Below are 121,896 nucleotides of genomic sequence, written 5' to 3'. Positions count from 1 at the left end.
AAAAATCAAAGCTAAGGGGGGCAGATTCACATCTAAAATAGTAAACACCACTCAATTTAAATGCCTCCATTACTGTTCCTAATATGCTGATATTTACAATCACAACAGATCTTTAATAGTACAGCAGTTATTTTGTAATAACTTTGTTATTTACTATATAAGAAAGCATCTCTCATTTCACCAAATGTAATTTAATATAGGGACACGTACTTGATCATGTAGAATAAGTCTATTTGAATTTAAACTTGCATTTGGCAAGAAAAGTTTATTTTATTCACTTTTGATACTAAAGGATTTTCACTCCTCGTTAATAGAATAGATGAATCGTAACATTATTAATAATTCAGCAATACACAGAGTTCCAAAATGCTTTAATGAGGATACTACAGTCCAGTATTAAATATTATATGAAATTCTAAAAATTTGCATCTTACCAGAGATGGGAACTAGAGGCAAATAAAAATATTCTCCAACCTCTTAATATCAGAGATCCATCATGACCCATTAAACCCATGGATTACACCCATAGAACAAAATACAAATTCTTTCAACAATGAGGGTTCCTGAAGCCATCTTAAATTTCTGATACAAGGATTCCTTCTATACTAAAAATGAAATGAACCATGCAAAGAAACAAAACAAAAAACCCAATGCAACCAAACACGCTTTGATTAGTGTTGGACCTGGGAACCATTGAGATGGTTTCCCTGATGTTTCTTGAATGCTTTCTAACTTGATTTGATGGTTCTTAAAGAAGAAAAAGCCTCTTTTGTGTTTTTCCTTTGGCATAGTCTGTTTCGCAACTTTCATCCAATACATGACAAATTCCAAACACAAAATGTACAACAAAACCTTGTTGCTTTTCAAATGTGTACAAACTGATCAGGTTCTCACGAACAGAATAAGTGTTGGGCAATCTGAAGCAGTGAACTAGAAGTGCCTATAAACTGGCATCTTGAGTTCAAAACACTATAGCCAGAAAGTTCTTGTTTCTCTGCCAAAAACCCTGAAGACAAGCTGTAGCTCCAGCCTAGACTATAGAAAGACTCTGATACACAGATTTTGTTTTCGTGTCATGGAAATTGAAAGCTTTTGTGAAGTGCATTTCCCTGGCAAGTGGAAGGTAGGAGTAACTGATTGTTAGTTCTTTAGGTGTTAAGTCATGAATCTGGTGGACAAAGGCATCATTCTCTGCCTGTAGTCAGTAACTTGAGGGCTTTCTGTAGATTCTGCACAGCAGTGCTCACATCTTCATATTGCAAAGCACTGCCAGCATATTTGCAGTATTTCTGAGCTCTGGCAAAGTCTTCTGGAGTCAAACGCATTTCTCCTATGAAAGAAAGAATACATGACAAAGAGTCAGAGTCATTACATTAAGTACATATTTAACAACATAACCACCTGAAACAGTTTAATATCCGTGGTGAAGACTAAAGTTGCCTGATACCTTTTGTGAGTAAGCCGATACTTTGAGAGGGGTATGCCCTTTATCTGAAGTCACTAAAAGGAGGCTTTTAAAAACTCCAGTCAGTTAAAGGTAATCATGTTACAATCTGCACAAAAGACAGACAATGCCTCATGCATTAACCTTGCATTTCCTTTTTCCCCCAGCCTGGAACACAACTGAGGCTATTCATGCCTCCTCTGTATAATTTGTCTAGATATGGGAACATCCCTGTTACAAGATACACTCGTCCCCTGATGAAAGATACGCACATCACCATATTTTCTTGTCTTAACAGGCAAAAAAGCCATACATATACTTGATTGTGCATCCTATGTAAAGGGAAAACAAAGGGTCACCAAGTAATGAGCAGACTTTTGAGTTCTGTGTATGTGGGGGAAAGAATGGACATGGTGGGAAAGCCCTGGTGTTTGCAGTCTTCATGCATTCAGATGATGTGCCTATGATTTTGGTGAAATATTAGTTTACATCTATAACATGCAACTTGGCATCCAATTCCCAATGACTGTATAAGTCCACAGTTAACTTACAAGGTCAATGGTGGCCTCCCCTCCCTTTGGCAAGAACAAAATTACCCAAAAAACTGTCTTGAGGACATTTTGTTTTTGTATTAGGGTGCCAAAAGCAACTTGAAAGTTATTCTTCTAGAAAACAGCCAAGGCATTAGTCCAGTATTCAACAGATTTTCTGGAACAAAGCCTAAATTAACCAGTCTAATCTTATTTTTACAATACCTACTCTATTACATGTTCTGCTGGCAAAATGCCTTATTTATTATTATAAGGCCTAGTTATAACAGCATTTAAGGAAGAAGCTTACAATTTGAAAATGAAACAGAAGAGTGGAGCAATTTTCCTAAACAAAGTATCATTTAGAAAATAGTACATGTGGTAGTTTTTAATCTGTATCATTTGGAAGGATGAAATTCTGAAATACTAAAAATATTTACACATGGGGAAAGCAGTGCCTTATGTAGCAAGAAGCTAGACACTCTGCGAAGCCAAGGATAATATTAGTATAGTAGTTACATTCATGACTTTATATTCATTACTGAAATGTGACAGTCACGAGTTAACTTTCACCAACTATGCATCTTTCAGCTACATGGTTAGGAACCTGATATTGAAACTGAAAATGCACTTAGATCAAGGATAAAGAAATTAGGTTAACAAGAAAGGAAAACTGTTTAAAGTGAGAAATGGTGTCTGACAAAACTTGTATCCATTGAAAAACGATTCTTGCTCCTCAGAGATTACAGAATTTACTTAATACCACAAATGCATCCCAGAACAGTAGCTGTATTTGTCCATAGCTGCAAAAAAAGGTGTTCTGTGGTACCTCAAGGATTAAAGAAAAATACTGCAATGTGAGCTTTTGTACTCTGCATATGACACATACAGCCTATATCATTAGATGGCCTGCATGCAGGCCCTCAAGGCTGGACACGGACACACACACACACACACACACACACACACACACACTGAGAGAACCACTATGCTGCACCTTTTTGTGCATGCAGCTCCTGATTTTGCAGGACAGGCATACAGAGAAGTCTGTTTTTGCCCCATACAAGATTCTCACTAGATCAGGTGAAAGGGCCCTATCAGAAACACGCTCAAGGCTGGTCCTTGTCAAGTGCTACAGAAGAAGCCAAGCATCCGCAGATTTTTAAAAAAATTGATTTTCATATAGATGCACATTTAGAAACACAATTTCAAATATTCTTATCCTTAAAACTTTTAAATACCTCATTACTGTGTTTCCATTTGGTGCATAAGTAACAATAGCAGTAGCAAGAAGAAAACATGGAAGATGATTAGCCCAATGACAGTTAGCCCAATGTACAGTTTTCAGCTTGTGAATGAAATATCAACTTGTCCAGATTTCAGTGTGTAGGTCAACAACAGAGTTATACAAAGGAAACAGGGACAGGCTTACTGATCCAATCTGGTACCATCTCAACAGTCCACCTGCTAGAACAGTGGTTCCCAAACTTTTTCAACTGGTGGCTCCCTTAACCTACTGAGCCATTTGGCACGGCTCCCCATTATGGCTACAATCCTATATATTGTATAGGGCGGCAGGGTTTTTGCCAGGATTGCACGGTTTCCTGGCTGGTTGCCATGGCTCCTTAGAGACCCATGGCTCACAGTTTGGGAAGCACTGGGTCAGCTTTTGCTGGCATGCGTTAATAGCTAAAATTCTTCTTTTAGCTTTGATCAATTCTCAAAGCTGGCTTCCTTCATCCCTTCTCTCTATTTTAACATTCTACACAGCACTAAAGTTTGTTCTAAGATAGTGTTTGGAAATCTAACTATGTCGGGAATAACTATGCAACTATATAATTGAGTGCTCCATGGTGCACAAGCCCACCATGAACTCTTGTTAATAGCTCCACTGAATTCTGCCACACTTGCTTCATATAGCTCCGACTGTGTAAGCATCACATTCTGCCAATTTTAATGGACTGCAGTCTGTATTTTCAAAGGGTGCAAACTAGACAAAAAGGGGGGGAAGTCTTACCTGCAGCTTGAACATTATAAAGTGAAGGGTCTACTATGGGAATACTCTGAGGAGTGGGTTGAATTGCGTTGCTTGTTGTACCTGTAAATGCAAGACAAATGATTCGTATCCTGGTAACTATATTATAAGATTGTTGTGAAGATAAATGGAAGTGTATGTAAAGCATTCTGGATCCTAGATGGGACCGGAGAGTCAACATTACAGGGGCTTTTAAAAAAATAAATACTCCTAACTGACTTTACTGTGCCTACAACCTTTTGACCTTTTACCTTAACTGGGACAGAGGAAGGAAGTACAAGGTTTCAGAATAACTTCAGAGAAATTCAAGTCAATCTGTAAGATATTAAGAATGTCATATTTGTATACTGTCTATTACTAAATGCTTGATATTTAGTTATCAGACTACCAAACATTAACAGCCTACTGTAGCTGTTATGCAAAGACCAATGTAAAGGCCACTCATAAAAAGAACACATGGTCACCCAATGACCAGATGCTGTAGACTGAAGAGGACAATATACAGTATACAGAATTAAGAGGGGGGATTCAAGGGTTGTCTTTGCCCCCCCCCCCAGAACTGGTGACAAGAATTTTGCTCTGGACGTACTTTAGTGCACTGAAAGATGATGGGAAGGGACTAATCAAGCTAGCTCTTTGTTTGAACTTGTCAATATTTTAAACCACCATGACCAGCACCAATTTTCCCTACTAGCTTGTAAAGCTAACAGTGCAGCCTGAAAAATGGTCACTCAGAAGTACTTTCAACTTTTCAATGGTGTTTATATCCAAGAAAGTGTGTAGGACTGCAGATCATATGTTAAAATATTAGCATTACACATTTTCTACCTCTAAAACAAGGTAAATTGAAGCTGTTAGTTTAATTCAGTGGTGGCCAAGCTTTCCACTACTGCGCAACAAAAATGCGGTTCCCATTCAGACCGCATCTTACAATTTTGCCAGGTCACTGTGTGTATTCCTAGGGACAGATTGGGGGACAGGGACATTTTGGGCAGTCACATCTGCTGCCCAGTGTTCCAAAAGGCTGCAAGATCGGATGTCTGGGCATTCATGACTGCCCAGAGCATCCCTGTCCTCCGATCTGCTAGGGAAGTGTGTGGCAACCTGGAGGAATGGTAAGGTCCGCTTACCGGGCAGACGGGTTCATCCAAACCCCTGGTTTGGACAGCCCTGGTTTAATTCAACCTGGCTTTAGTTAGTGGAAGTCTTCCAATTACACCTTTTTACAAGAAAATCTACATTTCCAAAACCTTTCCTTTCACATGGAATTTTCTTTTCTTTTCTTTTTTTAAAGAGTTAGGATTCCTAGAATAGGAACTGAAGAATTAGTTAGGCACACCCAGTAAGGTTTTGTTTTAACTTTTGCCTCTGAATAAGGATATTTTATGCCATCCTAAGCTATTTCTATAAATTTGGTCAGCTTCAAAAAGAGTAAGATTTCTATGCATCATTCAGACCTGCTATTAGGAAGAGACATACCAGAAGTCCCCTTCTGCATGAGGAACTGCCTGCATTACTCTTGGGATCTAGGCTGCAAGATACAGCACATTTGAGTGCTAGCTCAAACTTTTGCCTCTGACTGTACCCATGGATCTCCACACTGAGTGGGGGAGTAAGGCATTATCAGGCAAGTCAGTAAATAGTCGTTTTATAGAAGATTTTTATAGAAGCTTACAGAAATATTACTAGAAACTTACAGTAACCTTCGTGGAACAAGACAATATTGCAAGAGTGATTATACAGGAACATAACTTGCAATTTATCTTACCCTTCACTTTTAGTCTAATACCAACTTCAGGCACAGTTTTATGGCTATGTAATTCCCTGAGCAGAAGCTACCAGTGATCTCGTCATTTAATCTGCAAGTTATACATTTGCTGACCCTATGAGGAGACAGATGAGATATCGATGACAGATTATATATAGATATCCTACCTGTGCTATGAGGCACTTCAGCAGGAGTATTAGCTGGAGCATGAGCACCAGGTGGGATATGTATGCCAGTGAAACTGCTTGCAGGCACATTGCCCGATTCGAATGCAGAGGGTGATGGTTGGGCTTCTTGGTTATGTAGACCTTGGGAATCCGCTTCTTCATTTTCATTGTCTGGTAAGTACAGAACAGAGATATACTAATTTTTTTTTTATTAAACTGCAGTGAAACATATATTTAGAAAGATATCATCATCTTCAAATCAATGTCTTTTAGCTTAAGCTACTTCAAAAGATCATTGTAAGCATATAAGAAAAGAACTGTAGAGCACCCTGGAAAATTCTTCATGCCATAAACCACCACAAGATAAATTTTAGTTTAGAAACAACAAGATGCAGAGGATCAATATCCATCATCTGCATCAAACTCAGTAGTTTTCTCGTGAACATTGTGAAGATCATGTCAACTCTGGGCTCAGCAAGACATGCTGCTTGCTTTCTGGTCTAATATGCAAGACACATTCAGGGGTTACTATGAATTGTAACATCTACTCATGTAGTTCTCCATCACCCTTTTAAGGTACCTGAAAGAACACGCAGACTATTGTGGGGTCATTTTGTCCTCAGTTGGGATTAATGTCTCTTCGATTATTACTTCATAGGGGTAGAGTAATCTTAGTAAATTAAAATTAGGCATTCTAGCCATATACCAGCTGTTCTCAAACTCCCACAGAGGTTGAGAACTGCTGTAAGTGTGTACAGGGGAGCAGAGAAGGCAATGACATGATCCCCAGGATCACATCGCTAAGGAGGGCACAGTATGTACTTACCAGTCCCTGCAGCATCTTCCTGGAAGTAAGGGGAGCATTGTGCGACCCTCCTCAGGGCTCCCCAACCTTCAGAAAATGAAAGTGGAGCAATCACGCCCCACCCCGGCTTATAATCACAAACTAGAAGTGGATCGCGATCGCTCCACTTTCAATTTCTAACACTCGGGGAGCCCTGCGGAGGGTCGCACAGGGCTCCCCACACCCTCAAGAGGCTGCAGCAGGGACTGGTAAGTACATACCAGCTCCTGCAGAACGCATCAGTGCCTTCCCCCCACCCTTTAAGAGGGAAGCAGCCAGGGTTTTCTGGCTGGGGTGTTTGAGAACCACTGCCATATACTACATCTATTTTGACTCGTATAGTATAGTCATGAACATTTCATACTGTTTTTATTACCAACATTCAAGTAAATATAGTACGCATTGATGCAAAACCCGACTAATTAAAAAGATTGTGACCCAGTTTGCAATCTTATTTTACCTTGTAAAGTATTACTCTGCTAAACTTTTATGCCTTCAATTGAGGATAACAGGATACTAACACAAGTTAAAATGTACATTTTACGGCTTGATTTGATGATGGATTAAGGACACAGGTCCATAGCCTAAACCACATTCGAAGACCAGACAACTCTGAATCTTCTTGAAGAGTAGATAAACAAAGCAGAGTGATATCCAAGTCAAATGACCATGTTATTCATGTGATTAATGGTTGTGACTCTGTGAAATCTTTCTTAAAAGGCAAATAGTGACTTTATAATAAGGTGGCATTTTCAAAGAGCCAACAGCTATTTAGTCTTAGATTCTGCCATGGGAAACCTAGGTTCAAATCCCTACACAGCTCACCAGATTGCGTTGACCAATTCACCATCTCTCATTCTAACATCAGACCCGCCGTGTCAGATCAGATCAAAGGCCCATCTGGTCCACCATTTTCCACAGTGAATCACCAGAATCACCAGTTGCTGTTCTGTGATTAATTGCACTGTTACTCTCCTACAACTGGTATTCAAAAGCATTATTGCCTCTGATCTTGGAAGTAGTATATAGTTGCAGGCCAGCAGCTTATATGTGATAAGACTTGCCCTCTATGAATTTGACTACTAGCCACCTTTTAAAGCTATCCAAACGAGCAACTATCACCAAATCTTGGGATATCTTATCCATATACTTTTTTCACAGCACATAATTAGTATCTCCTTTTGACCATCTTTCAGTCAGTTCTATTATATGAGCCTTAGTTCTAGTATTATGAGAAAGGAGAAAAACTTCTGTCTCTACACACCATGCATAGCTTTGTAAGTCTCAATTGTGCCCCTCCAGCCACCTTTGCCCTAAACTAAAAAGGTCCAAGCCTCTAGTGAGGTGATGGAGAAGATGAGCTGTGCCCCATGCAACAAAAGGGGGGGTGCCTAAGAAAGAGGGAGAGTCTACCCCTGCACAGACAGCATTGTCTCCACAGGCAGCTGCATGGGGATATTCCCCCTGTTTCCACCCACTGCCCCACCCGTGGTCTTACAAAGTCATTCCAAGACTAAACTGCTACTTTTTCAAAACAAAACAAAACAAAAAAAAACCAAATTTAACAAACAAATTAGGTAACCAGAATAAAATTCCTAAGTCGTGAGATCGTCACCACTTCAGTGAATTAACAGAATGCCCAAATCCTTCCCCAGAAAAAAGTCAGAGTCAAACAGTCTTCTCTTGTTCCACATCTAAAATATACCACAATAAATCTGCTTTTCATTCTGGATATGTAGACAATATTTTAAAACTTCCTAGGACAGAGACCAGGATCCAAGGAGTTACTAAATGAAGGTGTGGTGGTCCACTATCACCTTCGGCCATTACAAAAATGTCACTACAGTCCAATTCTCACACTTCTTATGAAAACACTTATAATTCATTTTATTTGCATGAAAGTTCATTATGCGACTCTGGGATAATGAGTGACCTTCCTGTGCCCTCTAAGATTTATAGTAATGCCATACTAATAAATTAAGTGAGCAACTGTACATTTCCACAAGGCTTTGGACATTTTGACAAAATGCTTCAATACACCCAAGAACAAAATTGCATACAGAAGCTCATGTCACAGTCCAGCATTTCCAAGATTTACAGTATGGTTTTCAAGATCACAAGAAGACTAACACTTTTAGAAAATAAGGAATTTTGTCAAGCTACAGAAAGTGAGTTTCATTCTGTTTCAACACTGACTTTTTCCGTTTGCAGAAGGAAGAAAGTGAGCAAGCAGAAAGGAATGGGGGAAGTCCTCCAGTACATTTAAACAATGAAGCTTTTCTTTCCCAAATGCACAAAGCAAGAATTATGTGAAGCTCTTTGAGTATTTTGGAATACAAATACATTTCCATATGAACTGTGGCACCAGAAGGCCCTCCATGTTGTGGGTTACATGCCACATAAAATAGAATTTCAAGAACATTTTTTAAACCTGATTTTACCAGTTTTTCCTCCTACTGATAAAATAAAAAGGTAGCATGCTAGAAAAAACAAAACAGTCAAGGGCATTCTGAATATTAATCTGTTTTTATGAGTCAGCATTTTTACAAAGGGTCATAGCCCATTTAAATCAATCCAAGAAAGTAATTATAGAACTACAGTTCTATACAGTGTTACAGAATCACAGTAACAACTAACATTTAAAGCACCAAATCTTGTTCTTAGGCAAGAAAAACCAATGTCTCCAGTTAAGATAATGTAGCCATGGCCAACCTGAGTAAAAACAGCTGCTAGAATGAACAAGGAAGATGTCTAGAGAACTTGCATTCTTTACTGTTCAACATATGCAACTAAATAAAATGAAGCATAATATTATGAAATAGATTACAGACACTCCTCTTTATCCATGGAGGTTCTGTTCCACCATCCCCGTGGATACCACAGATTTGGGGGAACCCTATGTAAATAGAAGCCTCTGTGCACTCCCCATGCCAATTATCGTACCTTTGTTTTTGTTTATTAGCACTGAAAGCATGGGTGTGTTTCTTGCTTTAACCAAGTTTCTTGCTTTCTCTGAGCAACGCAATGTGCAGGCAACTAACCCTCACGCTACAAAGAGGCTAAAAGTTAACAGGAAGTAGGAACTGTCCTTCCTGCTAACATTCAGTTAGCCGTGCTCTAGCTTGCAGGGTGCTTGCCTGCATATTGCGATGTTCAGTTAAAGCAAGAAACTTGGCTAAAGCAATAATTATGTCAGATTAGATTCTCAGACAATGGTATGTGACACACAATTAAAAGTATTTTTTCAATATTTCTGTATATTTAGATAAAATTGTAAATTTTGAATCTTCAATGAGAAAAGCCAATACAGTACATTTAAAAAATCTGAGCATTTCAAAGAAGATAAGGCTATATAGGTATAACCTAATTATTCACAGATTTTTCACCTGTGATTTTAACTCAACAGATGAGAAGGGCCCTTTAAAGCAGGGGTGTCCAAAGTTTTTGGCAGGAGGGCCATATCGTCTCTCTGACACTGTGTCGGGGGGCCAGGGGGAAAAAGAATTAGTTTACATTTAAATTTGAATAAATTTACATAAGTTTACGTTTACATGTAACTTATTTACATTCATTTACATTACATAAATGAATATATTAAAGATGAACTTATATGAATGAATGCAGGTCTTGCAATAGCTCAAGGTCTATAAAAGGCCTTGCACAAAGCAAGGCTGGCCTTTCCTTTGCTGCTGCTACTGCATCACAGACGTGGACTGGAGGGAGCCCTCATCCCACAGCTCACGCGAGAGGTTGAACAGTCACCCTCACACTGAAAGCAGTTGTGTCGGGCCAGTGTGGGCTCCAACAAATCTCCGGAGGGCCAGAGGCTCATTGGAGACTGGGGGCTCCCTGAGAGCCGCATTGAGAGGCCTTGAGGGCTGCAAGTGGCCCCTGGGCACCCCTGATTTAAAGGAAAAAAGTCATTTAACAAAAGCCTTGTTAATGTGGGAGAGGGCAGCCAGCTGACAATCCAATCATTCATTCTCTCCAGGTGCTTAGAACAGCTTCATTCAGAGGCAAGTGACCCCCTCCCTTCCTCCTGACAAGTGAATGCAAGTGATTGTCACTTCTTTGCATTCTTTCCTAAGCTACACTCCTAGTAAAGGGAGGGGCCACTGCCTTGGAGTGAAGCCTCTCTAAGCATCTGAATGATTGATTGTCTGCCTGATCCCTCTGTCCTGAATTACAAAGGTCAGCAAGGCTGTTTTTAAATAGCTGAGCAAAGAGACATTGTTTTTAAAATGGACTTCCTTTAACATGATTTTTGGTATCCATGTGGGTTCTGGGAACCAAACCTTCATGGAAACAGACTTGACTTGTAGACAGATTTGAAACAAGACGGTTACCCACATTCGTCCTCCATTCCAACAGGTCCAGATTGGGGAGTCTCTCCATTCTTTAAGCAGTTATGAATATATGTTGCCTTCCATCTGGCATACTTTCTGTGCTGAACATTCTGGAAAATAAGCAATAAATATAAGTTTTTGCGATTCTGTACTCTGGGGAAAAAATAACCTCTCTCTTCCTTCACAGTACGAACATTTGCCACACTCAGGTTTTTCTAACAAAACATCACTTTCAAATATTCACACATACATTTTAAGACCTTGAATTTAAATCCTGATTGGTTATGCAAAACTAGTTGCATAATTCTTTAACATAAAAGCCAACATTTATTGTCCACATTTTACATCACTTTTCTCCAGTTCACAGTAGTATACCCAGGTTTATTCCTTTGCTCCTTTTATCCTCACATCATTAGATGCTTTACACAGAATTTGCCTTCTTGATTACTAGTATGTTTTAACTGAAGTTTTCACAATCCGGATGTCTCCAAGTTTGTAGGTCTGAATTTTTACTCGTATATGATTTTTCAGGCTCCATTTCTATAAATACTGAGTCTGGAACTAAAAGGTGAGGGTAGGAAAGTTTAATGTATAAGTATTTATATTATTTGCTTACTGTACTGTTTTTTTTGTTTCTTTGTTTCTACAGAATAAAGACTGTACCTTGGAAGAGATTATGGTGTGCATGTAGGGGGGGTCCCATACACCTCTCCCCTTTCATGGGGAGCAGTGAAAAGGAGGAAGTGTGCAATACCCAAGGACACTGTTTCTCAAACTGTGGGCCGTGATCAGCTGGCAGCTGCCATCATGGAAGGTGGCAAATGAGCTGAATGGTGCCATCTTGGTATCTGGCAAACCTGGGCACCACCATTTTACAAGTTTCCAGTCAGGTCCTAGAGAAGTTACAGGGCTGAAGAGCTGCTGGGGTGAGTAAATTAAGCAGGCTGGTAATCTGTAGGAGTATGTGAAATGGGGTGGGGGAGATGGGGGAGTGAATTAAGCAAGTTGATTATCTGCAGGGGGTATGTGAAATGGGGAGCAAGCAGGTGATCTGCAGGAGTGTGTGAAATGAGCAGAAAGAATCGTGGTGATGGCAATGGTGGTGGTTGTCCTGGTAGCTGCCCTTAAAAAAAGTCTTTTGGGACAGTGTAAAGATGCTACACTCTTCTCAGACGACACGGAAGAAAATTTCTTCCACTTCTTTTCCTTCTTCCCCTGGGAATTCTCACTACTCTCCTTTCCCACTAATGCCAAATCCAGTTTTCCAATCTCCAAGTCAACTTCTGATTTCCTATCCTGCTCTCTTCCTTGTTTACACCATTACACACCTCCTTCCCTTGAAAAGTGGAGGACGAAAGCCTTACTTCTACCTAGAAACTTGAAATTGTTTAGAGCTGGAGGTGGGAAGGCTGATCTTGTGCAAGGAATGGTCTCTGGAATGCAAGGCAGAAATTTGTCCTTGGGCTCTCTTCTGCAGCCTTGCTGTTACGTGTGTGCAAGCCACACTTTTGTAAGCCTGACTTGGGATTGGTGCAGTACGTAGTCCTTGCTTGCTTGTTGGCATCCTTCAGTCTTGGAAGACCATGGTATCACGTTCTGAATGGTGGTTCTGGAACAGAGTGTCCTCTCCAGTGCGCGAAGCCTGGGTAAAGTAGATATGGAAGACAGACTGTTTCCCATGCAGCAAATCTCCCCTCTCCATGTCGCTGAAATGGTCCAATGGAAAGCCAGAGGCCAATACGGTTGGTTCCAGCGGCATCGCAGGAGTTGCCAGAACGTGACTGTGTTCAGCCATGAACTGCCTCAGGGACTCCGGCTCCGGATTTTGCCTCGAGGTTGACTCCTGAAGCCTTTTCCATAACTGGACGTAGCCACAAGGCAGCGGAGGTTTGGGATCAGAGTTTTCCTTCTCTCAGATGAGCTGCCTTCCCAGGCTATCGAGTCCCATCTACCCAGTGGCTGTTTAGTCACCTCTTACAACAAGTACAGCCAAACTGAGGGCCTATTCTTATCCCCTAGCCCCCAGGGGAATTGCTTGCTTGTGTGGCTCTGATAAGCTGAGATGCTGACATTCTTCCAAGTGAATATTTACTCTGGCAACTAAGCAATTCAGGATATTATTTTGTGGTGTCAAGGTTGTAAATAGGCTTTTTCTCCTTACTATTGGAAAAAAGGCTGAGAATTAACCCAATGAAAGCTAATAAAATGCTATTAGATATTCCCCTTTTAACACATGTGGTGGTGACTGTATTGAAGGGAGATTCACTTCCTGCTTGATGACATCACTTCTGGTTCTGGCATCACAATGAGGGCACATCCTGTTTGACTATATTACTTCTGGACATGACATCACTTCTAGGTTGATGGCATCGCTTTTGGGGGGTCCTGGACAGATTGGCATTCTCAGAAGTGGGTCCCATGCCAAAAAGTTTGAGAACCACTGCCCTAGGACATAACACATAATTCCCACATGTTCAAACACAGTTCAATTATATTTTATTCATAGCACATCATTAATGTTTTGGAGTAAAAAATGAAAACAAAAGCCCCTACAAAATCTGAAATAGGAAACATGTGTACTTCCATATGAAAAGCATGCCAAACAATACTACATATCTTAGATGTTACTAGGTGTTTTTAGATTTAATCTTTCTACAGGCAGCTGGAGAAATTTTCCTAGCTTTTTAGAGAGCTGGTATAGTATGACTATGAGACTGAGTAACACATGAGAACTCCTTAGTTTGACTCTCACCTTTGCAATAAAATCCCTTGGTGGCAAGCCACTCACAGAGTCAGCTGACTACCTGCAATATGTGAAGAATACTAACTTAGCTTGCAGGGTTGTTGCAAGAATTATATAAATATATGTGAAAGGCTTTTAACATTATGTTTTAAGTATTATCACCATCACTACCACTTTGTATCCTTTATTTGGATGCCACAGTCTAGCAAAATTTAATGGTGATTGTCCCAATCTATAGCTTCCATAAGCTTTTGGGATACTTATCCTGTCCCCAAGAGTCCCACACATTTAATGACCCTGCCCCCTCCCCTCTTAACCTTCCTAATTGTGCAGGGGACATGGATAATCCAAATTTCCCCCACACTATTAAAAAGACTCATTAGGAAAGTGAAGGAACCAGCCAGTATGAATGCAGACATATCACTAAACATGCTGAGTTGGTCACAATGGATAAGTATCATCGGAACCAGTTCTTTATTGCAAATTTTTTCCAAGACTGTACCCAAATTGTATTCCTTGTCTAAGAGCAGCATTTGACATATCAATGACCCAATTATGCACAACTAAAAATTTGGTTACAAAAATTGGTTACACAACTCAAACATTACAATATTTAAAACAGTGGTGGTCAGCACACTTTGTATCCTAAAGATTCCTTCCTCCAGAGAAAGGAGCAACTCATTTTCTTAATAAGACAAAATGAAAGCCACATTCATATCACATCCTATAAAGCCAAAACCTCAAAATTATTGATTGCATTGCTCAGATATTTATATCTACACTTGTTTCCAAATGCCTGATGCATTAAAGGCCTATTCTAAAGAGTAAGATAAAGAAATACTTTCTACCACTATTAAGTTCCAGAATAGTTTTATGTAGAAGTCCGTGAAAGAAGTTTAGAAACACTGCAAGACAGGGTAATTAGAATTAGAATCACCCCATCTTGCAATGTTTGATACAAAAGTTCCAGGTTTCCTGATGTTTCCTTATAAAGAAACTGACATTAAACTGAAACTTAATCTGAAACTAGTAGGCTTGACGATTTTGTTAAAAACACCTTGTAGTCCACAATGAAACTTATGTCCAGTCTAAAAATCTCTCTGGACCAGAACACGTGTATTTATATTCTACAAACACTACAATTCTATGAACTGATTCCAGCATCCGAGGGACTATCAAACCTCTCTCTATGGTACTTGGTATGCAATGGCTTTCATACCTGGTGATCATCACTTGATTCCACAGGGCAAGGTCTTAGTATGAACAAGGCCTCAGGTACTATCCACACAACCACTGTACTGTTATTAAGAAGATCATTCAGGGTTTTATTTCTATCAATGAAGCCAATGCTATTCAGCAATGGTACAAGGCTTTTGTCAAAGACATGCAGGCATCCCCTGGTACCTGTGGATCCAGTATCTGCGGATGCAGTCCCTTTGACTTCTTCCAGCCTCTTCTGTGTTGCACAGAGACCCTTGTTTCCGCCCAAGCTCACCCTACAATGCATCGTGATGCATTCTGGGGCAGGCTTGGGAGAAGACTAGGACCTCTGTGCAACCCTGAAGAGGTTGGAAGCAGCCGAAGAGTTGGCCTGAAACTCTGCAAACGTAGCAACAGTGCTTCAAAATGATGGGGAAAGTTACTGGGAGGCTTTGTTTTAAATTTTCTTATCTGAAGTGGGTCCTCAGTATCTGTGGTTTCTGGTATTCACAGTGGGATTTGGATTGGAGCGCCCAGAGATACTGAGGCACATCTGTACCTGTTAAGATACAAAGATTAGTGAATGCCTGCTGTAAGCTAGTTTGTTACAGGGACTGCAGTTCTGGGAAGCTAAACAGACATTTTGTCTTGATAAAGCGCAACACTATGAGGTTCAGAGATGGGCTTCACTGCAATATTTTCTAATTGTGCACTTAACCATTCTTTGCCAGTTCTAGTTTCTTTTCTGGCACTTTAACAGCCTGGTGCTGACTGCCTAATGCTCAGACTTGGCAATGGACAATGTTTGAGAAGCTTCTCTCCTTCATTTGCCTTCACTTTGCTTTAGCAATGAACTATAAGGAGGCTTCATTCACTTTCTGTAATTTTAAATGCCGAGGTGGTTTTGGGAAACTGTCAAGTAATGGAAGCAAAGTATAGTTCTTAATTATGCTGCAATACCTGCACTTTGGAACAGCTGTGCTATTAAAGGCGGGGAGATGGTGATTTTGAATCATGCCAACCTCTGACTCAGGTGTCCTGTTCAGGTATCCAACAAAGCCAGGACTATTCCAGGTCAGAGTTGAAAATGGAATCCTTCCTTTCCTCTTTGTGCAAAGGGGGAGGGAGAATACATGTACTCAAGGACAGGAGATGTGGCAATGAATGAGGATTAAATTATGGTTCTGCGAGATGTCCCGAGCAGGCTATTATTCATGTAAATTTTTTCAATGCAAACAAGCAGCATTTTCCTTTCTTACTCAATTCCTTTGTCTAGCAGGAAATTATGTAGCTATACTAAACCCTTCAATTCCTGACTGCAGGTTTTGTAAAGATATGGCTAAGCATGTTCATGCAAAAGACACTGCTCAGAGCTGCAGGCATTTTTCATACATGAGAGCAAGTTCATGCTTCTGGGATGTGAAGTGCTCCAACACGAGTTTCACTAATTTTACAGGCATTCCACAACACCCTTTGAGTGGCTTTGAAACTCGCCTACACTAACTTTATGAATTTTGTACTTCTGCAAAAGGCTTTCAACATTTCTGGCATACTTTTCCATCTGGGCCCCTAATTTCATCCATTTTGCACAATTCCTTCAATTTTATTTTCCAAAAGGGAAATGCCAGAAAATGGAACATCTTGTTTATAATTTATCTGTTCCAGCATGTCCCAGACTAAATCTCCTGCAGAACATGTGTAAGCAAGAGAAGCTGACTGCAAGGTTGGCGCAAAACCCTTTTTTAAAGTAGTCTTTATGATGGTTTTCCATTTTTTCCTTTTATTAAGGCATACTTAAGTCTAATCCTGGTGAGCCAAAATAAAGAGTCTTTGTTTAAATAAGAAATTTGCCTTGAGAGTTGCTTAAATTATATTTACCCCAGTTATTTAAATGCAGGGGTGGGTTGCTTAATAGGCACAAGATGCATGCAGACTGCCAAACTCTTCTTTGCAATTGCTAGGAACTTCCAGCAAAATCAACAAGTGCAGTTCAGAAACTGCGACCCACAGACTTTGATCTGACACTCTTGTCATTTTTAACATAGAACTTATTCCTTTTTTCCCTGGATCTCTGGGTTCTTTCAGCCCCTATGCTTACAACTTTTGTACTATCATATCATTACAGCATGCAAAGTGGCCAGTATGAGTGCCCAAGACAACTAAGGCTTATGGTACAAAACATAAAAGCCTGACCTCCAAACAAGTTCCTTCAGATCACTTTGATGCTCTGTGTTCCACTTTTGACTTTCTGGAGGCTAGTCCTAGTGGCGGTCAACAGTTATGAAATGAGCCAATTCTGACATAAGTAACAGACTAACATGCATACCTAGTTTAAGTGTGTATGTCATGTTTTTTATTTTTAAATATACACGTTTTGTGTTTAAGTACATTGTATAATTAATGCTTCACAGTTCTACTTCTGCAGGCTAGTAGCAGTAATGTTTTGTTGCTTTTTTAAATGCGAGAATAGAAATAGCAATACAAAATAAGTACAGTGAACATTTGACTTAATGGACCTCAATTTAACTTTTCAGAAATAATGGACATTGTCTGCTACTTTATAAACAAGTTGTACATGTTTTGTACATGCACATCATTATAAATGCATTCAGATTTAGCAGTTTTTCAGCATTAACAGCTCAGCTCTACAGGCAAGGCCAGATGACACCCAGCTCTATCTCTCCTTTCCTCCAGACTCCAGGGTGGCGGTTGAGGGCCTGGAGCGCTGTCTGGAAGCAGTGAGGATCTGGATGGGGGCTAACAAGCTGAAATTAAATCCGGGTAAGACAGAGGCTCTCCTGGTTCAGAAATCCTCGATGCAGGTGCTGGATTATCGGCTTGCTCTGAATGGGGTTGCACTCCCTCTGAAGGAGCAGGTCCGCAGCTTGGGGGTCCTCCTGGACTCACAGCTGCTCCTGGCTGTGGCTAGGGGGGCCTTCGCTCAGCTTCGGCTGGTGCGCCAGCTGCGGCCGTACTTGGATCGTGCAGACCTGGCCACGGTGATCCAGGCCACGGTGACATCGAGGTTAGATTATTGTAATGCGCTTTATGTGGGGCTGCCCCTGAAGACGGTTCAGAAACTGCAATTAGTGCAGAATGCGACAGCCCGTGTGGTCACTGGAGCTAGGCGGTTTGACTCGGTCAGTCCGCTTCTCCGGGGGCTACATTGGCTGCCCATTTGTTTCCGGGCCCAATTCAAGGTGCTGGTTTTGACATTTAAAGCCCTATACTGCTCTGGGCCAGGGTATCTTAGAGACCGCCTACTCCCGTACAATCCGGCTCGCCCTCTCAGGTCATCAGAGAAGGACTTTTTACAAGTGCCGCCACCCAAGGAGGTCCGTGGGGCGGCGGCAAGAAATAGGGCCTTCTCGGTAGTGGCACCAACATTATGGAACTCCCTTCCCCTTGACTTGAGAATGGCTCCCTCTCTTGAGAGTTTTCGGCAAGGCCTGAAGACACTGCTGTTTCAACAAGCCTTCTGATTTCTTGGCCTTCTTAACATTTTTTATACATCTTTTAGTTTTTTACAGGCTGGATTCCTCTGTGATTAGCACTTTTATGCTCTTTTTATTCTGTCTTTTAATCTGACTGCTGTTTTTATGGTCTCTGTTAATGTGTTTTTAATATGTTTTTTTATCTGCCAATTTATGTTTTTAAAATCTGTTTTTACATGTTGTTAGCCGTCCTGGGTCCCTTTTAGGGAGAAGGGCGGGATATAAATAAAGTTGATTATTATTATTATTATTATTTAACAGACACGACTTCCCCGCCATCAGTCTACAAAATCAAGGGTTCACTATATCTCCTAACATTGCAATGACATCTATTCCTTTGACCTTGGAAGGAATAATATACAATGTGGGACAACATAATGCAAAATGATGGCTTACAGCAGGGGTGTCAATAAGGCCCGGGGGCCAGATGTGGCCTGGGCAGCTTTTTATCCAGCCCTCAAGCTCTTAGCAGCTGAATAGTGCTGAGGTGTTACTGTTGAAGGCAGCCCACATGAAAATTGGGCCATCCCATATCTTGAAATATGATCAAGATTTGCGTATTTTCTGTCATTTGCAGTTAACGAGTTCGTAAGTGTGAGAAAGTGCCTATTTTTGGTTATAACCTGTTTAGTGACATTACTTCCAGCCCTCAGCAGGCATCATGAATGCTATTTGGTCCACTGAATGAAATGAGTTTGACATCCCTGGCTTAGAGATCACATAGTAAGATTATGCATTTCTCTCCCCACACCCCTATTTTCTTACATATGAATTCCTTCCATCTGTCTGTTTTAGTTTGCCAATACTTGCAACCATTATTAACCCTAATTGAGGATACTGTTGTTCAACCTGGTTAGAGCCTACAAAATTGGTCCTGGTGAGAGATCCCTCAACCTGCTCCCAATCCTAAATCATGGTCCTGCCTTAAATTTGGTTTATTCTTTGGAGTGGAACATGTAGCACAATGAACTGTATCTCTCTGTGGCACAATGAAGTCTGCTCCTGCTTCATTACAATTCTTTACATATAGCTGGTTAAAATGAAGAATAAGAGCATCTACATTCTAAAACTGAAAGCCATGTACGATTTTAGTATTTTTGCCCATTCTAGAAGCACAGAACCACAAAAAATTTATGATAAGTACAACCATTTTAAAATACACAGAATTACATTAAGAAGGAAGATTTCCTGTGTTTTTTGGTTAAATTGAAAAGCAATATGAATGGAGTTTGGAGCTTTATTAATTTTTCCTTTCTTTCTGGATTCTTGTCCATCCGCTTGACTCAAGAATTTTGAGCATCTCCTTAATTTGTTTCACTTTTTAAATGTGACTATTTTGAATGGTGATGCTAAGCAACAAAAATCAAAGATTGCTTCCTTTCTTCATTCAGACTTTTAGAATGAACTTTCACAGATATGAACTCTGCTGCTGCTTTGTACTAGTTCAAAACCACCATAATATTTGCAATTAACAGCTGTTATTTTGTGTAGAAAACACTATGGCCTGCATCCAAAGAGGCACGCAACTAGTTCTATCCACCAAACTGGACCTTTTGGGTTTCCATTTGTCAGATAGCAACTTCAAAGATTCACACATAGCAAACTGAAAAAATTTTCAAATGCGCATTGCAATCTAGGGATCAAAAATCCCACTGGCACACCCAAGTACTCAATGTGTCTAATACAGCTCTTGATCCTAATTAACAACATGTTCTAACATAGGAATACCCCAGTCCAACTAAAAATAGTTGGAACTAAGTACACTTGAAAGAAACAGAATAGGATAAGTCACAATTTTCAATAGGACTTTTAGCCTAATCCTACCTTTCACCACCCCACCTGTGTAGCCATGCCAAAAATGGAAGCACTGTGTCCAGTAGGGGTCATGGTGATTGTGGTGGGGTAGATCAGAAGGCTTTGGAGGGGAAATGGGAAATCATTGTAAACACCTCTGTAAACCTTCTGGTCCACAATGGATTTACTCAGACCTGCACCAGCTCTTTCATTTGAGGAGAGAAAGCAGCCCATGCAGGATATAGGATATGGTGCACACCATCGCTGTCAGAACCACCACTTCTATAGTATGCCCACCTCACATTCTGCCCTCCCCCCAATATCTTAACTGCCTCAATGAGTGGCCACTGATCTGGCGATGTGCACAGGGAAGGCTACAGACTTCTCACCAACGTTCTGGCAGTATACTACTTCACACACTACTAGAAGCACTTTTAAGACAGTAGTAAAGCATGTAGCACTGGTGGAATGCTTGTTCCGCCAAGGCTACGAGCCCATAGGATTGGGTTGTCTGGCTACAAATGTATGATCATCTACTTGAGAGTTAAGCCTCACTGAACATAGCTAGACTTACATATGAGTTAATGTGTATAGAACTGTGCCATTAGCCACCTAGCTTTAGCTGGTTGGGGGAACAACAAAACTGCAACAACAATTAGTGATGAACACTTTGCTGTGCAACTTACCTCATCTGTTAGTTCCCCAAACACAGTCAGGACATCGATCAGAAGACTTGCAGTATAAAAAGACTTAATCATATTTCTGAAAGAAAAGAAGACAGTTTCTCAAAAGGCTTTTTAAAAAATGCACTATTTGCAAATAACCCCAATTAACTGAATGTAAAGTGAATGCTTTTTTTTCTCCTCCACAAAGCAGAAGAGAACCACCTCAGAATATTTGTGTCTCTTTACTGCAACCTTATGGCTGACCATTCATACATGCAGCTTGCCAGACACACTGCTCAATCTCTTCTGTATTGAATCAGTGTATAAGGGCAAGCTAACCAACTGACCTGCACTCATCTGAAAAGTCTACCTTTCCAATTTTATGTTACCGTCAATGAATATCAGTCTATATTATTGTACCTTTATTCTATCACTTACTTGTGAAATCGCCCAGCCCGATCTTCATTATCTGCACTAAGGAACAATTTCAGTGCATAGTTCTCCACATGGGCACAGCCAACTATTTCCTGAGTAATTGCTTCATTATCACCCAACTGCTTCTTCATCTGAGAAAATTCAGAGACAGATATGGTTATTTACTAAACTACAGAAACACTGCAAGGACATATTCTTAACTCCTAATTCGTAAGACACAGGCTGAAAGTCCTTATGGAGCCACAAAACCTCCACAACCTAGTTGGTTGAACCACTTCCCTGTAAAGGCATTTGCCAGCTTGGATAAATGCATGTGGGGTCTCCAACAAGGCCACAATGATCCCATTGTAAGGCAACAGAAGAAGAAACTGTCTTCCTTATAGAAACAAAATGATACATCAGGAAACACAAACAGCAGAATACTTAAAAGAAGTAGGAATTAAAGCTACAGCATAGCAAACAGTGAGAAAAGTCTAGCCTGGTCACAGTGAACACATCACATGCAGCCAAGGTGAGAAGAATGTAGAAGACAGTAAAGAGAATCCTAAACTAAAAATCAGACAGCTGCAGTGCTCACTTGATGCACTTCTTTGCCAAAGATTTCAGTGCTCCAGAAACAGTGGTTAATACTGTTACAAAATAAAGTTACAAAATGGTTAGCAACCTTCAGTCTCGAAAGACTATGGTATAAGCCTACAGCACCTGATATTCCCAGGTGGTCTCCCATCCAAGCACTAACCAGGCCTGACTCTGCTTAGCTTCCAAGATCAGACAAGAACAGGCATGTGCAGGGTAACAGTTACAAAATATTTCTGTAATAATTTCTTTGCAGCAGCTGCTCTGAAGGAAGTGGGAGGAGCCAAGTTAACTCTTCCACAGGAAGTGTGATGGAACTTGGAGGATGGACTGGTCAGTGCACTGTCACGAATTGGCCTCACTTGATGATTGTGAAAAAGAGATGGTCCTATCATCACCAGAATTTTCCATGTGGGGTAAGACAAATGTAGAACCCTTAGGCACAATCCTAACCAACTTTCTAGCATTGATGTAAGGGCAATGCAACTCTGAGGTAAGGGAACAAACATTGCCTTACTTTGAGAAGGCTTCCATGACTACTCCCAACTGCAAAATGCAGCATATGCCCCACTGGTACAGCTAAGCCAGCACTGGACAGTTGTTTAGGATTGCACCCTTAGTGACTATCCTGAAACCTATTTCCATAGCTTTGAACCAAGTGCAGGGAAATGACACTTTTATTGCTGATGCTGTTGAAATGACAGCTTTGAACCAAGTGCAGGGAAATGACACTTTTATTGCTGATGCAGAATGAGATCTTAACGTGAGATAGAAACAATGACAGAGTTAAACTGCAGGCATTAAAAATGAATGGAACAAGCACTATCCCCAGCTCATTTTCTTGAAAATATTCTCTGTTCTAAATATCAGGGTCAGTGTTTAATTAATGAGAAAAAGGAGTTGGCTACAACACAGGCATTTGTAAATCATCCTTCTATAATGTCTACTATAATAAATTTCAAAGCAGAAGGTGAACCATTGAAGAAGTACATACAGTATTTGCTGAAAGTTACACCAGTGAAAGAAGCCACTTAAGTAACTGACTTCAGATACTGCTGAAATATCTTAATGTCCCTGAAACCATGATGGCAAGATAGCTGAACTTGAGCCAGACATCCTGGAGTGCGAAGTCAAGTGGGCCCTAGAAAGCATCACTAACAACAAAGCTAGCGGAGGCGACAGTATTCCAGTTGAACTCCTTAAAAGTTCAAAAGATGCTGTTAAAATGCTGCACTCAATCTGACAGCCAATTTGGAAAACTCAACCATGGCCTCAGGATTGGAAAAGATTGGCTTATGTTCCAATCCCAAAGAAAGGCAATGCCAAAGACTGTTCAAACCACTGCACAATCGTGTTTATCTCACATGCTAGCAAGGTTATGCTCAAAATCCTACAAGCTAGGTTTCAGCAGAAGTAGACCAAGAACTACCAGAAGTACAAGCTGGTTTTTTGAAGTGGCAGGGGAACTAGAGATCAAATTGCCAACATTACAGAGAAAGCAAGGGAGTTCCAGAAAAACATCTACTTCTGCTTCGTCAACTATGCTAAAGTCTTTGTGTGGATCACAACAAATTGTATGGCTGTTAGAGCTGGACCATAAGGAGGGATGAGTGCCAAATAATAGATGCTTTTGAATTATGGTGTTGAAGAACACTTTTGAGAGTCCCCTGGACTGCAAGGAGATCAAATCAGTCAAACCTACAGGAAATCAACCCTGACTGTTCATTAGAAGGACAGGTGCTGAAGCTGAAGCTGAAATACTTTGGTCATCTCATGAGAAGGGAGAACGCTTTAGAAAAGGCCCTGATGCTGGGAAAAATTGAAGGCAAAAGGAGAAGGTGACAGCAGAGGATGAGATGTTTAGATAGTGTAACAGAGGCAGCGAACATGAATTTGGACACACTCCGGAAGTTAGTGGTAGACAGGGGGGCCTGGCATGCTGTGGCCCTTGGGGTCATGAAGAGTCGGTTATGAATTAACAACAACAGCTGAAGTAATAATCCAACCTCTTCTAAATGCATATTTTCTTCCTTCGGACCACTTCATTCTAAACTGAGACATGGTTTGGGAATCGATGAAAGCAGAAATGGAGAAAGCAGGAAAGTTTCATTTTTGTTCATAAGATGCAAAAGAAGATGAAGTTGACAGAATTGGTTGCATAAACCAACATTTCAAGTTTCTCATGTTGATCTGGCTGACAGTTTTTTGTTTTTTTTTAAAAAAAGATTAGTTTATTTACAAATTTATATTCCACTGCATCTCCCAAGTGGTCATTCAAAATGGCTTTAGTTCAAAGTAAACTTATCTAAAATACCTGGAAAAAATTAAAATCAAACATCTAATAAAATTTTTGAAAAATGCAAAACCCCATATGCTTGTTAAATAGTGTATGCACGCATGCTGCTGAAGAGAAAGTCCAAAATACATACGCACTTTGTTCAAATTATTTTTTCCAATATCTGTCTATTGATAGTGCTGGTCTTAACAGAAAAGTAAGAAAAGCCTCCAAATACTCTTGATTAACCTGTTAAACTAGAGATTGCTGTAGTTCTTCCAATGGCATCACAAATATCTCTTTCAATCAGACCTCGTAATCAAAATAATCATTTTCTGATATAATTGAAAAATAAATCTGAAAGTTGTTCAAAATAAATTTACTGTAAAAAATATACCGTATTTGCCGGCGTATAAGATGACTTTTTTGCCCTGAAAAACATGCCTCCAAGTGGGGGGGGGGGTTGTCTTATACGCCAGGTGCACTTTAGTTGGGATAGACATAGCTGCCCATAGTGGCCTTCCGATGCTCGCCCGGTGCCCATAGTAGCCTCCCGATGCCCGCCCACCTCATTCTACATACCGTCCAGTATTGCGTGGTATCCAGCGCGGCCGCGGCGAGCATCAGCAGCGAGACAGGGGTGCCAGCCTTTTCGGCGTGACCGGGCCGTTCTACTCGGCGGGAAGCAGCGGCGCTCCGGCCTGCCCCTTGTCTACGCAGAGCTCACACATGCGCACTTGCGCACTAGTGCCGGTCACAGGGAGATGGAGGGGCGGGCTGGAGGCGCTGCGGTCGCGCTGCAGCCGTACAATGGTGACAATGAATAGCACACAGGGGTACACTTTTATACATTTTGCAACTCTCTCCTCGCCCCCTCCCCCCTTCTTATGCATACCTTGATAAATACTCCCTATCCAAATCTCTTATCAGGTCATAACATACAGTATGTCACTTGGTATTAATATATGGTACGGTACTATAATACTGGTACTATCCATAATATGGATTCAAGGGCGGAGCAGACTGCTGCTAGTGACATGGAGACAGGGAGGGCAGACAGGGAGCAGGGACCAATTCAATCAGGCTTTGTATACAGCCAACAGCCAACCACAGTACTGCACCATTGTACAGTACAGTACAGCATAGAAAATGTCCAGCAGTCAAACTCCTATCAACCCTATCATGGCACCAGCAAAAAGAAAGAAATATGATGCAAGTTTTAAACTTAAAGTTGTAAACTTTGCCATGGAACATAATAATTGTGCTGCTGCAAGACGATATGGAGTAACAAAAGATGGTTCGGGACTGGAAATCAAATGAAAAAGCATTAAAGAGTATGCCAAGGGGTAAGTGTGCATTAAGAAGAGGCACCCCACACTGGCCAGAACTCGAAAAACATGTAGCAGACATGGTGGCTCAGCATCGCCAAAACGGTTATGTGGTGACATGAAATACAATACGCCTGTTTGCACTTCAGTGGGCCAAATCTAACTCAGATTACAGCAACAATTTTAAGGCCACTATATCCTGGTGTAGTAGATTCATGGCAAGGCATGATCTGGTACTAAGACCAAAGACAAAAATTGCCCAAAAATTACCTGCAGATCTGGATAACAAAGTGGATAGTTTCCATCAATACGTAATACAACAGCGCACTAAACATGGCTATGCGTTAAGTAATATTGGAAATATGGATGAAACTCCAATGAATTTTGATATGATTGGAAATAAAACTGTCCATCAAAAAGGTGAAAAAACTATTTTGATAAAAACAGGACATGAGAAGTCAAGTTTTACAGTTGTACTAGCATGCACAGCTGATGGCAACAAACTGAAACCTATGATTATTTTTAAAAGGAAAACAATGACAAAACTCAAGTTCCCTGCTGGTTGTTTTGTGCACGTGCATGAAAAAGGCTGGATGGATGAGGAGGGTGTGAAACTATGGCTGGATAATGTATGGAGCAGATGACCAGGTGGTCTACTTCAAAAACGTAGTCTACTTGTGTGGGATATGTTCAGGGCTCATTCAACTCCCACCACCAAGGAAAGGCTTGCGAGAATAAAAACAGATGCAGCAGTTATTCCTGCAGGATTGACATCATTGGTACAGCCCCTGGATGCGTGCCTAAACAAGTCGTTTAAAGATCGCATTCGAGAACAGTGGAATGAATGGATGGTTAGCGGCGAAAAGTCATACACAAAAGGAGGAAACATGCGTGCTCCACAGTTGGATGTTTTGTGCCAATTTGTCATAAAAGCCTGGAATGATATTGATGCACAAACAGTAATCAAGTCTTTCAAGAAGTGTGGCATATCAAATTCATTAGATGGTATGGAGGACGAGTACTTGTGGCAAGATGAAGAGGAAGCTGAAGCTGAGGCCACATCATCTGACATGAAATTAGATTCATACGATGACTGCCTTGCAACTGTATCCCAAGACATCACTGATGAACTTTTAATATCAGATGATGAACAGGAGTTTGAAGGCTTTTAAAGGGAAACTGTCACGCCAGCAAACTTGCTAGGGACTTGCCCGGCACTTGCTCTCTCCCTCTATTTGTTATCTTCCTTCTATCATTGACAGTTCTAGTTTGGTTAACAGCTTAGAAAACAAACAGCATGGCAGCTCCCATAGGTTTATTGTTCCATTCAGCTTTAGTGAATTAGCCTCTGGCATTTACTATTGGCTGGTATAATACAGGATGGGGAGGGGTCTTAGCCACCCTCACACTATTTATGAACATTCCTTTGGGAGCTCAGCAAGGTCTGACGAAGGGGGCGTGTCCCCAGAAACATGTTACCTATCCCGTGGTTTTGCTGATCCAGTGTTTATACTCTTGATGTGCCTGTCATACTCCTATGTTTGTGAGTATCATTTTATCTCTGATTTACGGATCTATTAAAAAGGTTTTACACGAGGAGGTGGCACCCGCTGTTTTTCTTCTTGTCTTCTACAGTGTGTTGCCAGAGTCCCTCTGGGTTGTGGGCTGCCTGCCTGTGTTCCTGAGAAGCATCTACCCGTCCATAGGGTCCACTTGGAGTGTTGCTTGCGCTGAGGAGGAGAGGAGTGTGTTGTCTTTAGTGAATTACGTTTAATAAACTTGCACTGTTTTATGTTTACTGTACATGTTTGATAACATACAGCCTTGTGACAGTTTTCCTGCATGTCATAAGCATTTGAATATAAATTAACATGTTGAAATCAAATCTGATGTTCTTTTACCTTTTATTTGGTGTGTGGAAGGTGTGCGGAAGAGGGGGTAGTCTTATACGGCGAGTATATAACAAACTCTATATTTTGAGTGGAAATGTTGGGGGGTCGTCTTATACGCCCAGTCGTCTTATACGCCGGCAAATACAGTAGGTCTTCAAAAAATGAAACATTTCTCAGAGTTGTGAAAAACAAACTTTAAGGCTGTAATGGCAAAAGTGCACTTTTTGTTTAAAAAAAAATCACATGATTTACATTAATCTACCTTGGTAGGGAGTACTGGGAAACATACTTTGTCAACAACTAGACATACAGAGCAAAATGAGGCACGGGTATGCAGCAGGAACTTTTGGCAGTGGAGAAAGAGCACAAAGTACCATTCACAAGTATTTAAATTCCTTGTTTCTAGTTGTCTAAATGCTACAATACTGAGAGCTAGAATTGCCCTTAAAAAACAAAAAAATGCCAGATTCTCAAATACCCAAACTGCAAAATCCTGCTTTATGTAGCCAGAGTTGTGGATAAAACACCACAGCTGAGATTTCTAAAAATTATATAATACCTGGCTTCTCCCTTCTACTCCAAATAAAGCCTCCATATAAAGACTAACACTATCTAATTCATAACCTGTTTCATAGCCAGTGAAGGTCAATAGGACTATATAGTTTTCTACTGTGAAGCTGCTTGCAGTATTTAATATAAAGAGCTAATGAAATGAAATTTCCTGCTGCAATCCAACTGCTCCAATGACCTGAAGATTTACTGTAAAGCTTAGTCAAGCAGGGTATTGCAATTCAAAGACCTCTTTTCAAAGATGTTACAGAGTACAAGCAGCCTCAGGTTTCCTAATAAAATCAGCAAAGTAAATAACACTCTTACAGTTACAACAGGTGGATTTAGGACACCTGAATAGACTTACTGTTGGCATTTAGGGAAACCATAGTGTATCCTTATTAAACAAAACCCAAGGACATTGGAGTATAGCACCCATTTTATTTCCTATGATGCAAAAAAACTTAAGAAAACGATAGTCTAACCTCCAAGAAGGATATTATGAAAAAAAAATGTAGAGAACCAACATTTAACATGAAAGAAGCCAACAGCATATATAGGCCCCCCAAGATGTCTGATATTCCCAAACATGGTCTGGTAATGTGCCATGCACTTTGTCCCCTATCACCAGCCAATTCCTTCTTCTTTTCCCAGGTTTCCTGTAACCACAATTTCTTAGGATATCTGGATAATTATGGTAAGCAAAGACATCTAAATCACTATTTGAAACCATGGTTTGAAGCCAATCTATAAAGCATATTTGTGAAAACCATAGCATGTCCTGTTCAGGCATTCTAAGAAACTAAAATTAAAGGAAACTCTGAAATTGGGGGTGGGAGCGGAGAATACGAACTGTGCATGCTTGAATCACCTGCAAACTGTGGTTTGGGGGATAATCTGAACTGAGCCAGAATATAACTATTTTCCTATTTGAGATTTCCGACAGCAAAGCACAAACATTATTGCAGCAAATAGTACTTTCAATATACAGAGCTATATACTAGGCATGAATTTTGCACTACATCTGTTAGAATGCAACCTTCAGAAATGGCCATTTTCACTGTAATCCATGAGCCATTTTATTATGTTCATGAATAATTATATAAATACATTATATTATATATTTAAGATACAGACTACTGTTTCTTCAGTTTACAATAGTGAAATTCTCTATATCTCACACAAAGGTACAATACTGACGCAACACTGACACAAACTGAATTAGTTTTTCAACAGGAACAGTATATGGGGAATGCATACACACCCCAGCTCACAGCAGGATATCATGACACAGAAAGGAAACTGCATCCGTTTCGCAACCTTCCCCATTTTTGTGCCTTGATTCACTGCATAGCCCTTGATTCTGAACAGACAGGATGTGTGTATTTCATAAAATTCCAGATTTTTTCCCCCTCCACTCCCCACAACTTAGTTTGAAAGCAGAGGCAGCTCCTTCTGCAAGGTTGCTTACTCACTCTTGGGCCAGGCCACCATTCTGAATAGAAGAGGAGGCAAGGTGAATGCCCAGCTTGAAGTATCCTCTCTCGGCCAAGTACAAGATCAAGACAAAGGTCTTGTAACAACCACCACCACCAATACCACTACCAGGCACAAGCATAAACAGGCGGACAGTGGAAGGAGCATATCCTTGCCAGTATGCCGTGTGAGGCAGCTGCTTTACCTGGACTTATGGGAGAGTCAACTTTGACCTAAGCATAGAATCTTAATGTTAGCACCAAGTACACAGTGCTTTGAGGATGGATGCCCATACTTCTAACAGAGCCCCAACACCTGAAGCTTCCTATCACAGTGGGCATACCATGGGCACAACCATCTATGCCACCAAGTTGATATGTGATGGAGAAACACGACTAACTCCTACTCCCAGTATGTTTATCTGTGCTATATTCAACACCTGAAAACATAATGTGATGCATATGTGAATTGGTTATATGTAATCACCAATTTTTAGATATACAGATAATGTATGTATGCACTGCATATAATGTGAGCATTCCATATAGAGGTCCATATACACAATGGTCTAATTAAGTGGTCTTCAACCTGGAGACCGCTGTGTGCTGAGAACAGCCTCTCTGGTGAGACTGGGGCTTACCGTTCTGCAAGGGAGGCTGCCATTGTCACTGCCGATCTCCTCCAATGTTCTCTCCGCCCAGTTGCGTCTGCCAGGAAATTGGGCACAGAGCCCACTAAGGCAGCAGAACGTGGACTGAGAAGCGTGAACATTGAGGGAGATTGGTGGCAACAATGATAGCATCCCTTGTGGAATGGTAAGCTCCGTACACACAGAGGAGGGGTTAGCAAGCGTGTATGATCCAGTCCGCAGGCTGCATTTTGAAGTACCCTTGTCTAATTTATGCCATCTTTATTTCCCTTCTTTGGTGGAGGAATAACAGTCATTTCAAACCTTCTCACCCCTCTTTCCTCCTCAAACATACACCATCAAATATCAGAGGATTCCCACAGGTGGCCCCAGGGATTACTCAGAGGTATAATTTTTTTTTTACTTATCTTCCGTTTGCCCCTGGATTCTTCTCCATCCACCAGTGGATGCAACCTGCTGCACGGTATAGGATTGGAGCCCAAATGTTCAAACACTTGTGTTTTAAGAAAATAAAGCATTTCTTTCGCATACAGGTGTGCCCCCTTATCAGCAGGGGTTCCATTCCAGAACACCCCACGGTTAGGTGAAACCACAGATACGGGCGAACGCCTCACCCCCACTCTCCAAAGGTGAGGGGAACAGAGCTCCCCTTGCCTTCAGAGGGTCCTGAGCCCAGCAGAGGCCACTGATGTCTGTCAGCAGCCTTTGCCGGGCTCAGACTGAGACCAACGGTATAAAAAAATGCTACTTCTGATTTCTCTGTGAAACTGTGAGTAATGTTTTTTATGCATTTAAATGCACTTAATGCATTTATTGGGCATTGGGAGGCCCGGGGAAATGCCAGAGCTATATGCTAGCTATCTATATATATAGCTACATTGAACTTTATACAAATACAAGGCATGTGGGGAGAAAGTGAATCCATGGATATGGAATCTGTGGATATAAGGGGACTCCCTATAATTTATTTTGAAGACATGGTGTAAACTATTTGTATCAAACACGTATAACCTCACAAACAACATGTTCCCTTGCAAACCTGAACATACCTGAAATAAGCCACTCATTTTAAGAGTTCATTTTTCAATACTTTTTTTCTTATTTGAAAAACACAATGAACAAGTTTTAGCTGGTTCAAAATAAAGCAGCTTTCTTAGAATCGTTTCAGACACTTCTTCTAAACAAAAAATCTCAAAAAGAATATTCCCCTTGCTCCCCAAAAGAACAACCTGACCACACACATTATGGGAAACTGCTGTTATTGGCAAGTCACATGATACAAAACTCATGTGGGCACATATCACATGCAACAATATACATACAGTTTTTATTCTTTATTTACATAAAAATGCTCCTCATCTAGAAAAAGCATAAGGAAGGTTGTCCTTGGCAATAGAGAAAAGCTACATTAATGCTTCTTATGCAAGAGAATGCAGCAATTACCTACATGTTTTTATATAAAAGGATCAATAAGACATCTACTTACTGCTTCTAGCTGATCCATGAGCTTGCATAAGAACTTGCGACACTCTGGGTTTTTACTATCAGTCTTCATACCTGTCTGCATAGCATACAAACGACCTGTAAAAGACAATGCTCTATAAAGGTCACTGATGAATATATAGTATGCCTCACTGTGTGGTCTCTTCAAAGCAGAGATTAAAGACTTAATACCATCCCAACATTAAAATTCTAGTAAAAAAGGCATATGAAAATACAGGCCTGGATTCCAAGTTTCACAAGCCCAAATAGGTTTAAGCTTGTCCCATTCTAGCCCATCATGCCACTTAAAGTTCTGCAAATCAGCGGATCTTCTACCGCAGCATGTATCAAAACCTGGCGGCCTGCTGTTCAATCTATGAAAATTCCATTGGCTCGGGGCATGCCTCACAGTCATGTTTTTAACAGTATTTCCACTGTTGGGTCACCTTCCAGGGGGAGTTACCAAAAGCATCATTAAAACCTCCTGAGCAACAGAAAAAGAAAAAATGGAGAGGGAAGGGAAGCAAAGCAGTCAAATGAGAGGGAGGCATGGTAGGGGAGAGTAACCAAGTGGCACTAAGCAGAGCATAGAGGTGACCTAGCTTTTCCCTACTGGATTCAGAGTTCTTCAAGAGAGGAACAAGTGATGCAGGAAAAGCTAAACAGTTGCATACAGCATGGAGTGCTACAAAAGCAGCTTGCTGTAACCTCGTAGTACTAGCAGCACTATCTCTTTATATAGTTACTGCTGAAGAGAACTTTCAAGATGGTGGCAAGCAACTCTAGAGGCCACTTGGGTAGCACCTATTTTGAACAAAAAAGGGAACAGGCACAGGGATGATACACTAATAATACACCGCAAGTCCTCACTTAAAGTTCTTGATAGGTTCTTGGCAACTTTAAGTGAAAACGACTTATAACTTGAAGTGCTTACTGAACACAATGGTTACTGAACACTTCTGAGAAAAACATCAGTTTCCAAACACCTCTACTTATAACAAAACCAATTTTACTGTAGGCTAATTGATATATGTAAACAAGAGTTAAATTCCCTCAGCATATTTCTGGTGCTGTTTTTGTGACCAAACTTCTAAATAAAGACCCAGAACACTTTTAATATTAAACACTGAAACAAATGTGACTTTTCAAGGTTGGAGAAAACCCAACATGGGGTTGAACATGCAAGACATGGGGGAAAACATGCAAACTCCACACAGCCAGTTGCCCCAGCCGAGAACTGATTTTTTTTAAAAAACAAAACAACTTATAATGAAACGACTTTAAATGAGGATTTGCTGTTCTTGCACCTAGAACATAAAAGCTGAAGCTGCAGATATTATAGCTATAAAATGTTGAACAAGACTTTTATGGAGTCTACTACTACTACTAAGTCTCCCAAGCTAAAAAAATCAGAAAAATGATGTCAAGTCAATGTCATACTGAACACATTAGTAGTGCTTCTCTCAAAATGTTTTGACCAACTCAAAACAAGCTTGTTTAAATTCAGACACATTTCCTAGTAGCATAAAGATGCTGCTTTCTTCCCTCATGCACTCTGAACACACTATTAATTCATACACAGACTAGCATTTGATAAAAAATTAATTTTAATAGCCTCAAAGGCAAAAGGAAAATCTTCCTTGCTCATAACGTTTGAAAGAGAATAACTTTTAAAAAGAAAAAGAAAACATGCTACAATGTGCTTTAACTGCTTGTATATTAAAAATACTGCACAATGAACCAAGAACATTATAATACAAATATCTAGATGGCAAATCCAACAACACTCTTGTTATTTTTAATCTTAAAAAAGATTTTAGTTCTACATATGAGACAGTTTAATTGTCAATTTCTTCTCATGATCATTTCTCAGGGGAAAAAATATGGACTACAGCCATAAACCAAAGAGATTACCAGCAAGCAAACAAAGCCTACCACATATAGTTCCCTTTGAATGCTTTTCCTAGAGTATTTCAGGTACCTAATGGGGCAAGCTGCATTCTAAACTGAACTGCAGCTTGCCTCTCTGGCTACTTGGACTCTGCAGCTGAGATGCCACAGAAAACTGTTTACTGTTGGCCATGTACATTGTTATTACTCACCATCACACACATAAGAATATGAACACTATTTAAGTTAGTGGTTCCTAAACTGTTCCAGGACACACTATTGTACAGATGGGGCCTCCATAACCAGGGATTCTGCATCTGTGGATCTGGCTCAATGTGGGTCCCCTGGACCTGCGTGAAGCCAGACTTGGCCTCACCTGACCCCTCCAGTGCTGGGCTCCAGTCGCCTCCAGAGGGCTTTCTGAAGCCCTCAAAGGCAGTGTGCATCTGCCTGCTGCCTCTGTGGGCTTCAGAATGGTCCACGGAGATTTTAAAAAGTCATTTCTGGTTTCTTGAGGGAAACCAGAAAGTGAAATTTTTATGCCATATAAGGCATTCTGAGGCCTGAGGAAGCTTCTGCCCCTGGTTCCCTTCGGAGGACTTAATGAGGTTAATCGTGCATTTGACTATCTGTGAATTTTGGCATCCATGGGGGGGGGGGTCTGAGAATGGATCCCTTGCTGATACCTAGGCCCCACCTGTACTATGTAGCTTGGAAAATCAAGTTACCGTAAAGGATGCATCCATCATTCCAGACTGGGGAACCATTCAAATTATGGATTTCATCTCTCTTCATATAACATATGACTAGTAAGAGCATAATACGAGTTAAAGTTAAGGAAACATAAATCCTTAATACAGTTTATGCTATGATAGGCATAGACAATCATAGAAGCATCTCTATAACTTAGAGAGAAAATTGTCTCATCTCGGAGCCCTATCTGATTGGACAAAGGGAAAAATAGGATGCTAACAGGTGCAAAACGGATGTCTGCCCATTTTTCTGGATGCTGATCAAGACACACATTTTTATTTATTTAGAAATATTTATACCCTCCCTTTCCTCTACAACATTGGGGTGCTCAAGCAGTTAACATGAAAGCACAATACAATAAAAACAAAACAAAAAGTATAAGAGTGCCTCCAGTTTTAGTCCAAGAAAGACTGTGCCTCAGGAACCAATATTTTGGCAAAGGCTGCTTTTGGTTTTATCCTGGAATCTCTCAGTCTGAGAAACAACCACAGGTTCCTACACTGCAAGTTTTGAGATGCCTGTAGATAACCATGACTTACTCTCTTGCTGGCTGGACAACCATTCTTGCTTCATTCAATATTCTAAAATAAAGGTTCCACTAGATTTGTTAACAGTCATTCAACTGTGTTTCACTTGACTATATTCCAATATCGTTAAAAGTCACAAGCACTTGGCAAGCACAATGTTCATAGAAAAAAGCTGTGCCAAAAAGCTGAAAAATATACCTCAATTTGTTGATTAAACACTGAAGGAGAAGAATCTGAACTAGTACGCTCAACTTTAGCACGGGTGTGTTAAAATGAACAGTTTACGCAATAAGTACACAATAAGCTAAAACGAGTTTAGCTGTTCACACTAAACTACTGCAATGAGTTTGCTATTGCTTGTATATTTGGTTTACTCTGTGTTATCCACAGATCCTGTGATAAATATTTGCAGTTTCCCAAATAAATCTCCAAATTGGGAGTCTCTTGAACAGGTGGCATGACGATCATGATACCACCATGCAATTCTGGTTTGGCATTAGAAAATTTAAATTCTTAAAAATCAACGTACTATCCCTCCAGCCCCAGTCTGATGTGCTGATACTGCCTACAAGTGGAAAGTTGTTCCAATTGCGGCTTAACATTTTACACTTCACACTGAATGATCTGAGAAGATTTCAGCCTTCAATAGCTGGGCTAATGAGTTTTAAAACACTTTGCTTTCCTAAAGGGCAACAGCTCTACTAGAGAGAAAAGTGAACAAAGTGCAGATGAAAAGCATACAAAGGAGTTAGCGGCAACTAAGGTTCTAAAATGGACTTAATCACTATTGACGGGGGCCTTAACTAGATCTACGCTTTTCCCTGGAACATTTCCAGTTCTGTCAGGGATACGTTTACAACATATCAGCAATCCTTACTTGCTATATCATTTTCATTTTTACTGAAGTAGTCACCTGCCCTGCACTAACTTTAAGGGTAGGACTACATGTCACAAAGAAAAGAAAACTTGCTGAAAACGGTAATCTTGCTCATTGTTCTTTCTACAAAATCTCACCCAAGTTCTCCAGTGTCCTCATATCATTACAACATGCATTTCCCATCCCTACTACACAACATTGAAAACAAACACCATCAGGTCAGGTCATGAGGTCAGGATTCAAAGCATCAAGTGCAGTATTCCACAGGAGCTTTTCAGTGTTCCTTTCCAGCATGAGCTCTCTAGGTGCTCCAAAAGCTCCCTCCCCACTCAAGATTAAGTAACCCTCTTGAAACGCACCCCATGAGGTTACTGTCATAATGAAAACATCAGGACACATGCATGAGGTAGAGTGCACTACGAAGAGTGCACATGGGCTTCCCTAGAATTTGGGACCAGGAAACACTAAGCCACTATTCTGAGCTTCAAGCAGCTTAGATTCACCAGCACTCTCTTCTAACAACTTGCACGTCCCCACACGATACAAATAAGGTGTGGACAATTCAGAAACAGACTGGAAGATCTGCAAGTAAAATTGGGATTCATCCCTGGCACCATCCTGTGCCTGTAGGTGTGAGGTTGCCAACTTCTGCACTGGCCCCAATTAATTCCTGGAGCAACAGGACAGCATTTGAAACTGGGTCAAATGACTTGCATATGCATGTTGAAAACTATGAGCTACAACAGAACATACTGTTCTCTGAAGACAACAGCTTGTTTTACAAAGCAATTAATTAAAAAAACCAGTTATATGTTCTGCTATAACTAAAGTGTTGCAGTTGCGATGATGAAATTTAACTTGCAAGAGTGATGGAACTGAATTAAATTTCAAAACACACCAGGATCCATTCCCACCCTGCCTTATGTCTATCACTTCTACTCTTTTCATCAGAGACAGGAAACACACAAGACAGAGCTGAATTGTCAACAAGATGTAGGTGCATATTAAATGATATATTATGACCCAAAAGACAAAGTTCACTCCCTAGCCTAGAAGAAACTCACCTACCAGCATTACCACTACACCCTTGAAATTAGGCAGCTGTCTGACAGCCTTTGATGAGTAAAAATGACCTCCAGATAACCAAGAATTGCCTTGTCACTGCTGTGTGAGCACTGAGCTTAGATGCATCAGCCTCATAGCTATACTGCATTTTCAACCCCACAGCAAGGTTTTCAATGAGTACCACTGGCGGTACTTTGCCTTGTCAACTACTAAGCACTGCCACAAGCACCACACTGCAGGAATGACTGCATGGTAAGCTGCCCAGCCCCTGCACACCACTGACCCTCAGAGGCAACGATAGTTGCAAAAAAAAAAATAGTATTCACAGAAGTGGTTCTTGCAAGAAGTAGTATTCACACCAAAACAGGCTTATGTACTTATTTAGAAGATTTCAATACCACCTTTCTCCAGGCTAAAAGCCTAGTGCTCAAAAGCCTGGCATTGAAAGCCCAGATATAGTATCAGCGATGTTAAATGCTTCTCTCTTAGCGACTTCAAACGAAACGAAGAGTACCATCTGAGGGCACAAGCTATAGTCAGCCTGCATCTCACATGAGGGTTACGTTCCAAAGCCAAAACTGCATATAGCCTAAACTCACTTAAAGTCAACAAATATGTATGGTTTCTTTAAGAACTAAAAGTATCGTACAAGAGGTACACACAGCAACTAAAGGAACAGCAGCTTCATTCTCCCATTTCGGGCCTGCTCCAGGGTATAACAAAGTGGAATGCGGGTGGAGTCATCTGCACTATTTAAACCAGGGGTGTCAAACATAAGGCCCAGGGGCCAGATGCAGCTTGTGAAAGCTTTTTATCCGGCCCTTAGGTTCCCAGCTGCTGAGCAGTGCTGAAGTGTTACTGCTGTAAGAACAGCCCACATGAAAATTGGGCTCTGCCTTATCTTGAAATATGATCAAGATTTGTGTATTTTCTCTCCTGTCATTTGCAGTTAATGAGTTCCTAAGTGAGAAAAAGTGTTTCTTTGGTTATGACCTATTTAATGACATATCTTCCTGCCTAATGACATCACTTCCGGCCCCCAGCAGGCATCATGAATGCTGTTTGGCCCTGTGTCGAATCAGTTTGACACCCCTGATTTAAACTGTTGCTTTTCTGTCTTTTAGGAGGTGCCAAGTGTGCATACTTGAATTTGCGCATGTCTACTGCGCATAAGATGTGGGCGCTAGCTGCCTGTAATCTGTTGAAGGTCTAGATCTGATCACTGCCTGGATGGGTGACTGCCTGGAACCTTTTGTACTTTGTCATGAATTCCAAGATGGAAGAAAGGCTGGATATAAATGTAGTAAGCTTTAGATCTGGAGAAAAAGGTCACTTTATACACTGTTTTCACTAATCCATATGCCATTCTTCAAGACAAACAGGTAGGACTTATTCTTAAGTGTTTCTACTGTGAACACACCCCAGTAACAGAGAACCATAAGAACAGTGACTATGCAACAACGAAAACTTTGGTATCATTTAAGCAGCTCTGAAAGCAAGGCAGCTGAGAGTTTTGATATAAGGCAATTAATTTCTTATCCTGTTCCACCTTCTTTGGCCAGCCCATTCCTTTTATATTATGTGCCGCTCAGAACAAAGTTTACTCTTAAAAGTCATACAATTCCTGGCATAGAGAATTGAAATTTCATTACTATCAGGTAATCTATCAAAAGTAAAAATGATATGATACATAATACCAGAGTGTAACACACCTTTCCGGGGCAGCTCTAGCAATTAGAAAAATACTGTTATCTTTAAGAATCCAGTTTAAGCAAGTTCTACTATTCTGATCAGTCATGAGGCAAATAGAAAATGGAATGAAACTGTAGGATGGTTAATGAACTAGCAAACCTATGCATGTTTCTCTTTCTTGCATGCCCACCTAAATGCAAAAGTCCCTGGTTTGTTAAAACAACTTCCTGTCAAAATTCACAAACCATGATTGAAGTGTTCCCAACAAAACAATGTATCAGATCAGGACCAAACTATTGTGGTGGACTAACTGAGCCCAAAGCATCCTTGTACTATCATGGCGCAGGAATGAAATAACTAAAAATAAGCAATGAAATATGAAACAAAGATATAAATTTCAAGAAATGTTGAAACTGGAAGAAACAAACACACTGCCCAACCAATTGTGCCCTGGGGTGTTTTTTTTTTTTTTTTTGGGGGGGGGGGGGGGAATTAACAGAATTGAATCTGCAGCAACCTAACTATATATTTGTTTTTGACTACTTATTTCTTCAGCAGTATACCATGATAAAAGTCCTATGCATCCTTCATTGGGAGTATGTCCCACTGAATTTAGTGGGTCTTGCTTCTGTGTAAACATATTCATTGGCATCATTCACTCTCGGAAGACTATGGTATCGCGCTCTGAATGGTGGCTCTGGAACAGAATGTCCTCTCCAGAGCGCAAAGCCTGGGTAAAGTAGATATGGAGGATAGACTGTTTCCCATGCAGCAAATTCCCCCTCTCCACATCGAGTTGTACGAAAAACGAGTTGTACGAGTAAGGTTATCAGATACAAAGGGGGCAGAGTTGTTGGCATCCTTCAGTCTCGGAAGACTATGGTATTGCGCTCTGAATGGTGGTTCTAGAACAGAGTGTCCTCTCTAGTGCGCGAAGCCTGGGTAAAGTAGATATGGGGGATAGACTGTTACCCATGCAGCAAATTCCCCCTCTCCACATCGCTGAAATGGTCCAATGGAAAGGCAGAGGCCAATACGGTTGGTTCCAGCGGCGTCTCAGGAGCTGCCAGAACGTGACTGTGTTCAGCCATGAACTGCCTCAGGGACTCCGGCTCCGGATTTTGCCTCGAGGTTGACTCCTGAAGCCTTTTCCATAACTGGATGTAGCCACAAGGCAGTGGAGGTTTGGGATCAGAGGTTTCCTTCTCTCAGATGAGCTGCCTTCCCAGGCTATCGAGTTCCATCTACCCGGTGGTTGTTTAGTCGCCTCTTATGACAAGTACAGCCAAACTGAGGGCCTATTCTTATCCCCCAGCCCCCAGGGGTGACATCTGGGATGTCAAGACTTGCCAGAATTGGATTAAAGTGAGGGAGAGGTGCGCATAGGCAGCCTCACTCTTTCTTCCCAGATTCCATCTTGCTCCAATGGCAGGACAAAAGTCGAGACAGTTGGAGATGGGCTGGGCGCAGTGGTTGACCAGGGTGTCTTTTGTGTCTTGCCGTGCTCTTAGCATACCACGTCACTTGCAGAAACTGCCCTCATGACCGTTGGTCCTATTCTAGTTGGTCTCATCTGCTCAATCCGCCGGAGACTGTCTTCACATGCTCGGGATAGACAAGTCCCAATCCCGCTGAAGATCAATGACCCGACGGCTACCCTCAACCTGGTTTGGCCAGCCTGTCGAAGCTGTTGCCCAGGGTGTGGCTGCTGCACGTGCTACAGCTACTGGGAGCCACAGGTGAGAGCTGAGTGACAGGTGGGGACCAAAGGTGGATGAGCTGCCCTAAAAGGACAGGGCATGCCCCTACACCAGAGATACTATGTAAACCCAGAGGTAAACATATAGGATGAACAGTAATAGTTAACTTAAAAGCATTATTTGTATCACGTCTACCCCAGCAGACAAAATATCCCAGAATTGTTTAAGATTATTTCTGAAAAACAACAAAAATCAAAGGTTTATATGAACTGAAGCAATCTTCTCAACCGTTTCACATTTGTCTCTTGATTGTCTGTTTTAAAACAGATTATTTCATTTGACAAAGACAGAGAAATGTGAGGGAAGCAAGAAGAGTCAGAGCATGTACTCTCTGTACAAAGGCCTTAACATCATTTTGCTGGAGCAATAAGCTTGGCAAATTGCCCAATCCCTGAACCAAATACTTGAAGATGTTCTTTATTCTGCAGTATTTCAAAATACATTTCCAACAGTATGAATAATGCTGGTTTAGTAATCAAATAGGAATGCTATCACACTATCTTAAAATTATATCTTTCAGCAAGGAACAGTCTGTTGGGCATATTAAGAAATTATAAGGTCAAAAGGCTAAGAACAGGCCGCCAATACCAGAAGCTGTGAGACAGCACTATGAGTAACAGGAAAGTATGACTGGAGAGTACTGATTTGTGTTCTATCAATATGCAGAAGGAGGAAGAGCAGCAATAAAAGGTATTACTCATAGTTTTAAGACTGAAGTTAGCTGCTAGTCCTAGAGAAAAAAAGTTGCTAGACCAGTGGTTCCCAAACTGTGAGTCGGGACCCACGGGTGGGTTCCAACCTGATTTTTGGTGGGTTGTCAAAGGGTGATCAAAAGATAAGACAACTGCCTCAAGCCCTGAATAAAAAAACTCTCATACTATAGCTGCTAATTACCCTGCAAAGAGCTCAGCTGCTGCAGTTTGCAAGCATGTGTAAATATACATGCTTGCCATAGGGAGCCATAGGGAGGCACATGTTTGTTTTTCTCTGGTTATTACTACTTAGATCTTTTTTAAAAGTCTGGTAAACCTAGGTGGGTCCCAGCAAGTAGCCATTTTCATCCACTGTGCCATGGCACACTGGTGTGCTGTGAGTGTCCTACAGGTGGGCCAAAAGAATTTGGGGGTAGGTCATTATTAGTAGGACCACTGGGGGATGTGAGCCTCCCAGCAACAGCATGGTGTGCCCCAACAATTGTCATAAAACCGATGGTGTGCCTTGACAATTTCAGTACCTTGTCAGTGTGCCATGAGATGAAAAAGATTGAAAATCACTGTGACAGAGTGTCGTATAAAAATGTGGGTCCTGGTGCTAAAAAATTTGGGAATCACTGTGCTAGATTGTTGGACATGACTTATTTCAAAACCACACAGCAGCAGGTAATTTTTCACAAAGCAATGCCCTGCTGCCCTGTGCCTTTTGGAGCGAGCCAAAGAGCAGATTAGGAACATTTTATTTCTTTACTCAGTGTGTGGTTGGTCTGTGGAACTCCTTGCCACAGCAAGTGGTGACGGCATCTGGCCTGGATGCCTTTAAAAGGGGATTGGACAAGTTTCTGGAGGAAAAATCCATTACGGGTTACAAGCCATGATGTGTATGTGCAACCTCCTGGTTTTAGAAATGGGCTATGTCAGAACGCCAATGCAAGGGAGGGCACCAGAATGCAGATCTCTTGTTATCAGGTGTGCTCCCTGGGACATTTGGTGGGCCGCTGTGAGATACAGGAAGCTGGACTAGATGGGCCTATGGCCTGATCCAGTGGGGCTGTTCTTATGTTCTTATTTGCCTACTGTGAACCATTGGGATCAGGAGTACTGTATGCAACAGACAGAAAGAGGCTGGGAACACACAATAGCGTAACAAGATTAAGGAGGAAAGACAGCAGTGAGGCCACAGACCTGACACACAAGATTCCAGTCTGCTTTTACAGAACAGTCATGCCCCACACCTGGCCTAATCACCACTTCAGGTGGTATGGGAACCTATGGGAAGCACCACTGGAAATAAGAAGTGATGACATCAGTGCCAGTTACTTCCAGATTGGGAGGCCAGATGCAACGTGACCACCAGTGAGAGGCGCAGGGTGGACGGGAGGGCTTCTTTGAGTGCCAAAAAGCATGCCCTGGAGCCTCCTAGTGCAGTCAGTCGTGTCACACTCCTGATGTCGCTGAGAGGCAGCTGGGGTCTTGCGAGTACCACCAGGCACCACCTCAAGTGCCACTGGTGGTGCCTGTGCCACAGGCTGAAAACCACCAGTTTTACCCACTAACATGAACCCAAAAAGCATGCAGCCAAGCTGCATTTTGCTGTGGAGGCCCCAAAAGCACTCTGCACATGCTCCAAACACAACAGCCCTGTGAGGTAGGCCAGCCCTATGCTGCAAGTGGGTGCTCAGCCAAAGCAAGCACAAGAGGTGCCTGCTGGGGCCTGGGCTTTCACCAAACACGCTCGCGACACCCAGTCAGGCCTTGCTCTTCTCCTCCCCCCCATGGACTGAGAACACACCTTCGCAAGGGGGGGCTGTGGCGCCAAGCGCGCATGCGCCCTGAGAGGCGGCGGTTGGAACGTTGGGGGGAGGCGAAGTCCCTCCAATGGCCCCTCCTAGTTCCTCGCGCTCAAGAAGTGGGAGGGGGAGGGTGGGGGAGCCTCTGAAGTTCGAAGTGGGCGTGGCCCGGCAGGCCGTTAACGCCCCTCACTTACAATAATAGGCCACCACAGGCTCCCGCTTGTCCAGCTCCTGCGCGGTTCTCAGGTAGTGCTGCACAGCCTTGAGCTGAGGGGGCAACGGCGGGAGACCCGAGGCCGCCATAGCACTATAGACTCCGCTGAGGAGGGGCAGCTCGGCTCCAGGCGCAACGACTCCCCTTATTATTCACCATCCAATCGTCGAACCGGCACACTTCCGCTTCCGGCGAGGCGGGGACGACTGCGCATGCGCACTGGAGCGCGAGCAGGTGGTGCTGCAACGGCGACATCTAGTGAGCAGGGGAGGGAAGTGCAGGCAGGGAGCGAAGTCGTGACTGCGTTCCAACTCAACTTCCGGTTCCCAGGCACAGGTGGCAGAGCCTTCCATGTGCGGGGCAGAGCAGTGGGAGGCTCCCACTTACCCAAAGCAGAGGGCAGGGCAGGGCAAGGCAGGCTGGAGTGACTTTCCCTCTGGCAGGGCTCATACCCTTTGCCACAGCAGGACTCCTGTGCTTTGGAACGTATCAGGGTGGAAATTCACACACTGAAGGCCCCTTCCTAAGCAGGTCTACTCAGAACTAAGTCCTATTGTGTTCAATGGGACTTACTCCCAAGAAAGTGAGGATAAGATTGCAGCCTGAGAGAAACTTGGGCTGTGCCTGCGATAAGAACATCAGGACAGCCCCACTGGATCAGGCCATAGACACATCTAGTCCAGCTTCCTGTATCTCAAAGCGGCCCACCAAATGCCCCAGGGCGCACACCAGATAACAAGAGACCTCATCCTGGTGCCCTCCCTTGCATTGGCATTCTGACATAGCCTATTTCTAAAATCAGGAGGTTGCGCATACACATCATGGCTTGTAACCCGTAATGGATTTTTCCTCCAGAAACTTGTACAATCCCCTTTTAAAGGCGTCCAGGCCAGACGCCATCACCACATCCTGCGGCAAGGAGTTCCACAGACCAACCACATGCTGAGTAAAGAAATATTTTCTTTTGTCTGTTCTAACTCTACCAACACTCAATTTTAGTGGATGTCCCCTGGTTCTGGTGTTATGTGAGAGTGTAAAGAGCATCTCTATCCACTCTGTCCATCCCCTGCATAATTTTGTATGTCTCAATCATGTCCCCCCTCAGGCGCCTCTTTTCTAGGCTGAAGAGGCCCAAACGCCGTAGTCTTTCCTCATAAGGAAGGCGTCCCACCCCGTAATCATCTTAGTCGCTCTGTTTTGCACCTTTTCAATTTCCACTTTCTTTTTTAAGATGCGGCGACCAGAACTGGACACAATACTCCAGGTGTGGCCTTACCATCGATTTGTACAAAGCCATTATAATATGTATTAGCCATTTTGTTCTCAATACCTTTCCTAATGATCTCAAGCATAGAATTGGCCTTCTTCACTGCTGCCGCACATTGGGTCCACACTTTCATTGACCTGTCCACCACCACCCCAAGATCTCTCTTCTGATCTGTCACAGACAGCTCAGAACTCATCAGCCTATATCTAAAGTTTTGATTTTTTTGCCCCAATGTGTATGACTTTACACTTACTGACATTGAAGCACATCTGCCATTTTGCTGCCCATTTTGCCAGTTTGGAGAGATCCTTCTGGAGCTCCTCACAATCACTTCTGGTCTTCACCACTTGGAAAAGTTTGGTGTCGTCTGCAAACTTAGCCACCCTCACTGCCCAACCCTGTCTCCAGGTCATTTATGAAGAGGTTGACGAGCACTGGTCCCAAGACAGATCCTTGGGGCACACCACTTTTCACCTCTCTCCATTGTGAAAATTGTCCATTGACACCCACTCTCTGTTTCCTGGTCTTCAACCAGTTCTCAATCCAGGAAAGGACCTGTCCTCTAATTTCCTGTCTGTGGAGTTTTTTCAGTAGCCTTTGGTGAGGGACCGTGTCAAACGCCTTCTGAAAATCCAGATATATAATGTCCACGGGTTCTCCCGCATCCACATGCCTGTTGATCTTTTCAAAGAATTCTATAAGGTTCATGAGGCAAGACTTACCCTTACAGAAGCCATGCTGCTTCTCCCTCAGCAAGGCTTGTTCATCTATGCGTTTTGAGATTCTATCTTTGATGAGGCATTCCACCACCTTACCCGGTATAGATGTTAGGCTGATCGGCCTATAGTTTCCCAGGTCCCCCCTCTTTCCCTTTTTAAAGATTGGTGTGACATTTGCTATCCTCCAATCTTCTGGCACCATGGTCGTTTTGAAGGACAAGTTGCATATTTTAGTCAAGAGATCAGCAACTTCATTCTTCAATTCCTTAATAACTCTTGGGTGGATGCCATCAGGGCCCGGAGACTCATTGATCTTTAATTTATCAATGAGGTCTGAAACATCTTCTCTTTTCACATGTATCTGACTTAATTCCTTGGTCAGGAGGGCCGTTCGGGCAGCGGTATCTGCCGGAAGTCTTCTGCCGCGAAGACAGATGCAAAGAACTCATTTAATTTCTCTGCCATTTCTAAGTCTCCTTTTATCTCCCTTTCCCTCCCTCACCATCCAGAGGGCCAACCGCTTCTCTGGCAGTTTCCTGTTTCTAACATATTTGAAGAAGCTTTTATTATTCCCCTTAATGTTGCTGGCCATGTGTTCCTCATAGTCTCAGCTTGCTGGGTGTCTAATGTTTGCTGTGGCTTTTTAAGGAGGCACTACACTGCAACTCAGTGGTCCTCAAACTTTGTAGCGCCGGGATCCACTTTTGTCAATGTCGGGACCCACCTGGGTTTACCAGACTTTAAAAAAAAGGTCTAGAAAGATATAATTTTATTTATTTATAATAACCAGAAAAAAACACCCTCAAACTATTTCTCTATATTTACACAAACTTGCAAACTGTAGAAGCTGAGGCTACAGTCTTATGCACACTTACCTTGGAGTAAACCCTATTGACAGTAATAGGGCTTACTTCTGAGTAGACATGCATAGGATTGGGTTCGCAGGCTGCAATCCTAGCCACACTTTCCTGGGAGTAAGCCCCATTGACTCTACTGGGACTTACTTCTGAGTAGACATGCATAGGATTAGGCTCTGAGCTCTTAGTCAGCAGCTACAGCATGGGTGTCAGACATAAGGCCTGGGGTTGGATGCAGCCCGCTGAAGTTTTTTATCGGGTCCTCGGGCTCTCAGCTGCTGGTCAGTGTTGAGGTGGCACTGCTGAAAGGACAGCCCACATGATAATCGGGTTCTCCCACAACTTGAAATATAACCAAGGTTTGCATAGTTTCTCTTCTGTCATTTGCAGCTAATGAGTTCCTAAGAAAAAGTGTTTAAATGTGGTTTTGACCTGTTTAATGACATCACTTCCTGCCTAATGACATCACCTCTGGCCCTCAGCAGGCATCATGAATGCTGTTTGGCCTGCTATATGAAACAAGTTTGGCACCCCCTGAGCTACAGTATCTGGCTTTTTAATAGTCTCAAGGCTTGAGGCAATTGGTTATATGATCTTTCCATCATCCTTTGGGGACCCACAAAAAATCAGGTCACAACCCACCAGTGGGTCCTGACCCACAGTTTTAGAACCACTGTTGTAACTTAACATGTTTGTTGTAATGATACCAAAACGTTGTGTTTTTTATTCCCTAAATTAGGAAAAACGAGTTGTACGAGTAAGGTTATCAGATACAAAGGGGGCAGAGTTGTTGGCATCCTTCAGTCTCGGAAGACTATGGTATTGCGCTCTGAATGGTGGTTCTAGAACAGAGTGTCCTCTCTAGTGCGCGAAGCCTGGGTAAAGTAGATATGGGGGATAGACTGTTACCCATGCAGCAAATTCCCCCTCTCCACATCGCTGAAATGGTCCAATGGAAAGGCAGAAGCCAATACGGTTGGTTCCAGCGGCGTCTCAGGAGCTGCCAGAACGTGACTGTGTTCAGCCATGAACTGCCTCAGGGACTCCGGCTCCGGATTTTGCCTCGAGGTTGACTCCTGAAGCCTTTTCCATAACTGGATGTAGCCACAAGGCAGTGGAGGTTTGGGATCAGAGGTTTCCTTCTCTCAGATGAGCTGCCTTCCCAGGCTGACGAGTCCCATCTACCCAGTGGCTGTTTAGTCGCCTCTTATGACAAGTACAGCCAAACTGAGGGCCTATTCTTATCCCCCAGCCCCCAGGGGTTAAAGGGGGCAAGTACCTATACCTTAACCATTATACAGAATAGGGAATTTGGACAGGTGCAGCTCAAGATGGAAGAGTTTAAAAAACTGCACCTGTCCAAATTCCCTCTTCTGTACAATGGTTAGGCACTCTGCCCACCCCCCAGTTTGAATCTGGTAACCCCACCCTTCAGGATGGTCTTGGAGTCTCTAGAAAGCCACAATGATCTTCAGGGGACTGCTGGAAGTAATTCCTGGAGATGCTAATAGGGCCTCCAGGAATTGCCAATATTCCATCATAACAGGAGAACCAAATTTCCAGGAGTAGCTTGCCACTGTTTGCAACCCTATATATGTGGCTAAAAGGCAGGATGGGGGCAGAACTGAGGATCCTGAGGCAGGATGGGGGCAGAACTCCTGTGCCTTTGAAGGGTTATGGTAGGCAAAAATGAAATGTGTACACAGCCTTCCCTATCATGAAAACACTGTGGTTATGAAAGCATTTGTTATAGAGCATTTCAAAGACAGAAAAACTTTTCCTAGTGACACTTAGCCTTCAGTGAGTAATTGTACCCCACTAGAAAGCTTACCCCTTCCTCTAACATGGTGCATGTATCAAATGTGTGCTTTAGAACTGAAATGGACATAAAGGGGACAATGGGTGAAGCACTTACCCAGGTAAGCATTCCATGAATGATACTACCAGCATAATTTGCGTTCCACCTTTCCACAAACAATTATGCCCAAAGCAGCTGAGGTAGCAGTGAGAATGGCAACATATAACATCAACGGTTGCAACAACAATTTTCAGAAATAAACGCTTTTACCACCTGACTCAGTTCATCCAGTTAGCAGCATACCTGTAGCGAATCTCCTGGGCCATTATGATGACCTGCTAACTTCACATGTGAATGGCCAGGATGGTGAATTGGTTGTGTCATTAATTTACAGAATTTGCTGCCACAAGATACAGTGATTGCCACTAGCCTTGTTGGCTTATTAGTAAAGGCTAGTTGTCAAGAGGATTGTTCTCCCAGGATTAGAGGCAGTATGCCTCTGACTACCAGGTTGCAGGGCCAGGAGCATTGAGAGAGATGGGGGGATGCCTTCATCTCCTGCTTCTAAACTATCTAGAGGTATCTGGCTGACCATTGTAGGAGGATGATGCTTGATTAGATGGCCACCTGATCAAGCTGGGCTCCTTGTGTTCTTAAGTCTGTTATTCATTTGACAATTTTTGTATGTTTTTCTGTGTTACCTATCTTCTCATATTTACCCATAGGCAGCAGGCCAACTACTTTTTTCCTGCCAGAGTTTCACTTTAATAACCAATGAAGAAGCAAGTAAGGAACTTTTGGCAAGCAAACTAACTTTGTGGGGAGAAGGCACAATAATTTCAAAATGCTTTTTGTTGTTTGACATAAATTCCTACATATTTCCATCACTCTGGTCTTGCAGATGGAGGTGTCTAATAGGAAACAGAGGTGAGGACTGTTTCCAACTTCTGCTCTTCATATCTTTTTAAATACAGAGAATGGCAAGGAGTGAGGCAGTCATTAATTCAGAGTGAAAAGGTTCCAATTCCTTGTTTTGTGTTGGAGCAACTTGGCACTCTCCCTGCTTCCTTCAATTCTTTACTCCTTACTAGTACACAAGCTTGTGTGTTTCAAAGGAAGGGAAGAGGGTAATGGTCTTGCTGAGGTCAAGAACGTAATATTCAGCTGCTAGCTGTACATTCCATTGCTAAGCAAATTACTGGTGTATAATTTAAACTGTTCATATTGTTCTGGGTTTTTTTTAAATTTATTTTTAATTAACACACACAGACATACAAGCATACGAGTATAACATACATTTGGGAGTGCTAAATACCATATACCATTACTCACTAATCATACTATATCTCCTAATCTACTACTCATCTACTTCTGCCTCTTATTAGTTTATCCATTTATTTATATAATATATACTAAATTTTCCCTAATGCCCTGTACTATATTTTCTAAATTTTTATTCTATCAAACATAAACTTACTTTAATTACTCATTAATATTAAAACAAAATAATCTAATTACCAAAGTATAACAACATATAAAACAATTCTTCCATCTACTTCTAACTCTTCTACTCATTTATATATTTCTTATATCAAATATAATAGATTTTTCCTAATTCCCTATAATATCTTTTCTAAATATTCACTTTTTATCATCTCAACTAGTTCAATTACTCATTAATATCAAATAATAGTAATCTATTTTCCAAATTATAATAAAACCAACACTCTTATATGTTCTTTACTATTCTCCAATCTAATTCTCCAATCTGATTACATTTTTTTCTTTAACATAATAACCACCGATAAAACAATTCATCCGCACGCTAACATTTCCAGCTATTTTTTCTAATTCATTCTAATTCATATATATCAATTTTGTATATATTTATATTTTTAAGTAAATTTAAACTAGTTATTAACTAAATAAAATCCTCCAATTTTCTTTAACCCTCAGGTTTCTTTCTTTCTTTCTTTTCTCCCGTAATATCTTTAATAATTTATCTCCATAACAGAATCCAATAAGCCCACACTTTCTTGTATAAGGTATGTTCATTCTTCCAATTAACTGGGATATGTTTTCTTCTTCTTGTTCCAACAAATTTTGTGCACGCATGTTACTCTGTCCATCTTCTCTATTTCAATCTCCATCAGCATTGCCTCTAGATCCTGTTGATTTTCCACTCTTCTAATTTCTGTATCCACTCTTCTGATGAAGATTTCATCCCTCACCATCCTCTTTTCCGCTTTCTCCTTCTGTTTATCTTCTGTTTTCTTCACATCTTCCAATTGCTCCTTGCACACATCTATCTGTTGAGAGAGAGTCTTTAAATTGGCTTGAATCTGCAAGGACCAACTCAACTGCTGTCTTTTCGTTGTGAGTAATTTTTCCAAATTTTTGAGAATCATTTGAGTCCAAATATCTGGAACAGGCTCCATCTTGCAATTTCTCTCTAAACCACAAGATGTCCACAGCGTACTATTCTCCTTACTTCCACCACATGTTTTTTCAGTCAGGCATTTTTTGAATTTTTCTTACAGATAACAGTGTGATTAATTGAGAAAAACAAAACAAAAGAAACAGTCTCAAGGAGACAAAACTCTTTGAAGTCTAATAACAAATTAGTAATTCTGGATTTTAGTCCACACACCAAATTATATTTATAATTATAATCCACGACCGATTTATTCCACTACAAAGATAAAGAGCATTCTCAACATCCTTAAAAAGTTTCTCATTAACACCTTCAGTGTATCCAGGGCTTTTAGCCAAATCAGTCAATCAAAGCCGGAGACAATATTAACACATACTTATCTTAAATTTCCAACTTAAAGTTTACGCTTCATGCTTTTTCTTCCATATGGTATCTTAGCACGGAGCCAGCAGCTTGATTGCAGACACTGCACCTCCCTCAATACTGTCCCTGACGATTAGGTTTCCAAGAAGAAAGCCCCCCCCCCACCCGGGCTTTCAAAATCTCTGGCACCTGCACCATGGAAAGATCTTATCTCTCCTGATAAAGATCTTCAGATCTTCTTCAGACCTGCAGTTTTTGGGGGGAAAACAGACTGTCTCTCAGGAGCCCCTGGAGACATGTCTGTTCATCCACTGTTGGCTCCTCTTCCTCCCATATTGTTCTGGTTTTAGCAGCATCAGTCCACATAGGTTTTATACAGAATGAAGCCATTTCAGAATCTAGAATGATGCTTCTGAAGCCATGCCAGGCGGTGAGAGCAATGCAGAGGAGATGCCTCTGTATTGCTCTTGTTGCCTGGAAAGACTCTAAAAGCAAGGTGGAGGGGCAACTTACATGGCTCGTTGGGGTGACTGCAAAACTTACCATTTGTCCCCTCCCCAGGAAACGCCACTGGGCAGATCTCCTGCATTTCCTTTTTGCTTCCATATTTTTTCTATTTGTACAGTATAAATCAACAATTTTTAATAGTACATATGTCTTCAGTGCACCTTTAGTTGAATCGCTATACGTGGTAGCACCGTGTCCTTGCAGCTTCTCCCTTGGGTTAATGGGGAGCTTGTAACAATAAGTGAATCTTGACTATGAATGATTGTCAGATCATTTAGTTCAATGGAGTTTATTTCTTCATGCACAGGGATAAAGCCCAGTCTTTTTGTTTTTGACACATTGGTCAAATACCATTTGAAATTTCCAAGAAGGTCCGGGCATGAATATCCAGCCTTCCTCTGTTGTTTGCCCCTTTAGAATCTGGCATTCCATACATTACATCAGTTTATGGAGGTTTCATTTATCTTTATGGCTGGTAGCAGTGAAAAAAAGCAGCTGGTATTTGGTTAGTCTTCCTAAAGCTAGTAAGGCATCCTGGTATATTTTTCCTGAGGTATCTTGTACCTTTAGCTTTGCTAAATGATGCTCACAGGAGCAATACTGCTGATGAATTGTTGATGAGTGATGGTGAAGAGACTGCAAAAATGCAAATAACTTTTTGAGATAGTGTTTGAGAGCAGAGCCTGCTTTTAGAGTCCTCCACTTTTTCCTGGAGGAGTGTGTATGTATTTTAACAGCTGTGTGGCATGCAGAAATTCAATTGGTGAAGCTTTTTCTGTGCCAACATTGCAAACTTTTCACCTGGTTTTCTTACCTGTCATGTATCTGTTGGGAACTCAGCTAGAAAAAGTCACGGCCTTTCAAAACAAAGTGGGCAAGAATAGCATTGGAATGTCATAACTCTTGTCTTTTTTGGTAGGGCTTCTGTGCCCTCATGAAAGCACACAAGCTGCTCCTCATGGAACAGTCACCTACACAGAAATCTGATGGGTTTAGGTATTATCACCATTCACACTCTCATTTTATTTTAACTGGAATAGGCCTCCATTCACTTAGATGTGCTTTTTGTGCATGCAAGCATGCGTACATGCACACAGAAATATTGACCATCTTGGTATGCATAAAAAGTGTTTATTGTACCTGAGATTGTACATTAAATTTGAAACAAACAGCTTCTATAGAAACATGGATGGATACTTGATAAAACAATAATACAGTACATGTTTAGCAACTGAACAAAAGACTCTAAACAATTTAAAGTAGGTTTGCCAATTGAACAAACAGAAAAAAGCTCATGTCTGCTAGGCAACAGTCTTACAGTCCAATCCCATGCATGTCTACTCAGAAGTAAGTCCCATTATAGTCAATGGGGCTTACTCCCAGGAAATGGTGGATAGGATTGGGCTGTGAGGTGTAGGAATGAGCAGGTAAAGCTTTTGGGACATGAAGATAAGTTACTGCCTTGATCTGTTAATTTCTGCTGATCAAGCTGGTGTTAAAAATGCAGGTGCTTATAAAAATGCTGGCAAACCTCATTTACAGCTTTTTTCCCCACAGGTGGGACTTGAAAGGCTCACATAAAATGTTACATATGGCCATGTAGAAAAAATAAAACATTCAACTAGTATGAATCATATTAGAAATCAGAATCACAAATACATATTTTGGATCAATATAGGAAGGCACTGATCCACTTCTTACCCACTAAATACAGCAGAACTGATTTTATTACTGATTAGTAAGTTTCCAGAATGGATTGGTCAGATATCTGGTGGAGCTGATATGATGACATTGCTTCAAAAACAGGTTCAAATTCCTGTTTCCTACTCATCTTACAGTGCAATCCTACTCATATTTACTCAGAAGTAAATCCTATTGAGTTCAATAGAACTTAGGTACTCCCTGTTAAGTGTGTACCGGATTGCTGTTTAGAAACCCACAAGGTGATCTTGGGCAAGTAACTTTCTTGTAATCTAAACTACTGCATGGAGTTTTTTGGAATGAAGTGGCCACTCTGAATCATTTGGATGAAGGATGCCTTGCAGCTGTTTATCACAGTAGCTTGGGATCTCTCCTAGGGTTTTGAAAAGATAGTTTTCCAGCATCTATTCCTCAAGACATTTCCTTACCTTTTAAAATTATGTACATCATATTTTGAAAAGGGTACAGGCTACCATTGCACTAGTGACATGATAAGGTGTTGGATATGCTGCCTAGTATAGCTTTCACCCTTGTCTTCCCTGGCAACCAATCAAAATATTTTTTGATTGAAGATTGAAAGCTCCCCCTATGTGTGTACATACATGCATAATAAATACAGGATTTATTTGCACAATTAATAAACACATTACTCATTTGTTGCACATGATTCACACTTCTTAACGTGTGGTTGTACTTCTTTTAATAAGCATCTAGAATTTCTGGCCGTGCAAAAATTTTGAGCCTATCTCATCCCAGATAATAACAGTGTATCCACTGTTATGCTTGCTTGCAGTGTATTTGGGAATGTCACAGGCTATTCTAAGTAGTATTATTTTTGATGAACAACACAACTTTACACATAGCTGTGAACTCCTTTTTAAAATTATTTTATCAAAGTTTTTACATTTCATATTTGAAAGTAGAATTTTAGGACACATTTCTGGTATTTCAAGTACATGTTTCTAGTAAATTTGCTTTAAGTAGTGCGAGAGATTGGATTTTTATATAGCCTGTTCCTGATCTTTACAGTGTGATCCTAAGCATCTATTCAGAATGAAGTCTCATTGAGCTTAACAGACCCTTGTTTTATTTAATGGATCAATAGCCAACTTTAGGCACATTTACTTGCATTGCAGGCACTTAACTTCAGGTGTTCTTCAGACCACATGCTGTGATCCTAAACTGTCATACTAGTGTGTAAGTTCCACTGAACTCTCAAATTCTGGGTAAAAACAATCATAAATTGGAATTTCCTACACTACACTTGATCTTAGCCAAAAGGCTGAGAAGCAATTTCCTATAGAAATATGCAAATGCTTAAAGAAAGCCCCACCAGGCTTAAAGAAAATGATTTGTATACAAACTCAATTGTATAAAAATGCCTGATGATAAACAAATAGGAGTTCATTATAATAAGCAGCTTATTGGTTGGGTGAGAAGCCCAGCCTTCTACACAAGATCTCAAAAATCTCTGCAATACATAACAAAATTGTAATCACTGTGAATGTATACATAGCAAAAAGGAAGATAGTCTTTTCAAAGTGTTCTGGTACCAAGCATCTGGTAATATTAAACTTTTTATCAAGGGCTCCTGCATCACATTTGTAGAGGGGATTCACCTGGAAACCAAAGAGCTGACTCTGGAGCCAAAAAGCCACAACCTCAAGGATGATCCTTAACAGAACAGAGAGAATATAAAAAACGGTGTAGGCAGGCCTTGGGAGGATATCTTCCTGAGCGATGCTTTTACATGCAGCATAAAGATGGAAAATGGCTCCAGGTACCAGTACGGTCACTAGCTGTAAAGCCCAGAATACCTAAAGTGTAGCAGAAACTTGACTGTCAGATAATTTACAACTGTTCTGCACTAACCGATAAGAGACATCCATCTGAGTGGTTTGTGACATTTTTCTTCTATTTATTGTAGATTATTTTAGAATATCATTTTATATGAAAAGTTATTAAACTTTATTTTTTAAAAAATATTCTTTAGCTAGGATCCAAACTTACCACTGGGCTTGTGGAAGCTCCTTCCGTAAGTGGAAGGGGTCCTTACATGAGCGTAACTCTCCTTCTGTGAACAGAAGAAGATTCCACAAGTAAGGAATCCTTGCTTCAGAGTAAGGGAAACTGGGTACACGTTGTACGCATAAAACTAGTACCTTTGTATATGGGAACTGTAGACTACAACACATGGTACTGGAACAGCAATGGACTTGAGTATGTGAAAAGATAGCTGGGATTTTATAAGATTAATTATAGGAAGTGCAGCTGTGCAAAAAGAACCAGCTGTGCAAAAAGAACCAGACCAGACAAATTTTCCATGGCCTGTCACCAAGGTGATTTAAATGCTTCACCTAATTTGGAGGGGGGGGGTAGGGTGAGATTTCACACCTCTTCAAAGGAGATGCAGTGATGGGGCTGCACCTAACAGGAAAAAAAATATGAGGTGCACTTTAGGAAGACATTGGTATAGCAAATATTTCCAGTACATTCAAGCTGCACGCTGTAAGAAACGCCAGTGCTGACTTGACAGAAATAAAACTATGTTTTATGTACATGTTTATATAATCCAAAAGGGGATTGCATGAACTGCTACAAAACAAAAAAAATTTTAAAATGTGGCCAGTAATAGGGTAAAGAGGCAAATGTATTGCATAAGAAAACAAGCCACTGTATTTCATGCTTTATTCAAGCTCTTCATTGTTGTATGTTACAATGGAGTCTGTTATATTGAGGAAACTAAGGCTGCAATCATATCCACACTTTCCTGGGAGCAAGTCGCATTGAGTAGACACGGTTAGGATTGTGGTGTAACACTGCAGCCAGTTTCATGATTTCTCTTACACACTAGACTAAGAAGTATTCTATACATTACGAAAAATTCACTAAGGTGGTAGCAACCTGGGCTGTATCACTTCAGACTGCAAATTGGGGAGTATTGTTCTTTTGAATGTCACACATATAAAAACACAGTCTGTAAGTAGTAAACTAGCACATAAGGGAAGTGATGATCCATATGCTTCATCCATATGTGTTTCTTTTCTACAGATAGGGAAATTTTAAGAACCTATATGACAGAGCATTCAAAAATTGTAATTCCCCACTTGCAAAGTGGTGCAGTCCATTCCAAATTCTACCACATCAGTCTGCTAATCTCATTCTGGGCAGAGTTTAGTTTGGCTCTAAATCTTTATGGACATTTTGTTTACCAAAATAGACTAATAATGAATTCCTCTTATAATAAAAGAAAAATATTTACCTGTGGGGTAATGGGCCTAAACTGGTTGTAACAGAACAGATTAACTTCCCGCTTGTCTGGTTCACAGCTGAAGTGTAAGGCTTCGTTCCCATAAACTGCAAAGCCCAAAACGCCAAGGAAGAACATTCGTACCGAGCCAAAGAAGAGCGTATGGAAATGGCCAATCACTGTTGGAGGTCTAAGCTGGAAGAATCATATGGAAATTCAGTACAAAGAATGAGCAACAAGTGAAAAACATTCTCCTTTTGCAAGACGTATCCTATTTAAAGATTATAAAATATTTGTTTCTGCCCCTTTCTCCAGGGGTCAAAAGAAAGCTAGGCTATGAAGCATGCACAGCTGGAAATAAGATATAGGATAGGTTAACCACAGCCCTCAACTTTATTGACTAATTAAATAGATCTGCAGTTGTAAAACTCAATGAACTTGTCTATAATGTGCATCCTTGGCCTGAGGCAACCAATCTGATGATATCCTCTTCTGGGGCAAGCAGTCTGTGCTCTGAGCCCGGGGCCAATCAGCAGGCTGCTCTTTGTCACACAGCTACCTATGTCAGGGAGATTACCATCCCATTCACCACCCCCAAAGTCCCAAGGCAGGGTGAGACTTGCCGTTCCCCAGAAGAGATTCTGTTCCCAACCCTCATGATTCTCAGAGCCCTGGTGATTCATGAAAATCGACATGTTATCTTATTAGTGTCTCTGGATGTTCATCAGTGGGCTCTCTCCATGGCAATCCCTCTAGACCCACACTAACTTGCCATTAATAGAAGGTGCCACCCTCTACTGTTAACAGAACAAAGGCCTTTCTGAAGCCACAGTGCAGAGTAGGTGGCACTTCTCACCACCAGGCCAATCTGGGCGAAAGGAAAAAATTAGTGCAGTCCTTGCAAGGACTGTAATCTTATAAAACCTGTTTTGTGGGTATGGAGCTTGCATGAAAGAGAGCCATAGAAGAGTGGGGCTTAGCTAGAACGTTGCTCACCCTCCTGAGTGGTTCTCTGACCTTAGGCTGCATGTTGCCATGGAGCAACCTACATTGGCATCCTGCCTCAGTCCTGAGGCCAGCTGCCCCTCTGCCTCCTAAGTGCCAGACATATAGCTATGTGGGGAAGGAACAGCATGACAGAAACATGATTGCTGGCAGGCTATAGTTATACCTTTTTAACTATCCAAGGCCAAATCTTTGTCTCAGGGGGACATTTTGACATCAGGTCAGGCTCTTGTAACTGTGGTTTATCAGAGGTTACTCAGGAAGGCATTTTGGATTCATGCCAATATTTTTAAATCTGGCCTATATCTTATAAGGACCCTATAAGAGGGTCCTTAAGCTTTTGGTCCAAGGGACTGTTGGAGCACATGCTTATTTTTTTTAGTTCTCTATAAAAAATAAATTGATTAATTACTCAAGCAAACTGTGTTTACCAGATCAATTTGTTTATGACTATAACCTCAGACAAGAACAACTTAGACATCACAGTTTGCTACATATACAGACAAGCCAAGAAATGTAGAGTGTTTCAAATATGGCATCACCTATATCTGCAACAAATACAGTGGTAACATGACCAACAGTTCTTTTCTAGCCTTAAAAATAAATGTTTTGATACTTCAAAGCTGGCATACTTATTACAGAGTAGAATTAAAATGAGCATAGTAGAGGACACTTTTTTTTCCCCGATGGCCAAGTCTACTTCATTTACATTACTGGATTTTGTCTCTCTGGGAAATGCTGTTCTGAGCTTCTGGAAATGGCTAGCAAATCCTTCTTCTGAACCCTGAAACCTCTCCAAGTAATAAGAGGACCCTTCTTTCTCCAGCTTACTCATTCATACTTACACATCCTTCATAGAAGTTCTTGATGTAATTTAAAGACATGTCTTGTAAGATGTTTTCCTAGCGGAACTGTGGAATAATTCCCATGCCTCATTGCCAATTTGCTGTCATCAGGCCCATTCTGATGTGATTGCTCTCCTCTGACCTTTGCTATGGAAAACTCTTGTCACTGCACATTTTGCTTTTTTTCCCTCTGGGGCCCCAATTAACCTTACACTCTCAGGGAGGAAAAAAAAAAGCCAAACAAAAGCTGTGTACATGTGGCCTGGTCTATAATCCCCAATGAACATGGTCAGCAGAAAACCCAATCCATTATCATAAACTAGCAGCCAGCAATACAATAGGATGGCGAACATGCAACGGAGTCAGGCAACAATTCTTGTTGTGCACTAATAGCTAAAAACACATGATATTTCAGGCTTTGCTCCTATGGCTGGTCAAGATAATCACTTTACCATGCCCAGGGTTTAGCACAGGAACAGTGACCTGGCAGGATATGGGGGAGCATGACACGAAATAGGCAGGTGCACTTACTATAAGGAGAGTCATATGTTCAAGGCACTCTTTAGAATCACCTATGAAAACAGCCCTCCAAATAAACAACAACCTCATATAAAACCAATATGAAATTAGGCTTGAGTAAAAGCTACTCTGCTTTGTAAACTGTGCACAGAGGCTGCAGTTCTTTGCACAGTGCTCTGGCAGTAAAACCTGCTAAACTCAATCTGACTTATGTCTCACTAAACATGCATTTTCATGGGCTGGAACATTATTAAAAGGTGAAGCCAAAAATACTGTAGCTTAACATACATTTCAGACAAAATGAAATCAAACTCTTTTGATAGGTTTATTGAGAATATCTGACTAACCAGTATTCATTTTCAAAACTCCCCACCAACAGGATCCCCTTCCTTAAGTCCACATGATCTGAACTCCAAGATCTCATCTATGAACATTCCCTTCCTATTCCAAACTGCCTTATAAACTTGGTTTGAAATAGCCTCTCCTTCTACATTTGCTACTCTTTTTGTTGCCCCACCAGCCTCTTCTTATTCCCCTTTTGCCTTGTTCTATTTTTACCCACTTATGCCTGATTTTTTTTTAATAATCTCAAACTTAGGTCCTAAGTACATTCGATACAGTTTGTCTTTATGACCAAGGATGCCCAGTCTTGCTTTTCTTTCCAGGAGCCTGTGAAAGGAACTAGAAAGCAACCACAAAGACTGGAAGGAGATGAAAGAGATACGCACCAGCCGCAGTCCTGGTGTGGCATTGTTGGGGTGCCCCATTCAGCTGCCTGCTTGTCTCTGTGAATATTCAGGGAGATGAGTTGCAACCATCCTAGAAGGGAACTGCTCCCCTGTCAGACTGAAGAGCTTCACTCGCTGCTATCCCCCGCCCAGAGAACACTCACACAAAGAGAATGAGAGAGGGAAGGGAGGAGGGAGAGCAGCAAAGAGGGAGACAACCCTCACAGTCATCTGCTGATGTCCCCACAGTTGTTGCTCATAGGCTTACCAAACCAGCTCTCGGTACTGAGGCCTACTGTCCATGCCACCAATCACTAGCTCCTATTAGAGTCATAAGTATATCTAGACAAAAAGGGGATCTAGGCTGCAACCCTATGCACACTTTCCTGGGATTAGGCCCCATTGAACACAGTGGGATTTACTTCCAAGTAGATCTCCTTAGGATTGGGCTGCTACCCTTTTACCCTTTGTCATCACATTGATAGGAGAAGTCAGTATGTGTGGTAATGGTTAACTACCATGCATTAAGTGATGGAGTATAGAGCTGGAGTTTCCATAAGAAGAAGAGTTGCTGTGGATTTTGTTGGCAATAGTTTGCCAAATAAAATGGGGCAAGAAAATGGAACCAGTGTGACACAGCTGGAAGAGACAGCTGGGCAGCTAGACAGCTGGAAGAGTTGGCTGCAAGCTTTCCTGCTGTCACAGATTCATTGTGAGATCTTGGGCAGGTCACTCTTTAACTTTTTTAAAAACTCGGATTCACCATTAGTAAAACTGACATGTTTTACTAATGTTTTACTAAACATTAGTAAATGTTTTACTAAACATGTTTTACTAAAACTGTGCCTCACAACAATGTTATTGGGAGGAGTTGCTAAGCACTTTGAAAAAAATTAAAAGCATTACATATATGTGTTTCTCAGGTTTATCAACTGTCTGATAGCAATGTTTCCAGACAGGTAAATTACATTTGCCAGCAGCAATGGGGTGTTGAAGGTGAGCTATCCAACTATTCAGGTGCTCTGGCCAAATCTCTGGACCTGTGCAGTTGACAAGTCTTAAAAAAACTTCAGTGAAACAAGATTGCAGCCAAACCAGCCCAAAACCACATCCCCAAGGGAAGGGAACAAGGGACAGGTGGAAGATGTGCAAACAGTTGGATGCTCCATGCATTCAGCCTGTGCAGAAACAGGTGAGGTGATTATGGGGGCAGGTTATGGGGCAGGGTAGGTCTTAGTGGCAACAGCATGCACTGGAATCCTTTTCCATTTTCCTTGCCTGACATGCCCCCTGCTTCTCCTCAGATGTTTGCCAGCAAAATCAGATGTTTGCACACAAAATTGGTGTGCTCCCTGGGGCATTTGGTGGGCCGCTGTGAGATACAGGAAGCTGGACTAGATGGGCCTATGGCCTGATCCAGTGGGGCTGTTCTTATGTTATGTTCTTATGTTAAAATAGCTGGTATAGGAGACCCATTGATGGTCTGGTGGCCTATAGAGATGTAAGTGAAAACTATTTTTACTTTCTCTCTTGGGGCCATTTGATTGCCCACCTCCATAGTAAGCAGCACATACTCCATCAGTGCTGCCACCCATGACCAACCCCAGCTTGCACCCTATCTGCTCTGACACAAGCTGGGACCATCTGAACTAGCAGCACTGGCAGTTCCAATGTGCATAACAGCAGCATGTAATTTATGGTACCACAGAGGCATTTACGACAGCATGAGGTCCACCATTACAAGTGCTCAATACAATTGATCCACAAGTGTTGTTTATCTGTGGAGATACAGATGATAAAAGGATGTGATTTGTGCATCCATGGATTTTCCTTCAATCCGTCAATGCATATTTACCCATCATTCTGCTGACTTTTCCTTTTCCTATCCACGCATTTTTCTTCTTTTCTCTGGATGGTGCATCTTATGTCCTGAAAGCCTCACTTGTCCCATAGCTTTGGGGTATGGTGATTGGTTCACTTCCTCAAGCAATCTGGATTACTTTGCAAGATCATTTCCCAAGATGCATCGATGCAACTTCAAGTTTGTGGTTATCAATTTTTTTCTCCCCTGCCAGGGCTCCTGCATTGTAACAGCCTCATAAGAGACAGAAATTCAGCTCATGACACATCCTATCACTGCATTTCCACTCTGGAGAAAAATGGAATTTGTCACACAGCTATTAAAGGTGAAACAAATAGGGTCTTCTCTATTCAGAAAAGTCTTGCATCTTATGAGCACCTAAACACAACAAAACAATAGTCTTAAATCAGAGTTTGAATAAAGGCTGCAATCCTTAGTATGTTTACTTGGATGTATCACATTGAATCAGTGCTACATACATCTGAGTAAATGGTTAGGATCAAACAATGTGAAATATAGGCTGCAATCCTATCCACACTTTCCTGGGAGTAAGTCCCATTGAACACAATAGGACTAATTTCTGAGTAGACATGCATAGGATTTTGCCCATAAATATGTTTTTATTTGGGAAGGTTTTATACGTCAGCCAGAGCTCTCTCCTCCTTTACCATCTCCCTTCTTTTTTGGCATCTCAATGGTCTTTGGGTGCAGTCACTATCAGTTGAATGGTTCAATTTGCATTTGTTCAATAGATGTGCCCTGTGACCCAGAAGGTGCTTTGCTATAGTTTTCTGATCATTTTCTTCAGGAGCTATGATTTCAACTGGATTGCATCGACAATTGGCTTAACTTCCCCACTGGCTTGAATTTTTTGACCTTAGAAACATCATTTCATAGTGACCTGAAAGTAATTTGTGGACAATGAGCTGGAAAGTAGATTACTCTGTTACCTGTGCAGATTTATCTAGCAGTCACTGAAATGTTTTTGAACTATGGATCAAGGTAAGATGACACTCTCAATTCAACTTGACGCATTCCTGAAGGCAAGGGAGAAACTCAGAATCTGCCCCCTGGTGGACACCGTGAGTTTCATTTCTCCTTTCTGGGAGATTTCCCAACACATTTTAGGAAATACAAAGAATTCGGTTCCCTGATTGAAGAAAAAACATGTTTTGGCCAATAGGTAAACAATTGGATTTGAAAGGCCTAATTTTGCCCTATGGTTCACTTGAGCTCAGGAGAGACTCAGTACCAGGCACAGTCTGCCTGATCTCATCTGATCTCGGAAGCTAAGCAGGGTCAGGTTTGGTTAGTACTTGGATGGGAGACTACCTGGGGATAACAGGTGCTGTAGGCTTATACCATAGTCTTTGGAGACTGAAGGTTGCCAACCTTGTGTGATGTCTCAGGACAGTCCTGAGCATGTGATGTAATAAAAAAGAAAGAGTGCCTTGGAACATTTTTAGATTGTGAGCCCTTTTGGGACAGGGAGCCATTAGTTATTTGATTTTTCTCTGTAAATCGCTTTGTGAACTTTTAGTTGAAAAGTGGTATATAAATACTGTTGTTATTATTGTTATTATTATTGTTGTTGTTATTATTATTATTATTACTCACATCTAATTTATCAGGTGTGAGCAAATCCTATTTTGATGCAAACTGATGCAGTGGCAACAGGAGATTCTGATCCCAGCCCTGGTAGGAAGCTCATTGTCTCTAACCTAGAATGGTTACATTGATCAAATGGGAAAAGCCCACCCTTTCAAAGCACTTTCACCTCATCCACCCATCCATTTTCTTCACTGGCTTAGAGGATTGGTAGAGGGATGTGATATATGGCTTCAGTGTATGCATGGATATATTCATACCTTCCTGCTGGCTAGTCTCACTTGGTGGGTTCTGCCCCATCACCCTTCTCCCGCCCACTTTTTGTCATTTTTACAGCAGTTGTGCCAAAGTGCTAGGATTTATTGTTTTAATGCAATGCAAAGAGAAGTCAGTTCAGAGCTCTGGGGAAATGATACCATCTAATAAACTATTTAATCCCCCAGGCACACTCCACACTCCGACAAGTTTCTTGCTGTGTGCTGGCCCTTTGTAAACTTAGCTGTTTCACTCTTTCTACCCTTTCAAACTCTAGATCAGCAGGCAGGCAGATCAAGCAACCCTGTTAGGCAGATTAGTGGAAATCCATTAGCATTGAAATCCATGTGCCTTTTATAATAGATATACTGATTATTGCACGCACGCACGCGCACTCTCTCTCTCTCTCTCTCTCTCTCTCTCTCTCTCTCTCTCTCTCTCTCTCTCTCTCACACACACACACACACACACACAAAGAGAGTTTCTCATTCATATAGCATTACATGAAGGCTTTCACAAATAAGAAACTTGCCCATCCATACTAATTCCTAGGGAAGTCATAACTATCACAAGACAACTGGCAAAATTTGTCCCCCCTTCCCATTCAAGTGTCATTCAGTTGGAGGGCAGCAAACAACATTCATTCACCGGAAATCTTCCTCACTGGAGATCTTCAAGCAGAGGCTCTACAAGCACCCGCTGAAGATGCTCTAGGGGTTTTTCCTGCTACAGGCAGGGGGTTGGACTAGATGACCTTTTAGGTCCCGTCCATCTCTATGTTTCTATGAACACCATCCAGATCACCTAAGCTTTGGCTAGTGGCAGTGCTCTCAGAATGGCAGCATAACAATTTTTGTCTCCCCCATTACCAGTTGCATTAGGAGTTTGAGCATTACTTCCCGGAAGGTGCCTTAAGCAAGCACACTCATAGTGCCATCCTACTGACGTTTACTCAAAAGTCACTATGTTCGGTGGGGCTTACTCCCTTGTAACTGTGTTCAGGATTGCAGCCTCTGTTGAGCGTGCATAGGTCAGGGTTGCAGGTCGAAGCTGTAGCCTCTCCTCTTCTGTGTGAACTTGACAAGTCAGCCAGCCATTTCCTCATCTACGATGTCCATACGGGAAAAACAACCTACCTTGCAACCTTGTTGTGGGCAAGCACAGCCTAGTAGAAGGTGCGAAAATCACAGCATTAGCAACAGAGCGAGCAAGAACTAAAGTGGTTCTGTACTGATCTAACAGCCTGATTCTAACAATACTTACTAGGAAATAAGTCCGTTGATTTCAATGGAACTGAAGTTCCAAGGAAGGATATAAATAAGACCCTGCATAGGACTCTGCAACCCCCCCCCCCGCCCGGGGCGCGGTTCAGGACTCAGGAACTGGACAGTTCCCCTCCATTCATCCCACCGAGGGCGATTCTCACTATGTGACAGCCCAATCCCATGCATATCTACTCAGAAGTAAGCCTCGTTCTGTTCAGTGGGGCTTACTCCTAGGTAAGTGTGTTTAGGATTGCAGCCTGAGGCTACAGTACTATCCACACTTTCATGGGAGTAAGCCCCATGGACCCTAATGGAACTTACTTCTAAGTAGACATGCATAAGCTTGGGCTCCGATTGGCTTCCCAATCTGTCCCCCAGTTTGGAGCTGGAGGAGCCCAGCCCTGCAGCTTCACCAGCCCAATCCCCAGCACGTTTCCTCGGAAAGTAAGTCCTGTTTGGTTCCATGGCATGGCTTGCTCCCATACGAGGATCTGAGCCCCAGAGCGCGCCAAGTCTTGCACGTCGACCCACCAGCTTTGTCACGCATGCAGAGACCGTGGGCGCCCGCGGGCAGCCGGGTCCCTCCCGCGTGTCTCGTCCAGGAGAAAAGAGTCTCTCCAGGGAGGCGAGCGAGCGAGCGAGCGGGCGCCCTCCCCTCTCCCCTCTCCCCGCCGTGCCAAGCTCCTGGCTTCCTCGAAGTGCTCCTCCTTGCGGAGGCGGACCTCGCCGGGTGCGGGTATAAAGGCAGGGACGGGGGAGCTGTCCAACGCAGCCGCGCTCCTGCAGGAAGAGCCCAGGCGCAAGAAGGAGCCGCTCCGCGGGGCCACCGCCGCCAAGTCACTGTCAGGTCCACCCGCAGAAGAGAGGTCAGCGCTGGGCGTCCCTGGCCAGCTGCTGCCCAGTATCAGACCCTCCAGCGGAGCTCACTGGTGCTTGCAGAGGAGCGAGGATGCAGCCCCAGCGCCGTCCAGCCAGCCGGCTGGGCGTGCCCGGACACGTCGTGGCCAGAGGAGGCCAGTAGCCCGGCGGGGGATGGAGGGCGGTGCGAGCCCCGCGACGCCCCCAAGCCCGACGGCGGGAGCCAACGGGAGCAGCAGCGAGCCCTGGCCGGGGGCCCCGCGGGCGCTGTTCGCCATCCGCTGCGTGCTGCCCTCGCTGTACCTGCTGCTGATGGCGGTGGGTCTGCTGGGCAACGTGACGCTGCTGCGGGTCTTCGCGGGCCGGGGAGCGGCGCGGAGCGTCCCGCACGTCTTCATCTCCAGCCTGGCCGCCGGGGACCTGCTGCTGCTGCTCACCTGCGTGCCCGTCGACGCCTCCCGCTTCTTCCTGGAGAGCTGGCTCTTCGGCCAGCTGGGCTGCAAGCTCCTGCCCGCCATCCAGCTCACCTCGGTGGGCGTCTCCGTCTTCACCCTCACCGCCCTCAGCGCAGACAGGTGAGCCGGGGTGGGGGGCTCCTGGACGGAGGCGAGAGAGGGGGGCCAGGCAAAATGAAAGCCTAGCCACCTCCAGCCCCGTCCGCACGTGCACCACCGCCCCTCCCCTTACTACCACTATCCACCCCCCCCCCCCCACTCGCCTGGCTTTCCCAGTTGCAGTGGCGTAGCTAGAGGGAGTGCAAAGCACTAACAGCCCAATCCTCTCCACACTTTCCTGGGAGTAAGCCCTATTGACTCTAATGGGACTTACTTCTGAGTAGACGTGCATAGGCTTGGCTTCTGCGTTTTGCAGGGAGCTTCACTGCAGCGTGCAAGGGTCCTCCGTTTTGCTCCCCCCGCCTAGAATGACTCCGAAGGGAAGGGGCCCCTTTACCCTTGTGCTTCCCTGCCAGCTGATCAAGACGCGAGTGATTGGCAATGAATTCCAAGCGTATACGTGGGCTTGGGATGTAAACTCTCTTTTCCTATTTGAATAAATGAGAACAGGAGGTAGACCTCACTTTAAGGGACTTCACTTGCAGGTTCCTCGATTAAAGAATGGGAAGAAGGGTCTCGTGCTGCAGCAGGCCAGGGGTTGGCATTATTAAGGGGAGAGTAGCCAAGGTCAGCTAGGGAAGAGCAAGCCTATTGTGATGGATGGATACATTGACCATAACAACTCCTTGCCTTCTTACTGAGATGGGATATTCTGAAGTTGGGAAAGAAGGAGAGGTTGCACAGCATCTATTGCAAGACTGTGGGAGTGTCCGCTTGAGTATTTACGCGCTCTGTTCTGGCTCTGTTTTTGAAACATCATGATTGGATATTCCAAGATGCAGTTCCAAATGGCTTACTTGCAACCTACAGCAAATTAGTGTTCTAACTGGCTAGGCTGCTTTAAAAGTTTTCCAATGAATGCTTTAAAAACTCTACTGCTGTGTGAAGGATTGATAGTTTAGTGATTTTAAACTGAACCCCAGAGGCAACAGTAAACTGATCCCAAGGGTTCATAATACTGTTCTTTAAAAATTACAGGGGTGGCAGTGACCAAATTCACTTCCTTCCTCATGTATGTTGCATCTCTATGGACATATATACAATAGAAATGATGTGATTAACATGTACATTCCTCAGAATTGATGTGATGTGTATATTTTATATTCATGTTTCTGTGGAAAAAATATTCTAGAAAGTGGCACTTGCAGAAGTCACATGTAAATGGTTCATTTGGTTTTTATTTTATTTGTTTTATTGTCTTTTTATTTTTTATTTTCATTTGGGCACTTTCACAAAGGCAAAGGGACATGGTTTTCCCTCTTGTTGGGTCCAGCATCCCCTTAGCTCATAATGCTCAATAACATACTTCTTTTGGGGGAGGTTTATTTTTTTGAATGCTGAAAAAACTTTTGTGTGTGTGTGTGTGTGTGTGTGTGTGTGAGAGAGAGAGAGAGAGAGAGAGAGAGAGAGAGAGAGAGAGAGAGAGAGTGTAGGTGGTAATGGCCCAGAATTCTGCCTGATTTTGTAGTCAGATAACAGGAGCCCCCCAAAATGCATTCAGCTGCAGAGGTAAGGACATGGTCATATATGGCATATGCTAGGGCATGGTTACAAACTCTGAAAAACATAGGAACATTTTTCCGATAGATCTGCAGTATAGGAAATGGCCTGATCCATTAACACAAGAGCAGAAGAGAAACAAGAAAAAAAATTGGATCATATGAAATTAACAAAGAAGGTTTTTCTGAACTTTATTCCATTTATTAGACCACAATGTGAATGGATTGTATCCTAAGATTTCTTTTCTTGGAAGGAAGGAGTCTTTCTCCAAAGCAGGAAGCCCAGAGGAGGAAGTTTCCTGCCAAGGAAGGAAGCTTTAGGATACAACCCGGTATCAGTTGATAATGTAATGAGAAACAGCAAGGCATGCAGCTACCCAAGTAAAACAGATTGCTGTGAAAAATTGTGTCTGGAAGAAACTGAATACTCACTGAACCTAAACATTTTCCAGAGAATGAACATGAAACCTTTCAGTTTAGCTATTGGTATATGTGCTTTCTGTTTGTGCTGATTGGATATTTGTATGAGTTCTGGTCCAATTTATTTTACTTAAAACTGTTCAGATAGTATGTCTCTTTGGTTAAATTGATAGGTTTGCCAAGTAGTCCTCAGGTTCTGTGGGAAAACAGCATGAAGGTGGAAACTTATACATGTCTTCTTAGGTCCTAGTGAGTTCAATGAGACTTGCTCCAAGATAAGTGTGTACAGGATTGCAGCCTTAGAAATAATCAGTTTTCTCCCTGAGATTCATAAAGTGTTGAATGAAACCCCTTATGAGTCAAAATTAGGATTTCTAGGCTGAAATTGCCTAGTATACACATATACTTGGAAGTCGGTCCCATTGAACGCAGTGGGTCTTTCTTTTGAGCAAAGGCTCGCACTACTAATGTGCTAAATAGCTGAACATTCTGCATTAATCTGAAAGAGCCAGTGCAATGTGTCAGCCTAGGACAGGGGAGACAGATCCTTGCTCTGATCTGTAGTTCATCTTTGGCCCATCTTTCACTGTCAGCCTATCCAAACCTCATGGGGTTCTTGTGAGGATAAACGGAGGAGTGAGGAAAGAGCTGTGTGCACTGTCCAGAAGTCCTTGGAGAAACTGAGATAGAAACATCATAAAAAGCACCATGAAACACTTTGCATGGCTGATCTCTTTCTGTGAATTGCTGTGTGTTACTACTGTTCAGGTGGATCATTAGTGTCCAAGAATTGGCAGAGCAATTTTTTTCAGAAGGGAATTAGCTGGATTGAAAGAAGAGGAAAAACAGGGGAAGAGAACAAGGCAGCAGTTCTTCCCTGTTCAGGACCTGAACTGGTCTGTTCTTTGTTTCATATATAGCACTTTAGGCCACCTGTGGATCAAGACTGTGATCCTAACCAAACTTGATTGACAGCAAAGTTGTTTATTACTAACACAACCCAAGCCAGTAGCATGGACACATTCCCTGAAATATACACTTTAATGAGTGCATTTGCCAATGATTGCCTTCAGTCACTATACGAAGGATCATTCCACGTCAGCAATAGTTTGATGTGAATACTGTAGAGTGTTAGGGAGCCAGGCTTTCACTGACCACTCTTGTCAGGCATTCGTGCTTCCAAGAAACTAATATGTATGCTGGAGCTTCTTTGCTGGTGACCGTGTCAATAGGAGACAGGCATTGATCTTGCTTATCAGAGCATGTCTTCTGCAAGAGGCAGCTTCTTGATCCATTTCCATGCAACCAGAACCACTCGTGAACACAGTTGCCCATATCAAATGGAAATATTTTGAATGGCGTTCAGAGAAGCATCACCACTTGGGGAACCCTGATATACTGGAATGGTTTATTTGCCAGCCTGAAATGTACCATTCAACTCCACTGCATGGGGCCTCATTGAGAAAACAAACAACCCTGAGAGCTCATTAGTATAAAAAGTAGCTTTTCTAGAGAGCCAGCAGGGTGTGGTGGTGAGACTAGGGCTGGGGAAGCTCAGGCTGAAATCCATTGCTGCCTCACAGGATTGTTGTGAGAATAAAAGGGGGTGGAAAGAATCATATGAGCTGAACTCCATGGAGGAAGGACTGAATATAAAGGCAACAAATCCATCCTGGACATTCCTGAGGTATCATTGTAGTTTTCAGTAGAGTGTGGTGGCAATGAGACAAATAACATATTGTGGCTGTGATATAGAGGCCACTTCAGATTGCTGCAGGAGGCACCTGGGGCTGACACTCACTGTTTGTGTTCAGTAATTGTCTTCATGACACTGCAGCCCTTCTTTGTGGGCTCTTTGCAGCAGCCTCATTTGCAGAGCAGGTTACTGAAAATGAACAGCCTGCCATGTGATGAGAACTGCTGCTGGAAACTGCCGTCCTGTGGTAGACGCAATATAGAGCTCCACCATTGTAAGTTCCATTGATGGCAGTTAGGAGTTCTCGTTTAGGACTGGGGTGTAAAAGTCTGATCCACAGTTAATTGCATTCCATCTGTGCGGGGATGAAGGGAGATCAGAAATGTACCCCCAAATGCTTTTCCTCTCTTAAGACACATCCAGGAAGCACTCATTTCAGAGATCAGCTGTGTTAGAGAAGCCACTCATTTACTGGGTCAGCAGCTGAAGGAGGGGGAAACTGGTAGACTAGGGAAACCAGGCAGAAAAGGGGCCATCTGAGAAGGACCTCCCCTCTCAGGAATGTGTAGAAACCAGTAAAAGTTCTGTTTAAAAGCGAAGCACAGGTAGGATGTAGGAACAAGACAATTCACTTATGGACTAAGCAGGCAAGAGGTTATAAACAGTTTTTTAAAAACGTACTAGGAAAATAAATACCAAGGGGTGGGGGAAGATAGGCTAATTGCAAGGAGGAAATAATACAGCAAACAGGCTTGGAAAATAGCTTGAACATTACCAGTGCTCAGGTATGGATCTTGGCAAAAACCACCAGTTCCCAATTACAGACAGACATGGAGCCCAATCCTCTCCCACTTTCCAGCACTGATGCCACCATGCCAATGGGGTGTGCACTGCATTCTGTAGTGATGGTCGGGGTTGTCACACAGGCCCCCTCAAGGTAAGGGAATGTTTGTTCCCTTACCTTGGGGCTGCATTGCAGCTGCATCAGTGCTGGAAAGTGGGATAGGATTGGTCCCTTAATAGCAAAATAATTCCCGAACACAGATACATCTCATTGCCCCTTATATGGTATTTAATCCAACATCAGATTGAAGAGTCTATCACACCTCCTTGAGTCCTAGGAGGCAGATCAGGGCTTGGCCACTCACAGATGCTTTTTTTCTGCCTCCAGACAGAGATGGCTTGCATGCATTTAGACTCCAGACAGATTCATGGAATGCTCATCTTGTACTCATCCCCACTTGATGCAGATAGCTGGAAGGGAGCAGCAGAGGGCTCTGCTGGGTTCTGTTGTCCTCAGAACAAGCTGTCTCCTGCAAGCGCCTGGAGGGGAAAAGGATTGCCTTTCCTGAGACAAGCTGGGGTATCATTTCAGCTTTCAGTAGGGTGGAAGGAGCAGAGAGATTTCAGTAGGAAAGGACCAGATTCCCAGCATCATTAGAGATATTAAAGATCAAACTTGAAAACCACCACCACAACCACAGCATAATATAAGAATATTGGCTGTGCTTCTTTTTTTTTTGTACATTTCATTAGCTACCAAATCTTTGTACTACAACTCTTTGTGGCCAAAGAGTTGACAAAGATCAAATGGCTTCCACCTCCCTATTCTTCCCTTTTTTCTGAAACAAAGGGTGTTCTGCAAATCTAATTCATACTCCCATTTAACTGTATATAACCATCCTCAGTATTAGAAGCAGTGAGTTGGTCAAAAGTGTAAGGATTCCTGAAAAATGATCACAGATCCTTCGAGAGAGAGAACTTGGAGAGAGCTCGGAGGATTTTGTTGAGAGAACTAATTCTATTGTGAATTGTCACTGTGTTTATCCTACTTACACATTTCCTGTTTTGTCACTTACCCTGCAGCTTACATTTCATGTCCAAGAGATCTCTCTGGTTACCATTTTCTCCTTCTCTTCTACACTCATGCATACATTCCTGCCAGCTGAAAACAGCAATGCATCTGATAAAGTGGACTGCAGTCCACAGAAGCCTGTGATATATAATGCATTTTTGTTAGTCTCTTTGTTGTTTTCACCTATGATCTGAAACACAGGCATTTGTGCCTGAATCTGTGCAGCAGCTCCCCTGCCTTCTCTAAAAGATGTCCTGGACACTCCTAATTTCACCCAGTTGTGTGTTACTATCATCGCCAACCCTCCGTGCATCCCTTATCATTTAAATTATTCATGCAATTATTCGCGAGTTGCCTCTCTAGCCTATAATACTTCCAATGAGATCTTTAGCACTAAATAAGTTAACCACCCACGGTCTAGGCTCTTCTGCTCATTAAAGTGAAATCCATTAAAAATATCATTAATTTCGGCCTTGGTCTCAGGAGTTGTATCAATTTACAGCGACACATATGTCAACAGCCGTGATTGTACAGCAGCTGAGCATCTGTCCCATGAGCTCTGCGGGAGACTCTGGAGCCTGCATTTTCCTCTGTTCCATGGTGCTCTGTAAAGAGCTGTCTAGGAATTACTAGGGGATTTAGATTTACTAAGGGGATTTCCTAATCTAATCAACATATTTATTGGTTAACATGGTGGTTAATAAAAGGAACACATTTCCAGCTGCAAGTGCCTGGATATCATCAATCATGACTGTTTGCAGAGAGTTTGAAGGCACTTGCCATCGCTTGAAGGCTGAAGACAAATAGTTTTCATTACAGATTGCCAGGCAAGTGTAGAAATAATTTGTGTGTGTGGAACTTGTCACTGTAATCAGAATGGATATCTTCAGGGACCAATTTAAGGATCAGCCAGGCCTAGCCCTCGATGCAGTACATTTCCAGGCAGAAAAGATGGTATCGTTTCAAAACTTTGATGCAAGTCATATGCCAATAGCACTACGGATATTAGATGAGCTTAAAGAAAGCTCTAAACTAATTTCTACATTTAATTAAAAAGGAGGTGGGCAGCCCAAACCTATTGGGCACTTATGACATCCCATCTCCTGATCTGCATCTATAAGCGCCAGTGCTGTGCCCTTGCTATGTGCTGCAAGATCACTAGCGCAAATGACCAGATGCCCCACGCATGTGCCAATGGCCTACCCAGGCTGTACCAGAGCTTCTAAGGTGGCATTCAAGGAAGGATCAGGGGAGGATCCGGGTGGGAACAGGCAGGAGGGGGTTCTCAGTGAAAGCAACATACCCTGGGACCATATCCCCTCTTCCGGCCTGGACACACACCCTTCCTCTTCTCAGTTGTATGCCTGCTAAATAACTAGCGCAGGTCTGAGGAGACCCATTGTTGTCCAGATAGCCTACTAGGAGATAAGTAAAAATATTTTACTTATTTCTTCTGGGTCATCTGGTCACCCCTCCCACTATAAGATGCCCCATTGGTGCCTCTGCATCATGTAAACTGGTGGGGATAGTGTTGGGGGCCTTCATTCTAAAATAAGAGTGCAGGGGCTCAAGTGTATTGGAAAATGATGCCCTGTAATGTGAAAGTTCTCTTCCTCAATCTTAAATGTGAGATTGCTGGCAGAAGATCCTCAGTGGTGAGAGGGCTGCTCTCTGCACATGCTTACAGCTATTGCTACCATGATTATTTCTTCACATGCAGATGGACTGATTGTTTCATGCTGGGACAGAATCCTGGTGTGAGTTGGCTCACATTCAGTCCAGAAACCGCTTCTTAATATTTCTGACACCTGGTCATAAAACTAGAGTATTAAAAATGGAACCTGGTGTCATATTTCCAAGACAAACATTCATAAACCAATTTATGAGCCAAGAGGGGTTTCCACCCCTCGCCACCTTTGATTTGTTTGAGTTGTAGTGGAGCATCAAAAGGAGTTTTGTACTCTTTTCTTATTGGAAACTAGACTTATCAAGCCTAGCATAGGCATGCCTCCCTTAGAACCATAATTTAACATGGGTCTTTGACTTTCGGAATCTCTGATATTTACACATCTTTGAAAAACTATTTGTACAGTCTTCAACAAATATTTATAGGACACCTTTTGATTCAGGGGTAAGAGCACAAGAATGCCTTGCTGGATCAGGCCACGGTGCATCTGGTCCAATATTCTGTTCTCAGTGGCAGCCAGTCATGCACTTCTGAACAGCCACAGGCAGGATATTTAGATGATCACCTTCCTCACCATTTGCCCATCTCACCTGGTAGTCAGAGGTAGACTCACTTGCATGGAGAGTCTCTTTAGCTAGTATGGTGACAAACTACAGTTAAGACACACTTTTAGATCCTTCCTTTATTTGCTAGGGAACTGAAAATATATCTTGCTGATCATGACCTCAACTTGAAGCACTGCTAGGTAGGATGGACAGACAGGAAGTTATATGCCGGGGTGGCCAAACCTCAGCTCATGAGCCATATGCAGCTCTTTGACATATAATGTGTGAATTACAGAATTATGTTGGCTGAGCTCCTTTTTGCATGACAATTAATATGAAAGGTAAATACATTTTGAAGGTTTATCATTATTTACCAGGTATAAACTCAGACTGTACTGGATCAAAACATAACATTTAATGTTTATGGTAAATGTATTTAAGCATCAAACATTTTTCTTACAGCTCTCAAACATCTGAAGTTTAACGTATGTGGTTCTTACATTAAGCAAGTTTGGCCACCCTTGTTATATTCTATAGCCATTCACATTCTGTCCAACACATTAAAAAAATAAATTAAAATAATATTTATATACTACTTTTCAACAATAAAAAATCCTAAAGTAGTTAAGATAGCAAAAGGAAGGAGGAGGCAAATCCTTGTCTCAGGGCCCAATCCTATCCAATTTTCCAGCACCAGCGCAGCCCCAGGGTAAGGGAACCAATGTTCCCATACCTTGAGAAGGCCTCTGTGCCTCCCCATCACAGAATGCAGTGTACATCCCATTGGCACAGTTGCACCAGCACTGGAAAACTGGATAGGATTGGGCCCTCAAAGTTCTCACAGACATCAGTTTGCCTGGGGAAAAGGTCTGTGATGGTGTCCCCACCATGAGATGCCACTGTCCTCCTGTGCGCGAATTTGCCTTCCCACTCACTGGAATGAAATGGAGCCTTGCGCGACTCCAGGATGACCTGGGGAAGCCGTCTGAGGATTCCCCGTAGTCTTAAACTGTGCTTCCAGCAAACTGGAAGCACAATTTCCGACTGTGTTGGGAACCTCAGTAAGGCTTTCACGTGGACCTAGAGGCGTGTGGGGCTCCATGCCCAGGGCATTCGCTTCATTCAGTTAATGGCAGGACTGCTACTGAGAGACACAGTACATCAGAAGAATGGAAAAGAAGTAGAGGTAGGAGCAAACAATGCAATTTAATCTGCATTTACTTCAGTTTATTTACAGGATCACATGGGTCCTTTTCAGGCCAGTGTAAGAAGCAGCCATATTGTCTCACGGACCTCTTGGCAGTCAGGCTGAAATAGCTGCAAGATGACACTATTCTGGGATGGGAGGGACCCAAAAGGCAGTTGGTCCTTGGTAGGCCAGTGGATAGGAGCTTGCTGCAGTGCTTTTGCTCTGCACATGCCCGAACTCGTCTGATCTAGGAAGCTAAGCAGAGTCAGGCCTGGTTAGTACTTGGATGGGAGACCATCTGGGAATACAGGGTGCTGTAGGCTTATACCACAGTCTTTCGAGACTGAAGGTTGCCAACCATTTGCTCTGCTGCAGCCAGATAGAAATGGACTAAAAACAGTGCCGAAACAGTGTGAAAAATGACAACAACCCAAAGTGCCAAGTGGAGCCCAAATTACTTAACAGTACAAGCTTGTGCATTTTAAGTCAGAAGTAAGCCACACTGAGTTCAATGAGACTTGCTCCCAGGTGTAGGACTGCAGCCAAAATGCTTAAAACTGGCCAATATTCTGTATTTCATGGAGGTGAACAGCACACTAACAGTGTCCACAGTACTAGGCTATTCTGTTCGCTTCATCATAAGCAACTTCTGTGATGATACAAATGTGAACAGGATGGCAAGCCTGCCTATGTTTCCACAACTGGAAAAATCCAGCATCTACCTAAAATGAGGTAGAGCCCAATCCTATCCAACTTTTCAGTGTCTGTGCAGCCACAGTGTAGCCCCGAGGAAAGGGAACAAGCATTCCCTTAGCTGGAGGAGACCTCCATGAAAGCCCCCCTGCTACAGGATGCAGCGCATGCCCAGTGCTGCACCAGTGCTGGAAAATTGGATAGGATTTGGCCCAAAGCCGTCAACAAGAACGAATGAACCTATATTCATTAAACAGGGCTTGCTGAGATGAGTCAGATCCTCCTGTATAAGTCAGATGCTAAGGAACTTATACTCCCCAATCCAGAAGAGCACCGGAGGATCTGACTCATCTCAGCAAGACTTAGTGCAGTCATTCACGCATGTGCTTTTCCTCGCTCTGTCTCTCTTGCACATACACACAGGTTTTTCTGAACAGATATGCAGCAAGTCACATATGTTGTTAGGTATATTCCCTGTCCCATCCCAAAGAACTCCAGCAGGGTCCCTGTAGGAAACTAGCCCCATTCAGTTAAAGCTTATACTCTTTAAAAAATAACATATGTTCCCACCCTCTGTGCACTTTCAGGTACAAGGCAATTGTAAATCCTATGGATATTCAAGCACCTAATGCAGTCCTGTGGACATGTATGAAAGCGATTGCCATCTGGATAATTTCCATTGCCTTATCAGTTCCTGAAGCTGTCTTCTCTCAAGTGGAACACATCAACGATGCAGATAATGTCAGTTTCCTGAAGTGCGTACGGTACCCCCCAGAGGATGATTTGCACCCAAGGATCCATTCGGTGATGATTCTCTTGATATACCTCCTTATTCCACTCGCCATCATCAGTTTTTACTACTATCATATTGCAAGAACTTTAACTAAGAGTGCACATGACCTGCCTGGAGAACACAGTGAACACTCTAAAAGACAGGTATGTCACCCATATGCATGTGAAGACAGTCAGAAACATCTCATAGGCATGGATCCTGATCAGATGCCATTTAAGATATGATGCTGTTGCTTCTACTACAGTGAAAATATATTCCTGCTTACCAGTGGTGTAGCTAAGGATGGCTGGGAGGGTTAATTACCTTGGGTGCCATGTTTAGAGGGGAAACAAGCTGAGCTTGACACTAGGGGCCAAAACACTGAAAACCTTGCTGATTACGAATAATACCACCATGATATACATCATCGGAAAGGTGATTTAATGCAGAATGCAACGAAACAAACCATGTTGAAATATCTGTATTCTATTAAGTGTTTTGGTCAATTACCCAGGAGAAAAGAAAACCAAGCAGTTCAATCTTTCACTTGACTTGCTGTGTTCTAAGGTCTGTGCATTTAACAGAGCACCTTCTGGAGAGGATCATGTGCTGGGTGGGGCGCTCATACAACCCATCTCTAATGAATACTGGATATATTTTTTTATTTACTTAATTAATTTTGATTTCATTGGGGGGTGGGGACTACAAAATCTTCTTTGACCTTGGGTAGCAGATGCCTTAGCTATGCCACTGCTACGTACCGGGTGTGAAATCTCTGATGAAAATTGTCTATCAGCTTGGTTTGAGAAACTGTTTTCCCCACAATTAATGTTTGGTATGAGCCAGAAAGAAGAATAACAATTCTCCAAAATTCTATTGTGGCCAGAATTTGAAATTCCACCTGATCTGAACATTTTACAGATTTTTATGGGGGATCAACCAGAATCTTCTAAAGGTTCTTCCTGGCTTTGGATGGCTGCCTGGAACCAGAAGCTTCAGCGGGTGCTTAATAGTGCTCTGTGTTGATGGTGCTGAAATGAAAGTTCCGGCAGCTTAGAGAGCCCATAGGATTGGGATGTAAAATTATTTGCCTCTCACAGTCACAAACAGTGGGTGTCAGGCTATAGTCCGCAGAATGTGTTGCACTGTTCTGCAATATCTTTATTGCAGCTCTTTAATTTGAGAAAAGGGGTGGTCCCATGAGCTGGAAACTGTCATCCTGCCATTGGTAAGAGACACAGGATCCCCTCAAGGAGGATCCTGTCTGAGATTTCCTCAGTCATTACACAACTAATGTGCTGCTGGGTGGTATGATCCTAGTTGAATCATGATTTTGTGCACATTCTAATAGTTAACTGCGTACATGCACAAAAAATCCTGACATGTAGCAGCATGTGCTGTGCATGCTGTCATAAGGATCTGCACCTGGAAACACATAAACAGTGCAAAAAGTAACTGGAGCATCAGTAGAAATAGTACTGGACTTCTGATGTTGTTTGAAGCTTGCATTTGAATACATTGTGAAAGCTCACACAGTATATAATTGTTCTGATCATTTCACTGTGATTTACTTAATTTTTGCTCATTTTGTCCTTTTAGATGGAGACTCGAAAGCGTCTGGCCAAAATTGTCCTCGTCTTCATTGGGCTTTTTGCTGTGTGCTGGTTGCCCACCCATGTGCTGTATTTGTACCGGTCCTTTAACTACGATAAGATTGACCCCTCCCTTGGCCACTTGGTCTTTACTTTGATAGCCCGAGTGCTCAGCTTCAGCAATTCTTGCGTCAACCCATTTGCACTCTACTTCCTCAGCGAGAATTTCAGGCGGCGTTTCAATAGCCAGCTCTGCTGTCGGGTGGTGGTGCCACGTCCACAAAGATCGGCGAGTTACCTGAACAGTTCTTCAGCCATTCAAATGTTTTCCCTGGAACACAATGCTAGGAGCACTATCACCATGACAACATGGTTGAATGGGCAGGACCCCAAACAAGAAATATCATTGTGATTTTAATCAATTCGGGGTGTAGTCGTAACCCCTTATGTCAGTGCTTTCCAGCACTGGTATAACTATAACTATGCCAATGGGACGTGTGCTGCATCCTGCAGTTGGGTGTCACTCACAGAGGCCTCTTCAAAGTAAGGGAATGTTTATTCCCTTACCTCAGGGCTGCATTGCCCTTAAGTCAGTGCTAGAAAGCACTGACATAAGGGGTTAGGATTGCGCCCTCAGTGTTTGAGCTTGGAATGAGTGTTAAGTCTTCTTCTTCTGAAATATTCATGGTTTTGAAAACTTCTTGCCAGTTAAAACTTCCTTAAAATAGATGAGTGATTTACGACTTTAATTCTAGGGATGAGCACTGCTTAATGTATCTTTATGTCGGTTTGGTAAGATCTGGGAATATGTTTTCCTCTGTTAACTGCTATACAGTTTGTTTTTTTGAGGAACTGTTTCAAAAGTTATCCATTTGGTTGAGTGAAAAAAACATAGCAAGGATAAAGTACAGGTAGGGCCTCATTATTCATGGGAGATCTGTTCTTAGAAACTCCGCAGATATCAAAAACCGCAGATAATGAAATCCGTGGTTTTCACCCCTTTAAGCTCTCTGGTGGCAACTGGAGGACAGCTCCTGTTGCCTCCGGAGGGCTCAGGGACGAAGTTTGGGACCTGTGTTGAGCCAGATTTGCAGATACAAAATCCATGGATACAGAGGCCCCACCTGTATGTATAAGTGATTGGCTGCTTTCTAAGAAGAAAAAACTTCTGATTTACTTATGTGAAAACTTGCAGATAGTTACCATTTGCAATCCCTATTATTGACGAATGTCTTTGTACAGAACACTGTCCAGCATATGCAGATTCTCATGTGCAACTGATATGCCTGAACATCTGAAAGCAAATTCACATACTCCCCACTGAGTATTATCAAGTCCCCACTGAGTATTAACAGATGTGTCAGACGAGGACAGCTCTGGTCATGAACAACAAAAAATGATAAAGCTGGTTTGAGTTCTACATATGCAAACAACCCACTGACATAATTTGTAGGTTGCGTTAAGCAGAATCAGCGGAGGCATCAGAGGTTGACCTGGTCAGGAACTGGCTGATGGCACACATTTGAGGACTTGATTGGGCCAACCTGGAACACTTCATACAATAGTACTGGTAATATCCAATGCACCATTAGAGAATGACCAGGGAACACTGTGGGGACCCAGTGCAGGGCTTTGCTTCAGACCCTAAGTAACCTGGTACTGGTATTGAGTAGCACTGACAAATTAGGCATGCCCTAAGACAGTGGTTCCCAAATTGTGCACAGGATGTCCCCTGCAGCCTCTTCTTACTGGCCCTTCCAGGTGCTGGGCGGCGATTCAGGATGGCGGCACCTGAGAGAGTCAGCTGTTGGTCACTGCAGCAGGGCTGTATGACCACAGGGTGCCATCACCTTGGTAAGTTTGTAAACTGCTGCACTAGGATTACTTGTCCTAGATTCTGAAAACACAATGGTCTTGAGGCCCTGTGTTAATTGGATGTTAATCTGTTGCTATAAAATTCTCATTACCCACTGCCCATGTTGAGATGCTGCATGTGTCCAATATGCACATGCAAGAGGTGAAACAGCCATGTGCTTGTTTTGTTTTGTTTTGTTTTGTTTTGTTTTGTTTTATTTATTTATTTATTTATTTATTTATTTATTTATTTGTACTGCCTTTCTAAAAGACTTAAGGCAGTTTACATTGGGAGGCTGACCACAAACCCTATTTTTTTTTTTTTTTCCAAACAGGGTTTATACAAGTATTATTCTATGAGAGAACTCATAGAATTCTCTTTCTCCAGGTGTTTCCCCTTCATGGAGTAGTTATTATTCTGACTGCACAGCACTTGCACTGTCCAAGCTTCCACAGGTCACTGCGAATCATGCCTTAGACTGGTTCACAAGATGTTAGATGTTGTTTCTTGCTGGCTGATTCTTCCACATTGTACACACCTCCACATTCCTCCATGTAGATCTGTCAGTGGCTTCCGGTCACCCATCCAAGGCAAAACTGAAGTGGATCCTGCTTAGCTCCTTCAGGTAGGGCAATAGCTCAACCTCCAGACCACATATCCTGCCTAACACTTTGTTTTGCCAGATCTAGCTTCCCTGTCAGCCACAATGAACTGAACAGGCATTAATAACCTCCAATTACACATGTTATCTACACTGTTCATGCTTGCATTTTACCACTTAATCTCTTTGACTTGCCTGCTTATTGTACTTTTGATATCATTTTATGCCACAAAGCCTTCTTTTTTTAACAACTTGCAGAAAAGGTGCCATTATAATTCCCTGTTGACAGGAAACTAGTACATCTTGAATGCATTGCTTTACGCAGATCTTGTCTTAAGTTTGATTTGAGCAAAATATTTTCCATTTAGCATTACGTCTGAGAACCATCATTGCTCTGGAATTCTGTACAAACATCCTAAATGTTGTTTTGGTATAAAATGGCGTACTGTATTTCTCAAACAGTTTGAATGGTTTTATCATTGTGGTTCAGCAAACATTGTTATTGTGCACATTTATGTGTGCGGGAACTCTGTAATAGTCATTAAAATGATCAAAAACAGATGGATTCTTCTTTTCCATGTTAGTAAGTTTGCTACCCATCACGCTTGATAAGCTCCAGAGTTGTTCTCTAGTCTGCAGTCCATGTAGACTTATGTGGGTGAGTATAGGTTCCACTGAACCACAGAAGGACCTATTTCCATTGTTCCCCTTCAGCTTCACGGCCATGTGGTGGCACATCTTGAAACCCAGTCAAGTCAACATCCATGCACATGAGTGATAACATATAATCCATACTAGCTCCATGTCTCTTTTCCTCCCTACTTTTGACCTTGTGCCAAACAGTTGTACTGGTCTGCATCCACTTAGCTGCATCACATAATTGCTCTGGGCTGGCTAAAGACAGCTTTCAGTTCTCAGTACCATCCAATGATTAGCAGCCCTGCACCAAGAGTCTTGCACCATGCAGGAGGCTAACCTGTGATTCTGTCTTTTTCACAGTATTCTTAGGAAGGAATACTGGTGCTGGTGCTCCAAATCTCCCCGTTATCCTCATAGTGAAAAATGGGCTTGTCTTGACAAATTTTTCTGAGACTTGCTGGCATTATTAACAAAGCTTTTCTCACCAAATTACATTTAATGAAACAAACACTTCAGAAGATTTCTTTCCCTATCTTACTCTACTGTTTCATGAATCATAACTATGTCATGCTTCTGATTCATCCCAAATTCAATTTTGGCATGGAATTCTCCTAATTTTTCATATGAAATGGAAACATCTTTGTTATAATTTGCTGTTACGCTTGTCAGTGAGAACTGCTGTTCCCTTCTCAGTTTATGAACACAATTCTGTTGTAAAGATGTTGACTTAATCATTCATACGTACATAATCATTTGCATAATAGAAGAATCTATGACACAAAAAGGCACAGAAAATGAGATTCCTTAAATAAGAAATAGTTTTTTTCTGCTTTTCTAACTGTAATCTCTTATTTGTTTTGTCAAGATTGTTTTTAAAGATCCAATCCTTTCCTTGAGATAAGCCAGTGTATTTCCACGTATGCCGGTGCAATGATAGCCCCACTAGTGTGGAAGCCCACTTGCCAATGAATGCACCACAGACACTAGTGCGACACTGGAAAACTGTCACACTGACACAGCTCAGACCTCACTCGGATAACTGTGAAGCTCTGCCAGTGGAGAGGTCAAAATGAATGAATGTACAAATGAATGAAATGAAATGAATGTACACATGAAAGAAAATGTGAAGTCAGTGGCATAGCTAGTAACTCTGGAGTCTGGGGCAAAATTTGAAATGTTACCCTCCATGATGTCACACCATGAAGTCCTACAGGCTAACTCCCCAGCCCTTGTAATCTCTGAGTCCCCCAACTACAGAGACTGAAGCCTCAAGACTCTGGTTTGCTTTGGCAGTTTGACCGAAGTCACTTTCACTGTTGTAATGGGTTCCATAGCACAGCCCAATGATGAAATGATGAATCCTGAACAGGATTGGGCTGTTTGGCATTTTTAAAGTTTTAAATGAATCCCAAATTAATATCCTCATCAGAAGACACAGACAATGAATACCCTTCAAAGGCCTTTGGAGTAGCACAAGTGCCCCCAGGCCTCATCATCCTGGCATACCTGGGAACAAGAGTGACAGGTTTCAAGAGAAGTGAGAAAAATAAATTATGATTTATGCAGCGCATTTCCATAGTGAAAATTCCAATATAGTATAAAAATGGATTTCTGAGGGAAAGTAATCACTACTGCTACCCATTACTGAAACAAAGCCCGCACTGTAATAAGCATGCACATTCCTTCATGCGTGCACACACAAAATGAATACCTTCACTACAGGTCAACAAATAAGCACACCTCCTCAGTCTCATTAAGGCATGTGAATATGTGAGAGATACTGTGGAAACATATTGTAGTCTCACTGAACAGAGCTTAATACTGTATACGTTCTGGAGCCCTTCTGCATAGACATAGGAACAAAACTACAGCACAATCCTATGCATGTTGACTCAGAAGTAAGTCCCATTGTGTTCAATAAGGCCTACTCCCAGGAAAGTGTGCATAGGATTGTAGCCCTAGGGCCCAATTCTATCCAATTTTCCAGGGCCGGTGCAGCCATGCCAATGGAGTGTGTGCTGCATCCTGTGGTGGAAAGGCAGTCACAGAAGCATCCTCAAGATATGGAAACATTTGTTCTGTTACCTTGGGGCTGCATTGTGGCTGCACTGGTGCTGGAAAGTTGGATAGGATTGGGCCCCTAGTCTGCTGTGCTTTTCCATGAAACTACCTTCTTTTTAAAAGAACTCCACAACTTCTAACAGACATTTCTTTATGCTGAGGAAAATTTCTCTTTAGCTGCAAACACTGCCCATGAACTGTTAACTTGTTTTCTCAAAACGGAATTCTTAAGGTTTTAACAGCCCTGTCAAGTATGCAGCACAAAGGTAAAAGAAAAGAAAATCTGATTTTATTTATTTAAGAATATTTATATACTGCTTTTACAAATTGCTTTTCAGCCAAGAAAAAGTTCACCAAGTGATTAACACAGCAAAAGAAGTGAACTGAAGCAACAAAATGGTTACAGAATTCTTTCTCCACTTTTCTCTTAGTTGTGAAGACAAAGCTGTAAACATTCAATGGGTAATGCTCCCCCCCCAAAAAAAAAATGTACAGCTGCAAATGTTGTTGGTACAGGATGCCTTGGCTTGGCTTTTTGCTTTTGTTCATTTGTGTCTCAAACTTCATATCATTTTTACACAGAATCTTCAATTATATTTGCCCAAAGAACAGCTTTATGGTTTTTCCATTGTTGTCTTCTCATGAAAAGCCATAATCGTTTGTGACATCAAGACAATACCTCAGTAAGTAATTGAAATACAACAATGACTTGTCTCCTAAGGGAGAATGGGGAGGAGGGCTCTGGTTGAATAACAAAAGAGATGAAAAATGTCTTATTGTTTGTAAATGTGGCAAAGGGCCCTATCCTATCCAACTTTCCAGAACTGATGCAGCCATGCCAATGGGGCATATGCTACATCGTGGTGTATGTGGGGGAGGGCGGCATGGTGGGGAGTCAAGAAGTCCTCTTCAGGGTAAGGGAATTTTTGTTCCCTTACTTCAGGGCTGCATTGTGGGTGCATTGGTGCTGGAAAGTTGGTTAGGATTTGGCCCTCCCAAAAGATAGGGTTCACATAGGCATCTGCTATGAGGCTCCATATATGGTGAGATGTTAGAACAGGTCTTTGACTTGTCCCACTACATGTAGAACATGCATGCAATGCAAGTAGGGATGAATATGTAAGTTGGGATGTACACAGAGCTGTGATAAAACAAATTGTGAATGGTTTTTCTCCCCATGAAAAGCATCCCCCTTTTGGCTATTTGTTTTAGAGCAAGGGTCTCCAAATTCCGGCCTGGGGGCCAGATGCGGCCCGCGACAAGCCTCTATCCGGCCCGCAGCCAGCCTCTTGTCCCCTGAAAGCCTCTGGCCCATTCAACTATACATGACCAGAGCTGTGCTCTGGTTGTGACTGGAGGATGTTCTGAGGGCCAGAGAAGTTGCATGAATAAGCCCATTCATTCATTTAGGGTGCAATCCAGCTTTCCAGCACTGACTTAAGGCCAATGTAGCTCCAAGGTAAGGGAACAAACATTCCCTTACTTTGAGGAGGCCTCTGTGAGTGCCACCCAACTGCAGGATGCAACACATGTCCCATTGGCACCACTGTGCCAGTAATGGAAAGCACTGACATAAGGGGTTAGGATTGCGCCCTTATTCACTCATCTAAGTACCATCTCTAATTTATTTATTTAAATTTAATATTTAAATTTTTTTTTTCTTGCCCTCAACACCATGCCAGATATTTGATGTGGCTCTCTGGCCAAAATGTTTGGAGACCCCTGTTTTAGAGGGTAACACTGTGGATAGGAACTGTTGAGTATGCAGCCGACACTGCAGCTCCAGAGACTCAAGGTCAGGCAGATACTCCTGGAAAATAACGAGGCACAGACACGGCAGTGCTCCACCACCAGATGTCCTTTAATTGAAGTTATATACAATATTTACAGTGCAAAGGCATCACAGCAAGCAAACAGCAAAGATAGCACTTTTCTCAACTCCAGTCACCAACTCCACCGACGTAGCTTCCCGCCGACACTCCACATAACATCTTCCACACAGCAGTTTGCACAAGCTGCAATATATACTGACACTGACCAGTGGGGAGCAGGGTATGATCTGGTGGCAGTATGACTCATAGTCTTGTGACATGGTATTGCAGGGTATTGCATCATCTCTGCTATGCCCTGTTGCATCAGCCAGTCCCATGATGCATCAGTGCTACACTGCATGTATGCAGGCCAAGACATCAGGGCCTAGCCTTGCCCTATCCAGCCTGCAAATTCACTATAGGCCTGGGGCACATATCATAACAGGAACAAAAGCATTCACCCACTTAGAATTGGTGGAAAATACCGCTCCTTCCTGGCTACAATCTGCCTCTTTGCCCTGTTCTGCCCCTTACCTTCCTGTTCTGCTCACCCCACCTCCGCCACCATTGGACTTACCTTCTTGGATCTGGCAGCTGGCCTCCCATGCTGCCACTATTTGTGGCAATGCTTCTAAACTGGCAGCTGATGGCATAACGTGCATGCTGCCAAAACACATTTTATGACTGCGGAACTATGTTCATGCTGTGACGTAGGTAGGAAGAAGAATGAAGTGGGGAGGGATGTGTGTCGAGGATGAGAATGGGGCAATTATCTGCAGCAGCAGTTCTGCTGACATCCTATCCCCTTTCCCAGCCTTGATCCACCTACCCATGTCTACTTGGGCGTGCATCAGCAAAATTGATGGCTCAGGTCTGAGAAGCTTACCCCTCAGCAATGGAGCAAATGTTCTCTTAATTGGAGGAGACCTCTGGGGCTCAAAACTCCCCTGCAGGGTGCAGCTAGCACCCCATTGGCGTGGCTGCATCGGCACCAGGGAAGTCACATTGCATTGGGCTGTATTTTATTCATGTTTTTGGGGTGAATGGCTGTACATGTCTCAACTCAGAGATAGGGCTCCTCATATGTAGGTTGCAGGTTTTGCTTATTGATCTATGTACATTGCTTTTATGTTCAAAGGTGTGATCAAAGGTGTGTACATGATCAACAGTCTGTGTGCACTGTACACAATGCACTGTATACTGACAGTACTTGTGTAAAACCTAATGTATGAATAGCCCTTATGTGGCTATTACATCACTGCATGCATCCAGCTCTTCACGCTAGCCACTACCAGGAGTCTGTAGATATTCTCTGGGTATCATTTAGCACAAGGCTGCTGCTGTCCAGAAACCTTTGCATTCTACCTATCCATTTATATAGTACTTCATTAATTTTTCTTCTCTTCTGTATATAAAAACAAGCAGCTGTATAATTATTAAGAGTAGGGTTATGGTGGCTGTTTGGCACAAAATCCTTAAGATCTGTGGCTATGGCATGGAAATCAGCATGTGTGCATGCCTAGGAACACTTTTAATTAATGCTACCAAGCTCTCCAGTGTACAGTGTTAGAAAATAAATGGAAGGGGATTAACCTACTAATTACCAAAGTAAGTTAATTGAACCTAGGACTAGAAGCCAACCCCAATTAGCCAGATGTATCTTCTTGGCAAGTGGGACTAAATTTTTTTTTTTTGGGGGGGGGGGAAGCCATATGCACTGCTTAAAGAAAATCACAGTGCAATGGAAATTTCTCTCCCGCCCCTGCCCCCCCACCACGTTGCCTTGCCCAATTTATTTGTACTCAAAACATTGAGAATGGATTTCTGATTTGACTGTTTGCAATAACAAGGTTGACTAGTGAGGATACAATATAGATTGAGGGCACTCATCGGCCTTGTTGATTTGCAGGATGTGATGGACATACTGCATGAGGTACATCAGATCCTTGCAATCCCCGTACAGAAGGGGACTCAGTTCATGCTCCCCGCCATCCATACAGTGCATGGTTGATTACTGTAAGATATCAGGGTATCAAGCTTTTGAGCTTTAATAAGAACGGGTTTAATTGAAACTCTGCTTGTCAGATGTTTACTGGCTGAGAGTTAGGTTAGACTTTGTCTTGTGCACCCTGGAATTAGATTGAACAATCTAATTATGCATGATCTGGAGTGTTCAGCATTGCATCCCAGCAAGGAATGCCAGGAACCAAAGCTTCTTATGCAAAAGAGGAAGGCAGTGTGGCTTATCCTGCGTAATGGCCACTCTGAACAAACAAGATCATATCTTAAAACTATTTCTGAATTGTACAACTAAAGGGAGGGTTACGGAGGAAAAAGAGGATACAGAGGAATCAGATGAATGAGTGGAACTTTATAGTAAACAACAAACACAAAAAAATCTCCCCCTTTATACATGGGAAATTAGATCCAACCTTCTCCCTAACATTCTGTATGCAGCTTTTTTTTTTTTTTTTTTTTTTTTTTTTTTTTTGGGGGGGGGATATCCTAATGTCCAGTCCTTTACCTTTAAGAATACAGGTCCAGCCTTGTTATACACGGATTTTTTATACACGGATTTGACTCAACGTGAATGGCCACTGCAAATGAGAAGGAATGTGATGATCCCTGGAGAAGGAGAAAAATGCATCCCTTTAAAATCACTGTTTAAAATTTTTCTTACTGTTGTAGAGAGAGACAGTCATGCAAGCTATTAGAGGTATAACCTAATCATCCATAGATTTTTCTCTCTCAATGCAATGAGAAGCACCCTTTAAATTAAAGGAAAACAGTCGTTTAACAATGAGAGAGAGAGAGAGAGAGAGAGAGAGAGAGAGAGAGAGAGAGAGAGAGAGAGATGGCAGCAGGCTGACCATCCATCCATCATTCTCTCTTCAGACAGCTTCAGCCCAAGACCCCTCCCTCCCTGCTGAGCACATGAAAGAAAGATACTTTGCACTGGTGAAGGGAGGGGTCTGAGTGAAGCCTTTCTAAGCACCTTGAGAGAGACTGATTGTTGGATAGTCGTCTTAATGACTCTATCTTAACATCACAAAGGTCAGCAAGGCTGTTTTTAAATCACCACAGCAAAGAAACTTTGTTTTTTTAAAATTGATTTGCTATAGTGGGGTTTTTTTTTTTTGCCATCCACATGAGTTCTGGGAACAGAACCCTCCAGAATAATGAGACTCAACCTGTAGTTTCAACATGTCCAATTCTTTGCTTAGACTAGGTTAACTTCCATTAGGAAACCAATAGAATTTGGCTCCATGCAATGATTCTTTTATAGAGATGCGGACATATGAGGATTTCTCTACAAAATAGATGGTCTATTTGATAGTACTGTCAAATTTTCCAGAGCTGATTACCTGTTGATTGCTTCTGATGCCATTATTTTTGAGTTCATGCATGGGCATATCTAAAGAGGCACGTCAGTATTATGTACCTGCATGTGCATTCATTTTCCAGCAGAGAATTGCATCAAGTTAATTAGTTTCCTGTGTGACACTGGATGCATATTAAGGGACTGGGTGTGCACGTTCGTTGTTGTGGTTCAGAATCATGCTGCAGTCTCATGCACACAAAAAGCTCTTATATATGGCCTGCCTTGTTCATTTGAACAGACTTATGTCTGTATCCTTTTGTGAACTGGTATCAGGGGCCAGTCAGATTGGTCTATCACAGGGGTGCCCAAACCCCGGCCCTGGGGCCACTTGCGGCCCTCAAGGCCTCTCAATGCGGCCCTCAGGGAACCCCCAGTCTCCAATGAGCCTCTGGCCCTCCAGAGATTGTTGGAGCCCACAGTGGCCCGATGCAACTGCTCTCAGCGTAAGGGTGACTGTTTGACCTCTCGTGTGAGCTGTGGGATGAGGGCTTCCTCCACTGCTTGCTGTTTCACGTCTGTGATGCAGTAGTGGCAGCAAAGGAAAGGATGGCCTTGCTTTGTGCAAGGTCTTTTATAGGCCTTGAGCTATTGCAAGAACTTCATTCATTCATATAAGTTCATCTTTAATATATTCATTTATGTAAACTTATGTAAATTTATTCAAATTTTAAATGTAAATTAATTATTTTTCCCCCCCGGCCCCCGACACAGTGTCAGAGAGACAATGTGGCCCTCTTGCCAAAAACTTTGGACACCTCTGGTCTATCAGAAGAGCCAGTTAATTGGTTGACGGAGTTACAGATTAAAACAAGATGGTTGAAAGATAAAAAAGAAGGAATCTACCCAGAGGAGACGGAATTTGATAAAATATTTTTATCAAATGAGCAAAATTATATCAGAAGGATGTATCAATATTTGTTGAGTATGGAAATGGTAGACGAATCGGTAAAAGAGGTAATGATTATATGGGCAAAAAATATTGGACATAATATAACAATGAATAATTGGGACCAGCTTTGGAAGAGAAATATGAAGATAATTAAGGCAGTAACAATGAAAGAAAACATATACAAAATGTTTTATAGATGGTACCTGTCTCCAGATAGATTAGCAAAAATGTATCCCGGCACATGCGATAAGTGTTGGAAATGCAAAGAGGTGAAAGGTTTTTTTTATCATATGTGGTGGCTTTGCCCTAAGGCCAAAAATTTTTGGCAAAAAATATATAGAACTATTCAAATTATTTTTAATTGTGAAATACATTTCCAACCAGAACTGTTTCTCTTGAGTATTTTTCCTGAAAGTTATAACAATGATCTTAAACATATTTTATTGTATGCAATTACTGCAGCGAGATTGGTGTATGCTAGATTGTGGAAGAACTCTGATACTCCCACTGTAGAGATGTGGATTGAGAAATTATATGAGATGGTTGAAATAGATGTATTGACGGAAAGATTGGGAGATGGCGAAATAGAGAGAATACAGAAATTGTGGAAACCATTGTATGAGTGGTTAGATAAACAATAAGTTATTCAAGGATGATAGGTAGGGAAACATAAGAGTATCGGCTACAGTTCTGCGATTTCCTGGTGTTTTTTCCCTTGTGTATTACCCTGTACATATATGTTTGTGATTTTTCCTGTACCCATGTCTTAAAGTAAGTAATTAAAAAAAGAAAAAAAAAGAAAAAAAAAAAGAAGAGCCAGTTAGCCAAGCCAAACCCTGAACCCCCCCTGCCCCAATAACTGTGGAAGTTGTGAGAATCAACAGAGAAATTCATGCCATTGCTGCACCTGACACCTCATCTTCAAATGGAAGCATCCTGTGTCCCTATGGGGCCTTGTCTAAGAGATGTTCCCGTTGACTGGTGGGGAAGGTGGCAAGACCTGCCATCACTTGTTTCCTGCCACTGGTAAGCTGGAGAGGCACACTGCATGGGGACCCAGTGCAGGCTTATGCAGGGCCTCCAGCAATCTGGTACTGGCACTATCCTCTTGGGCTATTGTTCTGCTGCCTCCAATGAAATGGATGAATTAGACTTTCTGAGTTGGGAGAGTGTGCACTGTGATGGTGTGCACTGAATGCCCTGAAGCCATAAGTATTTATTGAATCTTGGTTCATGTCTTTAACATCAGAAGGCATTCTCATTATGTTTGCATAATAAACAGCTATTCCATGTTTGAGATCAATAGGAAAAGGATCTATGGTGCAGTCACATTTGGAATACTATGTTCAGTTCTGGTTCTGGTCACCACATTTCTAAAAGATGATGATAGAGCTGCAAGAAGATACAGGATAGAACCAAAATTATCAGGTGACTGGAGCACATTACTCATGAGGAAAGACTGCAGTATTTGGGACTTTTTAGTGTAAGGGAAAGACATGGCTGAGGTTTATAAAATCATACACTGTGAGGAGTAAACAAATAAGTTATTCTGTCTCTCCCAGAATGCTAGAACCCGGGGCCAGCCAATGTAAGAGTATAGCAAAAGATTCAGAACAGACAAAAGGCTGTAGTTCTTTACACAGGAAACTGGACCAATGGGCCTTTCACCTGATCCAGCAGGGTCCCTTCACATGTTCACTGCCATGAATATTATATGGGCAGTACGCATTCCTCTCAGAATAGTAAAGAGATATTTGTTTTCCATAGCTATTTAGGAAATTGATTTATTGCTACAGCAAGATAAAAGCCTGACGTGAAACAAGATGGTGTCCATAGGTGTAATGGGCTTCTGCTTTAGCCATTATTTTTGCATCTACAAGGGAAAATAACAACTCCCTTTGTTGTGGAATGTAATTAGGCAGATGCCATAACATACACAGAGCAAAAGGCGCAAGTGTAATTACACCACAGTAATAATTTAGCAACAGAGTAGTCTGGAAGAGTTTGCAGTTGCATTTGTTGGCACTCAACAAGCCCCACACTGTGGATTAATTTTAGCTTTTCGTGATGGAGAGAAACATTCTCACAGAGCAAGATCACACAGGCACTGGCAGAAAGGGCTGCTGAAATTGGTCCAGCCTCAACTACTCATGCAGAGATCTGAGAATGACTGTTCTCAGCAAACGACTGCAAGCAAACACATTTTCATTTCCTCATGAAACCGAACTTAATGCATCTCAAATATGTCAGCATCTGTCTTGATCGTCAGACCATTAAAAAAGAGAGAGAGAGCAGAATTGACGGCTCATCTGGTCCAATAAACTATCATGCCATCCATCTTTCTTTGTAAGTTGGTGGACCTGGAGGATCTCCATCCTTAGAAGACGCATTAAGGAAATGTTTTCTTTCATGTGCAAAAAGGCCAGTCTTCAACTGACAGAAGCTGACACAGATATTGAAAGGAGAGAGTCCCATAGATTATAAACACAGGCCGCAAGGCATAAGGCAGCATTGAATCAAGCTGTTCATCTTTACCTTCGGCTTTCCTGTTAACTTTGGAAGAATTTTGAGTGAGTTGCTTGCTGCTGATATTAAATATACATGGCATATATTAGGCTTGGTTTTGTTTCTTCACATGCTTGTTTTTAACTCACAATTTAGACAGTTCATTGTGTTCATTCTGTAAATTCTGTTCATCATTTTTAGAAATATTTTATCATTAGGTATTTTCTAGACACATTCAAAATATTTAGTGATGGGTCAATAGTCATTGTACCTAGTGAGCTGCTAGCTCTATTAATCAGAAGATTCTGAGCACTTCCTCTTCTGTCCCAAGCAGGGCCTAGGAGACAGGAGGTAAAGGGGGTAATTTGTACCCGGGCCCAGGTTCAAAAAGGGGGCCCAAGAGCCAAAGATGGGGGCCCAGAAATTTCCTGGGATCTTACATTTTACAATCGGACCCAGACTCACTGCTCACGCGGGATGCTAGGGGCATTACCATGGGCACACGACAGCAACTACTGCCACAAGCTATACACACCAAGTCCAGGAATGTATACATTCCTCAACAGTGTCACAAATGAGAGGAAACTAACCTACTACAGCAGCTCCTTGGCTTGTGGATCCACTAACCATGAAGGAGTGTGGAGGAGCTCTGGGACACAGCTGTGGGACTGCAGCTATTGCAAAAGTCAGTTTTGGTATACACAGGACACCTTCCATTCTAGTGTGAGCCTAAATACAATGAGATTAATCTCCTGCAATGATTTTTTATATTTGAAAGATTTTAGAGAGACTTAGGAGTGTGTTGGGTTTTCCATATCTAGCTGCCAATGCTAGGCAGGCAGGCAGGCAGATGTGAGGTCTGCGTTGGGAAGACTGGTAGACCTGGGCTCCAAAGACTATTCCAGCTGTTGTCACTTTCCCCCTGCCAGTTTTGCCCCCATTCTGCCCACCCCCATTGCCACCCCCCACTCTGTTTCACCCCTCCCTCTTTGGGAAGGGGCCCAAAAGAAACTGCCCAGGCCAGTCCCACTCTCTTCCCAGGCCTGGTCCATCCATTGGTCAGCCCTCCCCTTACCATGAAACGCCCCTGTTCTGCCCCTCCTGCTACCCTCCCCAGCCCTCTGCGCCTGCCACCCTTGACCAGCACAACCTTATCTGTTTTCAGCAGCACGGAGGCTGGACACGGCTTCTGTGTGCCAGCAGATGTCTGTGAACTGTTGTGCCTAACCCCAAAGTAGTTGTGAACATGCTTTACTGCACTTTGTGATACTCCTGGGCCGGCATAAGGGACTTAGGGCCCAATCCTATCTCCGACTTTCCATTGCCGATGTAGCTGCTAATGTAACCCCAAGGTAAGGGAATAAAGGTTCCCTTACATTGAGGAGGCCTCTATCACTGCCCCTCACCACCACCAGATTCTGCACATGCCCCATTGACACAGCTGCATCAGCGCTGGAAAGTTGGATAGGATTGGGCCCTTATGCCAGCCAAGTGCACCATTAGGACTCTGTATTTGAAGATTTGTGAAGTAATTTTGTTCTTTAAAAATCGCAGTGTCTCTTCCATTGACAATGTAAGTGGCACAAGGTAAATGGCCCAATACTATGGGACAGTATTTCTCAAACTGTGGGTCAGGACCCACTAGCTGGGTCATGAGCCAATTTCAGGTGGGTCTGCATTCATTTCAATATTTTATTTTTAGTATATTAGACGTGATGCTACCATGGTATGTGGTTGCACTGGGGGAAATGTTGCAGACCTGTATTTTTAACAAGCTACTAGTATATTCTTTTAACAATGATAGTAAATGTACTTACTCCTAGGTAAGTGTGGGTAGGATTGCTGCCTAGGATTGTTAAAAATTTTTCTGCTTGATGACGTCACTTCTGATCATGACATCACTTCCGGTGGGTCCTGACAGATTCTCATTCTAAAAAGTGGGTCCCGGTGCTAAATGTGTGAAAACCACTGCTATGGGCCACTTAAGGGCCATGGATCTAGTAATCTGCTACTGTTGTCAACTTGCAATGGTGCAAATATCACACTGTGTGCTATGGAGCTGCTGGTAGAAATGGCCTGAGGTTCTTTGAGAACCATCCTATGAGGGTGATTCTCTGTGGGAACCACTCTGTCAGAACCACCCGGATGCCCCTCTGGTGCCTGTAAGGTGGAGGAGTGGTTTGTCGTTGGTTCAGGGGAGAATTGGGACAGGCAGTGGGCCAAACTGGTGGGGGCAGTTTGAGGGTAGCAGTTTGAGGATGGCAGGGATGAATCTTGTCAGCAGTCATGCATACCTGATCCCAAGAGGAATTTTATCAGTGGGTACAAAGTTTCTTTGGGGCCCTTTCCCAAAGGGGAAGGGTAGGGGATGAAATGGAGCAAGAAAGGGTGGTGACAAGGGTGGGCAGAAAAGGGGTGGGGAGGGGGCAAAATATCAAAGGGAGAAGATGGCAACAGCCAGAAAAGTCTTTGGAGCTCAGGTCTACTGGGCTTCCCAATGCAGAGCCCAGGTCTACCTTCCCATGCAGCATCAGCAGCTAAATATAGAAAACCAAATGTACTCCTAAGGGCCCAGTTCAGACCCATGTGTGCTGGCTTACAGTGAAGGAGCAGAGACATTAAAAAAAAACCCTCCTCCTTGATTTTCCCAGATGTTTTGAGATCTTCAGCTTTTCTTAGACATCAATCAGTTCCTGTAATGTTTCATCTTTTCTCACATTGTCTCCACACACTGTGATGCTTCCTCTTTGTGTTCAATTATTTCTCATACTCTAAACCAGGGGAGTCAAACATAAGGCCCAGGGGCCAGATGCGGCCCGTGAAAGCTTTTTATCCGGCCCTCAGGTTCCCAGCTGCTGAGCAGTGCTGAGGTGTTACTGCTGTAAGAACAGCCCACATCAAAATTGGGCTCTGCCTTATCTTGAAACATTAGTTTCAAGATAAGTTGAAACCTTATCAACATTTGTGTGTTTTCTCTTCTGTCGTTTGCAGCTAATGAGTTCCTAAGTGAGAAAAAGTGTTTATCTTTGGTTATGACCTGTTTAATGACATCACTTCCTGCCTAATGACATCACTTCTGGCCCTCAGCAGGCATCATGAATGCTGTTCAGCCCTTGGTATGAAACAAGTTTGACACCCCTGCCCTAAACCTTATATGCCTTAATCTTACTCCTCCCCAACTTTGATTGTATCCTGCCTTACACTATTTTTGGTCCTGTGTCAGGGCAATGAAATATCTCTTTCTGGTTTCATTCATTGTGAATTCATGCTTTCCTCCTGCTCATCTGCTCTGTTTTCTACCAAGCAATTAATCTTATCCAAACATTTTCCTATCATCCTCAACTCATTTCAGTTATCTTCTTCAGCCTCTTTCCTTCTCTATTCCTTTAATTTCTTTTGATAGCTGTCTTTGCCCAATGTTTTGTTGACAGCAGTTCTATTATTTGGTCCTTATTACATCTCTCTTCTTCTGATAGTAATAGTCCTCTAATTCTTCTACTTTTCCTAACTATGCTCCATATAACTTTTTCTTTCTAATTCTAGCTTAATTTTTGTATTCTTTAACTACTTTTCTTTGTTTCAGTCTCTGCTCAACTGGCCGATAGACCACGCTCTGCACTGCTGAGGCCTTCCCAGGCCCTTGTGACAGGCACCTGGACCTGGGCTCTGAGGCGCATTAAGTCCGGCCCCAGACAGCCAATCAATTAACACTCGTATTTTGCACGTGAGGAACACTAAGAGTGTAAGAAAAATGATTAGAACACGGCTGGCCAGGGCAGGCGTTTGTTCTTACCTGCAGTTTTACTTGCTATTATTATTATTATTATTATTATTATTATTATTATTATTATTATTATTATTAACAACAGTATTTATATACCACTTTTCAACTAAAAGTTCACAATTCACAAAGCGGTTTACAGAGAAAAATCAAATAACTAAATGGCTCCCTGTCCCAAAAGGGCTCACAATCTAAAAAGATGCAAAAGAACACCAGCAGACATTCACTAGAACAGACAGTGCTGGGGTGAGGTGGGCCAGTTACTCTCCCCCTGCTAAAAAAAGGAGCACCCACTTGAAAAAGTGCCTCTTACCCAATTAGCAGGGGTTAATTGTAGATACCTATTGTTAAGGTATCGAGAGTCAGTAAAGCTTGCTGGCCTATTGCAAATGATCCAGAGATCTACTAGTAGATTCCAATTTATCTTCTGCCTGTGTTTATTATAATACAGACTCAAAAATGTGAATAAAAATAACCAGTACATTATGAACGTATGCCAACAGCAATGATTTTTGATTTTTGGTGAGTTGCAAAATTGGTTTTGAGATAAGTACGGTTATTGTTTGAGCTTAGGATAGGATAACAGTGGGACTGCAATGGACTTAAATTTGATCATAGAATATCTTTTCATCATGCTTCCATCATGTTGTGCAGAAAGCAATTAGGCAGATGACAATTCTGTATGCTTTTGTTTATTGTATTCAAGCCTCTTAATGGCCTGTCAGGTGACATGGATGATGTGTTCATTTAGTCAAAGCTATGACAGGAAAGCCAAGTGGGAAATTTAATTAGGAGGCCATATAACTGTAATCTTTGCACATTACCATATTTTTATTTGTGTGATGCATTTATGGACTCTCTTCATTGTATGATTATGCTAATGGGATCATTAGCTGCAGAATGAATCACAAGGGTAGTACAACCTGCTACACTAGTATTTCTCTGGTTCCACTACCTTCACCATTTTGAACGTCCCTACAGTCAAAAGGATTTTGTAAATGCTGCAGTGTTTGCAGTCCACATTTGTGTAACAGAGCATTAAAACCCTTTGTTGATTAATTTTATTACAACGGAAACAACTGGAATTGTTTTACTGGAGGCATTTTTTTAAAAAAAAGTGGCACAGAACTACAGCACTCTGAAGAAACTGATATATCCATATTCGAAGTTTCAGAACAATGAATACTAAACTGCAGTAATTTGTAAAGGTAAATGGTATGAACCATCATGGTGGTGACAAAAAATGTGTTACTGTTTTCTGACAGAAAATTAAAGCAGTGGGAATGGATAGCTCCTACTGATTGATCATTCCTGGATTCTGTCTTTCATCTAATTTGAAAACAGGAACACTAATCACTGCTTAATATGAAGACTGATTTCCTGTTCTCCATCTGCAGTGTGTGGATCTAGATTAATATCTGGATAGTGTAACAGGATAGCACAACTGAAAAGGTATGAGGTAAGGCAAAGGCTCTGGGCCTCCATGATTAAGCAAAGAAGAAGAAACAGCCCCAAGTGTTTTCCAGAAATGAAACACTTCAGTTATCACTGTGTCAAGATGGTCATGCAAAACATTTGGTTAATTATCAGGTATATACTCCTGAACCCCTGCTAACTGGGTGAACCCCTGCTAATTGGGTAAGAGGCACTTTTTCAAGTGGGTGCTCCTTTTTTTTAGCAGGGGGAGAGTAACTGGCCCACCTCACCCCAGCAGTGTCTGTTCTAATGGCTGTCTGCTGGTATTCATTTGTATCTTTTTAGATTGTGAGCCTTTTGGGGACAGGGAGCCATTTAGTTATTTGATTTTTCTCTGTAAACTGCTTTGTGTAATTGAGCGGGTAATTTGGGTAATTGAGCGGGTGGTGGCGGCCCAACTCCAGAGGGTCTTGGATGAAGTGGATTATCTGGATCCTTTTCAATCTGGTTTCAGGCCGGGCTTTGGGACGGAAACTGCCTTGGTCGCCTTGGTGGATGACCTACGCCAGGGACTGGACAGGGGGAGTGCGTCCCTGTTGGTCCTGCTGGACCTCTCGGCGGCTTTCGATACCATCGACCATGGTATCCTTCTGGGCCGATTGGCTGAGTTGGGAGTTGGAGGCACTGTTTTGCAGTGGTTCCGCTCCTACTTGGAGGGTCGGTCCCAGATGGTGGTGCTGGGGGATGCCTGTTCGACACCCTGGCCTTTGAGGTGCGGGGTGCCGCAGGGTTCAATTCTGTCCCCCATGCTATTTAATATCTACATGAAACCCCTGGGAGAGGTCATCTGGGGGTTTGGAGTGGGGTGCCATCAATATGCCGATGACACCCAGCTCTATCTCTCCTTTCCTCCAGACTCCAGGATGGCCATTGAGGGCCTGGAGCGATGTCTGGAAGCAGTGAGGATCTGGATGGGGGCTAACAAGCTGAAATTAAATCCGGATAAGACAGAGGCTCTCCTGGTTCGGAAATCCTCGATGCAGGTGCTGGATTATCGGCTTGCTCTGAATGGGGTTGCACTCCCTCTGAAGGAGCAGGTTCGCAGCTTGGGGGTCCTCCTGGACTCGCAGCTGCTCCTGGATTCCCAGGTGGCGGCTGTGGCTAGGGGGGCCTTTGCTCAGCTTTGGCTGGTGTGCCAGCTGCGACCGTACTTGGATCGTGCAGACCTGGCCATGGTGATCCATGCCACGGTGACATCAAGGTTAGATTATTGTAACGCGCTCTATGTGGGGCTGCCCCTGAAGACAGTTCGGAAACTACAATTAGTGCAGAATGCGGCGGCCCGTGTGGTTTGGAGCCAGGTGGTTTGACTCGGTTCGCTTCTCCGGGGGCTACATTGGCTGCCCATTCGTTTCCGGGCCCAATTCAAGGTGCTGGTTTTTACCTTTAAAGCCCTATACTGCTCTGGGCCAGGATATCTTAGAGACCGCCTACTCCAGTACAATCCGGCTCGCCATCTCAGGTAATCAGAGAAGGCCTTTTTGCAAGTGCCGCCACCCAAGGAGGTCCGGGGGGCGGCTGCAAGAAATAGGGCCTTCTCGGTAGTGGCACCAACATTATGGAACTCCCTTCCCCTTGATTTGAGAATGGCTCCCTCTCTTGAGAGTTTTCGGCGAGGCCTGAAAACACTGTTGTTTATACAAGCCTTCTGATTTCTGGTCTTCTTAACATTTTTATACATCTTTTAGCTTTTTACAGGCTTGATTCCGCTGTGACTTGCTCTTTTTATTCTGTCTTTTAATCTGACTACTGTTTTTATGGCCTCTGTTAATGTGTTTTTAAATGTTTTTATCTGCTATGTGTTAATGTTTTTTAAAATCTGTTTTTTTTACATGTTGTTAGCTGCCCTGCGTCCTTTCAGAGAGAAGGGCAGGATATAAATAAAGTTTATTATTATTATTATTATTATTATTATTATTATTATTATTATTATTATTATTATTATTATTATTATTATTATGTGAACTTTTAGTTGAAAAGCGGTATATAAATACTGTTAATAATATACTCAACCAGGGTCAGCCCAAGATCTCCTGAAGCTTGACATGGCCTGCCAAATGTCCCCTTTCTTGATTATATGCCAGTCTCTACTTCTTAACTTGCCAGTGTTCAAGCTCAGCACTCTTCACTCCTCCATGTTTCCTCTGTCCCTCACTTCCAATCCAGGGTGTGGAAGGAAAAAGAAGAGCAGTTGAGGCAAGTAGGTGGGCAGAGATACCCCCCCACACCAATCCGCTGGCTGACAGCCCAATCCTGAGCTGCCCGGGGTGTGGGGCTGCAACAGCACTGAAAATGGCTGCCACCACATCCTAAACACCCAAGGCAGCCACTGGCGGCTCCTCGGGAGAAGGGGACTTTTGTCTCCAAAAGGTCGGCGGTGACTCAAGTGCCTCCATGTAGGGTAGTGAGCCCAGCGAGGAAGCTTTGGATCCAGTGGAGCTTTGGAAGTAGTTCCATTTGCTCAAGTCATTCAGTGAGGCTTCCTCCTCCCAAGTAACAATGGAGCCCAAAGGAGCCATGAGGTTGGAAAGTGTGATTGCTATGAACTGCCTCCCCCCAGCTTTCCCACCACCTTTCTTCCCCTCCCCAGGCTTCTTCAGCGAATTCTGAGGCAGGAACCACCGTGGGCCCCTCCTTCTGCCCTCCCTGAATCAAAGAAAAAAAAAATCAGACTGCTCATCCTTGGTCCAATGATCATCAGTTCCTTCAGAAATGGATAAGAAAGCCCGCTTCTGCTCCCCACCTCCTGCTCAATGCAAAACCAAAACATTAAGCCTTCCCTGCCTCCCGGCTGAAACTTCCCTGCTGCTCACCCAGTCTGAATGATGGCTCCATGATGTCTTTCATGCCACAAAAATAGTAAGCAAGCACATCCAGACTTGAGTCTACATGCATGGAAACTGAGTGCTGAGTCAGGGGCCTCAGACTCAAGGCAGTGCCGGAGTCATCAATGCAGGTGATCTGAGTGTACACAAGTCAGCAAAAAACACATGTTTTTGTGACTCGGACTCAATCACCCGACTCAAGTTCTCATCCCTGGCAACTGCACAGGATTCAGACCTCAGTCATTTGTGAATTAACCAGCAAAATACTCAAAACATGAAACATGAAATTGAAATAAATTAATTTTCTGTCAGGGCAACTTTTAGTCAAGCTTTGAGTTGTTCCAGCTTCTCTGGATTATCTCTGTGGATAAGACAATGGATATAAATGGCTGGAGCCTGCAACTTGCTGCTCATTATTTCTAATGTTACAGTAAATGGTAATCAGAGCTATTTTAAGCTCCTGGGTTATTTAGCACTGAAATAGGTTTAGGAAGCCAAAGCTCTCAACTTTATTCTAAAACAGGTTCCCTGAGATGTGGAATGGTGTCTATTGAAGCATCTATAATAGATCTTGGGCGGAAAAAAGAGGACCATATCACTGCATTATGCTGGAGCACTTATGAAGGACTGAGGTGAAGCTGAATGAAGCAGTCGAGCTTGCAGTGATTGGGTGGGTAGACCTGAACTCCACCAGCCACACCTGTTCTCTGGCTTGAGATGCATACTTTGTCAGGGAAGGTGGTGCTAGGAGAATGTATGTTCAAGTAGTGTCCTGTTGGGGGCAAAAGTGTGATAGTTTGGAGCATTACCTTCTGGGGGGGGGGTTTGAAGACGACACCTGCTGTGTAACTCTGCAGAAAACCACTGTTCAGTCCCCTGTGGCAATGATGAAGCCTGGAAAAACAAAAGTTGTGCAACAGATACTTATACAACAGATTCAGATTTTTGGCCAGCTGTACCAATTGTTAGAGTCTGTGGCATTCACCAAGGGAGAGCAGACAATCCCAGCTCTTTTTTTCTCCCCCCTTGTTCCCTATGGGTTTACTCCTTCCTACTCCAGCTTTGACTTTGATGTTGCATTCCCGTCCCCCCCACCTCCAGGACTCAAGTTTGAAGGGAAGTTAGGATATGATGTCTGTCAACTCCTCCTTGTCCCTTCCATGTGACGCCCATTTTTGCCTTTCCTCTGGTGGAGTTGCACCAGCATAGTGTCAGCATCTGTGGCTCACGTTCAGTAGGTGGACTTCTGTGTTGGCCAGGCTATTGTTACACCTATGTATGTGGATGTAAACTGGCGTATCTCAAGGACAGAATGTGTTGTTAAAAATGTGCAACTCTTTATCATATTTGAACTCAAAATGGCGGGTGCCCTGAGGTTCAAGTGTTCAACAGGACTGTCCTCCCGATGCACACACTCGTGGAATACACGCTTAAGAACAGCAGCACAATCTAAATCAGCAGCCATCAGGCTAAACTCCAATGATACTAGCTGATTTATCTTCCTAAGGGTATTCTGTCACCCATTTCTCTTACTGGTTTGTCATTATACAGGAACAAATAAAGTGTCCTCTTTTTTGTCAATTATTAGCTCATTTTCTGGGAAACAGACTGAAGAAAGTAGGGCAGCATGTCCTGTTCTTTCCCTATCAAGGTGCCCCAAGTTTCAAAATCAGGCTTTCATATGCACACTGATAGTTAAATAGGCTTAATCAAAAACAGTGTGTCTAGAGCATGTCATGCCTTAATTAGTTTTGCTGCAGGCACCAGAAAACCACTGGGAAGTCTGGGAGTTATAAGTAGAAGTGTTTGTTTACGGTAAGATAGGATTACAGCATAAGTCAGAGTTTCTCAAAAAAATGGTAAAGTAGTACCCTTAAGTACCAGTGTTACTTGAGGGGGTGTCTGGTGGTACTCATAGGACCCTTGGACACTTGCCATCTGGTAGGGAGCCCAGGAATATGACACAACATACAGTGGTAGGTGGCTTGGCGGGCCGAGCTCCAAAGCATGCTTTTCAACACTTGAAAAAGCCCTCCCATCCACCCTGAGCTTCATTTAAATGTTTGTCGCATCGCATCTGGCCTCCCAACTCAGAAGTGACTGGTGATGATGTCATCATCAGTTACTTCCGTTTGTACTTTGAATAGGTGGACCATGTGGAGAGGTATAGTGGAGAACAAACTTTGAGAAACACTGGCATAAGTCTTACTGAGCACAATGGGCTTTCTTCTTAGTAAAATAAATAAAATTGATTTTAAACACCTCTCGTTATAAGATAGTTCAACAGCCAGTGGTTACACTATTGTGAGTTTTGTACATGTTGGCACAGTTCTCTTGGCTACACTGATGGGAATAAATAATTCAATGTTAGCATCTGGTACGCTGTAGTTATTTGCGATGGCAATTTCCATGATCTACAATCTGCATAAATATACCTCTGAGGCCTGCTATGGTACATACCTATGACTGTGAGCTACTGGCTTGCTCATCAAGTTTCATGAAACTCAGTGGGGCTTACAGTTGAGTAGGTATGCATGGGTTGCGTTGTAATTTACTTTCTTGAACAAAGATTTACTGGAGCAAAATTTGCCCCAATGCAACATGGATTAATGTCACATGTAGCAGTCACTTTTGTCCAGAATAAACTGCTATTCTGATTAAATATATACTGTCATGTCATTCCCCCATGCAGTAAGATGCAGCATGTGGTCTGGTGGTGTGGCTGCATCAGCAGGGGAGGGAAAAAATAGGATTGGTGCATTTGTCTAAAATTACTTTTAGCTGATATCCAGGTTCTATTTTGTTTTTTAAGCAAATTGATTTAAGTTTTCTGGGTCCCCCCCCCCCCGGGTTGCCAAAGTACAGGTCCAGCCTATTTATACATGGATTTTTTATACACAGATTTGACTCAACACGAATGGCCCTTGCAAATGAGAAAGAATGTGCTGATCCCTGGAGAAGGGGAAAAATGCATCTCTTTAAAATCAGTTTAAAAAACTGAACAATCCTTTAACAGTAGCATCCTTAATGAGGGGGGGGCAGCTGGCTGACAATCATCAATCCTTCTCTCTCCAGGCGACCCCCTCCCTTCCCCCTGAGCACAGTGATCACTTTGCATTGGTGAAGGGAGGGTCTGAGTGAAGCGCCTTTGTAAGCTCTTGGAGGAGGACTGATTGATGGATTGTCATCTTAATGACTCTTACCTTACATCACGAAGGTCATCAGGGCTGTTTTTAAATCACGGGAGCAAAGAAACTTTGTTTTTTAAATTGATTTGCTATAGTGCGCTTTTTGCCATCCACGTGAGTGCTTGGAACGGAACCCACGTGAATAATGAGGCTCAACCTGTACTACTCAATTCACCATGGATGGATGGATAGCATCCATGCATGAACTGAGGATGGACTCTGGAGGAGGGCCGGGAAGGGCCATTCATAGTATCACAGACATTGATTGTGAAGAAGTCTCATGTTTCTTTCTAATAATTTGACAGAAGAATTATTTAGCCTCCAGCAAATTTTTCTCAGTGGTGGATATGAACAATTTATAAGAGCTCATTTCATGATGTTCTGATCTTTCGGTACCATAAGGGCATGCCATTGGTCCCTTTGGCTTAGTAACTGGTAAATTCTGGAATGCATTTCATTGATTATGAAGTCAAAACCCATTCTGCCATCTGTTTAATAAGGTGGTTTGCAGTCCCTTGCATCAATTAAGTTAGCAAGGCATGCCTGCCCGCCCACACTTCTTAAGTATGGTGGAATTAATTTCAGCTGAAATCCTAAACACACTTACTAGGGAGGGGCAGCCCAATCCTGAGCTGCCTGGAGCTCCTGGACCCGGCAGCTCCATGGAGGGCTGCCACCGGATCCTGCACCTCCCGCGCTACTGTGGAAGGCTCCTCGGGAGAAGCGGACATTCGTCCCCTTCCCCCGAGTAAGGGAAGCAGCCCCGCAATGGGGCTACTCACTTTAGCGGCAACCAAAAGGTCGGTGCTAAAGTAAAGGCACTCGTGTAGGGCGAGCAGCTCTGCACGAGCGCCTAGGATCCTGCGGAGCTCGGCTCCGTGGATCTGCCTCTCCCTGCTCCTGACATGCCTCCCCCATGCCCCTGGCCATGCCTCTCCCTCCCCCCGGAATGCCACCCCCACGCCCCAGGCCCCGCCCCGCCTCCTGTTCCACAGCCCGGCGGTCCAGGGGACCATGGAGCTGCGGAACCTGAGTGACCGCCGGGCACTATCCCAGCGCTGGCTGGTGCTGGGCTAGCTCCGGTGGGAGCCCAGTGGTATGCCCTGCAAACATGCCTTACAGCATGTTTGCGACTGAGGTCCGTGGTGCAGAGTCATGCCGTGGACCTCAGGATTGGGCTCTAAGCCTCATTGACCATAGTGGGACTTACATCTAAGCAGACGTGCTAAAGTGTGCACTTTTGCCAATCATTCTTTCTGTTCAGGTTCTCACTGCATAATGTCTACATTTTAATGTTACGGTATGCACCACCAGCCTCTCATCCCCAAATCTCTTCTGTAAGAATGTTTGATGCTGCGACTGGGAATGCTCTACAGTTGATGATCCCAGATTATTTTTTTAATCAGTTGATTGATCAATCAATCTTTAATGGGCATCATAAACCAGTGAATAGGCCAGTTGAGGACCTATCATTAGGTCCAAAGGGGCAAATGCTACAGGCGTGAGCCTCTAGAATCCCATGGAAGCCTCTCGGAGGCTCCTGACCAGGTTGGAAACCATGCTTCTGGTTTTCTGGAAGCACAGTTTATAGCACAGGGGAACCTCAGAGAGGCTTACTGGATGTGGGCTAAGGTCACATGAGGCTCCGTGATGGGGGATAGAATTTTTGTGGGTGGGGGGTGCCATCGCAGGCCTTTGCCCCGGGTGCGGGGCTGGGGAGGTTCGCCAGTGGCTTAGGCACATTCCCCAGTGCATGTCTGAGTTTTTGGACATTCACTGAATTTGACAACATTCACCAAATGTCAGGCATTCTTTGTAACAAATACATTAGCATTACATGAGATTGCTTGCAGTGTTAACACTGCATCGCCCTTCCATTCAATTCAAATGACTAGATATGCATACAACATTAGACTTTGAGGCCTCTCCCCCACTTATACATAACTGATGTCAGTTTCTTCTTCTAGACTTCTCTGAGAATGGCTGTCAAGCAGTTACTTTACTAGATCACCTTGATCAGGATTTTTTTTTTTTAATTCTCACTTCTATGCTGCAAATTTAGCTGGATCTGGAGTGTAAACTATGCACCTTTTTTTCTCAGCTTCTGCCCTAAAAGCAGTGTTGAAAGTACCATTATCTCTGTGTTAGTGAAGGAGCAGATACATTAGAGGCTATTTTATTTGGGATGGAAACTTGGATTTTTTTTTCCCTGTGCAAGTGGATGTGTCTTTTTTTTACAGAAGTATCTTAGGTATTTGGTGATACCTGCAGTTTACTTTTTATGTAGTGGTCAGAAGCTAACAGCCCAATTCTAACAAAATCCCTGTTCAGCAATAAAGCTGCTCTAGTGCAGGCTCTGTTGCATCCCGTGGAGGATTTTTGGCTGTTGGAGTTCTTGGGGTAAGGGACATTTGACCCCTTGTGCCTAGGTAAGCCCCAGAAGCCACAATGGGTCAACTTGGACCTGCTCCAGCAGGCGCAAGTTCAAGTTGATCTGCACAGGCAGACTGGGCCAGGGAAGAGGCTTAGGATTCTGTGCATGCTGGTGCCACTGATACCAGCCCCCTCCCAGCCTGATCTGCCCATTCCTCACCCCATATCCTTCCTGTACCACCCTCACCTGGTTGTCCCCTGCCCCGCACCAGACTTACCTGGTCTAGCAAGTTTCACAACTGTTGGTGCGAGCCTTCCCGCTAGCGCACCAGCTAGTAGCGCTATCGCAAAGCACTTTACAACACTGTGAGCTGGCGAAACACACATTCCGCTGGCACTGATGATTGGGGGATTGGGTCGTCAGTGACTTGCTCTCTCTGCTTCAGAATGAGAGACCTAAGCCCTGCTTGTCAAGGAAGAGATTTGGCAGCAAGCTATTTGCATCCTCTTTTTAAAACCTTTCAGGTGAGACCTAAAAATACAAGCGGAATATGGTGTCAGGTAAAAAAATGAAAACAGAACAATACAAAACAGCTACAAGTGCCACTTGTGGGGATTATAATAATTAGAACTATATTTTTCCCATTCCCTAATCCTCTGGTTTATGAAGTACAAGAAAACTGGCTAAAAGTACAGAGCTCCATGTTTCATAGTTACAGTTCTGTCTTGCCAAATTTCTGTTCGAAACTTGGCCTAGATAATTTATGCCTACTTTAAAGCTAATTTGTTAGCTTTAAAGCTTACCCCAGCTTAACCACAGCTCGCAGTTTGCAAAAAACTACCATTGTACCCCAGCACTAGTAAAAAAGGTAGTTTGCCTTTTACAATATTTATTGTAAAAATCTTATTGGATTTTGATTGAAGGGTTCCCCCCCATAAAAATACTGTGCTGGGGATGGCATGACCAGGATGGGAATACAAATGGGGGCGAAGAACAGAAGTCCCCACTACTTTCTGACACTGTTGTGTCTTGTTTTGGGTCCCCTTTAACATGCTATTTACAAAAAGTAAACAAAAAACAAAAGGACCACATTCTGTGTTTCTGGTAACATGATTTGGCCCTAGGGTAAGTGTGCATCAGATTGTAGCCTAAAACATATTTTGTTTTGGTTGGACTAAGCCCAAAGAAGCATATGACACCATTGACCAATTTCAACTGCACAGCTATTCCTTGACCAAGGGAGTCCCTCAGAGGAGATTATGCCTTCAGCCAGCACTTTGATTCTTTCAATGTCCCCCAAAAGAAAGCTACACCTGAAGCCACACCCCCTTTGTGAAAAGATTGAACTGGACTATTTCAAAGTCTTAAAAGCAAATTCATTGTTTACAACTATAATGGTTGATGCCAAATGGATGGACAGTAATATTTAGTCCAGTCCAGTTTTCCTGGGCACAAAGCGTTTGTACTAATATAGCTCAATGCACAGTTATTCTAAACTGTGATTGATTCAAGCCAATGTTTACAAACTAAGTGTCTCAATACATGCAATCTATTTTTAAGTGAGAGTGTACAGTGCTTCTTATGAAATGCTTTCCTGTATGTTGTAAAAGAGATATGTAAGATCGTATTTACTGACTTGATAATGTAGAAATCACTTTGAACAAATCCATTTCCCTCTCCCCTTAATTTATTTCCTATAGAAGAATGATATAATGGATGGTCCAGGCTATTAAGAAAACTGAATTATCCTGAGACTTTCAAAGCCTCCAGCAGAAACAATTCTTGCAATCAATCTTCCAGATTCCTCCTGAATTATTTGATAACCTCTCTGAGTCATAAATCTATCAAGTCTTTTCCTACAGATACTGGCAGCATGAAGGAATGACTTTTTCCCCCTGAAATGCACAGTTTTAAAAAACTGTTAGTAATTATTGTAGCAAATGATATAGTAATTTCATTTTCTGGATTTCAGGAAATTTAATCTTTGTTTAGCTATGTAAGGTTTATGGGTTTAGCTCAGTTAAGCCCTCAAAGCTCTCTAGAAAAGCACACCAAACTTTCAATGTCATATGAACTTACAAAGTTTGGTTGAATTTGGAAATTTGTATGTACAGTAATTAGAATCCAGAATCAATAGTTTTGCTCCACACCAGAATATTACCCCCTTCCTCCAGTATTTCATTGTGTGAAATACTCCCACAGCCCAATCCTATCTGGCACTAACACCACTGGAACTAGTGTTTGGGTGGCGGAACTCACTTGACAGCATTGTAAATACTGTTCTGGAAGTGCAGATGGGTGGAAAGGATTTTGTGTGCAGCAGTGGGAAGAGGATGCCCACTGACATTGGTAGGTTGGTGAGGTGGGTGAATGGGGGTGAACAGAATCGAACAACATGTGGGAGGATCAGGGCAAATCAGGGCAGGCTAGGGATATTTTGGAGGCAGAAGAAAGTGGCACGCAGCACAAGCAAATTCACCCCCTTTGTCTCTTTGGACTTGAGCCAAATAAATTGCTAGCATAATCTGAGGAGACCATAGGTATTCAAAGGGCTTACAGAAGGGCAAAGGGAAATATTTTTCCTTACTTCTCCCAAGCCTCCTGATCACTCCTTCTGTAGTTGCTCCCCCTAGTTGCTTCATGGGGTGGGAAGGATACGATTGTGCTGCTAAAACCTTAAGTGGCTTGGGACAGACTGTCTTCTTCCACATGCTTCTATGCATGCGCTGAGATCTTCTTGAGCAGGGGCGTCTCTTGCATGCCTCACTTCTTTCTGAAGTGCAGAAAGAGTCAAACCAGGGACAAACAAGGGAGCCTTCACAGTGGTGGTCCAGTATGGAAGTCTGTCCCATAGGAGGTTCATTTGGTCCCCCCCCCCCGTCACTGTTTTGGAGGAAAAAAACACTTTTTTTTACTGACCTTCTCCAACTATGCTTGATTATTTTCTATTTCTTGGTTGCTGGGGTTACACATTCTTTGTAGCTTTAGTTTTGATTGCTCCAGTTTTTATGACTTTTATTGTATTTTCTTTCTCGTTGTGAGACAAATAAATACAGTATTTTATTTATACATTTTGAGTCAGGATCTCTCTGGCTACATTTCATCCCCAATGTAGCAGATGGTCTAACTTTTAAAGCTGAAATTTGATTTTTTTTGAGTTTTCACTTGCTTGGAAATAATCTTCAAACATTTCTTTTAAACTGAGGCGCAGAGAAAATGTATCTACAGTTACAAAGATCAATTTCCATTCGTTTCAGATGAGTTTGTTGCCTTGGTTTTTTGTTTTGAAAATCAGTTTGTCTCCCAATTAGTCATCCCTAAAAGATGTTCAAAATCCTGTACATCATCCCTTTTTGTTTGCCTTCCAGTGATAACTGTTCTCTTTTAGATTGTTTTCCTGTATTCTTTTTCTGCGGGAGTCCAATTGCAAAATGTCTACTAATTTTATCATATGACATTATTCTGCTATACAGTAAGGTTTTTAATGGCCCAATCCTATGCGCCAGTTACGATGGTAGGAGTAGATGCTGGCGTACCAGGCCCTGCAATGGCCAAAGATCATGCCACTTGCCAGGGCATGTGAGGCTAGGTAGCTGTAGTGGCAGGTATCTGCCAATGCAGACCCCAGGCAGTGTCAAAAATAGGTAGGCTGGTGTGAGGGGATGTTCATCCAAGGGAGGGAGAGGGCACAGGGAATAACTGGGCAGGGACGGGGAGGAACTGGGGGCATGTTGAGGTTGTGAGGGAGTGAATCCATTGGCAGCAACTTTTGCCAGATTTTATCCCCCATTTTCGAACCTGGCTGGCTCTCCTCAGACTTGTGCCAGCAAAATGTTTGTTGCAGGTCCAGGGAGATTCTCCTAGACAATTGGGCATCTTACCAAGAGAAAAGAAAATATATTTTTCTGAACGCTGTCTGGTTGCCTCCCCAGCATGACATGTAGCTTGTGCTCCATTCTCACAGGTACATGCTATAATGTAGTGCGGAATCAAATTGGGCTGTTATGCTATAGCCAGTGCTCCTCACACAAAAAGACATTCTTGGGGACGGTCAGTATCTTGGCTGCCAAGACACTGCACCATCCAGGCCACTACAACATCTGTGAAATGCAAAATCGCAGGGGCAGCACCAAAGGCATCTGGGAGGTTCAGGTAGCTGACTGAACAACATAAGCCCCCTGGCTGCTGCAGCCAACACCAGAAGGGAGTGCAACAGGTCAGAGAGAACCAACCAGCCCGCTGCCAGTTCTATAAGAACATAAGAAGAGCCCTGCTGCTGCTGCTGCTGCTGCACAAAGGCCCATCTAGTCTAGCTTCCTGCATCTCACCAATGCTTCAGGGAGTACACAAGACAACAAGAGCACACAAGATAACAATGCCTGAGGCCCAATGCCCGAGGGACATAACCTCATAGGTTATGTTATGATGTTGGTTTAGTTAACCACTTTGGGCTTGTTTTCATAAAGCAAGGCAGGATACAATTTCCTTAGATAAATGAATAAAGAGATACATGTTGCTTCCCTCACCAATGAACACACACACACACACAGGCACATTCCTACAATTTAAAGGCAGCCTCGGAGGTATTACTAACTTCAGCCAGGCTTCAGGACTGTTCATAAGAATTAATTTCCAGATATATCCTGGGTTGCACTAATTTTAAAAATTAAAAATGACTTATGGATTCTTCTTAATAGCAAGATGGTTGAAATTGGTATGTGCAAGACTATTCTTGAGAACTATTGGCTGAGGGCCCAATCCTAATAAACTTTCAAGTACTGATGCAGTCATGCCAATGGGGCATGTGCTGCATCCTGCAGTGGGAAAGGAGTCACGGATGTCTCCTTTGTTTGTTTCCTTACTCTGGGGCTGCACTGCTGCTGCACTGGCGCTGTAAAGTTGGATTGAGCCCTGACTGTGCTATTGTGGGATGTTCATGTTGTCACATGTGACAGTGCAATCCTAAGCATGTCTTCTCAGAAGTAAAGGCCATGACATTCGCTGGGACTTACTCCCAGGGAAGTGTGTATAGGATTGCAGCCCTAGTCACATTTATGAAGTTATCAAAATCTCAGATAATTCAACATTTAGGCCAGACTCCCTCTTAAATAGAACCCAGATTAGAACAACAGAAAATAGAGTCAAGAACTCATTATGAATGAATGTTAGCCTGATGGAAACATAAGTTACTGCTGCAAAAACACAGCTTTTAAAATGTACACACTTCACTGCTGTGAAAAGAGTTGTTTACTAAAACTACATCCCTTCAAAGTGAATGAAGGTCATGCTAACCTTTCCCTTTCTACTATTTAGGGTATTGTATATGTTTGAGTTTCAATATAATGCATTCAGGACCCATTCTTGCAGCTGTTTTAACCAGTTTTTAGTCTCATACATCATACTCGCATCAGCCTCAGGTTGCACTAGGTGCACAAAGTCCAATATTTTCTGCTGAACACAGCATGAATCACTTTTTGTTAGGGAAAAAGCACCACCACCTTCAGCTCAGCTGCTGAGCTGCACTGAGGTGTCACTGCTGAAAGGGCAGTCTGTGTGAAAATTGGGCTTGTGAAAATTGGGCTGTGTGAAAATTGTGTGAAAAAGATATCTCCCATATCTTGGAAGCATGATCAAGATTTGTGTATTTTCTCTTCTCTCATTTGCGGCTAATGAGTTCCTGAGGAAACAGTGCTGATTTGAAGTCATCAGCTGTTTAATGATGTCACATCCTGCTTAGTGGTATCACTTCTGGCACTCAGCAGGTATCATGCATGCTATTTGGCCCTCTGTATGAAATGAGTTTTGTGCACATGTAAGGTAGCAAAAAATATTAAAACACATGCATTGGACTAAACAGCAGCAAAAGGAATATTTCCTTAAAAGCTCTTTCAAACAAAATGGTGCCAGGCTGAACAAAGAGTGGGAGATAAATAAATGTCCTTAGCTAAACTATTCCATAGCCTAGGCCTCACTGATGAGAAGGCTGAGGCCTCAGCCATCTCCTGCCTGACCTCCAAAGAGAGGAATATCCTTAGCAGGGCTTCAGATGCTCAACTCAATAAATGGGCAAGCTCATATGGAAGAAGGGAATCCTTCAGACCCCTAGCCTGTGATCACTGGTCAAAACTGCCAATATGCTAAAATAAGAATTGGCCCTGTAACTTTGCACGTGAATAAATGAATGGGAAAGTAGTCTTAGAGTCCAGTTGCATGTGAACTTTTGCGCAACTTGCCCCATAACTTGCTCAGGGCCGGCCCATCCATGAGGCTAGCTAATGCAGGCTCCATCAGTGGCAGATTGCAAGGGGTCCAAGGATGGTGGATTCAGGGTGACTATCACCCCAGGTTTGCCACTGCCACTGCCTTCCTTCAACCCAACACCAATGCAAGCAGCAATGACCTTCTTTCTGCTTGCCAGAGCAAGAAACTGATGATTGTCTTCCTCGCCATGCCCCTGGCATAAATATAGATTGAATCTGACACCTGACATCACTGTGTTGGAGACATAAGAACATAAGAACATAAGAACAGCCCCACTGGATCAGGCCATAGGCCCATCTAGTCCAGCTTCCTGTATCTCACAGCGGCCCACCAAATGCCCCAGGGAGCACACCAGATAACAAGAGACCTCATCCTGGTGCTCTCCCCTACATCTGGCATTCTGACTTAACCCATTCCTAAAATCAGGAGGTTGCGCATACACATCATGGCTTGTACCCCATAATGGATTTTTCCTCCAGAAACTCGTCCAATCCCCTTTTAAAGGCGTCTAGGCTAGACGCCAGCACCACATCCTGTGGCAAGGAGTTCCACAGACCGACCACGCGCTGAGTAAAGAAATATTTTCTTTTGTCTGTCCTAACCCGCCCAACACTCAATTTTAGTGGATGTCCCCTGGTTCTGGTATTATGTGAGAGTGTAAAGAGCATCTCCCTATCCACTCTGTCCATCCCCTGCATAATTTTGTATGTCTCAATCATGTCCCCCCTCAAGCGTCTCTTTTCTAGGCTGAAGAGGCCCAAACGCCGTAGCCTTTCCTCATAAGGAAGGTGCCCCAGCCCCGTAATCATCTTAGTCGCTCTCTTTTGCACCTTTTCCATTTCCACTATGTCTTTTTTGAGATGCAGCGACCAGAACTGGACACAATACTCCAGGTGTGGCCTTACCATCGATTTGTACAACGGCATTATAATACTAACCGTTTTGTTCTCAATACCCTTCCTAATGATCCCAAGCATAGAATTGGCCTTCTTCACTGCCGCCGCACATTGGGTCGACACTTTCATCGACCTGTCCACCACCACCCCAAGATCTCTCTCCTGATCTGTCACAGACAGCTCAGAACCCATCAGCCTATATCTAAAGTTTTGATTTTTTGCCCCAATGTGCATGACTTTACACTTACTGACATTGAAGCGCATCTGCCATTTTGCTGCCCATTCTGCCAGTCTGGAGAGATCCTTCTGGAGCTCCTCACAATCACTTCTGGTCTTTACCACTCGGAAAAGTTTGGTGTCGTCTGCAAACTTAGCCACTTCACTGCTCAACCCTGTCTCCAGGTCATTTATGAAGAGGTTGAAAAGCACCGGTCCCAGGACAGATCCTTGGGGCACACCGCTTTTCACCTCTCTCCATTGTGAAAATTGCCCATTGACACCCACTCTCTGCTTCCTGGCCTCCAACCAGTTCTCAATCCACGAGAGGACCTGTCCTCTAATTCCCTGACTGTGGAGTTTTTTCAGTAGCCTTCGGTGAGGGACCGTGTCAAACGCCTTCTGAAAGTCCAGATATATAATGTCCACGGGTTCTCCAGCATCCACATGCCTGTTGACCTTTTCAAAGAATTCTATAAGGTTCATGAGGCAAGACTTACCCTTACAGAAGCCATGCTGACTCTCTCTCAGCAAGGCCTGTTCGTCTATGTGTTTTGAGATCCTATCTTTGATGAGGCATTCTACCATCTTACCCGGTATGGATGTTAGGCTGACCGGCCTATAGTTTCCCGGGTCCCCCCTCTTTCCCTTTTTAAAAATAGGCGTGACATTTGCTATCCTCCAATCTTCTGGTACCGTGGCCGTTTTGAGGGACAAGTTGCATACCTTAGTCAAGAGATCTGCAACTTCATTCTTCAATTCCTTAATAACCCTTGGGTGTATGCCATCAGGGCCCGGTGACTTATTGATCTTTAATTTATCAATCAGGTCTGAAACATCTTCTCTTTTAACCTCTATCTGACTTAACTCCTCGGTTAGGAGGGGCCGTTCGGGCAGCGGTATCTGCCCGAGGTCTTCTGCCGTGAAGACAGATGCAAAGAACTCATTTAATTTCTCTGCCATCTCTAAGTCTCCTTTTATCTCCCCTTTCCCTCCCTCACCATCCAGAGACACTATTATGCAGCCAAAATTTCAGAGATTCGAGATAACAGACATCATTTGCTTGCTAGCTAGGGCTTAGCAAGATCTGTAGATTTCAGTTTCATGTTTGCTTGGAAGCAAAATTCCATTGCTCAAGAGATTGACTCCTTAATCAGCTGCAGAGAATGGCAGCCTTTTGTTTTCTGTTTCCCTGTTCTGTGCTACTTTTGCAAATCCATCTCCTCTTAATGGAATATTTCCCTTGCTTTAACACCCTTGTCCTCTTCCCCCTGCTTCTTCTTAATATTCTTTTCCTTCAACTACTCTTTCCTGTTACAATGCATAAGATCCAGCTGTTGCTCAGACATAAGTCCTTCTGAGTTCTGTGGGACTGTAAGTGCACATAGGATTTCAGCTCGAATTTCATTCTTCTGTGCTGTACCAACTGCCCTCCCAATTCTTTGTCTCCACTTTTAATTAGTCTGCCTTTCAGATTTCTCCTGCATAATGTTTCCATTTCCAATTGAATAAGCCAGTGGTTCCCAAACTCATACAAGGGAGTTGGGACTGCTAAGTCTTGGTGGGGGCAGGACGGGGACACCCTGATCGTGGTGTGTGGGAACCCTGGGGCTTTCCCCCTTACCTGGAAGGTTGCGCTGGCTTTAGGGATGGTGTGAGAGGCCCACAGCCCCCTTCGCAGCCCCCCCTGATGCTGAAATCACTCTATTTAGCGATCAGAATGGACTTCTGGAAAAACAACCAAAATTGCCAAACGGAGTGATTTTTAGCATGGGGGGCCGCAGAGGGGGCTGCAGGCCTCCCAAACCGTCCCTGAGACCAACGTGACTCCCCAGGTAAGGGGGAAAGCCCCTGGGTTCCCGCAGCATTGCAACTGCCGTGGTGCTGTTGGGACACCTATTACTGGGCCACTTCCCCTAAGGGGAATGAATGGCCTAGTTTTTGTTCCCTATGGTGGGTCATGACCCACACTTTGGGAAACATTGGAATAAGCAAACAGTTTGAATGCTTCTGAGATTTTTCTGAATTGCGGTTACTAAATGTTGAAGAGAGGGCATTCTGCACATGCTTAGTAAATAATCCCCTAGTTCAGTGCTTTTCAAACTCTCAGAGAGAGTTTGAACTGCAGTCTTGTGAGAGGTGGGGGGAGGCAGCAACGTGATCCCCAGGATTGCGTCGCTAAGGGGGCTGCAGGGACTGGGATGCACTCGCCAGTCCCTGCAACAGCCTTCCTGTGGTGTGGGGAGCCCTGCGCAAGTCTCTGCATGGATCTCCGAGGCTTAAAAAGTGAAAGTGGAGCGATCGCACTCCACTTCCACAAAACTGGAAGTAGAGCGCAATAGCTGCACTTTCACTTTTTAAGCCCCGGGAAGCCCTGCAGACACTAGCGCAGGGCTACCTGCACTCCCAACAGGCTGCTGCAGGGACTGGTGAGTGCATCCCAGTCCCTGCAGCCCCCTTAGCGATGCAATCCTGGGGATCGTGTTGCTTCCTCCCCCCTGCCCCCGCCCCTTAAGGGGAAAGTGGCCAGAGCTCACAGGCTGGGGTGTTGCGACAAACCTGTTTGAAAAGCCCTAGTTTCTAATTAGAGTTCTGCTAGAACTCTGCTAGAGTTTCTGCTAAAGTTCTAGTTTCTGCAGAGTTTCTGCTAGAGTTCAACTCTTCTGATGAAGAAACACCTGCAGATTCTTGTATTACTCATCTTGTGGTTATGAACTGTCTTCTCTGCTGCCTGGCTGTCCCTGCAGTGTTACAGTCTGTGCTAGCAACAAATTAGGGGTATCTTTTCTTCCTGCATTGGATTTCAGGAAGGAAAATTGACCTTAAAGTCTTATTGTCTAATGCCAGGATTTGGAGGGAGAGGAAGTTGCTGCTTAGTAATAAGGAGGGAGAGAAAGGCAACCTGTACTTATTTAGAGGCAAATATCCCTTACATAAGAGTGAAAACTGAGAATCTTGAATTGTCTATTTGGCAAGGTCTGCATCCATCTGTAGAAAAGGGAGAAATATGGTCTTCAAGAATTACAGTGCAAACATATGAAAATTTACTCAGAGGTATACCTTTTTGAACTCAATAGCACTTACTCTCTAGTAAATGTGTTTAGGAGTGCACCATGTTTTGCTTTTAAAAATTGGGATTGGATCCTGATACATGTTTATACAGAAGCAAGTCCCATTATGTTTAATGGGGCTTACTCCTAGTAAGTGTGCATAGGATTTCAGTCTGAACTCTCCAGCTAGCTAGGTCTATCTGCATCCCTTTGTAAAGGAGCATCTCTTTAGCTATGTAGCATGAGCTTCCTGTCCTTCCAGCAGGCACACAAATTTGGCAGCAGAAACTGAAAAGACTTAATTTAAAAAGCTTTTTCTTTTCTTTTCTTTTTTTAGCAAGGGTCTATACAGATGGAGCACCCAAACTTTCATGATCTTTGAGAGAGGTGGCAAACAGGTGTCCAGTAGGCTCCAACCCTCAATGGTTCTTAATTATCAGGATCTTGTCCAGGAGTTCAGTCTAACCCTCACTCTTTGCAAGACAAAGTCCTGCTTGACTTTGAAAAATCACAACTGGAAACTAAGATGTAGTTACAGTAGGTTAAATGGCACATGGGTTGAGAAAGAGAGGGTGTTTGTAACAGTACTTCTGGTTAATTTTCTTCTCAAGGGAAGCCAGAAAACTCAAGATCCAGCAGAACACCAGAATATCACAGCAGGTTAAACAGCTTCTTTGAGCAATCAATTATTGCTATTGTTGGGGAATTTTTGTCCCAAAAAATCAAAACTAAACAGCCTCCCATCCCTATTTAGGCACAAAACACACACAATGCATTATGTGTTTGTGGGAAAATATGTGAGATAATTTCTGAACTTAGTAAAGGATTTGTTCTTGCAATAGATTTTGGTGGAAAGCGAAAGCAATAAATTATTCACTTTGTTCAAGCAGAGGTCGCTTCTGATCTTTTCTCTTGCCTTACCAAATGATATTGGCTGGCATTCAGTGGGTGTTGTTTAGAACAAAAAAATGATGCAATTAATTTGTTCCTAAATAGGCCATTCCACAGACTGATGGGCAATTGAATGAAGAACATAGGAGTGTTCCGCAAGCAAAAGTGTAATTGCAAAGGAAGAGGACGTGTTGGTGTTACAGTGTTCGTGAGATTGTGGGAAGCTCATTGGCAGATATTTTCCAGTAATTGCCATTCCCAGGGGTTTGTTCTGGTATTCATTACTGGTAAACAAATAAAACAAGCCAATGCCTTTCTGTAGTTAGTTCTGAGGTTTAACAAATAAACAATTGTTTTAGGCCCCAGCATTCATTAAAATCCTACATGACCAGATTTTTGATCTTGATGGTTGTGTGGCCTCTTTGTCACTGGAAGGCCATTTCAAGTAACTGGAAATGAAACCCCTGGAACCCACAAGGTGTCATTTTCATTCCTTTCCACCTTGCATGAAATACTCTGAGGCAGTGTGTCACATGGGTCCAGCCCGGGTAGCCAGGAGCTCCCCAGGAGCAGGGATCTCCTCTAGGGTAGAGGCTTCCTTGGGAGTAAGACCCGAGTACTCCCAGGACTGGGGTCCTTTACAGAGCACATACCTGGGAGGAGGAACAAGGACCAGCTGGGAACACCAAACAGGCAGGTGGTTAGAAGGGGTGGGGCCGGCCCAAGAGGGAAGAAGCCTCATAAGGAGCCTGGAGAGGGAGGAGGGAGGTTGCTCCTCTCCAGAGGGGAGTAAGGCTCGAGGAAAGGGGGGGGGAAGCATCATCCCTGCCTAAGGGAAAAGAGAGAGGCCTCCAGAGGGAGGGGATGGACATCTGCCCTGGAGAGAGGAGACTGGGGGGAAACTTCCCTGAGCCAGGACCTGCCTGGACACAGAGGGCAACCCCTAGAGAGATGGGGGATTGGAGCCAACTATACCCTGTGGGGGCCAGCTGGCTGGGAAGCTAGCATGGAGATATCAGGGGCTCTCCTAAGGCCAGGCAGCCTGACCCTGACCCCGACCGGCAGGGTTGCATCCTCCAAGAGCCCTGACCCTGGGCCAAGGGATTTGGAGCGGAAAGCTAGTGTTGACAATGCCCAGGAACGGGTAGGGTCAGGTCCAGAGCCCACCAGACGACGGCGACACAAGTCAGCATGATGTATGTAAGTCTGTGATGTAACAGTCCACATGAATGTAAAAAGGCTGACGCTATTAAACCGCCTGTGTCAAGCAACTATACCTGCCTCCTGTCTGTTAATCTGCTGCCAACCATCGTTCAAGGACCGGGTAAGCCCCTCGCGCTCGCTTGCAACCCCAGGGAAGGGGCCTCCTCCCGCTATGGACATTACACAGTGGTTCTCACCCTTTTCAGCCTGGGACCCACTTCTGAGAATGACAATCTGCCTGGGACCCATCGGAAGTGATGTCATCAACCTGGAAGTGATGTCATGGCCGGAAGTGACATCATCAAACAGGAAGTGACATCGTTGTGATGCCAGAACCAGAAGTGATGTCATCAAGCAGCAAGTGACATCACTGTTCTTACCTAGGAACTCAAACTGAGAAAATATTCCAGCTCAGAAGCTTCTTACAATTCTCCTCCCCTGCTACCATTGCTATCAAGCAAAAAGAATAAAAATAAAACATCTGGAACAAAATATTTGTGACATATGCTCAGCACTTACTTTCAGCCCATTTCACGTACAACCCTGAAGATCACCAAAATCATGGAAAAGGTCATCTAGTCCAACCCCAATTTCACATACAACCCTGGAGAAGATCTTTAAAATACTCTCAGCCGCATGCTCTGACCTCACTTTCAGTCAGTTTCACATGCAACCCCAAAGATCACCAAATACATGGAACTGGAAGCTACATAAAAGGTCATCTAGTTCAACCCCCTGCCTGTAGCTTCTCAGACATATTCTCAGTGCAGCAGAGATGGCCAAGGCACTTGGAGAGATGCATCATAACTGTTTGACTACTTCTAATGGTGTGCATCAGAGAAATGTCAGGGAGTGGTGGAGCATCCCCTCACTACTGAAGGAGGAAGACAGGCATGCCCCACCATTCCCCTCCCAGCTGCTAAAAGAAGCCAAACAGTGGGGTAGCTTCATTGGAAGGGAGCTCTCACTTGTTGTGGCTGTGACAGGTGGCAAGATGGCAAGGGGAGCACTGGAGCGGAGCCCACGGGAGGTGGCAGCGTTGGCAGCGTTCACACCTCTCCCTGGTCAGCGAAAGGTGCGGATGCTGCCACCGCCTTCCACGGGGTCCACTCCAGAGTGCCCCTCCCGCCTCCTTCTCGCCTGCCTGTGCCAGGGATAGGTGCGTGGAAGAAGGAGGTGGTGGCAGCTTCCGGACCTTTCCCTGACACAGGCAGGCGAGGAGGAGGCTAGTGGGGCACCCTGGAATGGACCCTGTGGAAGGCAGCATCAGCAGCGTCTGCACCTTTCCCAGACCAGGGAGAGGTGTGAATGCTGCCACTGCCGCGCGCGGGCTCCAGGGTGCCACTCCAGGCTTCCTCTCGCCTCCCATGGGCTGCACGGGCGGCGGCAGGCACAGGCAGTTTTGGAGACTGGGGGGAAACTCCCCTGCTCCATTACCAGGTGCCAGGTGCCTCTCGCCTGCTGCTGGTGGTGGTGGTGATTGTCCTCTCAGCCCCCCAGCCCACCCTGTCCCTCCCTCCTCCGCCAAGCTGACCCCACTGCAGGTTCCCTCTTGCCTGCCTGCCAGCCCAATCAGGTCTACTCAGAAGTAAGTCCCATTAGAGTCAATGGGGTTTACTCCCAGGAAAGTGTGGATGGGATTGGGAAGTGTACTGGGGGAAGGGCGGACGCTGCCGCCGCCGCCGCCACAGGTGTACTCTCCTAGGAAAAGCTGCATGCTGCTGCTCTGCACCTGTGTGAGTCGCTTTTTCTCTTACCCTGCGCCTAGAGAAAGCCTAAAATGGCAGCGCCCAGGCTTTGCCCTCTTTCAAAATGGCGCTGCCCAGGTCTTGTGCCCTTTTCCAAGATGGCAGCCACCAGCTTCTGGGGACCCACCTGAAATCCTTTTGCGACCCACTTGGTGGGTCGCAACCCACAGTTTGAGAACCTCTGCTCTGAGGAGTTAAAATAGGAAGAAGTTTTGGCGTCAGTTTTGAAGTAACTGGAAATGGTGCTCATTAGGGCTTCATATGCATCTTTTCCAAGATGGGCTGTTGGGGAATCATGGAGATTCTTCTGTGAATTTCCTCTGCTACCCTGGATCAATAGAATCAAGTTTAAGACCCACAAGACCAATGGCATGAATGGAAATGATGCTCTCTAGAGTGCCACACATTTTACATGTGTTACAGTATTGCATTTTAAAAGTGCTTTTAGTAACGGGCCTCTTCTGGCATTATTAAGGGTGCAATCCTAACCGGCAGTTATACCAGCATAGGAGGACCTGGAAGGTTGCAAACGTGCCGTAAAGCATGTTTGGGCCTCCGTGGGTGGGAGCGGCATCGGCGCATTCAGATGCGCTGACGCGGGGAGGCAGGCAGAAGCCTCCGCAGCAGCTCCTGCACTGCTGCTTGTAGGTGTGGGGGGGGGGCGTAGGGAGGGGCGGGAGGGGGCATTTCTGAGCAGGGGAGGGCAGGCAATGGGTGGCCCTGGTGGCGGATGCGTGGGGAGCCGGGGGTGGGGCTGGGACCCGGCGTTTATGCCAGATCCCAACATCCGTCCCCAGAGAGAATGGCCTGTGGCTGAGCCACTGCACTCGACAAACCTGCGTTGGATGCAGTGCAAGCCATCTGGCTTGCCTACTGCAGCGCAGGTTTGGATTGCGCCCTAAATGTTTCTTTTAGTTATCCAGTTTACAGAAGCCCTTTAAAGCAAACTGGATTTCAAATTTAAAGACTATAGCTATATAGAACCTTTTGATTGTATCAGTCAACCTAGAATATTTTGATTGGTTCCGCGAGTGTTGTGTGTTCTGAGTTTCTGAGATGATTAACAGGGCAATCCTAGGCATGAAGTCCCACTGTGTTCAGTGGGGCTTACTGCTAGGAAATTGTGTACAGGACTGCAACCCATGCAAAGTTCTTGTGTAACTAAGTATATTCTGTTACATTTTTAAATGGTACCTCTTCATGTGAACATAAGAACATTGTGTGGCTTAAGGGTATTGGCACCTCACAGTGTCCTCAGTACTATGTGCATGAAACATTCCCTGACATCTTCATGAATGGGGAAACCATTCATGGTTTTGCGTCCATGAATGGGTCAGTGGCTCAGGGTGCCTCCTGTACAACCTCTTCTCAACCAAGAAACCCCTCTTTTAATGATCAGAAGACATTGCCCTATAAATGTAGCAATATCATTGCTGAGTTGCGGTAGATGTGAGAAGCTTCTCTACTGAATGTACAAGAATTTTATTAGCAGATCTGCTATTACTGTTCATTTGTGTTTTGGTATTAATAAAAATGAGGACTGGAGACCGAATTGAGTGGCAGGTTATTTTAAGTTCTGCAGAACGAAATGTATGTTTAATCTTATAACAAGGTAGCACCTGTATGAAGCAACAGTTACATGTTTGTTTCATTTTTGAGTTCATAGCCTTGGAATCTATGCTGCTCTAGAGATGCTCTTCAATTGAGTGCAATAGAAATGCTGTTATCAGGAATTCCATTTGCTTTTCTCTTGCCTATTCAGCAGCTAAAGAATGGAAAAAAATGGAGAATGACCAGCTTTATTACTCCCCACTCCATGTATTTTTGAGACAATATGCATATCATTTTCTTAATATTGGTCATTGTAGAGCAGTGAGGAGGACATGGTAATGGAATAAAATCAGATGTTGAGAAATTTAGATTGCACTTTGCACTTTGATTGCACTTTGCAATCTCTGTCCTCATTAGGTGTCAGGTTCAGGACCCATTGAATTTGGATCCCACTCAAAATGGGATTCACTCTGCCTCCACTGCTACTTATCTCTTCCTGCTAGTTCTCTGTTTCTAAAGCCACCAAAAAATGTGCTGTGGGGAAGTGGAAAGGGGTAACCAGTAGCGGGAGGGCTCCCTAAGGGCAGAACAAACTTTTCTAGCACCCACTTTAATAGAATTTTGCCCTGGAATAACATTCTCAGTATCCTCTTATATATTTTTAAAGAAATTGTTTAAGAAACAGGAAATTGTTTAAAAAAAGAGGAAATTAGAGGAAATGACATATTATTATGGAGCAGTGGGGACAGGTAGCTTGGATGTTTAGATGATTTGTCAAAGAAGGCAAAAAGGAATTTCAGGCTGGAGATTAATGCAAAATTTACTGGAATAAATAAGAGTGCACAATGCATTTTCAGCTCTATCTTCTTAAAGGGCAATCATTTTATATGCTTTCTTTGTCTACTTTTCCCTGGTTGAGGCTGCATTTGCTGAGGTCAACAGGATAAAAAAAAACCCATTAACAAGGGGTTTACATTCAGCCTGCCTGTGTAAATTCCCTTGAGTCTGCCAGTCTCTAGTCTATGTGTCTATGAGAAAGGCAATACAGGCTTGCCCCAGTATTTGAGGGGGATCAGTTCCTGAACCCCCTGCAGTTAAGTAAAACCATAGATACAGGTGACGCCTCCCCCACCCTCTGAATCTGCAGGACTGGAAGGATATTTTCAGTCCCCTCTTCCACATATAAAGGAATTCACCAGATTCCATAGCAAACCGTTTCTCTTTCTTTGCATTAAACAAGTGTACTCACTGGATAAAAGTGCCATTTCTACAGGGATCAAAAACCTATTAATAAAAATGGATGCTTTCCTCATAG

General features: G+C 43.0%; 3 protein-coding genes and 1 pseudogene across 3 annotated transcripts; 1 reads left to right on the top strand and 3 right to left on the bottom strand.

Moving 5' to 3' along the window:
• Positions 1 to 354: 354 nt before the first annotated feature.
• Positions 355 to 43,163, bottom strand: VTA1 (vesicle trafficking 1). The gene is made up of 8 exons (XM_066615212.1): positions 42,957 to 43,163; positions 31,697 to 31,791; positions 21,469 to 21,596; positions 21,052 to 21,127; positions 11,139 to 11,244; positions 5,945 to 6,115; positions 3,992 to 4,072; positions 355 to 1,330 (listed from the first exon to the last, which is right to left on the bottom strand). Exons 1-8 carry the CDS (start codon positions 43,063 to 43,065, stop codon positions 1,185 to 1,187), a joined length of 912 nt encoding a protein of 303 aa, XP_066471309.1. The 5' UTR covers positions 43,066 to 43,163; the 3' UTR covers positions 355 to 1,184.
• A 10,599-nt stretch (positions 43,164 to 53,762) lies between these two features.
• LOC136638363 (U2 spliceosomal RNA) lies at positions 53,763 to 53,916 on the bottom strand (annotated as a pseudogene).
• Positions 53,917 to 54,043: 127 nt separating this feature from the next.
• On the bottom strand, positions 54,044 to 57,761 carry GJE1 (gap junction protein epsilon 1). The gene is made up of 3 exons (XM_066622749.1): positions 57,723 to 57,761; positions 55,885 to 56,067; positions 54,044 to 54,439 (listed from the first exon to the last, which is right to left on the bottom strand). Exons 1-3 carry the CDS (start codon positions 57,759 to 57,761, stop codon positions 54,044 to 54,046), a joined length of 618 nt encoding a protein of 205 aa, XP_066478846.1.
• Positions 57,762 to 75,623: 17,862 nt separating this feature from the next.
• NMBR (neuromedin B receptor) lies at positions 75,624 to 77,790 on the top strand. The gene is made up of 2 exons (XM_066611253.1): positions 75,624 to 75,950; positions 77,386 to 77,790. The coding sequence occupies exons 1-2, from the start codon at positions 75,624 to 75,626 to the stop codon at positions 77,788 to 77,790; spliced, it is 732 nt and encodes a 243-aa protein (XP_066467350.1).
• The last annotated feature ends 44,106 nt before the right edge of the window (positions 77,791 to 121,896 follow it).

The sequence above is a fragment of the Tiliqua scincoides genome, chromosome 1, assembly GCF_035046505.1.
Source record: "Tiliqua scincoides isolate rTilSci1 chromosome 1, rTilSci1.hap2, whole genome shotgun sequence".
Classification (NCBI taxonomy): domain Eukaryota; kingdom Metazoa; phylum Chordata; class Lepidosauria; order Squamata; family Scincidae; genus Tiliqua; species Tiliqua scincoides.
The sequence above is the reverse complement of the archived record's forward strand: the minus strand, read 5'-3'. Positions and strand labels throughout refer to the sequence as shown.

Excerpts from the sequence above, each read along its gene's own strand:
- NMBR (XM_066611253.1), top strand. The coding sequence starts at position 75,624 with ATGGATATTCAAGCACCTAATGCAGTCCTGTGGACATGTATGAAAGCG. Across the intron at positions 75,951-77,385 it reads GTGAACACTCTAAAAGACAG|ATGGAGACTCGAAAGCGTCT; the intron begins GTATGTCACCCA and ends TTGTCCTTTTAG.
- GJE1 (XM_066622749.1), bottom strand. The coding sequence starts at position 57,761 with ATGTCTTTAAATTACATCAAGAACTTCTATGAAGGATGT. Across the intron at positions 56,068-57,722 it reads AGAACTTCTATGAAGGATGT|CTTAGACCTCCAACAGTGAT; the intron begins GTAAGTATGAAT and ends TGATTCTTCCAG. Across the intron at positions 54,440-55,884 it reads TTAGGCCCATTACCCCACAG|GTATTCTGGGCTTTACAGCT; the intron begins GTAAATATTTTT and ends GCTACACTTTAG.
- VTA1 (XM_066615212.1), bottom strand. The coding sequence starts at position 43,065 with ATGGCGGCCTCGGGTCTCCCGCCGTTGCCCCCTCAGCTCAAGGCTGTG. Across the intron at positions 4,073-5,944 it reads TGAAGTGCCTCATAGCACAG|GTACAACAAGCAACGCAATT; the intron begins GTAGGATATCTA and ends TTGCATTTACAG. Across the intron at positions 1,331-3,991 it reads TTATAATGTTCAAGCTGCAG|GAGAAATGCGTTTGACTCCA; the intron begins GTAAGACTTCCC and ends TTTCTTTCATAG.